Raw genomic sequence first — 106,210 nt, forward strand, 5'->3', positions numbered from 1 at the left:
TAAAAGAAAGCTACGTTATAAATAATAAAAGAGTAAATAAGGTTTTATAGATTTTATAGGATATAATTATTAGAGTATTAATTATAGTATAGTTTTATAGTCTTATAGTTTCTGTAGCTTTAAATATAAAAAATTATATTAAATCTAATAAAATAATTATAGAATTATAAGTTTTACGAATAACTAGTATAAATTTTATATTAAAGTAAATATTAAAAAAGCTAAGTCCTTATATACTATTATAAGCTTAAAACTTTAAAAACTACATTTTATAGTTTTTATAGTATAGTATAATATAGTGTGTTTTTAAAAAATTACATAATCTAGTTTTTAAGCTTATAATAAGCTAGAAGGACCCACTTTTTTAAATAAGCTAATTGGTTATAATATTAGTTACTTTATGTATTTATTATTCAGCCGAAGGCTGACTCTACATTAATCCATAAGTTTTCCGAATAATGAGGGTTTGGTGCAGGCTTGACAAATAAGTTTCTATTGGTCCAAATTTTGTATGGGAAATCGCGAAAGAAGGCTGGATTGGTTGGTGGCTCTAGAAAAGTGGGTAAAGGACAGCCACCGTCTGTCGGTGCTTCTTTGTTTACTTCTCTGTTTACAATCGTTTACAATCGTTTACAATCGTTTACAATCGCTAAATTTGCCCAGCGATCTGTTCGTTTGCTTGGCCAGCAGCCTTTCTTCCATTATTGAAACAGATGTACCGCATGGTTGGGTATGGATTATGATTCTAGGGGTAATATTAGTCCTAGATCTGAATTGGCAGTCCATTGCCCGTCTTGCGACCGAACAAAATCACCAAGTAATTTCGTTAGCAGGAGGAAATCTGCCAATCCAACTACAACCTGTCTGGAATGCCGGGACCACCGCAATTCCGAGGTAACTGACACCATTGATATACTATATATGCCTCCCTAACCTGATCAAGCGTGCCAGGTCCAAAGGTGCCGTCCTTGCATTGAGAAAGCTGGCTGTCCGTCCTACCTCAGCTGAGAGATCTGCCCCGAAAAGAACCGACAGAGACGCTGGCCTATCGCCTCCTAACCAGAGATCTGGAACCCAACCTACATCGCCAGAGAAGCTACGGCAACAACATACAGCTAGGAGTTTGTTCGGAGAGCCAGGCAGCCAGCCGCAGATAGTGCTGGGGACGCCGATCCCACCAACCCAAGCGAGCTCGCGGCTCTTCCGGGCTCTAGCTCCCTCACCGCCTGTGCCGCCCTCGACCGATCCTGTCGCCTCACATTCTGATCCATCTACTGTCCGAAGCAGCACGACTGGTGTGGACTACTCTTACCTGGCTGTTAGGTTCCACAAGGGCGGGAAGGACTCGCAAGATGATGCCTCCAAGGCCGGCGCCAGGGCCAAGCAGGCCACTATTCGGCGCGACCATCGTTCACGACGCCGTGCAGGGGAGGCTGTGTCACTAACTCCCACAATCTCTCAACTCGGCGTCTTTGAAGGTTCTGATGGTCCTGGAGAAGGTATCCTTGTGCTGTGGTCCCGGCAGTTTGTTCAAGCTAACCACGGAACGTAGCTGGGAGTCAAGATCGACTACAGGCAAATGAGCTCCCAGATGGGGATGGAATGACCAAGGAAGCGGATGACAGGGGACAGTTCTCTGAATCTGATGTTGACGTCGAGGACTATTTCAACTTGCTGCTTTCACCTGCTCGACCACGGAAGTACCTCGAACACCTAGGGGTAGAGTCTGATTCCGATCTAGGGGACGAAGACGGGAACGATAATAGCAATGCCTTGGACGAAAGCCCTCTTCGCTATTGCTCGCGGCAGCCTTCCAGAAAGTCAGGGCCTCGTCGCCGTGCTCGCCGTGGTCCTGCCCCTGGTACAGGAGGGCGGCCAAAAAAATCTCAAAGGCAAACTCGATCGTCGGGGCCGCCACGACGGTACCGGAGTCCAGTGATGATTCCACCTGAAGAATCGGCCGTATTTCACGCACAAGATCCGGTGTGGAATGGGGACCTGGACGCTTGCGCCTTGACCTGTCGTGATAAAGCAATCCTCCGTGAGTTCTGGACAAAGCTGGACAATGACCAAATGCAATTTTGTGGTCGATGTCAAGAGCGTTGGTTCCAGATGAAGATCGATTCTGATGGCATTTGTGCGCGTTGCTGTCGAAAGGATGATAAACGCGGCCCTGAAGAGCCGTACTTCTTCTCTGTGGACAACCAGTTGGATTTTGGCTCCGTACCGACTCAATTGCCTCAGCTTACACCTACTGAAGAGTCTTTAATAGGCCGTGTTCACGTCCACGTGAATATTATGCTTGTGCGGGGCCAGCAGTACAAATATCGGGGACATGTTGTTCACTTTCTCCGCGAGGTTGGCTTGGTGTACAACCAACTCCCGCTTTTGCCGCGGGAGTTGAACACTGTATTACTCCGTCCTTCCAATACGTCGTCCCATGCAAACCTTAGCCGGCAATTCACCCGCCAGTTCCGTGTACGCCGCCAGCCAGTTGCCATATGGCTTAACTACCTCCGGCGCCATCATCCTGGCTATCGATGCATCGTCATCGACGAAGAGCGGCTGAGTCAATTGCCTCAAGATGGCAATGTCCTGGACGACATCCCCCAGAGCCAGGTGGAGGCTGCCGAAGTTGGACCCGAGGAAGATGAGGAGGCAGAACCGGACCTGGAGGACGAGGCTGCGGTGCCGGACCTTTTGGCCAAGGACACGGAGCTCGATGCTCTGCGGTCTATTCTTGCCGGAGAACCAGAAGCTGAACCAAGGCTTTCCACAAGCTTCCAGGAGCAGGTGCAGCACGAGCTGCAGCTTCCGAATATACGGCGCACACCCATTAATGAGTTCAATCGCTCTCATGCCCTACTCTCCTTAGCTTTTCCCTGCCTCTTTCCTGACGGGAGAGCCGACTTTGTTGAGCCTCGGCTACGGTCAATCGACTACAAGGACTACATCGAGCACGCGATGCGCTGGCATGACGGGCGTTTTGCACGCCACCCGACCTTCCGCTTCGTCGCCTTCAATACTCTGATGCGGTCACAGGCCCGTGCACGGTCCAAATTCTTCGTGAAGCAACACGATGGTAGTCATGAACCGCTCACACGGGAGCAGCTTGTTCAGGCACTGGAGCACAGCGAGGACCCTGAGGCGCAGGTGCTAATCAACTCAATCACAAGACATGCGGTACCTATTCGCGGCACGCGCCCCTTCTGGAACAGGAAGAGGCAGGACCTCGAGGCCTATGCCTACAACCTTGGATGTCCTGGTGCATTCATCACATTCAGCCCGGCAGATTTACACTGGCGGAGTCTCTACCAGCACATGCCCCGATATGATGAATGGCTGGCTGCGTCCGAGTCCGAGAGGATGGGTCTCTCGCGCCAACTTTTGCGTCAGAATCCTCACATTGCTGCTTTCCATTTCTACCGCCGATACTGTTTCTTTCGAGATATCGTGTTAAGCAAGAAGTTCAACATTACGGATTACTGGGATCGGTATGAATGGCAAGGGCGTGGCAGTCCGCACAACCATGGCCTGTACTGGATGGAGAATTGCCCAAGAGTCGACATGGTGGATGAAGCCGCTCGTGATGTTTTTGCACGCACGTGGGGATTCCACATCACTGCCATTAATCCTGAGCCGACTAGGACTATGCCCCAGGGTGAGGGTAACCCCCTGAGCGTAGATCCACTGAGTACAGAACTGACATTCCTGCGTCTCTCACAAATCGTCAACCGCTGCCAGCGCCACAGATGCAATACCACATACTGCTTACGCGTAAGGAAGAGAACCGTTGATCTGGCGAGGGATATGGAAGGCGCTGCTGCAGATATCGAGGCGGCCAATGCGGCCAATCCAGAGCGGGAGTGTCGTTTTGACTTTCCTCGTGCCTTGCGGGAGCTGGCCGCAGTGATCAGGAAGGAAGGCAAGTCGTACTATGTCTTCGAGGCGGCGCGGAATGACAACCTCATGAATCACTTCAATCCCGCCATTATACTAGGCTGGCTAGCCAATATCGACATATCTCCTTGCACCAGCCTACAGGCGGTTATTACGTACGCTGCCAAGTATTGCAGCAAATCTGAGAAGAAGACTGAGCCTTACTGTAAGCTTGCAGACCAGGTTTTGCCGCACACGGCACACCTTCAGCCGCTATTATCCTTCTCCTCTCGCCTGATGAATAAGCTGATTGCCGAGAGAGATTACTCGGCGCAGGAGATTTCCCATCTTCTCCTTAACATTCCTCTGCAGGAAGGCACGCGGATGGTGGTCTCTGTCGACTGCCGTCCTTTGGAGCAACATGCACGTTCGTATCGCGTGGATGAAGATGTCAACGAGACCGTCGGCAGCTACAGGAGGTATCTCGAGAGAAATGACCAGCACGAGGATGCAACTTACCTCGAGTACCTGCAATCGTATAATCTCAAGACGTGGAGGAGACTCGCTGCCAACGCGAAGAAGAGAGTCCTGTCTTACTTTCCTCGATACAGGTCCGTGGAGGCATCTCCCCAGTTTGGTGACTTCTGCCGTGTTAAATTGATGATGGCTCATCCGCATCGCTCTCCAGAGGAGTTGCTCACCGTGGGCGGGCAGCGGTTCGATTCCTTCGCGGCTGCGTACAGGTTTTGCAGAGAGCAGCACCGTGACACCCATGCGGACGATCATTATGGGGAGCCAGATACAAATGAATTGAGGGCTGAGGACGACGAATTTGAGCTTGAGGTCCATGAAGAGCCCATTGTGGATGAAGACTGGCATGAACTCGCCCGCATGCTTCCCGACCGCCCGCTGGAGGAAGAGGATATCGACATGCTCGGCCGCCGAGACATCGACATCAATTATGATTGGACCCCTCACGTTGGACGGTATACTGATGACGGTATTCTCAAGGGCGACTACTGGAAGCAACGCAAGGCGGCAAACCGCCTTGACCTTGATGTGGATCATCAGCCCTTGGAAGCTCGAGATTCCCTAAACCGGGATCAGCGCTTAGTATACGATACCGTGATGGACCACTTCCTGAATCAGGAACCCTCTCAGTTGCTGCTCCATGTGGATGGTGGAGGTGGTACCGGGAAGTCATACCTCATTAATTTGCTCTCCGCGCACCTCCAAGCCGCTGCTGCCGGGAGAGGGACACCTGTTTGGCGTGCCGCGCCCACTGGCGTCGCGGGAAATCAGATATCGGGCACTACTTTGCACTCCCTGTTACACCTTCCAATCAACAAGGACTTCAAGCCCCTCTCGCCCACTGACATGGCCCAGCTCCAGAAGAAGCTGAAGGACATCAACTACCTGATCATCGATGAGAAGAGCATGCTGGGACTGCGACAGCTTTCTTGGATCGATGACCGCCTGCGCGAGGCGTTCCCGAGTAGGAATGAGGAGTTCTTTGGTAGTCTTAACATCCTTCTGGTTGGCGACTTCTTCCAGCTTCCACCCGTGCTACAGAAGCCGCTCTATTACGATAAAGAGGTGCAGGGAGTGGAGATCAAAGGCAGGAACGCATATAGACGCTTCGATAAATCAGTCTTCTTGAAGGTTGTCCAACGGCAACGGGGCGACGATCAGAAGGCGTTTCGCACAGCTCTCGAGGAATTGCGGCTCCTCCAACTGTCAGTCGAGTCCTGGAAACTCCTTTCCGGTCGAGTACAGGCGAAGCTAGATGATCTGGAGGTCGCCAGGTTCGCCAACGCCTTGCGAGTATACGCCACGAAAGATAGGGTGAACGAATATAACCACTACCACCTCGACCGCCTCGGCCGGCCAGTCATTCAGGTCAAGGCTAAGAATGTCGGCCTTGGCGCGGCTGCGGCGCCTGATGACAAGGCGGGCAACCTTGCGAAGCAGATCCCTATATGCATTGGCGCCCGTCTGATGCTGACATCTAACCTTTGGCAGCCAGTTGGTCTCTGCAACGGCGCTCGCGGTACCGTTTACGATATCGGCTGGGCACCGGGGGCTGACCCAGTCCAAGACCCTCCCTGTGTTATCATGATGGAGTTTGACAAGTACAGTGGACCTGTGTTCCTGACCACCGCTGATGGCAGAAAGATTGTCCCGATTCTCCCAGTAGACAGGGACTTCCTCATCGGAAGCACTCTCTGCACTCGCACGCAGTTTCCCCTGATCGTATGCTACGCCATTACGGTTCACAAGTCGCAGAGCATCACTGAAGATGTCATCGTGACAGATCTCTCCTGTCGGGACTTTCAGACTGGTTTAAGCTACGTAGCTGTCTCTCGCGTAAAAACGCTCCAGGGCTTGATGCTGGATGCGCCCTTTGATCGTGGTCACCTGTTTTACGAGTCTCCACCAGAGGGTATGAAGATGAAGATGAGGGATGAGCGGCATAGAAGACGACAGGTCCTTACACGGAATCCATATAGGTCAGACCACGGCTCTGCATAACTAGATAGCTAGCTAAATGTAATGGCTTAATAGTTGCTTGGCCCAAGGACTCCCAGCCTTCGGATGATCGTACCCCTTGCACCCACAGCTCTAACGTGCAAGGGGTGGCGTAGTATTTTTATAATCCAAGTATTTTATTAGATTTATTATTAATTATTTAAGCTTTTTAAAAAAATAGTTACCGCTTCTTGCCATGGATTGCAGACTCGGGACTAGGCAAGCATCGATGTGCAGCAAATGGTAGGGAGCCTCATACAAGAGCTCACGGCTAATGGGCATGACCGCACTCTACGAGGCTGGCATACATTGTAGTCTGGTTTCACAGAATGATTGGCCGACTTCTTGCGGGTGGCTATAATGTCCGTTTCCTACCGCGATATATCATATTTGACCGTTCCCAGCATGCTCACAACTATGCTCACAAGGATAATAGATTGGTCTAACCTCTCACATGCACTACGCTTGCTGAAAAGGATTGGTGATATCCAACCGCCTTGTGAGGATAGATTGTGGATAAAACCGCACACCACTCCGGTGTATGGACGCGCCCGGAAAACGATGATTGAAACAAAGGCTACTAGTCTACTAGTCCTCGTATATAGTCAAGAATTTAGAGTACTATACTAGTCGATATTTAAATGCTACTTGTGGGTTGGGAGACAAGTTTGTTACGTATCTTGTGCCGTTACAATTCGCCTCTGTGCTTCAAAGCATTCCACAACTGCTTTGGGAAACGCCACGACCGAAGTTTAGCCAGCTCACACCGAAATGTGATTTTTGTCCCTCGGTATTTTGCCCCAGATGTATTCACGGAAGTCAGCAACGAACGGTTCCACGCCAGGCGATACCGAAATTACGCTGTCGCTTATTCATATATAGCCACGCTGAGTGCCAGCAAAAAGGACTTGGTTTGTCCTTTCTATCCTGCCAGCGCCTCTCCTCCTGCCGAGTCGATCTTCGATATGAGTGGAAATCTATCGAGCAATGCTGCCCCTGTGCTCAACTGGGCAAATACAGATGTCGACGAGGTTCCACTCGGTGCTGTTGACTGGGAGGCTCTTCTACAATATGCCAAAGTCACCAGGCAGAAGCTCGAGAAAAGAGACATTCCATTTACCTGCCAGCTCTCTGTTGAATACAATAAAGGCGGTAGAAACCTAGTTCGACGTCTCCACTTCCAGGACGGCGCCTGTTGGCTCGTACGAATCCAATTACACAACCCAACACCAGAGTCAATCCAACGCTTAGAGCAAGAAGTCCATACAATGTCAGTGGTCCGAGAGCGATCAGAGATTCCTGTCCCCGAAGTTTATGCTTATGAGGCCAATTATGATAACGTTTTTGGTGCCCCATTTATGCTCATGGAGTTTTTACCCGGAGATACAATTATGGATTCATTTGGCGGCTACGAAGTTCACAAGGGGAAGATTCCCGAGAACTTTACACCAGATTTCCATGCTACATTGGCAGACATTCAGGTATGACATGATGACTATTCTTAGTGGAGCCGCCTAACCCTCTGGAATCTAGGTACAAATGTCAGCTATACGCTTTCCCCAGATTGGAGGCATCGTCAAGGCTTCCAACGGGACGTACTGCGTAGGACCGCTCCCTGGGGTCGGCGGTCCCTTTGATTCACCAGCGCAATTTTTGGAAGCCTCGGCTGACCACCTCAAGTTTCCTTACTCTGAAAAGACCATCCGTGAACGGACACCTCCACAGTTGGTCGATGAGATACTAGAGTCAATCAGATCATTCCCGTCCAGACACAAGGAGCTTGCAAAGGAATATAGCTTCCGAACAGGCCCATTCCCCCTCTTTCACACTGATCTATACCGCAGCAACATCGTTCTTGCCTCTCAATATTATGTCATTGACTGGGAAGATTCATGTATTCTGCCATGGGAGATGGTAGAATTTGCTAAGGATCTAGGCAGGTTGCCGCCGGCTTTAGACGGACCACTCTACCAAGAAGACGAGACGGATCGTAAGCGGTTGGCGGAGCGTGAGAATTATATCAAGTTAGTTAAGACGGCGGAGGCATCTCGAGGACTTGACGATCATTTGTCTGCAACGCTTGGTAACTCCGCTGTGCAGAATTTAGCACATGCTATGTGGCTGTATCAAATCGATGGAAGGATTGGGTTTTACAACGATGTCATTAACTTTGTGCAAGCTAGATAAGAGCAGCCTCGTTCTCCCCAAAGAAGGAAACTACAAATGGGGCCCACGATACGAGATCAAGAGAATAGAAGATGGGAACAATACTAATGTTGGTAGCAATTACAAACAAAATATTGCTGTGCTGGATGCAGGTCCTTGTCGGAATTCCCGCACTTTACTTCTTCCACCCCGTAGTCTACATTTCTTCGGGCTCTCAGTCTCTCTCTCGTTGCGCTGTAGGGATCTCGCGCATGTCAAAATGGATTGCATCTCTGAAACCTCAACTAAATCAGTGCGCAGTGGTCGGGGTAACCTTGTTCCAACCAATCAGGGCAACTGGTGCGCGGGCGCGTTTGGCCGGGTTTGACAAGGCCACGTCCTGGGTGGTGATTATCACAACACTAACATTCATATTCTCTTACAGATGAAGCACCGTTCCAACCGCTATATTTACCGTTCTGTACTCTTCACCCGACATACGTACACAGTTTCCGGCGTTCCAGGCGTTCTTGGCCATTTTACAACAGCTACATATAGCCACGACCATGGCTTGTGCTTCATGGCAAAAGTGGACATGCACCATGGCATATATACTGTGGTCGAGATGATGTCGGCAAATGGTATTCGTTATTTAGAACACTTATAGCCAATTCATTTGGGATAAAGCTTTCCAAGACGTTGCTATATATGTTTGCCGCTTTAGCCGTTGATCCGGTAACCGAATCCTAATCCCTACACTGTTATAAAGAGCCATGTTTCCAGCCAAACGTGACTTACATCAACTACATCATACATATGTTTTTCGGTGCTACTTTAACGGTCTAGGCGTGAATGAGTGCCATCTTTCTGGAAGAATTAATAAGTCTAAAGTGTTACAATATCGCTTTCACGATGATACCAAGCTCGAATACGACATCAGCGTCTTGAATAGGGAGTATAATACGTCTGTTGTCCCTGTTCTAAGTACTACTGCTTCTATTCAAGCCTGTCAGAAAAATTCAAGGGCCGCTTGGGCCGGATGTAAGTGTGCCCGTTTACATCATTGCCGTTTTGTGTATTATGAACGGCCACAGGCCCGAGGAAAGCTATTAGAAGGGCAGGAGGAGGAATCGTCAGGTCCGGAGGGTTTGACTGGTCAGTACCAGCTCAGGTAGCTGATTGGGAGATTGAATCGGAAATGAGGTAATTGCTTGTATGTGGAACTGTGTTACGCGTGGGCAGTTATAGATAGTATGTGAGAAATATGTAAATGTGACAGCTCATGAGCGAGGGATTGGAGCAAATAACTCGATTCAAGGATAATCTTGTAGGGTGTTAAAGGTCATTGGTTTTCTCAAGCCAAAAGACGAGGGGAGACCATCTTATATACATGAACGGAACGGCCCGTGCCTAGTGTGCCCCATAGTTCTCGTGATCCTGCTGTGTACCAAAGGGCTTTTAATCCTGGATTGACCTAACCGTGTGACAATAAATAATTACTTTGCTAATCAAACCTCCCACACAAGGTGATAACTACCATACAACGGGCAAACAATTTTTCTACGTACGTAGTTTGCTGCTCACTACAAAAGGATAATTGCGCTTCTTTCTGGAGTAATCAAGTGTACGAGATTTTCCCATTATACCTACGGGTACCAGTCTTATAATTTCCCCCTCCACGGTGAATACTTTGTCATCAACCCTTCTTCAGCCGGTCTATGTTGGTTGTGAAGAGCCCTATGACCGACCCACAGTTCAGATAGGTGACGACAAGCTTCAAGGGAATTTTGCGTTGCGCCGCAGCACATATCAGATAAACGTGTCGATAAAATCTGGCGATATAAGCAAGATGGGTGCCATGACGGACAAAGGCCGGAAGCTGCTCATCGTTCAGTCTCCGAATGAATAGATGAAGCTAGCTCAGATAGATTCACTCTCGAAATATGTGCTATTGAAGGCATCATTGCTGGCGGGATTGGCAAGCACGTGTCAGATATCACACCTGAGGAAATCTACCTTGCTTTTCGTTCCTGGCTGATTTGCGAGCTAATATACAAACCCTTGACTGCCTTAGTAAGAACCTCAGTCGCCCTGCTTCTTTTCCGCCTACCACTATAACTATCTAACTATGAGAAGTGGGTTCTCTATGTGTCTCTCGGCATAATATATGTCTTTGCTGTCATATATTTCTTCATTACCTTGTTTCAATGCAGTCCCCCGTCTGTTTCTGGATGAAGTTCAAAGACTTCGAGATGTCAAGGGCGTGCGACGATCCACATGGTCTGCCCAAAGCTGCTTATTGGCACAGTTACGTTTCCAGCTACCCGAACTACTTAGACCTGGTGTTGTGGGGCTAATACGCATACCGTGTATTCGAGACTTAGATATATCGCCAGGCTTTCTATATGAGACCGTGTAAGTTTAGTTAAATAATCAAACCAGTTTTTAACCTTATTTCGGCTAATCGGTAGCAGGGACGTAGCCATGTGGTCCATAATAGAACCCTCTGTAGGCATAATAGCAGGATGTCTTCCTTCTGTCCGGCCACACTGGTCGCTCTGCTGTTACTGGCAGAAATCAAATGAGAGTTCCAACAGAATAAACTTATCAAGTGAAAAGAAGGCTGAAAATGGCGTTGCGAATACTCACCAAGCCACCGACGAGCTTAGTGAAGCCTGCGCCGCCGGCGAGCCTTCAGGCCGAAGTCGCTCTTGCTTTAATCGCTCTTGGGCGATCTGCAACCGGGGCTGGAATAAAGGGTCGAAATGGGCTCCTACGTTAGCCGTTGCACACGAGCTTGAACCCGGTGGGATCTGGGCGCAGAGAACTGTGCACATATCTAGAAAGAGTCGTCAATCTAAAACACCTCCAGGTGGGCCTTTGAATCGTCGTTCTATTTGAGAAATAACGGCATGAAAGGGACAAAATGCTGTCACGCCTCGAGCCCGTGTAAATATAGACAGCATGCGAATGATTGTGTTTTAAAGAAAGTATTTATGTAAATATGCTCTTGTCCTTTTGATAAGATCTTTGCAGGAGAACCCAATTTCTAACGAGGTTGGCAACTTTGCGCAAGGTGAATCATCTCTTAGACGCAGTGATGGGGAGAAAAGTGCGCCGTAGTAGGTACATCCATATAATTAGCTTGACTCTATAGCACTGCGTCAGCTTTTTAAAAAGTGGTACAAAGCTCAAGAACGGTAGTCTTGGGACCAAACTCTACTTTAATACTAATTGATTCGCAGCTCAAGGGTCCAGTTTCAGAGGCGGCTGGGCTTGTAATCTCACACCGGCCTGTTCGAGCCCCCTTTGCCACATTCTATTTTCTCCTGCTTCAGGATTGAGAATCTTGCAGTAGCCCCCTGTGTAGGTGGGTTGTTGTCAACATACTCAGCTTGGCAGATAAGTCGTACTGTCATTTCTTTTCTATAAATAAATGATTCTCTACGTACTTAAGGTCCTGCCAAAAACTAGTCATGTATAAACGTACACAGCACTACTTTTGTACAAAGACCAGCAGCCAAGTGGAATAAGTGTACAGTAATTATCCTGCATATGACGTTCTTGCAACTGCCTTGTAGCACACCACCAACCTGGATTGGATTCAACTAGACGCTAGACTACGGGGCCCCATTGGTTTGGAATAGGGCAGAGTACAACCTCGACTCCTCCGGTCTGACAACATTCATGTATTCGCAGCTTTGCCTATAATAACGTTATTTTTCCTGCGGCCAAAATGATGCTGACACAGTAAAATGATGTGACTAACCCAGCCACTATGTCAAGGCACATGAGGTAGCGGCCGTACCATACATGGATGTGACTGACGATACCACGCTCCTGGTACTTGCAGTAGTGTACGTGGTGTAGCCATCAGGCTGTATGACCATGGGAGCAGGCACTCTGACACCAAGTCGAGTATGGCTATCTTGGAAAAGCTATAACTCTAGTAGGCCAGGTATCGCGGGGAAATAATAACTCCAATGGCAAATCCGCAACATCACCCGACATAGGATAGTAGTTGCCAGCCAGCGTGGATTTTCCACATGCCAACCCATAACATGATGGAGGATGCGGCCGGAAAGCCGATCCGAAACACCACGCTCATAACAATACCGTGAGCTCATAAAAGAGCCGCAGTCTCACTCGTTCGATCCACAGTATTCGGCCCAGAGACCGCCGTAGAGACGCCCGAGTGTGTATCGATAAAACTATTCGCTGAGAGGAAACGGTTCGCATCCGAAGCGATGGCTGCTTGCGCAAGATCTGCGAAGCCGCTATACCCATCGTGATACTCGATAGCCACTGAATGATCTGGTGAATACAGCGGTGGAACTTGTTTCCAAGCAGCTATCCAGCTTGAGGAGCTGCGGACACTAACGTGGAAGCATTCGCCACGTCGGATGTTGTCTCTCAAATTCCCGTTTAAGACACCGGAACGCTCGAGTAAATGGACGTCGGGGCGTTGCGCATATGTCGGCGTGCTATGTCCGGTGCTTTGTCTCGTTTCAGGGTCCGTTGCTCTTGCCATTTTGGTACGTAACAAACATTTTTGACCTTCGCATTCTGTTTCCTGTGCCGAGTCCAATCCATTGATAGGACGGGGGAGCTTGAAGCCGCAAGTATTTGGTTCCTAATCCGGAGTCGCCTGACGACTCGGGGGCCCCTTACTGGGAACAGACTTTTACACGGACAAGTGACATATCCTTCCGAAGACGGCCAATATATGCTGGTGCAGCCGGGTCCAGCTACATTAGCATTAAGGATGCATCGTGAGGGATCACAGCGAGGTCAGGAGGCTAAGGTTACGCACAACTAGGTTATCATGTACATATACAGGTCAAGGGTCATGTCCCTAGATTAATGAAACCAAGGACCTTCTAACTTGAAAATAATTACGAGATTAAATTTCAATCTATTCACAGGCCCTTTATTGAGCCCATGCCACACAGACGGAGTCGCTGGGACAAAATCGAGGCCAGTGCAGCCTCACATATTGAGGCATCTCGAGATGGAAACATGACTCGAGTAAGTGAATGAATGAGGTTGTGTTTGTGACAACTCAACTGCGCGGTTGGCGGCCTTGACTACTTGAGAACACAATGTACACGCTGTAATAGCTGTGAAGATGATTGTTGAAATGGAAAAACTCATAATTTACGCCGAGTCTCGGGGAAAATACTGACGAGAACCGAATGGCAGGAAGTGGTATATATACAGGGGAATGGTAGATGGTAAAGCATGAGTTTTGATCAGGTTCCCCATGACGGCACCATGGCGAACAGGACATTGGAAAACAATGCCCAATTCAGTGCCAGGTTCACAACCACCTTTTTGAGGATCCATATGACGAGAGAAAAAGAAAACTCGATGCTAATGGCAACGCGTGGGCATGGCCATTGCAACTGTTCATGGGCCTAGTTTGCCACCTAGGCCTCATTTTCACGTGGCTTAAATGAGAGATGGCCGCTGTTGTCCCATCATCTTCATCAACATAGCCTTAGGCTTGGGTGGAAATGCTTAGCAGCAAGTTTGGGAGCGTGGATAGGTAGGATTGTGTCGCACAGGATATTTGGGCGTTTTTTTTCGTGCGGTAGATGGCACCTTTCGCTAGGGAAGTAGTGAAGCCGAATGCTGTCTTTGCCTCACCAAGGGCGATGAAATCTCCCTAGCATTCAGGTCAAGTTTGATAGGAGCAGGCCGGGCCTCTGGGCAACAGATGGCAAGTCGAAGTCGTGACACACTGAACAAGTTATGATGGGTTCAAGGGTTATGATGGGTTCAAGGCGGAAATACTTGCCCAAGTGGAGTGTAAGTGAATAGGCGGGTGTTTGATGTGGCACCCAATTATACAACGACGATATAGAATAGTCGGCGGCTTATTGGATCGTGACGAATATTTGTGGCTTCGACGACGATCTCTTGGCAAAGTCTTGGTGCTTCTCATTCAAACTCGATGCATTCTTATCACGGCACAATATGCCAGTGATGCAACAACTTGAGCTTTGAACGCTGCGCCAGGCGATGGTCTCGACGTGTTTTACCAGAAGAAAGAAGCCATGCTGTCAATTGACTCTATACTACTGTGTTCCTTGACCCGGCCAAATTGGCACTAGTTCCTCAACTCTATAAGGTTTTAGATAAACATAGCTACTAGTGATTAGGTACTAATGAAGAAACAACCCTTACCCTACGTAATAGTTACCACTAACTAGTACGGAGTAGTTGTTTTACAAGATATATCAACCGCGCCCCTCTGTAAGTTGATTTTTCCTCATAGCTTTGTCTATTAGGAGTACGTCAATATTATGCCTTTCCCTGCCTTTTCACGCAATTTCCTGGATGCGATTCTGCCGGCATGAGCTCATGTGCCACCATGTGCCGACCTACATATGAGGCCCAACTCTACTTCATAATCCAAGACGTGTCCTGTCCTGGAATGTTAGCCTGTCTGTCTCTCAACAGGTCAATGCAGTGGCATCCCTCGGATGGAGTTCCCGGCAGCTTACTGCAGACGGCATCTTTTCAACTCACCCGACCCTCGGCTCACGGCCAGATGTCAAAGACGGTCAATATGCTCCCATCCGACATCGAGGACTCGCTTCTGCGGGTGGCATGCTGGTTCCTAGCGTTGGGTTCATCTCATTTCCAGACCAGAAATATTGAATGGCCCAGGGTGCTAGATGCGACGCTGGATGAACTGCGCGCCGGTCTCGACAGCAGCAGCAGCTTGTTTACGAGCGTCCATCTTGTGCAGGCGAATATCGCTCGGATTGTGGTTGTCAACCCAGTCGTCCACGTGGTCAATGAGATGGACCCAGAAGTTATTTCCATGGCCGCCGGCAAGGACGCGGTCCGAAGCCACCTGTCACCGCATTGCCACGTCCTCTCCGCGGCATTCCCGTGCGGCTGAAGGACAATGAGCTCGGGACGGTGAATGTGACGGGGCCGAAGCAGCCGTTTAGATTAGCATTTGCGGGCGACTCTTTCAGCGAGGAGACGTTGATGGAGATTGCCTATGCACTCGAGCACCAGGGAACTGGAGCAAGTTGTCGACGCAAGATGGGAGCTGTGACGTAGATGTGATGCGCAGCTGGACCATGTGCGTGCTTTTCAAAGTTCGACTTGGTAGACGAGCACTGTTTTGCGCATGAAATAGTGTGTCGAGCACGTGTTGATGGATTGAAGTTGCATGTGGTCGGTCGCAAACATGAGAAGGTGGCGGTGTCTTGGCTTCCCAATTCGTTTCCATCTAGATTAGCTGACGTGCACAGCGCTACTCGACACGCATCCTTCATCGCATTCCCCTCGTAATCCATCAAATCGCCCTTCTCATGGTTGAAGAGAGTCGTCTCATTCATTATTACGACATGTCTGCCCAATAGTCGGCCGCACAGCAACAGAGTCACAGACCATGGGCCAGTCGCATTCGGATGAGAAGCCGCGCCGACGCTCCCGCGAGGATTTGGCGTATGATCTTGTGAGAAGCCGCCCCCGTTTTGCGACTGTACGAACGATTGCATTCTAATCTTGTCTTTGCAGGCGCTTCGATTCAAAGAAAAATGCTTCACCTCACTGGAATTCTATTCTCTAAAAGATGTCTTCAAGAGCCTTGCCGACCAACAGGGCTCCGTTCGGTACCTCAAGGAGGAAACCATCGCACGCTTCCTTGAGTTGCCCGATATCTTGGGGGCTTCCCCCGTTGTTTTTCAAATGGTTTCGTACCTTGGCGCATTCCCCTTTTTGCAAGACGCCCCCGTAGTTCTGGAGCTGCCGCAATTGGTCATGGTCATTGTCATCATGACCGAGCGGTACAAGCGTGTGCTGAGGCGAGGATCGACCGATTGGACCAAGCTCATGTTCAAGAGTCTGGCCGTCTACGATCGTAAAGCTTCAGAGCCGGAAGTGTCGCCGCCGTCAGATTCAGCCAAAGATGAATCGGCCGGTACTGCTGCCAATGATGGCGGGTTTGCCGTTGATGTTCCTGGCGAGGATGAGCCGTATGACGATGACATGGACGATGACTTGGTTCTCACCGCGTATGAGTTGCTCGATATCAAGGAGGCTGTGAAGCAGGGTAGTGCTCCTGAATTCCACGGCGCCATTATACCAACGGACAACTTTCGAAAATTGGTCATGCTCTTGCTGTTGGCGGCGCCCTTGGACGCCCAGGAGAGCTTGTCTCAGTATTCTAACCGCGTTACCGGCAAGGAACTCGAAGTGCTTCGATCAACAGCCGAATGTATACTCATGTCATTCGTCGATGTAGAATCCTCGCCTGGCATCAAGTACCGTCAATTTCAGACCATTATGCCTGTCCTGTTCCCCAACCTGTTCAACAGTTTCAACGCCTTATTCGAACAGTTCCTCTTTTCCAAAAATCTCGACTTCTCAAAACGCAAAGATGCCAACCCGCATATGCAGAAGCAGACGGCGCCAAAGCCCGCCCAACCACTCCTTTCTGACAGAGGCGACATCTTAAACGACCACATGCTCGCTCAGATATCCCTCTTCCTCCCCGGCTCTTCACTCTTTCGCCGCGTAAGACGTCTGTATTCTGGAAATGAAGCCGGTTTTTCTATGGGTAGCTTCGAATCCAAGGTGTTCAACTGGCGTGCACCCACGATTCTTCTCGTCAGCGGCACATTACTAGCCGACACGCCGCACGGCGGCCCGGAAGCTGCCTTTGCGGATGCTCTACCAACCAAGCGATTCCAGAATGGCAGTAAATCCTCCCGTGTCACATACGGAGTGTACGTCCGCGAGCCATGGAAGCACACACACAAAGAATGCTTCGGCGACTCTGAAACCGTTCTGTTCCAACTGTCCCCTGTTCACGACGTATTTCCGGCATCAACTATAAACACCGACTACGTGGCCTTCACGAAACCACCCGGCAACCAACCTTGCCTCTCATTCGGATCCCCACACCCGAGGCCATCCAAATCCAGCCGCAGACATACACACTACTCTATCGGCGCGGTATCTCTCCTCTTGAACGACTCCTTCGAATTCGGTGTCTTCAATCACGATTACTCCGCTCGTGGAGGCGCATTTCATACAAGTATATCACGAAAAGTCAATTTCCAAGATCGGTTTGAGATTGACCAGCTGGAAGTATGGGGCTGTGGAGGCGACGATGAAGCGAAAGCACAGGCTGCTAGGTGGGCATGGGAAGAGAGAGAGGCTGAGGCCCGAAGGAAGATAAATCTGGGCTCGGGCGATATTGAGGCCGATAGGGCCTTGTTGGAGATGGCTGGCTTGGTTGGGGCAAACAGGAGCGGAGGGTCGATGGGGTGATTGGCGTTTAAATGGCGTTTGCAAATCAGGGAAACAGCTGAGCTGGACTCGTATCGCAACTCTTTGTAGTCGGTGGTCTCAACACAACCACCAGTCTTTTGTAGATGATCCGGAGTCAATGTGAAGACACATTTTATTTCGACATCCATTGTACGTGTACAGTTGGGTAGAACCCCGATTCTGTAACATTTCGTACATTCCGCTAAAGCCATGCCGCCGATTATGCCTCAACATACACTTTCCAATGATTTCGCAACCATCACTTCTTTCCTTCATCGCCCTTCTGCTTGACCAAAACCTCGCTAATCGCCCCCAACGAGCTCTTTGGATTCTCACTCTTCGTCGTCTCTTTCTTCACCTCCCGCTCGGCCTCGGCAGCCTCCTGCCCCTTGGACCACAACCCCATCTTGCCCAAAATACCACCCGTGCCTGCCCCCTCCTCACCATTGTTGGCCGCAGTATCCGCAGCCTCCAGCTGCTGCCTCCTCTTCTCCATACTAGCCTTGATCATCTTCTCCTCCTCGTCTCTGGCCTCGAGCTCCTTGATCCACTTCTGTCGCTTCTCCTCTGCGTCCCGCTCCTCCTTGAGTTTTCGCAATTCCTTTGTCTTTTGTCGGTCTTGACTGTAGTACATGCTTCCGGCGACCATGGCAAAGACGGTGAAGCCCTGCGCGGCGACTCGCGCGCGGAACATCTTGTTGGCTTGGCGGGAGTCGCCGCGGCGGAGGGCGCGGTAGGCATTCACGAAAGCGAAGACGGTGAGACCGATGCCTGGGGAAGAGTCAGCCGCGAGTTAATTGGAGGAGTTTGGGGCGCATTGAAGTTGGCAGACCGAGGGGTACGAGCGGCTCTTCCTTGAGCTTGCGGACGACTTTCTGCATTGGCCTCTCGTTGAAGAATTCTCTGTAGTCGCGTGAGCACGGTGATTCAGAAGGGGGGGGAAATGCATTGGGATATCACGGCGTACTCGTTGTCGTCGAATGACGAGGGCAGTTGCCCTGGCATCGGTGGTGGTATTCTATCCCCCATGTTGGCTGTGGTGATGGGAGAATGAGATGTATATCGCAGGTTTTCGGTGCCGGTAGCCATCGGCTGATGGGCTCTTGGAAACGCATCATAGAGATGGCCTGGGAGTTTGGGTGCCCCACCTTGTTTGCCGACTGCCGCCTGCTCTTTCCACGCGTGGAGCCACGATTGAGGGACCCACAAACGAACATGTAACTGCTCCGTACGCCTGCACTTGTAGCCTTGTTGCTGGCCAACTTGCAGTTCTCAACATCCACATCAACAACTTCAATTACCATCCAACCCGGCATTGCCTACATCTCGGCGTCGGATACGGCCTACTTTATCAAACAACAGTAGTCTTTTAGAACACCCCACGGTCAGTACGCCCCGCTAGCAGCAGCCGCCTGGCCACCCCCCCATCACCACCAAAATCATGCTCGCAAGGTAGTCATGTGGCCTTCAACTCCTTCGGCCGACTCCCTCACGCGGCCGCGGATAGCTGTGGCCGTTGTTTCGGTAGTAGCCGCAGCTTCGATAGGGTACTATGCATATAGATCCCGCCAGAATGAACCTTTGCGAGGGACCCCGACCGGCGGTGGCCTGCATCGGAGTAACGCCATACGACGTCCCCGCCGCGCGACCAACGAATGGAGCTCACACTCGTCGTCTGAGGCTCCTGGCGACGAAAACACCGAGGTCACAAACCTGAGGGTCCCTGGGGATGCCGAAACCGTCGTCGACGTCGATACCGGCGGCGACGACTGGTGGAATGAGCCTCCCGCCAATAGCGTTCCACTCTCTCCGCGAGCTGGACACACCATCGTCTCGCTCCTCTTTAGGGTGTCTGAGGATAACGCCCGGCGTAACGGATGTGTTCACAGGGGATGCCAGTGTAATTCATGCGGCATGGTACCTATACGCGGAGTACGCTATCGATGCGCCAACTGTGCCGACTTTGATCTCTGCGAGACATGCGAGTCCCAAGGCGTGCACAACAAGACGCATATATTCTACAAGATCAAGGTTCCTGCACCGCCCTTTGGGCCCAGGCAGATGCAGCCCGTCTGGTACACCGGCGACCCCGACACGTGCCGCCGCAATATTCCAAAGGGGCTGATTGCACGCCTGTCGAGGGACACTGGATTTGAACGACCCGAGCTGGAAGCCTTCTGGGAGCAGTGGACCTACATGGCCAATACGGATTGGCGCGATGATCCCGAGGAACTGTGTGTTGCCATGGATCGTAAGACGTTTGAGCGATGTCTGGTGCCTACAGGCGGATCACGACATGCAGCGCCGAATCTAATCCATGATCGCATGTTCTCCTTCTACGACTCCAACAAGGACGGTTTGATCGGGTTTTCCGAGTTTCTCCACGGCTTGTCGTACAGAAAACGCAGAGATAAGCTCAGAAGAGTGTTTGAGGGGTACGATATTGACGGGGATGGCTATGTGAACCGACGCGACTTTCTCAGAATGTTCAGAGCCTACTATGTGCTATACAAGCAGATGCACAAAGATATCCTGGACGGACTTGACGACCAGCTCCTTGCCAGCACCGAGGCCCAGCAACTAGTGTCCAGTCGACAGCCACTTAGCAGCCTTTTCGGCAGGGAGGGCAGAATCCCCTCGGCCGATTCAGGCTTCAGAATTGAGGGCAAAACCAATCGCAGAGATGGCAGCATCGAAGTGGCAGATGGGTTCAGTAGTGTAGTCATTGAAAACCGGGGCGATACGGCCTCCAGAGAAGACATCTTGGCCAGCCTATTTGCATACGACACAGACACACGACCTCACCGTGGGTTCGTCTCGCGCAGCGACACCGACACTAACTGGCGGACGGTGCGGCGTGTGAGTGGTGGTGACCTGGACAGAGCATATTGGTCATCGCTACTTGATCCTCCAACCACATTGGACGATATCCCCCATGTCTTCAATAACAATGAGGACGAGGATGTGGATGCCGACGGTGACGATGATGGCGATGAAGACGAGGATGATGGGGATGTGCAAACTGGTGAATCTGGCCGTACCTACAGCGAGTCGCGGGCTCGAGCTATTGCGCGAAGTCGCAAGCTGGCGCCCAAGTTGGAGAGGCAGCGTCGAGACATGGCACGGAAGCATCTCCACGACCGGTGGAAGAGGCGGCAGTTTTACCTGGACGAGGAAGAGGGTGGAATTGCACCGGATGATTGGGATGCCGAAGAGGACATTCTTGCGCGAGTCACCCTGGCAACAGAGGACTCCAAGGCCGGGGATCCACCACCCATGACAACTAGATCCCGCTCTAGCTCCAAGGTTCGATTTGCCGAGGATACAGATGACTATGAGATTCGATCCAACCCTTCCACGTCGTCGAGGAGCGTACCTGAACGGTGGGGCGGCATGGATATTCCAGACGCCGAAAGGGATGCCGGCAAAGAAATCCTCTATCAAGTAACCCAACAGGCATTTAATGAGCTTCTTGACACTATATTCAAGAAGGCAGAAGACATGGCCGTTGCGGCAGCAGAATCCGCAAAAGACCGGGAAAAGTACAAGGCGCAGATTGATGCCATTGATCTCCCGGAATCCGAACCCCAGGCTCCGTCAAACCAGCCCGGGCCCGAGTCGCACCCCACTGGCAAGCTTATTTCGGAGAAGTCGCTGGATGAGCTCCTGGCAGATACGGGATACACAGTAGTCCCTGATGAGCCCCGTAATGCGGTAGAATTGGACAGTTCGGTGGAAATTATCCACGAGGAGCAGGTAGATGGTGCAGAATTCAACACAGACGACGAGCCCGCAGAATACCGAGACCCAACGTTGCCGCAGTTCCGCCCAAACAATGTCGCAGAAGCGGATGAGCTGGCTGCCAAACAACGGGCATTTGAACTTGTACACGTCCCGCGATCGTCGTCTCATCAACCACGCCAAGAAGAGCCAGATGCCGCCACCCTCCGCAGCTGGAAGCGTCTCACCATTGCTGAGGCAGAGGCTGTTAAACGTGGCGGCTGGGGGCGTCTGAGCTTCCAGGAGTTTGAAGAAATTTACAAGAGTCAGGAGGACTTGGGGAATAGGCTGGATTATCTGGGTAGCTGGATTGATTTTTGCATTCCCTAGGGGGCACCAAAGTCGATTTGTTTTGCGCTCGACTGAGAGTTGATTTTTTTTGTGTGTACTATGTTGGCAAGACACACAACAGCGACCATAGACCATGTTTGTACTTCTATTTGTATGTCATACTAGGCACCTTAGGTTGGCAGGTGGTGCTTGGAAGACTTTGTTGACCAGAGCGGTCTCGGGTCTACAAGCGGGTCTAACGTAGCGGTATATTGATTACGTTGTATCCATGTAGTCTGTGCAAGACTGTGACACCTTTTTTTTTCTTTGGCAAGTCTATCTCACTTTAGAAGTGTGTTGCCCTCCATTGAATACTCAGAGGTGCCCAATGGCAGTGAATGCCATCTACTTGGCCACGAGCAACACAGCACTCCTTACTGCCGTGATTGGTACGCCATGACCCCCCGCGACTTTTTAAGACGTGGGTGATTCCTGGAGAAGCATGTCGGGTGTTTCCACGAGCTAACTGTCTTGGATGGATCTGCGTCAAGGTGACCGGTAATTACACCTAGGGAATGGGTAAAGATGTTTTGCCTATCCCTAGGGAAACTTGCTCGTTATCGTGGTCTTTTCTGGAAATACAGCGGGGTAAGTCGTATTTCAACTACAAAGTTCTCCGGCTATCTGCGCTCTGTAACATGATGTACGGTAGCCCAGTGGTTTTCCTCGTTGGTGCGCAAGTATATTCTGCTGCAGGCTGTCAAGGTGCAAGGTGGGACTACCCCGGCAAGCTATTAATGAGACGGTTGCGGAAAGGAGCACAGGCACCGCCTACAGGATACAAGAACGGCTGTGGAATCCATTCACGTCCAGGGCATGAGACGAGATGGTTTTTATGAATTACAAGTGGTGTCATGAGTTGAAGAACTATCGAGTCAATTCTACCCAGCAATTACCTGTGAGCGGACAAGTCATGATTTCATTAATTTCCCACCCAACGCCACGCAATGCAGTCTAGAGCGAAAACAAAAGAGAAAAAAAAACAAGCCCTTTTCCCACAACCAGGCAAGCCCTCACGTCTCGCCTCTATCCAAACTCTTGACAATGACGTAGCTCGTGCCGGCGGCCAGGACGCCAATGACCAAGGTCTGCAGGGCGCCCCAGGCACCGGCGCGGTGGTTGCGAATGGCGACGTAGTTCTTGACGTAGCCGAAGCCCAGCAGTATGACAACCGTGACGGCGACGCTGACGACGAGGGCCTCGCGGATGTTGTCGAGCAAGAAGTAGGGAATCATGGGGATCAGGCCGCCGACAAAGTAGCTCAGGCCCATGGTGAGGCCCGAGACCCAGGCGCGGTGGGCGGCGGGCTGCTCCACGCGCAGGTCAAAGTCCATCTTGAAGCGCAGCCACTGGCGCTCGTCTGCGCAGAGCTCGTCGACGAGGGGCGCGGCGGCGGCGCGCGAGACGCCGTAGCGCTCGAGGATGCTGTGCACCTCGGCGCGCTGCTCGGCGGGCAGGCAGGCCGCGCGCTGCTCCTGCGAGGCGTACGTGTCGCGCTCCGTCACGGCCGCCAGGTACGCGCCCAGGCCCATGGACACCATGCCCGAGAAGAGCTCCGCCAGGCCGCCCATGATGACGAGCTTGGTGCTGCCCAGGCTGGACAGCCCGGCCGTCAGCGCAAAGGGGACCGTCACCCCGTCCGAGAAGCCGATGATGACGTCGCGGAGCACATCGCCGTAGTCGAAGCGCGGCGACCCGCCGCTGGATTGTGACGACGTCGACCGTGTTTCCAGCGACTTGGAGTCGTAGGCGCGGGGGAAGGGGGTCTCGGTGCGAGGTTCTGCGGGGAGCAGGGGGGATGATTCCGTAGGTGGCATCTTTTTTATTTTTATTTTTTTTTTGGCCTTCTTTTGTGTATTCTGGTTTTTGTTTGCTCCCTTCCTCTGATGGGGTTTGGCGGATTGCGTTGGCAAGTGGGTGACGGGGTGAAAGGGGTAGATGGCAATTTGCGTGAGAAGGTCTGAGATATGTCCTTAAGTATGTCTGGTGTTATGCGGCAGATGGCCGAGGTGTAGGTGGCGCTCAAGCATTCAGTCCCGTCCCGGCCAACAGATCTGAAAAACAAATCCAACCAATTCCGGAGCTTGTAATGAAATACGTCGACTCGATTCTTTCCTTTTTCTGCACACCGCATTGTACAAGGGTACGAACCACGGACTGCCGACTGTCCGTCCAAGTCAGCGTCGTGGGCGTGAAGAGGCTAGTCGTTCACCACCTGCAGGGGTGTGGCGAGAAGGCACAGCCAATCAGAGGCCTTGTTTTAGTCAGCGTCGCGTAACCATGGTTCGGCAAGTCTGCCGACAGGATGATGCAAATCTGACCGGCCTTTGAGCTCCGAGACCAAGTTTGTTCGCCGCGGCCTCTCAGAATTCATGCGTTCCGGGATGTGCTTGGTTGATGGTGATGCGGTGTAGTCCACCCAAGCTCTTTGCTCGGGGTTAGACGGCCTTCGGATTTTGATGCTTCTTTTTTTTTTGCTTCCAGTAGCGACCGAGAGTATCTGTACGAGTTTCGTTGCACGCCATCCATGTTGTCAGCATGGCATGTTGTCGGGCTGGGGGTTGTCCAGTCGGTATGCGTGCATCGTCGCCCTTCAAGCCAGCCATGTCGTAGTACTCAGCAACCATGCGCAACAGAAACCCCCTTGCAGAAGCCATTTTTTGGGCTCTCCAGTCCGCTCCCTCCTCATCCCGTCTCCTCATCCGGCCAAACCAAGAAATCATTCAGCTCCAGCCCCAACGCCAACGGACTCCCCTTGCCTCCAACCGACCTCAACCCGGAACTCGGGCTCACGCTCTCGCCGGAACCATCTGTTTCCAAGCCCACGGTCCAAAAGCTGTCCAAATCAAACTCCCCAGTCGTAACAGCCTGTCCTCCATCCCATATTCCCTCGCCACCCCCCGTCGAGCTTCCCCGGGCAACCCTCTCGTTCCGCAGGTACTCAAACGGCGTCACGCCCACGGTCCTCTTAAACACCCTGTGAAAGTGCCACTTGGACAGACCCGACTTCTTGGCCATCTGGCTCAGGCTCAACCCCTTCTCCTCGGCCGCCGTGCCGGCCCGTTCCAGGACAAACTTGCGAATCCACTGAACGGCACGCTCCTCGGGCATGAAGCCCTCCATCTCGGGCTTGCAGCGCTTGCAGGCCCTGAACCCGGCGTTCTGCGCCTCCGCCCCGGTCGAGTAGAAGCTGACGTTGGACCGGCGGGCTAGGCGGGCCTTGCAGATGGGTCGGCAGTAGACCTTTGTTGTCTTGACGGCGTAGACGAAGCAGCCGTCTGCTACGGCATCGCGCGTCTGTACGGCCCGCCAGCGGGCTTCATCGTCGTCGAAGAGGTTGAGATCAAGGCCTGGATAAGTGATGGGGTGGTGGTGGCAAGACATGATTTCAAGGTCAGTGTGTAGCTGTCATTGTGACATTTCACGGTACCGTGTGACGATGAGATATTTGTATTTTCTTGAAGCTACGAGGACGAGTGGCCGTTCATGAACATGTTTGGTGACCGGGTATCTCAAAGTACACGCTAACGGGCTGCCATATCTATTTCTCCGTGATGCGATGGTGGTCACCCGTACAGGACATCTGGACCCCCAGAAGAGCGGGGGCGTTGCTAGCAATATGACCAATGGGATAACACACACGTTTACATCACGAGCAACAGGCGTCATGCTCACGGACATGCTTCACTTCACGAGTAGCCTTGTGAAAAATTCCATTCTATTGTGTGACGTGAACTCAGCCCATTGTCCTTTTCAATGAAGTAGTATCCCAGTGGCAGGGTCAAGACGTTGTGTGCAACGTCGACCAGACGTGCGGTGCCGTGTGTTTGGCATGCTTCGTATGCGCGCAGTCTGTTATTAAGGTGTTTTTTTTTTGTAGTGTTGTGTTTCATTGCAGCGTGTTGTGTCCCAAGTGCCCATTACCAATAATAACGCCAATTCTCGCCAACAGTGAACACCAGTTCCCAATCCCCAAGTGCCTATTCCCAACGACAACACCAAACATGTCCCGCTGCCCTCGTTAAAACCCTGTGGGGAAAAGAGTAGCAGCATTCAGCAATCTCCAGCCCAGTGGTCTTGGCCAGTCTCGTCAAGTCCTTCCAAGTCACTGTGTTTGCCTTCCGTCTCAATCCAACCTCCCAATAACAACACCATAACCCAAGTTCCAAAACAGAACCATTGCCCAAAAAAAAAGAAAAGGAAAAAAATCCTCCTTCACAATGAGATCGATCGCCTATTGAGTCGCAGAGCTTCCGTCGGTAGCAGCGACACTTCCATGTCCCTCTGGCACCCTTGCCGCAATCCAGTTCAAGACGACCTGGGCGACGTTGTCGCTGTTCTTCTCCAAGAACATGAGATGGCCGTTTCCATAGACCCCAGCCTCCCCCAGCTGGACGTGGTCGACATCCACGCCAGCTTGCCGCATAAACTTGACCGTGGCCGCGTCGCATGTCGTGTGATGGCTAGCGTCTGCCGTCACCACAACCTGGCGCACCTTGCCGAGCGCAACCAATTTCCTGGGAATCTCCATGTACGCATCCCAGGGCAGGACCGTGCCCATGGTATCGGCCTGCACCAAGTCCATGCCGCAACGTTGAAGCAAGTAGACGGCATTATCCGGGCCGGCGACGCTTGGAAACAGGTTCAGGGGCGGCTGAGTGACCCCGTGTTGGTCGTATACCGGCTCGGGAACCGGCGGGTCGAAAGTAAGAGGGATGTCGGCCACGCCGTACGGTCGGTGCTGCGCAAAATACCTCACCTGGTTGGTGAAGACCAGCATGTTGTCCTTCAACACGCGATTCGTGCCTCCTGGGGGGCCAGCAGGCTCCACGGCCAGGACGGCCTTGACAGAGTCCGGAAGGGCGTCTGCGGCCAGCCACGAGAGAGTCGCTCCGCTTCCCTCTCCAAGAAGAATGACTTGTCCGATCTGATGGACGAGTGTCGTGAGAGCCTCCTTGCCAAAGGCTTGTCGTTCGTGTCGGCGGAAATAGAGTGGCACCGTGGACGCCATGTATGTTTCGAAGAATTCATCGCCTCTCAATCCAGTCTGATTCCGAGTTAGTACCAAAACGGTCGCAGACACAACTGTGAAAGGGGGGGGAAGTGGCGGAAACGTACCCCTGGCCATTGAGTGTGCTTGTGGGCGTCAGGCCAACGCTGAAATGTGCTCGCCGCTGTCAGCGTGGCTTCGACATTATCGCGGGTGGGCTTCGCCATGCAACTCGCATAGTTGCTCCACTTTACAACTGTCCGGTCGAATTCCATTGAGCGCCCACAGGCAGGCAGGTCGACGACGTAAACCGTGAAGCCCTTGTTGATGAAGAAGCTCGCCCACCCTTGCCCGCCGTCGGGCTTGATTGTCCAAATGTTGCCGGTGTGGAAATCGCCGTGGACCAAGACGATGGGGTACGCCCATGTCGGCTCGTGAGGCGTGTACTTTTCAACGTACATCTTGGCTTCCTTGGGCTGCGGTAGACTTGGGCTGGGTGGCAAGGGGCGATAATCGAACTTGATGTAAAATGATTCGAATCGGTGACCAGCTGACGACACCGGCGTGAACTTGGGTGTATAAGTGTCCCATGAACTATGAGGGGCCGGCTGCCATGAATTGGGTTGTAAAAGCTGGATTTTTGGCGGCGAGTAATGTACCGGAGCGCCAGGAGGAGTGTTGGTGCCGCTTTGCGGGACAGCCGCAGAATGCAGACAAAAGGCCGGGTCCAAAGCAGAGTTGTCCGGGTTGAAAGAGTTGTCCGGGTTGAAAGAGTTGCCCAGATTGACACAGTTATTCGTATTGACGGAGTTATTCAAATTCATAGAGTTGTCCGGATTGGCAGAGTTGTCCGGATTGATAGAGTTGTATGAATTGACGTAGTTGCCTGGATTGACAGAGTTGCCCGGATTGACAGAGTTGCCCGGATTAACAGAGCTGCCTGGATTGACAGAGTTGTCCAGGGAAATAGAGCTAGCCGGACTAATAGTGTTATCCAGACTAGTAGAGTTATCCGAAGTGATATCGTTACTCGAACTATCAGAGCTGAGCGAATTGAGACGGTCGTTGGGATTCACAAAGTCGACCGGTTGGGTAAGTTCTGCCGGGTTAATAACAGAGTTGTCTTGATTCGTCAAATCCGTCATGCCAGTGTCGGCGGGTTGAAAACCAGCAGGGACATTGCTGTCAGCATTGCTCATCGTGAGCATAGCAGAGCTATCCACATCCATCATCATGGTGGAGTCGGAGCCGGTAGGTTGAAAACCAGTAGCGAGGTTGTTATCAATATTGCCCATCGTGAGCATAGCAGAGGTGTCCACATTCATCGACGCCATCGTGGCCGAGTCGGAGCCGGCAGGTTGAAAATCAGTAACGAGGCTATTGTCAACATTGCCCATCGTGAGCATAGCAGAGTTGTCCACATCCATCATCATGGCGGATTCGGAGCCGGTAGGTTGAAATACAGCAGGGAGATTGCCGTCAACATTGCTCATTGTGAGCGTGCTGGGATCCACGAACAAAGCGTCGGTGGAGGGGAAGAAGGCCGGGGCTGGTTCCTGTGCGTCTGGTACAAAAAGGCCAACCGTGATTTGCTCAGGGATAGTTGGTGGTTCAGTAGTGTCCGCATCATGCGAAAGGTCAACGTTGGAATCTGGGGCGCCCAGATCCATGAATGGTTGCGTCTCAAGCCAAGCCTGCTGGAACAAGTCCCCCATTTCATCATTATAAGGCTCAAAAGACATAATGGCTGGCAGGCTGAGGTATAGCGGAAAGTAAATGCGGGTTCCAAGTAAATTTGAGGGCGAGTGACGCTGCAGCAGATTGAGGCTTGTAGAAACAAGATGAGTGTCCGAGGAGCCTGATAGAGTTCGTTCCTGGCTTTTTTTTGTTGTTATTGTGATAGGTGTCCGGAGAACCTGATCAAAGTTCGTCTTGGGCTTTTTTTTTTTTTGTTTGCTTGTTTGTTTGTTTGTTTTTGTTGGGTTCTTCTGGCAATGCTTGCGAGGAAATCTTTGTCCTATGTGGCCTGAAGAGTTGCTCACTCACAGCATATATGCTGGCAGTGCAGTCGTAAGTGACGATGGATGAGTCCGACGAAATTTGAGCCGTGGGAAAACAAGACTGGCAGCCGGAGGAATGACTAATAGTCTGTGAGGGCAATGAAGAATAAAGCAAAAGTGCTCGAACTTGTGTTGATAAATTCAAAAGTTGTTTGCAGGTGCCGCGGTGCAAAGTGGTAGTAGAAGAGGTGGCACGTAGACAGCAGTGAGTTCAAGGCAGATGAAGCATGTGGATATAAAGATGAGGAATAGCAGAAGCAAGAGTGCAGGTTCTGGCCACATTCACATAGAAGAATTCTGCATTCTACGGGATTCCAAAGATTTAGACGCCGTCTTCGTGGCCAGAACTTGGACGAAGTCTATACCCAAACCTTATGAATGCCAAAACTATATCGAGGCGCTTTCACATGACCTAAGGCATCCAGAGCAGGCCAATAAGAAGGATAGTCTAGTATAATGCGTTTCCATAGTTCACCAAAGGGGACCCCCGGGCTATGTAGTCCAAGCCCGCACTGTACAGGACAATAAGGTTCCGATACGATGACGCACTCGAGGCCTGTGCTGAAGGATGCTGAAGATGTGAGGTGTTCTTTGGCTGGTAAAGAAAATAAGCACTGTTGCGGATCCCTTTTCACAAGAGTGTTTGTTGACGAGCAGCTCACTTTATATTGAGATGTCCTCTCGTTGATATTTAAACACTATATAGATGTCAGCACAGATTCGCCACTATTGCACCTCACAATGGCACGTCTGCCCATCAAAAAGGTCGATTGAGGTACCTGATCAAACAATGAGGCCCCTGGTACTCAAAACCAAAGTACAAATGATGGCTAAAAAGATCGAGAGCCACGGCGATGTGCGGCGTGGAAAAAGAACAAAGAGCAGCGAACCTAATTGTCAGTGCCACCTACGACTGCTGACGCACTGTGCGAGAATCTTATTCTGGACCGTATGTCTTCGGATTGTAAATTTGTCTCGATAGCGGTACCGGGAACTTGGAAGGTACACGTTGAACCACGTGGCGCGGATTCAGGTACAGCCGCAACGGACTTACCGCAGACTTAGACGACCCTAGAAGTCAATAGAAGACGGGCCTATGGGAGCTTTTTTGTAATGCCTTGGTCACCCTATCTTGTGCACATATGCACCAAGGGACCGGCTTGAGGACGAGGTATATGCGCGGTCTGCACCCATAGGCGTATTCACCATAGCATAGCCGCCATACTCACGAAAGATGCATGTGGTGTCCATATCCATATCGAACCTGAAATACATCGCGGGCATGTCTCGACGCCGGCCATGGCTAGAAAAGCAAAATAGGGAGATGCAGCTGACACGCGGAACCCTGACAGGCAAAGAAGCATATTCTGTGCGTGGCGGTCTGTATACAGTATGAACCATGATTCTTCTCTCGGTTTCTCGACAAGTGTTCTACTCACCAACTCTCCCACATGCCCACATGGCCATTGTCACAGAAGCCACAAAGTGTACCTCTCACATAGCCTTCCCATGCCTCGTAAATCAGGGACTCCCGCCCTCCACGTCATCCTTCATGTCAGGCACCCACCCCTTGGGCCTCTCGCTCCCCCTGACAACAAGCCCGTAGCCCAGCTTCTCCACCTTCCTCACGCTCTGCCTCATAGCCTCCATCTTGCTCCTGTAGTCCCTTGTGGGAACCTCCCTCAGCATCTCAAACGCACATCCCAGCTCCTGGATATCGCCAAGTATATTCCGCCCATCCTCGCCGCTCGGCATCTCGCCATTCTGCGCCGTCGTCACCGTCGCAAACCGCATCATTTCCCCAAAAAGGTCAAAAATGCCGAACATGTAGTCGTGAGGCGTGAGCGCAATGTCCCCCGGAGTCGACGCAGCGGCCTCCTGGGGCGTAATCAGCTTCTGATGGCGGAGGTAGTGCGCAAACGAGAGCGCCTCGACCAGTTCCTCGAGGCATCGAAGCGAGTAGCTGTATCGGTGGCGGTTTAGGGATTGTAAATCCGGAGAGACGGATTGCAGGAGGGCGGTGATTTCACCCATGCGTGCAGCCACGTCCTTTTCCGTAGACGGGGGCAGACCCTGGTTGATATGTTTTACTCTGATTCTTGTGAGCCTAGTGTCGAAACCACCATGTTTTGTTTGTGTGTGTAGCTCAGCTGCTCATCTTACCGTTGCAGCGCAAAAATACTTTTTTTCAAGAGTCAGTACAGTGTTAGATGAGATACATGACAATGGGCAGCGTACATCTTCTTACTCTGGGCAGTGACATCCCTAGACGCCTTGACTATCCTCTCCTTCCGATCGTAATGCTCATCCAGCTCATCGCGAAAGTCTTCAAACATGTTGTGGAATCTGGTGCGGGGCCCGTCCTGTGTTGATTTGGAGCGCGCATTGCCGTCTCGGTCTCTCTTAGTTCCTGCGGGCATTTCCGCGCGTCCAACATGGGAAGCTTTTGGTGATGGCTATTTCCAACAGGCGCTGTGAGGAGGTGGTTGATGGAGGTGGGCCAGTTGATCCCATTGACCGGTGTGACGGATTTGGGAGCCGCACTAACAATTTCCGCCCCACGTTATTTTCCTCCCCCAACTCCAATCCCAGACAACTGAAGCTCGCGCGTGTGAATCAACACCAAGGGAGATGACGAGCAGGACGGAACCTACTCCGCTGGTGGCATCGACATAACCTTCAACTCTCTCCCGCAGGCATGAAAATACCTCCCCCGACATCGCATCCTCCATAGTCCCGTCGCCGCCATCGCCATCGCCATGATATCGACGCTCCTCCGCCCAACGCCGCTCTTCCTCATCGCCGCCCTCCTCCGCGTCGCCCTCCTCCTGTACGGCACCTTCCAAGACGCCCACTCCGCCATCAAATACACAGACATCGACTACCTCGTCTTCACCGACGCATCCCGCTACGTCTGGCACGCGCAGTCCCCCTACGCGCGCGACACCTACCGCTACACCCCCCTCCTGGCATGGCTCCTCGTCCCCACCGTATCCTTCCTCTCCTTTGGCAAAGTCGTATTTGCGCTCGCCGACCTGCTGGCCGGATGGCTCATTGTCCGCGTCCTCCGCCGGAGGGGCCTGCCCCCCGAGCAGGCAGGCGCCTTCGCCGCGCTGTGGCTCTGGAACCCCATGGTCGCAACCATCAGCACGCGCGGCAGCTCAGAGGGCCTGCTGGGCGTCCTGACCATGGCGCTCGTGTGGGCCGTCGAAGGGCGAAGGGTGAATGTCGCCGCGGCGGTGCTGGGCCTCGGGGTGCACTTCAAGATCTACCCATGCATCTGGGCGCCCGCCATCGCGTGGTGGATGGACGATGAGCACATGCAGCGCAAGCAAGCATCGCCGCCAGCCCGCCTCGCGGGATTACTGTCCAGAGACAGAATCCAGCTTGCAGCCGTGAGCCTCGCCACATTCATGGGCCTCAACGTCCTCATGTACGCCGTGTACGTCTTATTCTCGCCCGGGGCCCTCTCAAACACCCCCCCTTTTTTCGTGCCGCAATATTAAATTCTCGCAGCTACGGCCACCCGTTCCTCGTCCACACCTTCTTCCACCACCTCACGCGCGTCGACCACCGACACAACTTCTCGCCCTACAACGTCCTGCTGTACCTCGCGTCTTCGGAACCGGGCACCTCTCTTCACGCCGAGTCGCTCGCCTTCCTCCCACAGCTCTCGCTCTCATGCGTGCTCATCCCGTTGGTGCTGGCCAAGAAGGACCTGGCGACATGCATGATGGCGCAGACATTTGCCTTTGTGACGTTCAACAAGGTGTGCACCTCGCAGGTAAGGCGTCCCGACACACTAGCTACAGTGGGGGGTTCGTAGGAATTCGACCTTTCGACCGGTCGAGTACTCACGCCCACAAACCGTATATAGACGAAACAAACATCATGGGTGAGCTAACGATTGTAGTATTTCCTGTGGTACATGATATTCCTGCCCTTGTACCTCCCCACCTCGACATTGCTGCGCAAACCGCGTCTGGGCATAACGGCGTTGGTTCTATGGGTTGTATCGCAAGGAGCGTGGCTGCAGCAGGGGTATGAGTTGGAGTTTTTAGGACGCAGCACTTTCTTCCCCGGCCTGTGGGCGTCATCGGTAGCGTTCTTCCTGGTCAACTGCTGGATCCTGGGCGTCATTATCAGCGACGGGGCCAGCACAGCACCCAAGACTCGTACGGAATAGCCAGGAGCATGTCTTGCAAATGATGAAACGCCCACTTGATTGATCAAAGGTAATTCTCATTATGGGTATCTATCTTGCATATGCTAACCACCAAGTCCAAACCATCAAAATATCCGAGGGGGTATTTGTATCATCCTTCAAGCGAGCAGATTCCCTCAAGTAAATCGGTTTTAAGCCCTTGCCGCCATGGGGCTGGTATGATGTTCGCAATCGAGCTTTATGTGACGCGTGTTTTCCCAAACTCCATGCTCTGTGATCCCATGTGTAATCCACTCCATTTGCCAATGTCAGGCTGCTGTGATATTTCGCCATCGTATTGTTTGCAAGGCCATAAACGCCGTCTCCAATATGCAGATAGGCCGTGATAAATTTAACAAAAGAAAAAGGGAAAAGGGGAAAATAAAATTTGCGCAACCTCTTTTGCCTTGCTGTAGTGAGCAATACTGAATCTCCGAATCTGCTGCTCTCCTCTGATATCCCATCACATGTCCCAACTTTCGCAATCTTCATTGCTTACTGGATTGTGATTCTTGTTGCGAGCGACCGATAGTTGGAAAGCTTCAAGGAAGATATCCGCGTTCGTGGGTACTCGGGCATAATCACCATCCTTCCGTCTTTGCCGTACGAAATATTGCCGAAACTCTCGCAGAGTTCGGTGAAATGAGCTCTGGGCCGAACTCGTGAGAGTTCCGCCACAATCGCGTCACTCCAGACGCCTGAGCACTCTCCGTTCGCCATGAGAAAGTACGGGTTCAGTGGTGGTAGGATGGAATCTGGGAAACTGTTAGCCGATGAAGCCCCCTCAGTCAGACGGCACACGGGGGAGGATGCACCTAAATCTACGAAGCGGATTCGGAGGTACTCGACCTCCTTAAACTTGTCCAAGGACCTCACCGCAGATAGTACCAATCGTTCAAAGGCCTCGATGAAGCTCAACTCTTGGATTCCGGATCCAGAATCGTGATAGCTGCTAGAGTGGCGACAACAATTCTTGACAGTCAGGTCAATTGACCTCAGCCTTGTGGTCAGTGGGTTTGCAAGCCGGCCAGCCATGTCAAAAAAACGGTGGCAGATGCGGCCGGTATACGAAAAGTGCTCCAGCCGAGTCGTGACCTCGGCCATCCTAGCGCAGATGTGCGTCTTCATTGCTACTTTGGCATAGAGCGCAGGCATCACAGCCTCCCTTCTGTAGTCATTTTCGAGGCACAGGCTAAAACTGGTGATGCGCATGGGTAAAGACGGCGCAAATTCGGACATGGTAATGTAGCTCTTGGATTTTGGCTTGCTGTATGACGCCTGCCACTCCTTGAGATTTGGTAAAGCACCCAGAATGGCGTGGAAGTCGCCGGTCTCTCTCATCAGGTTCCACTGTCCTCTGGTTACGAGGGTCCTCACTGTCGGGACAGGCTCCAGCGTCCGTCCGGAGAGTACGTGCTCCTGGTGGCGAAAGCAAACCACCTTGGGTGCTTTTCTTCGTTCACCGCCCTCCAAGGACAAGACCTGCACGCAAGGCAATGCCAGGGATACAAATCGAAAGACCTCGTCCAGCGTGCAGTTGTTTGCCGGCAGGGTATAGGTGGCGTTTGTGAGCCCGTCAGACGTCACGGTTGGAAGGGCGAGCGTATTTGACAGGGCGAGTGGGCCGAAAGTAGGCTGAAACACGGGGAACCAAACTTCGACATGTTTGATATGGCATGACAGGTGTGGCTTGCCGGCCAGGTGCATCATTGCATTTTCAATGGATTCGATGGTGGCCTTGAGCTTGACGTGGCGGTAAAGGCGCTGCTGCACCAGAATCCTCCATACTCGGTTTACCAGAGCCAAATCGGCTAGTTCTCGTCTGCGGCAGTGTCTTTGGGCTCTGCTCCAGCACTTGGTTAGGCTGGATATTCTCATGGCACTGCTTGACGTGGGCGATATGCAGTAACCAAAGAGGTGGTCCAGAATGGCTTCGTGGACTTCGGTTGGCAGCTCGTCAAATGGAGTGGCACGTGAGGCATGGGCCATAGTATTTTCGCTCGCGGACGAGTGGGAGTCGTTGAACATTTCGATGTCGGTGCCATAGTCAGAGTCTTCGAGGCAGCACACGCGAGTGCCGCGGTTATCGGGGAGCGGAAAGGGCGTGCTGCTTGGCCTCGCTGGTGGGACAAAGGACGAGTTCTTGGCTTGGTCCAGCGAAGGACTCGACTGGCCAGGAGACACTGGGCTCGAGGCGGTGTTGAGCAGCGTGGCCACCATAGATGAGGCCATTAATGAATTGAAATCGTCGTCTGCAGATTCGGGGGGGTGCATTTGTTCGTCATGGCTTCGGAAACCATCCCTGGGTAAACCACCTCTGACGGGCAAGGCAACATGGCCATCACCATCTCCTTGGGCGTCTGTGTGTTGTCCCATTCCGGCTTCGAGCATCTACTTTAAAATGTCTGCGGAACGGATGTTTGGCTCGGCAACGGGTGCATTCTCAGCGACAGTGGAATGGTCGTCTTGATTGATTCTGGGAAACCTTGGGTTTGATCTGTGTGTAAAGTGCAAAGTGCAAGGTGCAGGCAAGTCGAGGCGGAGTCGAAACGACGATTCAAAACTCGGTTTGAGGTGGGCGTGGCAGCGTTGGCAGGGGAGGGAAGGGGGGGGTTAGATTTGACGGGCTCCAGGCTAAGAATGACACGAGGCAGAACAAGGAACGCTTCCTTGGGAGTACGGAGTACAAGGTTTAGGTATTTTCCCAAGGCAAATGGATGGAAGCACCAAGTGTGCTTTGGCGGCGGCCAAGTGGCTTCTCGGTAGGTGAGGCGGAGAAAAGGCAAAAAGGGAAAGGGAAAAAAAGAGAGACGGCGAAGGCGGGTTGGCCTGAGAGAAGGAGAGCGATACGGAGTGCTTTGTACAGCGTCACCGAGTTTCGAAACGGGCGTTCAATCCAGCGACCAGTGACACGACAAAGGATCAAGCCATCACCCTGAGTGCGTGCAGTGGGAGCATTGGAAAAAGAGAGTTGAGTGGATGGGAGGACTTTGAGGCCGCCGTGGTCGGACGTCGGGCCTTGGCAGATTGATCGAATATGAAATGTCGGTTGATATGAGCAAAATGTTCCATGTTCCCTTGTGCCTAGTCGAGTGGATAACTCTCATGGCGGCGCCCAAGTTATCGATCCTGTCGAAAGAGGAACACGACTTTGATGCTTCGATGCCTCAATGCGCTTCTCTCCATGTCACTTTGGCACTTTTCGTTGGCCCTTTCCAATCGCTCTTGTTGCCACGTTATATTGATATATTGCAACATTGAACCTTCATGACCTGCACTGCCGCGCGTCCTTGGCGCATGCATAAACACGTACATTGATTCCCGCCTGCTGCCTGGCGCGCATCCCATCAAGGGCACGCCGTGACGACAAGCCCAACATTGACCAGCACGAATCACACAAGCCACGTAGCCACGGCCCCCCGGCTGCGCCCCCGAATCGAGCCACAGTCCGACATGTTTGCTAACATGGGCTTTGGGCTGATGGAGTTTGATGCGAGACGGGGCCATGAAGAGGTCATCACGTCCGTCAAAATACCCTCCACGTGCCCAGATGACGGAAGTGCCGTGAACCAGACTTGACATTTAGAAAAAAAAAAAATTGATACAGGGGATAACCACTCCGTGATCCATCTGGAATTGCCGCATACTGACTGACCATTTGTCATTCGATAGACGAAGCCATCCGATGCTCGTCCGTGCTCCCTCCCTTGAGTATTTCACTTCAAAATCTTGTCTGGATGTCTGTCTTTGGTATCGACGGAGCCACATGCATGTTCAATGTTCCATTTGACCCTCACCAACCACATTCATTCATTGGATACATGAGCGGCAATCATTTATTATCATAGCGCCAGCAGGGTGGTTTACCAGAACCCTCTAGTCACAGGCGACGAGGACATGAGTCAAGATGTCGAGGTAATTTGGTCTTCACTCCTCAGAGGAGAGATGAAGATCCAAGTGTTGGACATGTTCAGATGTGCCTGATCCGCACACACCAAAGCAAATCTTTTTTTTTTACACCGTCTCTCGCAAATCAAAATGTGAGCTGGGCGTTTCTGAACGGAATCAGGGCCAACACAACAGCCTCCGAGTAGTAGCTCTGCCGATTCACCACATCACCCGTCAAGATGCCCACGGAGCCACTCTTGTGCTTGGAATTCGTCCGTCCATGAACCAAGTCATCGGCGTGGCCCAGCTCCATGCCGCCGCGCAACAACGTGGCCGTCTGCCGCGGCAGGTAATACGTCGCAGTCCTCGCCTTGCCCACGCGCTCGGGGCTGCCCTCCTCCCCCCCCTTGCCAATGACGGCAATCCACGCAAACGACTGCATCGGCGGCTCGCGGTGCGCCGGCCCAGCGTCGTCGACGCCCCCCTCCAGCCCAACCCAGTAGTCGGCGTTGGGCTCGGCGGCGCGCGCGTTGCGAGCCCGGTTCAGCGCTCCCTGGAGGGTTTCCTGGTCCGTGGACGGCTGGTCGGGCACGCCGGACGGGACGCTCGTGGCTCGCACGTCAAACGCGACGCCGGGGAACATGCGCGAGAAGCCGTCGCGCGCCGCCCCGATCTTGACGGGGTTCTCGGAGGCGACAATGACGACCCTGGCTGCCGCTGCTGCCATGGCGGGTGGTGTGCTTTCCGGACGCCGGCAGAGAGGCTGCAGTCGAGTTTGTGTCTGGTGCGTGGTGTCAAGCCCGTGGTGATTGATGCCGTCTGCAAGTTGGGGGTCCGGCGCTAACGCTTCAATGTTGGCAGGCAAAATTGTGACATGGAGGCAGTTGTCGGTTCACAGTGGAGTTGTCAGCTATTCTTGGAACGTCGACATGAACCAACGTTTTTGCTTTATCAAGAATTTCGTCCCAGCCAAGGCACATCTGTCTCAACCCAAGTAGCATTACAAAGTACAATACGTAGATTACTCCTCGCTGCCCGCAAACAAAACACACTCTAACTACTGATAAAATCCATCAGCGCAAACAGCGACGACGGCTGTATCCTGCCATCGTCCGGCGTCCCATACGGCTTCTCAAACTGGGGATCGATCCAATCCCGCATAGCGGCAATGTCAAGGCTATCGTACGATTCATGCGGCAGCTCCTCCGCGAGGCCTTCCGTCGACGCCGGGGTGGCATGTGTGTCCTGGCTGCCCGTGTCGTTTGTGGCCGTGGTCGACTCGTCCGCTTCTTCCCACGTCTCACCCCCCGCGACCGGCCCCGTGTGCCCGCGCCCGCGGACGTTGACGCCCTCCAAAAAGGCGGAGCTCCACGAAAAGTCCTCTGGGTTGGCGTCGTTCTCCCAGGGGAGAGTAAGCTTCTGAACGTGCTCCTTTTGCGCGCGAGAGGCGGCCTCGGACATTTGCGCCGCGCGCGACGACGACGGGTTGCTGGTGGGGGGCTCGGAGCTGCATCGCCGCGGCTGCAGGCCCTTGTTCTGCTCAATGACGGCGCGCAGTTCGCCTGACAGAGTAGATATGGCAGACAGGGCCCGCTCAAGCTTGCATTCTGTGGCGAGGAGCCTGGATTCGAGGTGAATGATGCGGTGCTTCACCTTGTTTTTGTGTGCGCGCTGGCTGCTTACGAGTCTGGCTGCCCGCTCGGATGGACCAACGGCCCGCCGCTTGTGAACCGGTGTCATGAGGAACTGCTGCTTCTCGCTGTCGCGTCGCGACAAGGCTCTGTGCGATTGTGAAATGGGTACTGGTCAATTGCGTTCAAATTAAATGTAGTTTATTTGCGTAAACATGTATGTGTTGTTGATTGTGAGATGAGAAGAATCCGGTTGCACCACCGTGCGACGTCTAGTGGAATTTGAGCATCGGGTCCAGCCGGAACGGCGTCTTTTTGCGGGTTGGCGTCGCAGTCCTCATGGTCTACTAATTGGTCATCCTACCCGGTACCGGTATTGTCGGTGAGCTACAAGGTATTTTGTGCTGCGTGCGGCGACATAATTCGACTGTTTCTAAGCGTGGTGCACTTGAAGTTTCTGCTGCAGCTTAAATGGAATTCACGACATTCGCACCGCAGGGCACTGGAACAATGCGCTTGGTCAGCAGACGAGGAGGGTAGGGACTGGGTGACAAAGGCCATCTGCCCCTTGGGAGGGATTCATCAAGCTTCTAACATGACGAGAACTGAGTTTAGCAGTTGGACAAGACAAAGTCATTCGAAATAGCGGCCCTTGGTCGGATATACCCACTGTAAAGCCGACAAGTGTACCACTGTCGCTCTTGATACCTTCTTTGGCCATCTCTTGACTAATGTCCTTGCTGCAGGCCATAGTAGCCCGAAAACGGGGACAAGAAGGCTAACCGAAAGAGCTGGCCCGAGTTCCTTTACCATCTGAAAGTATTCCACTAATATTCGATGTTCAGAAAAGTACACAAAGGCTTACTCGTATCATTTAAAAGGATACTTGACGAAACCGTGTTATAAGTATTACCTATCCCCAGGTACAGTCTTAGGCCTAAATTCCTGTTATTACTTTTTTTTAAAAAAAGTAAAGAGATGATTTCAGGCTGGGATTTTCCAATCGCTGTTATTAATATGATCAGTGACTTATAGTTACAAACTTTCTGCAAACCTGTCCGCGGTCAGTCGTTGCAAAAGCTGTCTGTGATGCTGTCGACACGGCTGTCTGCTTGGTCCCGCATCTTGCTTATACTGTATATAACGCTTCCCCACGAACGGACAAGCAGGCGTACAGTTGAAGAATAAGATGTCCGGCACTCAGATAAATCTGGACTGTTACGACCCATGGATGTTTCCAAGAAATATGAATGTGAAGATTTGCGGATGCGGACAGTGATACCTAGCGCTGATGGAATTGCCAACCCAACTTGGGTATGAGTGTCGGGCTGTTCTCTGGCAGCGTGTCAGTCATTACCCAGAGAGAGATCTTCCGGGAGAAATAAATCACCGTAAATGGGATAGGTGTGATATGATGCTTCCGCGACTTTCGGCTCACGAGTCGTATGCATTGGTCACCCCCAGCGGAAGCAGGGACTTTCCGGTGCGCCCCAATGGACCATGCTAGTAGGATCGTGAAAACAGATAATTCTCTTTCAACTCTTCGCCGAGCCGTCGTCTGTGCTACTGCTCCGGGCTTTCTCGGAAACCAGTGAGCGGCGCCTGTTGGGCGATGCATTCCGTAGCCGCGGTGTCAAAGGACCCTCGTCGTGACCAAGGGACTTTGTCCACGGAAGATGACAATCCGCAGGGTGGGCATGAAGCATCGTAAAACTATCCGAACTTTTGGCAATCCTCAAGGCGTTGTACAAATTATAGCGTGCCAGGACCAAATGGACGGCCAGTAAGTCGGCCGACGTCATCGGGGAACCTCGACAACAGGAACCGTTCCTATCAGCACCCACACGCTCCGAGGCCACTCCGAAAAAATGCAGCCCAAACGCGAAATTGAAGCCGGATGAAGAATGCATTGAAATGCGAAAAAAAAAAAAGACTCAAGTTCCACCCTAGGATATGATCCGGAGATTCGGGGGCTAGTAAATCAGGCGAACGGGGTTGTGCTCAAAGAATAAAAGCAACTGACTCTTCTTGACACAAGTGTCTGCAATACAGACGACTTATCAAACCGAGAACATAGGACGGCTGGGCTGAAAGGTTGGCGATCAAACAAGTGTATCAGAGCCTCTTTCAAGCCATTGTGTCCTGCAACGACTCGCTAGCGTCATGTCCACACGAAAATTGCCTATCGCATAATTGTTTGAAATTCGGCTCTCTGACAAAAAGTTAAAGTCATCTTATAATTCGTGTGGAATGCGCTAAACAGATCGCCTGTCAGCTTTGTATTCCTAGGCCTGAGCACTGGGGAATCTGCTCCGATTGTTGCACACCGGGCGGTTTGCACGTCGTGTCTCGCATGAACTCATATTCCTAGGCTAAGGGAGAATTTCGTGCTAGGGAACTATTTCACTTTCAAGAACCCCCTGCTGCTTGATAGTAAGGCCGAAGCACGGCGGCGCGGCATAGACGGAGCTCCAGGCTTCCGAGCGCGAGATGGCTCATGACTTTATTACAGAACTCGTAATGGGGGATGACAAAGAGGGCTTCCTCGCTTTGGAAACATGCAATAGGCGCGGAGTTGAGGGTGCCTATTTTCTCTTGGTCGGTTTGTTGGTCAGGCGGGCAGAGCGTGAGAGTTCATGGAGGCTGCATCTGGCAATTGCAGCTTGCCATTCGTTCTAGGTTCCTCGGGTTGGAACAGTGCCCGAGTTAGATGCCAGCTTTGGAAACGCCACAAACATATACGGATGTGAGGATTCACATGCCGCCTCGTGGATCGAAACAATGATCATCGCCGCATGCTTCGACGCAATGACTATCTCGCGTTCCGGGCTAGTTTCTGGAAACGGCAGAAATGCAACCGTCCTGGATGGCAAGATTGCTTGATGGCTCTGACTAGGGAGTACACTAAGTGCTCGCAACGTAGAGAAGCATGCACTGGTCGCCATATGCATTTGTCGTATCGCGGGCTTGGATAACCCAGCGGCGTGGGATGACGAAAAATTGTTGCGGAATCGTAATCAAGGGACTGCGCGGGCTACTTTTCGAGGCAGGTTTCAAATAGGAACACACCTCAATCTGCGACAAAGATGAATGAGGACAACAGTATCCAAGTCTGGCGTCGAAGCGTGCGGCGTTTCTGATGTGTGGGGTGCTGGTGTCGGGTACGTTCTCATATAGATTGGACCCGGACGGAATTCGCTGCCACAGGACTACGGAGTAGAATACGTCGAACCGAGTACTACATTGAACAAGGCTGACTTGCCCATTCGATTTGGATCGACAGCCGTCGAGGCAAAACCGTAGCCGTATGAGGGGGATGGCTTGGCACGGAGGCACGGGGCACGGAGGGGCCACGGAGGCGCATGTGCAGCATGCGGGACAGACGTGCGTAGTCTCGGTGGGAAGTATAGGTCGGCTTGCCAATTAACCTTAAGGGTTTATTTTTATTTTTTTTTTTTGTTTCTTAACGAGATTTGATTCAGCTGTCGCGGTGGCTGAAATGTCAAGAGTACATAGCATTCATCGTAGATTCAGAGTACTTGGTCTTGGTACATCTGTGTCTACGACAGGAGCAAGGTTCCCGATGTCTGTTTTTGGCTGTCGCTCCTTCCCTGTCCGACAGACCAGTTCGTCAGTCTTCTCCTGCTGCGACTTTGGAATGCTGCCTCCATCAGTTCATTGTTGCACCGCGCAGTGGTAAATACAAAAACCCGCGGTAGAAAGCAGTCATTTGAAGCGCGACCCGCCCAACTGTCTGGAGCTGACTTGTGTACTCGGCCCCTGATCCGATGTCGTTGATGCCACCCTGGTTGTTCACGCGCCCGGCGTTTGGACCTGGCCCGCTTGGCCGGTTTAGTCATGAGCGCTGGCTAATTCATCCTTGTCATGGGGTGCAGGAGGACAAAGAGAGATGACAAGCTTCACTTTCGGGTAGCGGTACGTACATACATACATTATTGAACCCTCGTGCTTGTTGAGTCTTGGCATTGACTTGACTGGACCGGCTTTGACGGCCCCAGCCCCATCGACATCGACATCTAAATCGACGCCGCCCATACCAGACCGTTTTCGAAACCCATACGGCGGCGCTTCACGCCGCAGCCAAGGAGAGCTTGCCTTGTGCTCGGTCTCACTCCTGAGAAGTACTATGCTGCGGGTTGCTGTCACTCGAGGGCTATGTCTCGGCAGGCCTGCCGTGCTCAACGGGTGGAGGGTAATGTCACAAGATACACTTCATGCCCCAGATGTCCCAGGTACTGCCTCCATGCGGCCGCGATGCGACCAGAATCGTGAGACGTCTTACTATGCAGGCTCAGCACTTCATTTGCTGGGCCCAGTCAGCATTGCTGGCAGAGCCATGTCATTGATCGCGAGATTGGGGCCAAGATGCGACAATATCCATCTCGTCTCGAGGCCATTCGGAGCCCCCATGTCCACCATGCCACTTTTAATTCTCCTTCTTGTATTTTAACCCCTGCTTCGCGTCATCCGTTACAGTATTTCTTCCCTTGGTTGCCCATGCTTTTTTCATCCTGTCCCTCTCTTTGTTTCTGTTTCTGCAATCTGATAGATCCGGCAGGTCGGCATCAATCATTTCTCTTTTCTTCTTCAAGTTGTCCCAGCGCTTGCCGAGCAGCGCTGAACGCCCAGTTTTTTGTCAGGTTCCCTCTAGACAAACTCTAGGTGGATTGTCCGTCCTCTGTTTTCTTGTTTTCACCATTTCATACATACCGGCGGAGTGATCCGCGGGATCGGCCCTCACTGTCCCATCACTTTTCAACAAGGACTGGCTGGGTGATACGCACTTGTGCCTTTGTCCGTTGATAATCTTAGCCCATCATGGCGTCCATGAGAAACATCGTTCTGGGGGCTGTCTTCCTCTGGGTACAACTGATTGCCGCTTCTCCCGCTCCCATCGGCGGCGACAGCGGTCTTTTTGGCCTCCTCGGCCTGGGCTCCAGCCAGAACGGGCCGAACGAGAACGGCGACAAGAATGCTTCGCCCACTCCGGCAAAGAGCAACGTCAATGCTAATTCCAAGATCGTCCCCAACAGCTACATCGCTGTCTACAAGAATACCACCAGCGAAAAGGCTGTCAAGGCCATGACGGCTTCCGTCTCTGCCCAACTCAAAAAGCGCAACCTGAACAAACGTGGACCTGGAGGCGAGCCACTTTCGACCGACGTCCGGGCCATCAAGATGAACACATGGCATGCCATGACTTTTCAGGCTGAGGAATCCATGGCATTGGAGATTGGCGATGCTGACGAGGTGGATTATGTCGAGCCCGACCAGTGGATGTCGACGTCGGAGCTTGTTGTGCAACAGAATGCCCCCCCTGGATTGCAGCGATTGTCAGAAGCTGCTCCGGTAGGCCAGCAACAACAAAAAGGTGAAAAACCCCCCGCCTCTACACTTTGTTCTTTCTACGCTCGATGGTGTTGGTGGTGTGGTGGCCATGAAAGCCTGGCCTCTCATTGCATCGACTGACTGGATAAATAAAAAATGTAGGAGCTTACGTGTTTGACTCATCTGCCGGCAACACCACTACTGCCTACGTGGTTGATTCTGGCTGTTTAACCACCCACCAGGATTTTGAAGGCCGTGCTACTACAATTGCCAACCTTGTTAGAGGCGAGAAAGTATGTTTGTACACTCCACAAAGGACTATACGTGGACGCTTCACATATTAATGATGAGTAGGCAACCGACGCCAACGGCCACGGCACCCACGTCGCTTGCACAATTGGTGGGAAGAATTTTGGCGTTGCTAAAAAGGCCACGGTAAAGTGCGTCAAGGTCATGAACGCCAACGGCCAAGGACAAAACGCGGACATCATCGCAGGCTTGCAGAGTGTCGTTAATGATGTGCAAAAGAACAACCTCCAGGGCAAGGCAGTTGTGAACCTGTCATTGGGTGGAGGCAAGTCACAGGCCTTGGACGCGGCCATGAATAATGTCTTCAAAGCCGGCATTGTCCCTGTGGTCGCAGCCGGAAATGAGAATGCATGTCACTCCAAATGGCCAAGTCTGCCACTGTCATGATACGTGAAGATGAGACAGGCGCTAACAGAGTCTTACAGCAAGACGCAGCCAACACATCGCCAGCCTCTGCCCGCAACGCCATCACCGTTGGCGCCGTAGATGCCAACACCGATCAAAAGGCTAGCTTCTCAAACTTTGGCAGGGACGTCGATATCAATGCCCCTGGTGTCAAGGTTCAGTCTTGTGGTATCAACTCTAACACGGACGTGTCGGTTAAAAGCGGGACCAGCATGGGTAAGAGTTCAAGCAGCATCACCACCATTTTCCCACCTGGCCACGACTAACCGAGCTCATCTATAGCCTCTCCTCATGTTGCCGGCCTTGCCGCATACCTGATGACGTTGGAGAATATCGACAGTCCCGCTAATGTAACCGCCCGGCTGAAGCAACTCTCTGGGAACACTCAAGCTCAGGTGGGGAACGGCAAGAGTGGCACAACGCCCCTGATTGCCAACAATGGAAACCAAAAAGATAAAAATGAGTTCCTGACTGGAGATGGCCCGGCCCAGGGTACACCGGATACGGCCGCCGCCTTGAATTAATCTGCGCAACTACCGTGTTGAAGTTGGGGGGGTTGTTTGAGATTGGGAATTTTCAAGACCTCGTAGCTTACCAGAAGAGTAGTTGAAAAAATGGGCGCCGTATTTTCCATGTAGTCCGCCACGGACACGCCACATCCCGCCTTGGCAGAAATTTCAATCTATCCATTCAAATGTCTCTTGTGATACGATTGACCAAGCTTATTGGGGTGTATATCCAGTTTTGTAGATATAAACGGCAGACTTTGTGCGGGTGTTTTCGTGGCTGCGTTTTTGAAGAGAGTTGGGACTACTTACCAGGCCTTTGTGCTTCAAACGCTCTATTCGAGCCGGGCTATTCGAGGCGCATGCCTGCCCATGTCCCCAAGCATCAACACGAAGACTACCACGGATAAAGCACCGCGTAGGTCGTCGGATAATTATCTTAGCCGACTTCTTTTTTCTTTCAGAGGAGCGCATGTCCATGCACAACGTATCGGCCAGGGAGCTTGATCGCTATATTGGCAGCAGCGCGGAACGGAAGGGCAATGCAACGTCATAAAACCTGATTTCTATGGAGCAATTAACATCGGTGTGGGAGCTAGATCTGGGGTACTAGACATGATGCAGCAGCAAAGCTCGGCACTGTCCCGTCCCCTAACAAAAAGCACCCATCCATTTGACCTTCAGAGCACAGAATCCACGGTAAAGGCAAAAGGACGTTACGAAAAAATGTTGCTCGCCAACAGAGTCTCGGCACCCGTCAACCCGTCATGACAAAGACTCAGTTGGGCCATTCCACAGGAGAAGCATGGAGCATGGTGATTACTTTTAGCACTTCTTCGGCACAACCGCGGTCATTAAAGGACCAGATTGCAATTTGACATCCGTGCTGGGCCGAGGCCCCATGTACGTTCTGACGATACTGGGAGAGCAGAGAATCAGTGGGTGGCCGCGGGATCAGTAAATTACTCGTATTAGAAGGTCGTATGTAGTGTAGCCCAAGAACTTGTCCATTCGCCCGTTAAATGCTCATTAGTAGGACAAAGAGGTGCATGAATACTTGTTTAGAAAAAAAAAAACAGTGATGGAGAAGCGGCTTCAGGGAAGGGGGGAATCAAGTCTTTACAGTTCGTCTCGGGCGGTCGTGATGGCTGTCGTGACTGCTGGTGCGGGGTCATTCAGCTTTTGAAGCAGGATGCTGGCTTCTTTGAAGATGTTCGGGAATTTAGCCCCTAATAACCATGCGGTCCCAATCTGTGGGCGCGTTAGTTAAGAGTCGCATCTTGCGTGTTATAAGAAGACGGGCGTGATTACCATCAGGCCAGAAACAAATATGAGACAGAGAGCAACAACCCCAAACATGACGAGGGTCTCGCCAGGGTCCATGGTAGGCTCATTTCGTTGTCTCTGATGATTCTCCAAGTTGAGCTGCTTGGGGTCCTGACGGGGGTAAAGCGTCTCGATGAATTGTTCGATCTAATCGACATGTCAGTAGGTTTAACTTGAGAGTAGAGCTGGAGCTGAGCTGGCATACCTTGGCGCATCGCACGCTAATGTTGAGGTAATTGGGATCTCTGGGGTCATTCTTCTTCTGAATTCGTCGGGCATATCTGCGGAATACCTCGCAAACGGTGTAGAGGTTTTGTGTGCACTCGGTCATGAGCTGGCAGGCGTCGCCCTTTGTGATCTTGACGTTGCGCTTGAGCACGTCGGGGTTGCGGAAGACGAGTTCCAGAGTAGCAATGGCCATGCCTTGCGGAATAGCAACAAAGTTAAAGACACTCTGTTCGCGCATGCCGGCCATGTAAAAGAGACATTCCTCACAATGTTTCAAGGCATCGAGAACCATGTCTGATATGCAATTCAGGGCCTTGTCCTCGTGCTTTGGGTCAAACAAGTCCTCCCATTTGTCCACGTGCCTGCTCCAAATCTCCTTGGGATACCAGCGGCGACCGTCGCTCCAGTCCTCCCGGAGGTCACGGATAATGTTGGTTTTCTGGAGGAATTGGCCCATGGACTCGGTCAGGGATGGTCGCTCTGCGAGTTTGGGGTTACCTAGCTCTGAAGCGACAAAGAGCTTGGTAAGACCCTCACCAACTAAACCGGCGACATAGTGGCAGTACAGCTCATAGTCGTCGATGGTATTGACACCATTCTTGATCATTTCGTCGTTTTGGGCGTAGTCAGCCATGCCATGGCCCATCTTGATGGTAATGTCCTTGATGATGGCATAGTAAGTTGGCTTAATCTTTTTGAGCTCGGTGATTACGACGTCAAATTTTTCCAAGAGCTCCTTGTCCTTTTCTTGGCTCTCATGGTACTGCCAGCCATCAATCTCCATGGTGTTGTGAAAGTTGCGCAGTAAAGGCACCTTCTTGCTCAACGGTATCGTCATATCGTCTTCGATGGTATCAAGGCCTCGCAGTACCAAATAGAACAGACTAATGGGGACAAGGAGCTCATGGTTGAGTTCTTGGATGACAGCGGCGAAGCTGCGACTAGTCAAGTTGAGGAAGCGGAAGCATTCTTTCAAGGTTTCCGACTCTGTGGAAGGATCGCGCCTGTGGACAGGGTTGTGCCAGAGCTTCCTGCAGTCACAGGGTGTTAGCGACAGCCGTGGTCACGGTCATGTTCTGTAGAATGCATTGCTAAAGCGTCGTATGGCGCTGTACCGAGGGTAACAGTCAAACATACCATTGAATAATGGAGCGCAGCTGGTTTGGGTGCAGAAGGTAGTATAGGGCGCCCATTTTGTAGTATTTGCCGGCCAGCCAGCTCAATCGGCAGAGAGGACGTGTGAGGGTGAGAGGAGAAGGAAATCCTCATAAAGGGGGGGTTGCGCAGAGGTATCCAGACGCAGCAAAGCGCAGGAGTAGAACGGCGAGCTATTCTGTGCGCCGTTGAGACCCGGGGGCAGCAGCCGGCTTCTCAGCCGAGGGAGGAATTCAAGCGGACAGCGGCAGGCAAGGAAATGGCCTCTAGAGTAGGAAGGAAGCTGTCAAGATGGCAGAGGAAGGATGTGGAGGGAAGGTTGGGAAGCAGGAAGCGGGACGCGTGAGGCGCCAGAAATGAAGAGGTCCAACATTGGAGTTCTTTTTGTATCAGCCAAAGAAATGTCGGAAGGGGTTTTCTCCAAGCGGAGATTGCCTCCACATTGGGATGGGGCGGCTGTGGCTTGTGCAGACGGCTTCTGCAGCGCAAGACGCCCGAAACCCGGCCAAACGTGGCAGACGGTGGCTTGTTTCTCTGTTCTTTATTTGAGCGGCTTACGGAGGTGCGGAGGTGCACAATTCCGATTCGCTGAGGCACGCGTGTGCGCCCTGAGCACGAATACGCCGGAGCAGAACTCTTGTGTTACCTTGAGCGAAAGTGTTTGCTGCTACTCCGTACTGTGACTGTGACACCATGATGGTTCAAGGCTGAGAGCTTTCCGCTCCCGTTTTGTCTCAACCAAACTCTTTGTTGACACGTGGAAAATGACTAGGAACTGCCGTGTGCGCTTCGACTCGTCCGGTAATGGATCAGGTCTTGAGCCTGCCGTCGCGTTTACTGCACGACTGGCACTGTGCAGGATAGCATCTGACGCCACGCCGCCGAGCCATCAACCAAATCCGATACACTCTTACCGCCCGGGGCGACAGGAGCCCGGTATTCACGACACGGAGGATGGCGAAACCGGATAATGCGAAGCGCCGCAGGCCAGACGCGCTCTACGATGGCGCCCGAAGACGATCAATCGATGGGTCTCACAGTCGGCGTACGGACAGGACATGCCATGGGCTTGGTGAGAGTGAAGGCTCCGAAATTATCGTGGCGTCCCGGCCGGCTGAGGTTTGTGACGGGATTTGGCATGGCCAAAGCATTTCTATGCCAACGTGAGCACTTGGCATAGACGAAGGCAAAGCTGTACAATGCGGCCAAGTCGGAGCCTTTGGAGCTGTTCAAATCGGGCCTCTTGGGCTGCCGCTGTTGCTGAATATGAAGCCTCTTGGTAGACGGACAAGCTGCTAAGAAAGTGCCTGCCGCTATTGACCCCAAAAGGCCGGATTATACCTTTCCCCGCTCTCCTTTGGGTTATGGTTTTTCAACCCCAGGTGTCTCGGACAATTTCGACCTGGCACAAAAATTCCACCCCGTCAAGCGGACGAAGGCTCAAGTCCAGCCAGTCATGCCTCACAAAGCCGACTCACGGCGAAATCAACGTGGAGAAGAACCATCTGCAGGTGGGGACGGGTGCGTTGTCACACATCTTCAACCATGACTTTCGTACTTGTTCGCTCGAGGTGAACCAATCTGCAATCCTTGCCCGAACTCGTGCACGTGTCCACTTTAATTTAGCCCTCCACTTATGAATAAAAAGAGCTCTGTACATTCCCAAATTCCGTCCCGCCTGCAGCATCATCTCTGGGCTCGTTCGGGACTCGGCACGGCTAGCTTGTGAGACGCTGATCTTTCTGGCACGTGTGCGGGATGAAAGGATGGCAGGATTCTAGTTGTGCGGGCTTAGACTTTAGTTTTTTTCTTTTATTAGTGGGAGGGATGGGTTCTTCTTTTTTCGCGTCAATTCGCGGATGGAGGAGCAGCATCGTGGTTCGGTTTCTACATATTTACCATTGATACTGAATTGTCGCGCTGGGATATTGATAACCCCGTGCGCGTGCCTGGCCGGGAAAGAGAAAAGAAACAAAATTGGGAGCAGCGGCTTTAAACCCATTTATTGTTCGTTGACTTGTGTCCCAACTACTTGTTCCTGCGCATGATGGAGGACAAGGCCGTTGCTGTTGTTCCAGGGGAGCATCACGATGCGACCAAGGGAGACTCTGAGGCGCAAGTTGCTGCTGTCGAGCGGGCTTCCAGCAGACGACAGAGGTTGTCTGATATATTCACAATTGTAAGCCTGCATTTTCTTCACCCCTCGCAGCCTAGGACCAATGGAGATGGCCATTTGTTGGTTCCCTTGTCCGCTTGCCCCAACTTCAACTGACGACTGTAGTTTTGTTCTGGCTTCGCCCTCATCTCCGACGGCTACCAGAATAATCTCATGACCATGGCCAACGTGCTCTTCAAGAGGGAATACCCCAACGAGTACACTTCCTCAGTCAGCACCCGCGTTTCCAACGCCCTCCTCGTCGGCGAGATTCTTGGCCAAGTCGTCGTCGGCCTGACCTGCGACTACATGGGCCGCAAGACGGCCATCATCACGACGACGCTGCTCATTGTTCTCGGCGGAATCCTGGCCACCGCCTCTCATGGCGTCACTATCGACGGCATGTTTTGGATGCTGACTGTTTCGAGAGGTATTGTTGGTTTCGGAGCTGGTATGTCCCTGTCTCTTCTCAACCCACCACCCCCCCCCTTCGATTTACCCAGTCCATCATCATACATTATGGCTCAAGCCCTGTTTCCGCAGTCTGACGCTCTCTAGGTGGTGAGTACCCTGCCGCCAGTACATCTGCATCCGAGGCCGCCAACGAACACACCCCGGCGAACCGCGGCCCCGTCTTCATCCTCGTCACCAATCTCCCTCTCTCGTTTGGCGGCCCGTTCGCCGTGTCCGTCTTCCTCATCGTGCTGTCCGCCGCCGGCGAGACCAATCTCTCAACCGTGTGGCGCGTCTGCTTCGGCATCGGTGTCGTACTGCCCCTGACCGTCTTCTACTTCCGCCTCAAGATGCTCAACTCCAAGCTGTACCGCCGCGGCGCCACCAAGAAGCACGTTCCCTACGGCCTGGTCGTCAGGTACTATTGGAAAACACTGATTGGCACCTGCGGCGCCTGGTTCCTCTACGACTTTGTCACCTTTCCCAACGGCGTCTTCTCCGGCACCATCATCTCCAGCGTCGTCTCCAAGACCGGCAGCACTCTCCGCAGCACGGCGGAGTGGCAGCTTCTCCTCGGCGCCATTGCGCTGCCCGGCGTTCTCCTGGGCGCATTCCTCTGCGACAGGCTGGGCCGCAAGAATGTCATGATGATCGGCTTCTCAGGATACTTGGTCTTTGGGCTCATCATCGGCTGCGCTTACGACAAGATCACCGCCATCATTCCCCTCTTCGTCATCTTCTACGGCCTCATGCAGAGTTCTGGCAACCTGGGCCCGGGCGATATGCTCGGCCTCATTTCTTCAGAGAGCTACGCCACCAGCGTCCGTGGAACATGCTACGGCCTCAGTGCGGCCATTGGCAAGGCGGGCGCTGCTGTGGGAACACAGGCGTTTACGCCGATTCAAGATAGATTCGGCAAGAAGTGGACATTCATTGTCGCGGCTATATGCGGTGTGGTGGGCGTTTTGGTCACGTACTTGTTTGTGCCCAGGTTGACGGGAGAGGATCTGGCCAAGCGGGACGAGGAGTTTAGGGCGTAGTTGTTGGCGAATGGGTGGAATGGCGAGATGGGCGAGGCTGATTTGAAGGGTTTGGCTGGGGATGTCGACGAGGGCGTGGTGTCTGGTGATGATAGAGAGAAGGGCGTCAGAGTTACTGCGTAGGGGGGGTAAGACTGGGGATATTGTTATGGAGCGGCTGCTTTTTGAGTATGCTGCAATGAAGAGGTGACGTCTCTGTTGGCTTCTTGTTATTCACTGCTCTTGATCCAAGCGGCCTGGCTCCATGTGCGACGTACTTTGGAGACAAATACAACAGCCAGTCGCACGGCGAGGAATGGTTCATCTCCGAGCACAAGTCTAACAACGGACAAAATCCCAACGATGAATCACTCTGGGACAGAGTCATGGATAATAAATATCCTTCTGATGCAATATACCCTCTCTTCTCCTGTAACATTGCCTGAATCTCAACTCCCTCTTCTGGAATACGTCCACAATAACAATCGCAGCATCCCACCGCCAACTTGCTTTTTTTCTGTGTGGGACTTTCCTCCTCCGGTTTCCTTGTGCCTCCATCTCCAGAAATACAACTCTACATCACTATGGGATGTACACTGTCCGTAGAGTTGGACTTTCCTGCCAGGAGGAGGCGCCATAGGAGGCGTAAACGCAGACACCACATCCCCGTCTACAGCACTACTCACCCCGACGGATTTTTAGAAGCGGTACTAGGGCCTGGGTCAGGTGTTTGTCGGCAAACAACTCATGGCGCGAGACAAAAAACCCCCCAGCGCGATACAGTCACACACTCTCAGCAAGCGGTGAGCCATGAGCATGATGTCCTCAAGCCGAGGGTGGACGAAACTGCCAGGACTATTAATGCTGAGGAACCTGCGTCTCCCAAGACGGTAAGTGTTGACGTTCAAGACCTTGCCCAAGTAGCAGAAGGATAACGCTTCGTAGGAGCCGGCGCCAGAAGCAGACACTGGGCAGGAGGCCGTAGAAGCCGTGTAGCATGGTGTGAATATTTCTTACCACCGCTCTGCCTTGCACGGGACATACCCTCCCGCGTATATACACAAGTACAACAATCACATAGCACAATATGCTACGGTGCGGTCCGCGGCAAAATTAGGGCGTGTGTTGGATATGCCATCTAAACACTACTCTCACAGTTGAGGGAATCCTCCCCTTCCCCAGGCACGGAACCTATGCAAGTCAAGAGGCCAGACTTGAATACCTGAAGAGGTAGTTCCCTCAGTCTCCGTCGGTTTCCGGGGTTCCTACTCGCAAAGCACAGCCGATGATACAAACGGGTCAGGAATCGCAGGCCTTTCCGCCTGGAAGACTGGCTGGTTTGGCATCCCAAGCACATGAATTTTTCTAGCAAATATTCCCAGATCTTCCAGCTAGTCACGAAGTGTCGGTGATAAGAGCGTGCTTCCCCAACGTAAACTCCCGCGCTATGCCGTGCCGCAAACAGCACTACCAGTCACTCGGCCACTATTTTCAAGACTCGAGAACAGCACACGGGACACGACGGCTCTGCATTGATTCACAGAGGTCCGCCCATCCTTACCCCAAAGTGTTGCGCCAGCCCCGTTGGCCAGCAGCATCTCTACAACGGACGGCCAGCCCGCGCAGGCCACTCACGGCAATAGGCCGCAGCGACGCCGTTGCGCATCAGCACATCGATGACGTCGTCGTGGCCGCGGAATGCTGCTTGGACCAACAGGGTGTTGCCGACGCTGTCCCTGGTGCAAATGTAGACGCCCGCGTCAAGCAGGGCCTGGACAACCCCGGAATGCCCCTTTGCAACGGCCGCCAACATGGCCGATTCCCCAAGCTCCGGGTCCGCCTCAATGTCGGAGCCGCCGTGCGCGAGCAGGACGTTGACAACCGCCACGTGTCCCTTGCGGGCAGCCTGCACGAGGGGCAGGCTGCCGTTTGGGTGCCGAGGACTGGCATCGCCGCCCTTGTCGAGGAGCATCTCGAGGATGGCAGGGCACCCGAACTTTATGGCGTGCCAGAATACCGTCTTGCCCCGGGCGTCGGGGGCCTCGACGTCGGCGCCGCGCTGCATCAGGACCTTGGCGGCGGCCTCGTTTCTGACTCGGACGGCGGCGTGCAACGGGGTCTCGCGGTGCGTGCCCCGGGACGACAGGATTGCGTCGGCGCCGCGGTCGAGCAGGACGTGGATGGCGGCGATGTTGCCGCAGGCCGCGGCGCAGTGCAGCGGCGTCGCGCCGTCAGTCTGCGTCGGCGACGCCTGCGCCGTGGTCCAGGAGCAGGCCGAGCATCTCGGTCGCGCCGCCGGTCATGATGGCGCCCGAGTTGATGGCCGTGTGGAGCGGCGTCTCGCCGTTGTCGAGCCGCTGCGCGTGTACGTCGGCGCCGTGTTCCAGGAGCGCCGCCGCCGTGCCCATGTCCCACTGGGCCGCGGCCGTATGGAGGACTGTGCCGGCCTTGCCGTGCAGCACGTTGGGATCCGCGCCCTTGTCCAGGAGCAGCCTGGCCATGTTGGCGTTTCCGAAGCGCGTGGCCTCGACGAGAGGCAGGGTGCCCGGCTGGCCCTGCGGCGCGTTGACGTCGACGCCGGCTAGCAGGGCCTGTTCGGCAGTCGACACTTGTCCGTGCTTGGCGGCCCAGAGGATGGCGCTTCTCTCAATGTCGGGGGCCGTTGCGTTGTGTCGGTAGAGGTGGCGTATCGCGAGGTTGTGAAAGCCCCGGCTGGCGCGGCAGAGGGCGTAAATGTCGCCGTCTCGGTCAAGGGCCTTGGCGATGTGTAGCAGCAGCTCCGTCGGCAGATTGGCCAGTTCCATGGCTGGCCCGGAGCCGGCGCGGCATTTGCAGGGTCAAGCTGGCTGCTGGTGAGGAGAGCACGGTTGGAAGATTGTGGTGGTCAGGAAAGGATGACGGTGTGACGTGGGCGGTCCGAGTTGGGGATTTTCTCCGCATCTTACAATTTCCTCTTTCGGACACTGCGCACACTTGGAGCACACTTTCTCTGCATTTTACAGAGATGAAATGCTCTGCATCCCATCGTTTTATACACTCAGAACTGTTCCAGTTCCTCCTATTCTTTTGCATCCCAATATCGGCAAGGAATAAACTCCAACCAGGCGCTCTGACCTGGATACAATAATGCAACCGCCTCATGCAAGATATTCTCCGCATTTTTCATCTACAATTTTGTAAACACGGCTGGCTCATCGTCAATGGCCCAGGAGAAAGATACCGGCTCATCCTTTTCATCTAGTCGGAAATCAAATAGGTAATACTCCGCTTCAACGTAGTTGTATCTACCCCGTTTCTTAGACTCATCGTGTGTAAGAGCCCATTCGAATACATTATTGCAGAGATGTCTCAGCTCATATGTCTGATCTTTGAGTCCTTGAAAATTCAGATATAGTCGATCCGCTTCGGTGGGTTGGAGCGAGATGTCGATGAAGAAGAGCTCTGACGAATGCACGTATCTCCCAGTGAAAGTTGTGAGCCTTCGCGGCTGTGACCCAAGACAAGCTGCCCTCATGTCCTTGATCTCCTTGCCGACTCGATCAAACTGCGCCAGAGTGCGACGGTTAGCTTCCTTGGCAAGTGCAACATAGTCATTGCCATCGTCGAATTCGAACAGGGCCTGAATGAACACCCGGCCAATCCAATCAGCTGCATCGCTCACATCTGAAGAATTCGTGAGCACCACCACTGCTGAGTCTGTTTCTGGGAAAAGTGCCGTAAATGCACGATACCCAACAGTACTCCCCTGGTGATAGATCATCAACATGGTCTTGTCTTTGGTCCCCAGCACCGGCTCGTCTGCAAGCTCCCACAAGCCTACGTTGTCGCCGATAAGACCAACCACGCCTGGAAGTTGGGCTCGCATCCAGCCCAGACCATACGATCGCTCCGAAACGGTCGGGTTTAAAACTGCAATATGGTTGCTGAGAAGGCATGAAACTTGCTTGATCACCGCAGACTTTTGGTCGTTGCCATTGACCGATTGAAGCATGGCAGAAGCCCAAGTCAGCTGATCGTTGAGCGTTGAGTAGATGCCCCCAGAGGCCTCGAAAAAGGTGTCCTCGAAGACTTGAAGTTTCCGAAGAGCATGGGCACTTCCGTCGGACAGCCCGACATGGGGAGATGATAGCTGATGCGGCTGGAACTCTCGAGGGCTGAACGATGTGGCCTTTAGGCCCAGAGGCCGAAAAATCGTCTCCAAGAGATGATCCTTCAGCGGCTTCTGAGTCAGCCTCTCAATAACCGCACCTGCAACAGAGTAGCCCCAAACAAAATAGCTCCATCGCTGTCGGAAAGGAAATTGTATGCGAAAGTCATTGACCAGCTGGAAAAGGCAGTCTTTTGGAAGAAGCATATCGCCGTCGCCCTGAAAGGCCAAGCTCATGGCGCCGGCACCCCCGAGTCCACACCGATGGCTGAGAATGTCGGTGATGGTTGTCATCTCCGTGATGATGTCGCTGTCGTGGCGAAATTCAGGGAGGACATCGGCCACGCGAGTATCCCAAGCTAGCTTTTTCTCGTCTACTAGCTTTGCAATTGCGGCAGAGATGAAGGACTTTGTGAGGGAGCCGATTCCATAGGCTGTATCACTTCTCGTTGGCGTCTTGGTTCCAAGATGGCTGTAGCCGTGATTATGCGTGAAGATCGTTGCCCCGTGGTGAATCACTCCGACTGAAGCTCCTGGGACGCCGGAGGCTTCGCAAATTTGGGCCACTTTGGCCGTTGCGGCTTGCAGACGATTGGCAGCTGCGGCGGAAGCAGCCATTGACGATAGATGAACTGTATAGATTTCACTGGAAGAAAGCGAACAAGGCAATCAAATGCTTGGTGACTTTGTTCTTCACTGCTACAACATGGAAGAAACGGAGAGGCATTTCGAAGCCTGAGCGTTATTTTATTTTTTCAGCAAACGCCCCGATCGGCAGTTGGCCTTTGTCCAATTTGGACATGGACGCCAACAGCGATTGGCTACATTGCCAGAGACACACGGACGTTGGGGGCGGACCGGTCCGTGATCTGATCCGGTTGATCCGGCACGGGGCTCGGCGTTCAGATCACCAGGGGCAGGCGTCTTCTTCTGGCATTGGGAGGGCGAGAGACGGCAAGAGGCAAGCTTCCCAATGTAACTTGCAAACCAGAGAGTTAGCAAAACGGTACAAGCAGCTTGGCCAAGGCGGCGACATGGCATGATGGCAGTATGTTTTGTCTCCGACTCATTCTGGGGCAATTTGCCCCATTACTGATGACAAGTTGGGGGCCACGCAGAAGGACACATGAAGACGTGGAACAGGACGCCATATTTACGGTCACAGGAAACTTGGCCAAACTCTGAATGTCGCACTTGGGAACTTGGGCAGGGGCCTGCTTACTTGTCCCCGTGATCAACTCTGCGGGAGTCCTGAATCGAACCATTGACCCAAAAGGTGTCATGTCGACGCCCCCAGCGCTACACATGAACAAATCATGACAATAAGCTTTGTGACAATGTTGTGGGTTTGCGTCTCACTTTTATTCCCCCATGTTCACCTTGAATTGATTCACGTAGTGCGAGAATGAGATATGGACTCGATGACGTTGGAGCGGCACAAGATGATCTGACATTAAACTTATATTTGAGCTTCCCGCGAACAATTCCCGTCAGAAGTAAGCCTAGTACAACCGTGTGCAGAGATGCTATGTTGACATCTTTGTCTGGAGGCTTCCACCACCACAAGGCGGCAACAAACAAGATGGCAGGCTAGCTATTCAACACACGCACAGCCATGTCATGCCGAGAAACACTCCGGTAATGTGCAACTCAAGCGTCTATGCGGGAGGGTCACTAGGCGGACAAGCACTCTAAAAACTTGAATCCTTGCGATTCGAGAGTTGGCGCCTATGGGAACGAGCTACAATGTCGGCTAGCGTTTAGAAAGCAATCAGTTCGAAGGGTGGACATGTCTGTTTTTGCCGATTTTCTCAAATCTCGGCGTGGAATCCATCTTGCTAGATTAGATTATCACAAAAAGAACGCGCTCTAATTGAATAGCAACTATACCCCCTTATATTCCGTTGACACATATTCGGAGGAACGACTATGACGCATTTTGAGAGGAGTTTTTTCTCACAGTGGAAGTTGCAAGAAAAAAAGAAAAAAAAAAACAGAGAATCGAACTGTGAGATTGGAGTCAAGTCATTTCTGGGACACATCAGGCAGTGTATGAGCTAGTTCATATCCTCTGGCCAGGCGTCTGCCTCATCATACAACTCAATTTCTCGACTTCGTAACGAACAGACCGTCAACAGTCACGCGGCATCCCACCAACTTTTCAAAGGAGCAGAGATTTTGACACGGAGATTCCAGCAAGACGTCTTCGTCTTCCTCAATCTCGACGCCGAGTTGGCGCACACGGGGTTTGTTGTGTTCGAGGCATTGGATGTCTTGGCCAACATCAAGCGTGTCCAGGTCGAAAATGACCCAAACGTAGCATGGCTCGGTCTCCTCCTTGTAAAACAGCTTCTCACGGGCTTTCTCGGCAGGTGTGTAGAACTGCTGGCACAGGTGTCGGCGAGTACAGGTACGCGATTTCCCTGTGGTCCTCATCGTCCGGGCGTTGAGGGTCGGTGACGGTCCTTGGCTTGTCCTTGGCTTTGATCTGAACTTCGCGCCTCACGGCTGTCAACCTCCATATCGTGGCACGGATCTCGTACGGTACGCGAGGGAAGCGGTGGAAAGTCGCCATGTGGGAGCCGGACATGCCACTCGACGGGGAGGAGTTTGGGAGGGAGGATTTTAGCCGTAACAACGGAGGTGGTAAAAAGAAATATTTCAGGATCCAGGAGAGTTCTCCACTTTGGTGCCATGTCCCACGTCTCGGAATTTCGATGATTCGCGCAGCGATGCGTGGAGCCGAGCGCTCCTTTTAGGGGGGCGCGCACAGTTCTCTCCGTTGTAGCTTAATCACGGCCTTGTATCGAATAGTACAGAGATTCGTATCATCTAACGCCAAGGTGCCCTGCTTACATGTGACAGTTACAAATGGCCAGATTCTTCATCCTCTGCTCGACGGTACATCACTCGCTACGTCACCTTTTATTTGAACGAGCCGCTCTCCACCTCGATCTCGCCAAACCACGGATCAGACAAAATCTCCGCCGGCGAGGGTCTCTTGGCAGGATCGTACTGTAGAATCCATCGCATAAGCATCTTTACTTGGCGGCCTTCCTCCTCGTCAAGATCCGGGCATGTCTGATCGAACCAGTCCTCCATAGACGTCTGCCCCAACATGAGCGGTTCCCCGCCTTCCGCAACCCCCCCGGGCTGACAATTAAAGAGCTTCCCCGCAGTAAAGTAGAGCGGCGACGACTTCCAATGCTTGAAGAGCTCATCAGGGAGGGCGCCGAGCCGGGCGGTGAGAGAGAGGAGATGGTCATCATCTTCAAATTTAGACCCTGGTAACAGAAGAGGGGTTGTCCTGTGATGAGCTCAAAAATAAGGCAGCCGAAACTCCAGATATCGAGGGTTTTGTTGGTAGTTCCGGTGAGAACCAACTCGGGAGCTCGGAGTCCGCGAGGCGTAATGGATTTTGTCGGCGGGCTCGTAAAGAAGTATGCTGTTTGGAGCGTAAGTAGATATCTATAGAGGTAATCCGCAACTAGAGGTACTAACCGCCACCCATGTCGGATAATCTAATCTTGAAGCCTTTGGCGTAGTTCGTAAATGGCGCCGGCGGCTGCGCAATACAAAGATATCGAGGCGCCCACTTGTCTTGTTTACCGTCTAGCCTCTGCACCGGGGGCGAGATTGACTCGGTTTGCACATTCTCCTCCTGGCGCAGCGCGTCCTCGGGTTGCATATCGATATCGTCATCTAAAGCGAAGAGCATGTTTCCCGGTTGCAAGTCTCCGTGAGCGATGCCATTCTCGTGAAGAAATGCCAGTGCTTGTAACGATTGCTTGAGAATACTCTTTGCCATCCGAGTCGGGGCAATTTCTCGACCATGGTATTCACACTCGGGCCCATGGGCTCAAGTACTAGGCACTTGTGGACGCCATCGGGGCCTCGGTGTTCAAACTCGCCCAGGAGCTGCGTGATATGCTGGGCTGCCTTGCTGGTGCGGCTTTGGTAAAGTGATGCAAGATTTGCAGCTCAGCTGAAGCCGGGTTTGCCGAGACAAGAATCTTCAAGGCGACATATCTTGAGTTCCTGGGGAGAAATAAGTAACGACGATACAAATAGCAATGGTAGGCGATGCAAAGATGGCCTTACTTCAGGTCCCGGGCCAGCCACACAGTTGAGTAAGAGCCCTCGCCGAGCTTCCGAATCACCTTGTACTGGCCACCATTAAACATGTCCCGCCGAGCAGAACGGGGTGGTAGCCACCTGGGCGGTAGTCTTCCACCCACTCGCAGGGCGAGGTGATTGTTTTGAATCTCCGTTCATCATCCCTCACGGGCCTTGTGGGTGGTGTGTCACTGGTGTGGGAGGAGGGGATACGCTCATGGCTGTGGCAGAGGTGCGTTGGCCAAAAGATGCCTGGTGCGATTTTGAAAGAGATGCAGGATGGTCATGGGAAATTCCAAGGTATTGGGAGAGACTGGGTGAGTACATGTAATCAAAGGAACGGGGAGAGGCTGCGTTATAGCGCATACTTGCCGAAACATGACGAAGAAGCTAGCACTGGCCTTTCTCACGGGCCACCAGACATCACGGCCACGAGTATCTCGCACGCCATAATAGATATACGATCGTACCTTTACCCTCTGCCACCGAAAAGGACAACTCACGTCGGGTTGTGCCACAACGCAAAGCTGTCACAAGCTTGTACGCAGTTCAAAGCCAACGCTAAATTTGAAAGCACCCTTGAGTATTTAATCAAAAGCGACATTTGGGGATTCAATTTATTCTATTTCGGGGGACGCATCACGTATCTGCCTCTCTCAGCCCCCTATCCCCGCTATAGTATCATTAAATGCTTTGATGATTGGATCGTACAGGATATTCGGATCCTGTGGAGTACCGGTGAAGAGACCATCCTTATGCGGGAACAGTACATCTCTTATTGTCCTACATAAAGGCTTGACACAATCAAATACTTGCGAACATTCCCTTAATATAGCTTCAAGGCCATTTTTATCCATATCGCCACGTTTATTCCGCGCAATATCCTTATAGATTCCAGTGTACCAGTGCGAAAGTATGGTCTTTGTCGCCGGCTTCTTCGACGCACCAGCTAATGCCCAACCGCGGCGAGCGCATAGCCAGATGAGAACGTAGAAGAAGGCTTCGATATCGTGCCGATAAGTGTGCGAAATCCCCAGGAGCACTTCAATTGCCATGAACTCCATTGTGCCGGTCCGGTGTCTGGCCCCGCTAGGGCCCTTGCCTTCTTCCTTTGCCAAGTCCAAGTCAATGAGCATGCCCTTAAAGCCGTCTGCCATTCCCGGATCGGTGATGATTATATTGTTTTCCGAGATGTCTCTATGCAGGATTTTGCCATCCATGTAAAGTGAGCGATGAACCTTGATAGCGTCACGAAGACTTTCAAGGAGTTCGACAACAGACTTGAACTGGCTGATGGATCGCCCCGCCGGAGAAATTACCAGCACGCGAAAGATGCGGTTATCGTATGGTGCCTGGTGTTGCTGGACAAGGCTAGTACCTTGCGGTTCTTGAACAGGAAAAGTGACCCCGTTTTCTGCCTGTTCTGTCTCTGCAAGCTGGCTGTTTGACCGAGATCTCTTAGATGAATGGCTCGACCAATCCGTTAGCTTCCGCTTGCCATCTCTATTACTGGCAATACCAAGGCTATGAAACTGGCTGAACGAGTGGCTCACTGGAGGTTGTGATTGTGAAAAGGATGTAGTGGTACTGCCAGGCATATTACGAAACTTATGCGGAGCCGAGAAGACCAGACCTTCACGAAGCTTGCTTATGCTAGTGACTTCTTCATGATAGCCAACTACTCTCGCGAGACCTTTAACGCCGCGTTCGTTTGCTTTATTAAGAAGATCGGCCTCAGGTGGTCGCATGTTGGAAGTCCAAGAGTATTTTACGACCCTGTCAAATTCCATTGCGCCCGTAGTCTTGGCGAGGAAGCAAGACGTGCCACGGCAGACAATGGCTCGCTGATGGGCGATTGGATTGGGCTCAAGTTCGAGTTGACGTTTCCGCTTCTTCCCGCGAGCTTCAACTGGTATAGTCACAAATAACCTGTTGTCCTTTACACGGGTAAAGGTATCCAAGCCTAGCTCTTCGTCACTCATCATCAAGTATGCACAAATGACCTGAATGAACTTTTCGGGCTTCTCGTGGATGTCAAATGTAGCCCCGCTGTACGGCCCGGATCGATCAAAGACCCATGTCTCCATCTCTGTCCCAGTTAGAGTGAAGGCATGCACGAATAATCGCGTAGGCTGGTAGGCGAACACGTTTCGCACAGCGCTACCAAGCTGAAGCCATAGGCTCTTGTTTTTCTGGTCGGACTGCTTGAGCTCGCCGACGACTACCACGTGTCTCCAGTCGTGCTTCGCGTCTGATGCCTCGTCTCTTCTCATTTTGACAAAGAGGTCCAGTTGCCGTGACGCCTCCGGCCCGACTTTTTTGCTTCCGTTGCTTCTAAAGTATGCGGCTCGTTCGGTTGCCAGTAGTTCATCCTGCAGATTGAGGACCCAGCCACATACCTCGTCCTCGGTGGCCATGTCGGGTAATTGTGTCCACCTTTTGTCATTGTCGCTATAGTGACTCTTGACGCTCTGCCAGACTCGCTTAGCCCGCCTGTTCCATTTGTGTCCCGTAAAATATTTCTCGTGGAATCCATCGACCGCACGGTATGTACAGTGGCGAATCTCTTCGAACACACGAGGTTCGATTTTTCGTCGCGTCTGTTCTGACCCTTGCTGCGAGGCGGATGAATGTGTGATCGGGGTTTCGAGAGATGGCGGTAGACTCGGTGGCGGAGTCGAGTGAGAAATTGACCGGACGAGGGCGATAACGGCAGCCCAGACATCAAGATCTGGTGCCTGTCTGATCACAAACTGCGACAATGAGCGAAAGTGCTTGTACTCGAAATCACCTTTCAGCACGCGCAGGCGAACCGCAGTCAGATCAGACGCAAGGGCGTCCCTTCCGGTTCTTGATGCAAGTAATAGCGAGACATCAGATCCGGATAATATCACAAAAAGTTTCCCCTATTGCTGCCATGAACAGACGCGGTCGTCCTGGTGCAGGCGTGCTATCATCCGATTGAGATGCTTCCTGCTGCGTGGCCCGTTCTGCCTCGCGCAATGCCTCGCGAACGCTGCTCAGCGAGTCACCAAGAGGGTTTCCATTAATAATTTCATGTTCTGCTGGAGTAAGGTTAGCCATTATATGGGCTATAAGAAACGGCGAAACATTATTAGTGAATTGATGAGACAATCAGAGCTGCTATTCCATGGTGTAGAGAAATGTGTCAGGATGAATAGCAGCCCCTGCACTGACCAGTGGTACCCTAGCAGCTCTATTCTGCTGAGTAAGCTAACCTGCTCCCACGGGCCACTGCTTTGACTACTCGCACCACCTTACCTAAGCAATGGTGGTATTTAGGTGATATTGCAATTAAGGAAAAAAGTAACTTTTAAATAACCTAAGAAAATATAAATATTTATAGGTGCTTAAGGCTACCCGTTTTTACACCCTACCCAGGACTTTCACTCCGGAGTCTCGTTTATAGTGTTTTTAGTCCGTATAGTTGGCCGTTAGTGGGTACCAATATGGCCTTAACGGAGAATCCGGTGAATACTATTTCCCAGCATTAAACATCCATCTTCAACCAGCCTGGTAGACAGCAAGCGCTCCAACATGAGGATTGATCATGGTGAGGTTGTACGGCGTGACATAGAGATCAACATCCGTCAACGCAAGAAACATTGTGCCGTTTATAGCAGGATCGCCAGCCCACGTCGACGTGTTGGGCTGGATGGTGTATGCCGTATTATCCTTGGTGCTCACGTTCAGGAGCGGCGAATATGTGACATTCAACTGCGATATCCAAGCAGCAAACTTGGGCTCAACCACATTCGTTGTCGTCACGTAGCTATTATTGGGCCCGACCAGTGTTCCCGGCTTGTTCCATTTCAGAAAGACTTCTCGACCAGGATACGACAGAGGTATGCTCCGGTTCTGGCTGATAGCTGCGCCACAGTCCATCGTCTTATCTGTGGCATTCACGCACAGCTCCGACTTGGAGATGTTGGCAGTAGAAAGCGTGTTGCTCCACCCTCCAGTCGTCTCATTCCAAGCATCTGAGCCGTTGATGCGCGCAGGATTGGGTTGGTTGAGGATGTGCAGCGCGGGAAAGTTCTGCCAAACGAGACGCGTTTGGTTGTAGGGACAGCTGGATATGTAGGGTGCTAGCAGCGTCCACGCCCAGCTCTGGGGAATGCCAGGCGTGTGCCACTCGGGCATGGGGAATTGGCCTCCAAACTGACGAAAGATTAACTGCTGGCGAGCCTCGACCGTGATGCTTTGGAGCAGAAGCTGCGCGGCGGGCCCGGAGTTGAGGTGCGGAAGGAAACCATACACGCCGGCCTCGCTCCACCGTGTGAGCTTTTGGTTAAAGTCAATAAACTCCCTGACGTTGGAAACGGGGTAGTTGTATGAGCATTGTACTGGCGCCTGGGGCCCGAGCATGTTGGACAGAACGGTTGCGTGCCCGATCTCTTGGTCTGCCATGTGCTGCAGGAGAAACCTGTCCTCGGCATTGATACCGTAGGCGTCGAATTCCTCGTCAGGGAACGTGGCCAAGCCCCAGTGGAAAAGATCGAGCTCGATCCATTCATGATATAGCGCCAAGGCGAGCGATTGATAGTCAAAGTCACTCTGCACCCTGTAGACTGGCGCGGAGCCGTTGGTGCCAATGCCACCATTCGGCGTGTATGGCGCGGGCTGAGGACCGTGTAACTTGCCGTCTGCTGGGTACTTGAAGGCATCCTCAGCCGGTGGCAAGGCAGGAATCGACGGCCCCAGGACGGTATTTGACAATGCCCCGGTCGTGGTTGGAGACGGGCCGGTGTATGGACCGTGGGATGTCACATTGGTGACGGGAACCGCGATTGGGGCTGGCGTCTCTTCAGAATAGACGGTGGTTCTAGCCCGGGATATGAAAGGTACAGCTTGAGACGAGCCCAGCAGGAACAGCAGCGCCGCGTTGCGAGACATTTTGGGTACGAGCGCCATGGCTTATCTGGTGGTTGGACCGGAAGCGAAAAACACAATGCTAGTTCAGCTTGGGTACTGGTGATACCAAGAGGAACATGTCCCGTCATAAAGTTGGACTCTGCGCTCTTTTATAACCTTAAAGCATACGCCAAGCAATATTTATTTAGCCAACGTGGTAATGGCGGTACGAAAGTGAGCTCAAATCACTGACCTCGTCCTAGACGGTCATCCTTTCCAGCAGACACTTGGGATGAATCTAACACCGCTATGCTTAAACCATCAGTGCTGCTGTTTGAGCCGACATCACGTTGTAATACTGACGTTGTGCCGGGCAGCGTAACAACTGCGGCTGTGCGTAACCAGACATTGACGGTATCACAATGGTTGATGCAACCATGACGCACGAAGTACTGCCTTTGCTAGAAACTCTGAAATGTTAACCTGGTCTTTCATGCTTTCCGGTGGGCCTTCACAGAAGTCCCGCTTCCCTTACATCATCTGGAAAAAGCCCCAATCTTTAATTTACGGACTGACGTATTTGTAGGGGTCATCATCGGACGACTTCTCCGAGCCTTTGTGCGCAATACTTTGCCGCGCAGACTTCAGAGCCGTTCCGAGATAGCCGACACGGACGATTGGGTTGCAGTAGGGTTGTGAAAATGGCCCAATCTACTAGGTTGAAAACATGCAGCATAAATTCGGCCATGTTCGGACGATGGCAAGCTAATACTTGGTAAAGTGCACTTTCTACAGATTCGCCCCGAGTCAGATGTAGATCCTATAACTTCATACAATTCATAGTCATCTTTGCAATTGAGTATGGATGCTCCTGAGTGTGCGAATGTCTGCATCATTTGTCTCATATATCTACGCCAGCATGGATACTCGATCTTGCAACAGGCAGAGCGCTAACGACATCTTTCGTCGTTGATTCGAAAGTGGTGTTGCTGCAACCTAATGTAAAGATATAAACCCATATGTGAAAGAGGAAGGCAAAAGTAAAAGAAAAGAGAGAGAGAGAGAGAGAGAGCCCAATTACTGCGCTAACAAACAAGAAATCTAACGAATCTCGATATAAGAAACAAGACTGGAAATCAAAACCCCGGAAATTTTGAAAATCGGTATTAATGGTTCCGTAGTTCTACTGCCAAAAACTATGTCACTATAGCCCGAAGGACGAAGTCCAGGATATGGCATCCAAGGGTGGGCAGGCGAGATACTCAAGTGGTTTTGCCGCTATGGATGCTGATAAATAGGCTAATCCGTGCGAAATATGGAAAAAGAATTAGTTCATTTTTATAGAGAGAAATTGTTTCGCAAGGAGGTCAGGCATCCTCCGGGTCTTTTGAATCTCGAAGCGAGAAGGCTAAGGAGGCTGGCTACGGCAAGGAAGAGAGCTGGTAGAAGTTGTAGCATTTTTATTTTGAAATATTACATACAGCGTTTAAAAATTGTTAATCTAAGTTGCAAGGACAATATTTTGACTTGACCAAAACGCCCATCTGTAGACGGCCTTGCCACTTCCATGCTGCAGTATACCTGGTCGCTGATTAGTAGAAACTAAAGGGTATTGAACGATCTGGAGACATTGACAGGTGCAGCGTTGCCGGGGCTTTCAACACGGTTCAGAGAAATTGTCAGTTCATGATATGATATTTGGTACTCATGGGCATCGCTCACAGGAAGCATAGCTGAGTTGGTGCTCTAACGGTCCAATCTCTCACTTGTAAGCGCTTCTTCAAGCCTCGCCATATCCATAGGACTTGATCGCAGTGCCTCAAAAATTGCCTCCAAATCGTCCGTCAAGCCGATTTTCTTGGCCATGTCGAGATTTCGCCGGTCCAGGTACGGTGCGACATTTGGGCAGAAGCCCTGAACCGTGGCGAGAAAAATGTCACACCCAACCGGGCCGAGTCCCTTAATCTCTTTCAATCGGCCGGTCAAAATACTTCGCAACTTGGCTCCTTGTTCCGTCGCGGACAGTATTTTAGACGCGTCATCGTCTTTATATGCATGGTTAGCATGGTTAATGCAGAGGTGTAGAAAGGCGCGAACCGACTGGCGCAACAAGATCTTACCATATTTTTGCCTCATAAGATCCGCTAGATCCCCAAGATATGTAGCAGTCCTTTCTCTATAGTGAGTATATCCTCCGTTTGTCAGGATCTCAGTCCTCTCCTGCCAGGAGGACTCATGCAGGGTTTTCAAATCGTGGTAATCCTCATCAACAAGACATCTCAGTGTCGCCAAAGCAATGTGATGCGAAATGCGCGTCGATGAAAGCAGCGCATTCAGAATGTGAACCATGACAATCTTGCTGGCGGGCCATTTCTCGTCAATCAGCTGTTGCAGCGGTGTTTCCTTGTGCTTGTTCAAGATTCGGTGTAGCTGCTGCTGGAGGCCTTGGCCATCACTCGCTTTATTGTTTATTGCAGACTTTAAATCCGAAACCATTTCATCCCCACTTTCATGTTTTTGGCCGCGATGGTGGTTCTTCTCCAACGGATGGTGAGACGCCAGCTTCGACGGCGATTGCGCATTGCGAGCCGCTTCATCTTGAGCCTTTTGATCGGCCGCTGTGGCTTCGTCCTTTTCTCGACTTTGCTTACGCGTTTGGACCATGATGAGTCTTGGCAACTTGACAATTACGTTATTTGACTAGTTTGAGGTTTCTGGGCTTTAGTTCGGGCATCTCGAGCCCAGTGTATCCATCTGTCAGGTTGGTACCGCCAATGACGTTACTATGACCCCGGTATGACACACAGATGCTGCCACGGACAGATTGGATGCTTTCCCTCCATTTTGATTTTAAACTAGAGGGAAATAGAGCTGCTTGATATAGAAGATCCGTAGCGCTATTGCTTTCGCTGATAGTTGCTTTTGATGGATTAGCGGCTGCAGTTGGCTTTTAGCTCCCACAACCGTTGTTGACAGTATTGTCGTTGACATTAACGTGGTTGCGCTTGTGCGGACGCCATGAAATCAATCGAAAATAGTAAATATCTTCATTGAAAGCGGTCGGTATGGCGTCCTTGTCCTTGGCGGTCTATTGTTGCTGGTCAAGACTAGTCTTCTATGCCTGTAGTGCCTGTCGGCATGGTCACTTGCGATTCCCCTCTTTAAGCACTTGAAAGAAGAGGGAAAAGATCTATTTATTTTTACTTTTACTCTGTTCCTTGATTTGGCACCGGCTCTGCGTGTCTGCAGCAGCAAAACTTTTTCAGCATTCCGCCATCCGCCACTGTCACCCGGTTACATGAGGGCACCGTCACGAGCCCTAGGGCATAAGGCTCTCACCGACTTCTTATGTGGATAGAGCCATTTAATCATATAGGCCTTGAAGAAAACCAAGAACCTTTAATACCAAAGACTATTAAAGATGAATCAAGTTATTACTCCAAGCCCTCACTGAGGCCTTGTCACATTCTACGCCACCGGGTGGGTAAATGCTTATTGCCTCTGACTGCATGTGACACTTAATTGAATGTGCTCCGTATAAGTCGTTGAGAGTGTTATAGTGAGTGCGTACTAAATTGAAAACTACGTTTTGTAACGATTAAGCGGTTTACGGGTCGCATTGAACAGTGGATGGATTAGTCCTTGATTGAATCTATTTACGTACTTTAGGCCCTTTTTATAGATTTATAGGTTGACACTGTAGTTATTCAATAAGGGATGTATCTATATTGAAGTTGACGGGCTCACCGCCCAAAAAGAAAGCTACACGAACTGGCTCAGAGCTTCACCCAGAGCTTGGTCAAAAATAAGTCAGTGTGTATAGCATCATGGCACCGCTGAATAGGGTGATGATACTGGAAAGGATTCGAGGAAAGTACGACAGTAACCAAACTGTATTGGAAAGTGGTTATTACTAGTCTACTCTGACGGTACTCTCGGCTGCGGCCACGGTCCTTAGCCGGCATCGGTCAAGTGTTTAAAAGCACACGACCGCTGCCGTCTAAGCGCGGATATAATTTCAAGATGTGAGAGTCCTCTCGTAATTTAGGTTTAATTGAAAGGAACGCTTCTAGCTGCCCTTTAACAGTAGCCTTATTAACCAGCATGCTTTTGAGCTTCATATCGATATAGCAGAGGTTTATTCGTTTATTGCGGAGGGAGAGCTCGAAAAACTGTCGTTCAAATGACGTCTTCAAGAGATCAGTGATGCAAAAACCGTCCAAGCCACGCCGTTCTGAAGCCAACCTGTAGAGCATCATTTCGAGGTAAGCTCGATCTTCTTCAAAGGTCATTCCTTTGGGGATATCGTTAGCCCAGCCTGGAATATCTGCTATAAAAGAAGGAAAATGGACAGCGGCCGGCATGGGTACATATTGTGCCGTGTCCCAGTCGATGACACTGTTCAGAAGTACTGTCAGTGCCATGAGACTCGCACAAAATTATCGCGGTTGCATGCTTGCACAGCTTGTATCGTATACTCACCCAGATACACCATCCTAATTTACCGGTATATTCCAAGCATTCAAATCGCCATGCCTGACTGCGACTCTGAAGCAATTGCGCTCTGGAACTGCACATCTCATGTTGGCAGAGAAAGCTAAGAGGATCCCCCCATCCAGAGTTGGCGGGTAATGAACGGCGTAAAGCTTGGTCTATTTCATTACAAAGCCATTCCTCATAGCCCATTGAGCAGGCTTAGTTGGTGGCCAAGTCAGCAAGAACGTATATTTGCATGAAGCCTGATGTGCATTAACGTCTCACTCTCACCTGACTGGGGAACGGGCGACAACCACAAGTCCAACAAGAACGTTGCGAGGCTATTCAGAAGTTGTTGACGCCGCTTATCCGTCAACTTGTATGAATCCCAAGCGCCCAGTGTGTCCCCGTCTAGAAAACTCAACAAGCTGTATGTTTCAGAGTCGTAAATCGGCCTAGGAACCCAGAGTGTTGGCTGCACTTTTTTGAGGTGATCAAGAACCGCAAGTCCCCTCTTGCTGATGGAAGCTGCCACCTCAGTCTTGGGAATTCTTAAACTCCAAGCCTCGCCGCTTGAATATTTCAGCTCATAGACTCGATGAGATAGCCCATCCACTGGCCCGCGCACCTCGGGAATCCCCACGTCCATCCTGGTGGATATATCGCGAACGAGTTGGTCCAACTCTTCAGTGTCCATGATGGTGACTGGATCTGACCATTTTCTCCCTCCAGTAATGAATGAATGATGCAACTATTGGGACCTACTCGGCTGCATTTTGTTAACTCGAAGTTGTTTCTCATGCTATGACTCACGCTGTGGGCAGAAGGGAGAAAGCAGCATTGAAGGGAATAAAACAAAGGAGGGGCGCAAGCCCTAGCATGGAGGCCACACTATCAAACCTGCTCTATGGGCAGCAGCGCCTGCCTGGTGAGCACGTGTCTCTCAACTAAGGAAATTAGGGTGAAACGGCACACCGCCGCTCTTTTATATGTCATAGATGCACCCATGTTCTGTTTCTTCGGACAAAATGAGGAGGACTCGTAGACAAGAGAGATGGCGCTGGCCAAGCCGTTGAGAGAATTGCAAAAAGGAAGCTGAGAGCCAACGCCATGACTAAGCTTAGGTTATCTGATTGACTCGCTCTCGAGTCTGAGCTTGTGTCTCTGAGGACCAGATGCCGTCTACAGCACTACGAGCAGCCAGACATTATCAATCACAACGTGGCAGAAATTGTAACTTGATAAATAGCAGTAATAATGGAACCTACGAAAACCATCAGGATAATCATATCTGATCGTATCGATACATACAAGGACAAAGTAATAAGGACATATATGACCCTCCAAAGGTGAGTACAAGGCACTCGGAGAAAACTTGAGCTTCAATTTCGGCTTGTTTGACCCGAAATGGCATTTCCAAAGGACCAGGCCACCGTCGATTGGCCCCTCTGAGTTTCGAGCGTTCAATCCTCAGCTTGAGCTCACAGAACGGTTGGCATTAGATCGCCCACACATCAAACAGCATCTTGAGTCTTTGCGGCGGATAGCGGTTCATCACGCAATACTTGGCAGAACGTTTCGCAGAACTTCAACGCATCGATGTGATTAACATTACCGTGACTTTGACAACTACTAGTCTCCGATTCCAAAGTCGTTGATTGGAGCCGAAACGCCAAGGGCATCACAGAATCGTTGGAAGAAGGCCTTTATAACGACACCAAAAATACTCACGAATCGTCAATTGAGGGCACCATTTAGCCGTATTTCAAGTGGCTCATGCAGGCCTAACAGCATCATCCAAGACGCTTTGCGCAGCTACGTATGAATCCTGAGAAGCTCTTATGGTGCGTGGTAGGGGACCCGTCGTTTTCGCGGACTCGCCGACAGATCGGACCAACAGTCCAACAAGGCGAGTCCCAACAATCACGAATATGCCCGATTTTGCTTCGATGAATACATGTGTAGCCTGCTTACATGGCTCTTTGGCCGGTGGTGGCGGCGCAAGACGTGCCGCCATCTCCGAAACTACCTATCGCCGAAAGTGCAAATTCTCCCATTGCCATGGCCCCGATTCAGCCTCGATTGAATTTCAAGACCATTCCCCGATAGTGTATGGCACGCTTCGACCGTCCGCGCAGCTTGACAAAGTTTGACGGTTACACTGCATAAGGGCATGACAACAGTCCCTACTAATATGTAAACGATGAAGGCAGTTTGAATATAAAGATGCCGCGCATTCTTCGTAGAATTCGACATTTATAGATGGTTTACTTGAAAGAACTAGCCTAATCGTTCATATAAAGCTTACATTTCCTCCGTCATAGTGGTCTCCCACGGCAATTACAAGGTAAAGAAAGTCACTTACCCATCGAACGGGGAGACAATCACTGGCATTCTCTACACACCAACCAAGGCTAGTAACCCCCCTAGGTAGTTATTCTCGGGCCGTATTCCTTCATCAAAGAGCAGGCGCCCTTGCAGTACGCAACATGACTTGCCGACGAGGGCTACGCCGCCTTGATCTTTGATCCGCGGACCGTCGGCGAGAGCACCGGACAGCCCCGCCGACTCGAGAATCCAAAAATGGAAAATGAGTACGTTGTAGCCGGACTGGACTATCTCCAAAGCCTAGCAAACGTGGACAGCAATCGACTGTTCCTGGTCGGGATTTGCCAGGGTGGCCCCGAATGCCTCGACATTGCCTCCCATGACCATCGTGTTCGCGGAGTCGCCTCAGTCACAGGCTACTATCGGGACCGCGAGACCGACATTTGTATAATTTGCTCGGGCTGTGTCAACCCTGAGCCTGGCGTAGACGTCGGCTCGACTGAAGATGCCCACCCCGGAACAGGGCGAGGCCCTATACAAGGCCAGACTGGAACGAGCTCGGAAAGCCCGCGAGCTATACGACAAGAGGGGCGAGGTTTTGTATCAGCCGCTGGTCGACCCGACGGCTGCCGACCCAGACGTCGGTTTGCTCGCTGGGCTGCCGGGCCCAGTCGCTTGGCCGTGGTACGGCCCTTGGACTCTTGGGAATTTCGACAACAGGTACGCCGTCATGAGTGACCTCGATCACTTTAGCTACAGTACGGTGGACGGGGTGGCCAGGCTCATGAAGCCCGCCTTGATTATCCATGGAGATGATTGCATGAACGCGCCGGCTGCTGAAACGCCACTATGAATCCATCCCCACGAAGAACAAGAAGCTCACCTGGGACAATAGCGTGTCTCATTTCCAGAACTACGAGCAGCCGGACATTGTCGATCACAACGTGGCGGATATTGTAATCCGGTTTGCGGGCGCGAATTGATATATATGGTGGGGGGATGGCATGTTTGCCTAGGCTTTTCGGTGGTGATTACCAGCCAGAGCGTGGTGCAGTGTATATGTGTGCAGATTCTCCATGGCAATGAGTCCCGTGAATGTATACTAGAGTTGAAACATGTCTAGATAACTGCATTCACACATTGAACAATACCACTTTTTTGTTGGTGTATGAGGCTACTCGCACAGTCCAGAAATATGGCTATATTGTTACATCCGTCGGTTGCATTTCAGCATGACAAATCTTGTACGAGTGATATTTGATGTCATGGTCATAGCGACGTCTTTCCCACGCTTCTTATAATACTTTGACAGTCTAAGAGTATCCTTTATCATTCAGAGTTGTATGGAGAATATTTCACGTAAGTAGTCTACAATTTTTGCAGGCGTAATATTGGAGGTATCCCAAGTGTAGACTAATCTAAAGTAAGTGGAGAGTTTAGTAGGCAAGACGATAGTAGTTGGTGGTACGACATGAGTTGGTTAACGGCATGGTTGTCCTTGTTATGTGGGGGAAGAATCATTTCATGACATGTATATAGAATAACATGTTTGTATTTATTTAGCTAGCTACAAGCTATTATGCAAAAACCAATTTGACTTCTAAAAGCTGTCACTTTCGTAACCATGCTGTTGATTAGCAAAGTACGTCAGAGGAGCCATATACTATCTTTGGCAAGAGGCGGACAGCTCTCATTATTGTGCCCATGGCAGCAACCGGCAAGTTCATCGGTTCCTATCATGTCTGGCAGTACAATGATTCCGGCTTCGCCTCCGACATGTACTGCCCCGCACTCTCGCTTTTTGCTGTAATGATATCATATCTTGTAGTCTGTGAAGTTTAGTGCCACCCCGGTTGAGCAAGGCGCCTTGGCCGCTCTTTGCCCGCTTAGTGCCAATAGCCCGCCTTCTAGAGCCAACGGGATACAGAAGTCGAACCTCCCACCACTCTAGATTGATTCTCTGGGCTTCAGTCTCCTCCTCGACTAATGCTTTCTTATCCCTCACGGTCTGCTTACTATCCTGGCTTCACATTCCATGAATCCCAGACCATTCGGGTCCTCCTATTTCGCGGCCTGGTTCATGCGCTCCATCGATACCTTGGCGGTCTGGTACTCGCTCGATAGTTACAAGCGTATAGCTTATAGCTTATACCTTCTCGGCTAAAATGGGCAGTACAGAGAGATCAAGACCAATACAATGCACGTAGCTCTCTAGAAGAGTGAGTTAAACTTGGTGCCACGATTTAGGGAGCCTCCAGTTCTGTAATACGTTTCTCAGCCCATTCTTCCAAGGCACCGAAGAACTCCTCCGAGTTGCCGCCACGCCAGTCTCGCAGCGCATACCACAGGTAGCGGAAGTCTTTTCCTGCCCGAATGGCCATTTCGTAGCCCGGCGCGGCATGATAGAGGTTCTATAAATTACCCATTGTTATTTCTCTCCGGTCGGCCAAGAAAACAGCACTGACTCAGATGAACGTTACCTTGATATAATGACCTGCCCACGATGAGTTAGTCTCGAGATCGGTATGAGTCGCGTCTTCCGGTAGCCGTGTGATGGAGGGAGCGCCTTGCCCGTCCGTAATTATATCGACGGGGCCGGCTGCCACCAGGGGATCAGAGAGAATAGCCGGCCATATGCATGCTGTTTCCCAGTCGTACAGCGACGTAACATGAGGTCGGCCGTTCTTCTTCTTTGTGATGGTCATGTTGTGAATGCCAAAATCTCCATGTTCGAGCACGAACCGATATAGAGAGCCATCAGGAACATCGGGCGGGAGTGTTAGCGGGACTACGCGCAAAAGAGACTGCTTGGCCGCTAAGGCAATGGGTCCAACCGTCTCTTCGTCGTCCTCCCATCCGATCATGTCACCTTCGTCCCGAATGGTCGCCTTGATCTTGGACTCCGGCACGTGCATCCAAAACTCGCGAGTAGGAACGACAGTCACGGACAAGAAGTCTGGCTTGAAATTGAATAGGCGGTAGAGGATGTATTCAGCTGCAAATTCGCGAGGAGGGTCGTAGGAAAACAAGGCTGCACGAATATGAGCCAGCTGGTCAAGAAGGCGGAGCTGTTGCGAAGAGCTAGCGGGGGTGCGCTATTGAAGGACGGGGGGTCCTTGGTACTGAGCCGGTATGCGAGAGTACAGCAAACGAGAGGCTAAAATTTCCGTCTCCCGTCGCAGCAAGTTGTAGACAGCTACCTCGCAACTAGCCTCCTCAGCTTGTATCTCGATAGGAAAGCCGTCAAAATCTGGCATGTTGACATCGCCGCGAGCTAGACGAGCGACCATATCAGGCATGTTGGAGGTTTTCATGGAAACCCTAAGCATGATTTAGCAAATCTGGATTCATTAGGACACATGGCAATAATGAAAAAAGCCCACATAGTTGTTGGACCCCTTGGTGATGATGGGAATATCCGTCACCTCTGTGCTTAGATTCTCCTCGATCTCGCGGATCAGTAGCCCAACGTCCCAGACGCCCCCAAATGGACTGTTGCCTCTGCGAACCAGATTCAGAAGATTCTTGCCGTCGTACGGCTCGCCTGCTGGGCGTGGAAGGCCACTCATCTCGCCAATACATTTGGATTTGCCCGTGCGCCGCGTCGAACAACTGCGCAATTTCTATCGCCGCGAGATGCGGGAAGCGCAAGCGCCACTGCAATTACCCCAAGTGTCATTGGAGATGTTACCAACCGTGCTAGCCGCCTTGTCCCCGTTGCTACCTTGAAACTGGCAAGGTGTTTGTTTGCAGCTGGAAGAACTAGTTTTTGTAATAGTCATGATGAACAAGCATCGGGGTTGGTCCTGCACTTGTACTTTGCGTCATTGCGCAATGGCTTGCCAGGTTTCGTCATACAGTGGGCGCATTCTGGATGTTGGAGACAAGAAGGCAGCGACGAGTCCGTAGATTTAGACCTGACACGACTGTTACATGATAAAGCGAGGCGCGAATATACACTCTGTGCAAGGAGACGAAATCCTGTATGACACCAACGCCCATGACGCATCGCCAGTTGTCGTGGACAGGATGGAAATTCCGACCTCAATTGATGCGGACGCCCCAGAAGGAGGCAAAATTCAAAGTTTGGCCCAATCGACGCCCTAAAATCCTGACAGCCGACTCCCGACACTAGCGTCCCACTTTTCACCAATCAAATCCCCGCCTCGCCCTTTGTTCCTTCTCAATCCAGCTGGACGACCAAGCCCACCAAAGACTTGGCATTTTCGCACCCCAGCCAAAAATATCCACAGCTGCATCCCTTCAATCCAATACCACGGCTTGCACGACCAGGAAACTTGCTCAAACACTCTCAGCAATCACCTCATAACAGCCGACGACCCAAGCCCGACGGCTGGTCGCATGTCTCCCTCCCCGCGAGACCAAACAAAACAAAACCATGAAGCACAGGCCCATCTCAGTCTGCCAGAAAGCGCAAATTGCGCTAGTTTACACGCGGCTCACCACTCCCGACTCAAGGTTTCACCAAGGGCCCTCGGCGAGTCAATAAAGTTCCGTAGCCCGGGCAGCACCAAAGCATCGTCAGACACGACCTTGTGGTCCTGTCACTCGTACACTGAGGATATTTTTGGCCCGCGAGGCTTGCCTCCCTGCTGCTATAAGATCGGCCGGGTCTGCCTCTGCCTTAGTCCGGGAAATCTTGCCCCGTCTTGGTCTTGGTCTCGCGCTCTGCAAGCCCACACTACAATAGTCCCAGCCTCACAACTCCAACTCGTTGAATACTATCGCAACGCACATTCACAATGGATATGGATCATTCCACCATGCACATGGGCATGACTGGCACCCCGACCGCCATGTCCATGCCAACCTCGAGTGCCGGCAGCCACAGCCACGGCCACGACATGGAGGGCATGGGCAACGGATGCAAGATTTCCGTAAGGCTCAACCGCCCCCTTGAAAATCCCATCTGGTGCAGTCCAGTGACTAACACTAAATCCCCCAGATGCTCTTTAATCTCAACACCGTCGGCTCATGCTTCCTCTCGTCCGAATGGCGCATCACATCCACCGGCATGTTCGCCGGCTCCTGCATCGGCGTCTTCCTCCTCGGCATGGTCCTCGAGTTCCTCCGCCGCTCCATCAAGGAATACGACAGATTCCTCGTCCGCCAGCACGTGTCCAAGTTCCAGTCCTCGGCTAGCCCTGCCGCCGCAGGGGCCACCGATTCTGTCGGCGGCAAGGAGGGCGCAGCCGTCACCTCGTGCGCCGTGGTCCCTCCGTTTCGACCAAACGTGTTTCAGCAGGGCATCCGGGCGTTTTTGCACCTGCTGGCCTTTGTCGTTGCCTATATTCTGATGCTGGTACGTTGTGTGTGTGTGTGGCGTTGGGGAGCGGTTTACCCGGCTCGAAATTACTCTGCGGATTGCTAAGTGCTAACCAAATCACAGCTGGCCATGTACTACAACGGCTACATCATCCTGTGCATCTTCCTCGGCTCATTCTTCGGCGCCTTCATCTTCCAGTGGGAAACCCTTCCCCTCGGGTACGTTTTTTCATCCTCTGAATCTATATATATACCCTCACTTCCAATACTTACGCTAAACTCGGGCAGTGGTCAACAAACTAGCGCCGCTCAAGAAGCCACCGTCTGCTGTGGGTAATTGTTCAACAAGGCATTTCAGCAAAGAAAATCTTTCAAGACGAAATGCTCCGCGAACAGAAGAACCCCGCCATCTTCCCTTGTCCACATGGTGGTGACATGTGGAAACGAACAGTGCATGTAATACAACGTAACGGAACCAGAAGACCGATGTTTGAATGCTGCAACAACATGGAAATACGCAGTATGAATGATTGTAGAGGCGGATACCCGAGATGGTAGATTGGCTCTGGAGCACTACAAGTGCAGGGCAGGCCATGGATATTGCATTCTGAACGCTCCTCATACCCTCCACCCCCCAAAAAGACGCAATAGTTGCTTGTCATTATGTTTCAAATACATAGTTGCAGAATCCAAATTACTCCACTTCAATAGCAAATCATATCAAGAGTAAATTAACAGCTATGCCATTCTTCTACAGAAAATACAAAACTCATTCATTGCGCAATCCAAACGCCAATATGCCTCTGCCGAAATGAAACCGTAACCGCATCATCCAACATAGTCCTGTACAAAAGACGGCTGGATCAAGTAGAAGAGAGAAAGAAAAAAAGGAAAAATATACATGGTTAAGGATGCTCTTATTGAACACGGGCTTATCGCCATACCGTAGTTCCCCTAGTCTCCTGGCGTCGTTGAGAGGCAGGCGTCGATCCGACACTAATAGTAACGCGACGTGGTGCCTCTTTCAAGCCATCTCGCGGGCTATTTGCTGTATTCTCGACTCGGACGCTCCCACCTAGGTTCATCCGCCTAGCCTGGCCAGCGGTCAGGTTTCGGTCACCTTTAAACTCGGGTGGTGAGCAGGTGAGCGGAGGGCTTTTCCGTCGTTCCAGGCTGCCACGACGAGCCCTCGAGATGCCGTTTGTGCTGCTGGCCAACACCGACGGCATGCTGGGACGCGGCATAGCTCGCTCAGGGATGGTGGATATCGAGGAGACGCGTCTTCCATTTGCAGCGACTACTCCGCCCAAGGCACTGGGCCTGCGGCCTTTGGCTGATTGCATGGCACTGCGGAGCTTGCGAACATCAATCATGCTCGACTCAGAGTCTGAGCCGGAGCTAGGTGTCCCTTGAGCAGGGGGGTTGTTCTCATCCACAATGGCCCTCAAAGATGTCGGCTGCGGTGGACTTAACCTGCTGCGATGAGCTGCCGGCAATGACGGCGGCGACATGTTGCCTGTCTTAGAGACATCCAGTGCTCGCAGCGGTGACACCCTGCCAGAATTGGGGGAGCTGGACGACACGCTTCGGCTGAACGTTGGGGCTTGTAGCAATGGTGAGCCTTGTGGCTGCATTGACATTCGGGTCTTTGATAGAAACCCAGCTTGGAATCGCCCCGGCTTGGAAGGTGGTGTGGCCGTCTGGTCCTCCTCTGGTGCCTCAATCCTGGGGCTCGATGTCTCGCGGTTCTGCTCATCCTCGACAAGATAGGTTGGTTGCGGTGGCGGAATCGGGGTCCTCTCTGCTGACGACTGATCAGGGGTTGAGTCCATCTGCTGCGGCGTGTTTGCAAAATCGGCCAGAGTCCCATCTTCGCTTTCGTCATCCCTCCATCGAACACTCCTGGGCTTGGATTTCTTAATTGGTGTGAAGCTAATTCCCTTCTTCGCCGCGCCAAGCACCTTACGTCTTCTTGGCGACGATTTCATCGGGCTGGCAAACACATGCTCATTCTGAACAGCAGCAAGCGCCAGAGGAGCAATGGGTTTGACGTACGCTCCAAGACTTTTCTTCCGCTTCGGCGTGCCTTTACGAGTTGGGGGAAAGATTTCTACCACGGGAAGAGAACCGTCAGGTTTCACCACCTGACCCGCAGCAGTATATCCTGTTTCGAGGAGTTTGTGGATAATCTGTTTAGCGTGAGCGACAGCGCTCTCCTCATCCATGGCCAGAGTATCGGAAAGCGACGCTAGCATCTCGAACTGGGCAGTAAGAAGCATTTGCATCATGGCTGCATCGCCGAGCTTTTCTTGCTCGAGGACTTCACGGTACGCTTCTCGACTAAAGTTGGCTTTGAGGAGCTCTGCCTCCCGGGTCAACGTAGCATGCTCGCCGGTGTCAATGCCCTCTAGGCCTTCGAGTTGTTGCAGACTGTGGGAAAGTGCTGTATCGATAGCCCGCTCCCACGTTGCCTTCTCAAGCTTTTGATGGATATGTTGACGACTATTTTCAAGCTCAAGCTGAATGCCTTGAGCAGTCTTTCGAATAGAAATCAAGTTTTGAGGCATCGACTCGTTATCATGCTCTCTGCTCACAAACGGTATCAAACGCAGCAATCCAACCGGTCAACATGGCAATTCGTCTCTCAAAGGCTTTGAGCTTCTTCATAGTAGCAATGCGCTCCTGACGCTCCGTCGCGGAGTGGTCGTAAGCTGCGCGAAGCCGCAACACACCTTCTCGAGCGACGCCGTCTCGCTTGTCGCATTGCTTTCGAAATTTAGCAAAGAACAATTGTTCAGCATCCTTCTGCTGCGCTTTGAGCTCATTGATGAGAGCCATCTGTTCATCAATCTTAACCAAGAAGTCCTTGACATGGCGATTGACGTTGAAGACGTTGCGAGTAACCTTGGTTTGGATGTTCTTGGCCCTGTTTGCATAGCGCAGTGTATTCTGCGTCTCGTCGAAGTGGGCACTAGAAGGGGATACGCACACAATCATGACTGTCTTGCAGTTTCCGCCCAGCGAAAACTTCAGCAATCGGGTGAGCTTACTGTTACGGTAGGGGACATGTGCGCGCTGGCGCTTGTCACAAAGCGCATTGATACAGCTGCCCAGTGCCAAAAGAGATTTGTTGATATTGGCGCCTTCGGTTAGGCGCACGCCGCGGTTTTTCGTCACCGATGCACGCTCAGATCCGGCCAAGTCGATGATGCTGAGGGTGGCCATGGTATGCGGTTCATTGACATCTGCGTTTCTGTCTTTTTGAGATATATTGATCTGCAATACCGCATGCGACCGAGACGAGGTGGCGTTTGCTTCTGTTGGTGACACGGTTCGATACTCGTTGCCTTGGATAATCATATCCATGACTTCTTGGACATTCTTGGGGTGGTGGCTTGTTAGACCGAACACCGTTACGGCTTGATTGCTATCTTCCCTGAGCATCAGGCCGCCTTGGCTTCCACCAGGTACCAAAAGATCCCGAATCGTTTCATTGTATATTTCGAGATAACTTAAGCTAAGCTCTGTCGACTTTTCCTGGCTCCGGTCCTCGATTTTCTCGAACAGCTCCTGCATGGTCAGGAAAATAATACCCGGGTGTTGAGCGGTGCCAGTGATGGTGTGCGTCTTTCCGCAGCCGGTAGCGCCGTAAGCGAAAACAGTGGCGTTGTAGCCGTCAAGGACACTGTCTAATAAGTTCTTGGTTGTCCCTTCATAGACATCGGACTGTGTAGTGTTTTCGTCGAAAACGCGATCGAATGCAAAGACTTGGTCTTTGACCTTTTTAGACGTGGGGACGACGGATCTGGAGAATCGTTGAACGGGGTTGTCCTCTGGGGGGTCGAAAACACTTTTGCTGAGAATTAGCAATGGCATAATGGTTGCAATGGGATAGTGATGCCACATACAGACAGCGGTCATCTACGACTTTGATGACGCTGCGTAGACCTCGCTGGTGCAGCTTCGGGGCTGGGCCTGCCAGAGAGCCATCTCCAAGGAAGACGGGGCTGTCATCGGTTTTTTGTCTGCTGTTTCATCAGTACCTCTCGTCACGGTCTACAAAGGATTGCGGTTGTCGTCGGCGCAACATACAGCTGGGCAGCCTCCCTGATTGTGAATGGTCGTACGCGAACTATGACTGCGTTAGTACCTTGCTGACGGTGATGGTTGCGTGTAGTTTTCGCGCGTCTTGCACGACGTGTCTCATACCAGCAACAGTGATGGATGATTGTCCCGCAGCCGCCATATTGCAGAGCTTCAGGGACCGGTGCTTGTCTTTGGCGAGGTGTGTTTCGTCTATCGTGTCAATGTCGCCGGTGCGTGGACGGATGGCCCCAAATGAAAGAAATCTCGGTAAAGGGGTATATATTCACGACGGGCGTTTATGCGGGCCGTTTGGTGCAGCGTGGATTCGTGAACGGTATGGGTAAACACATTCGTTTCAGAAACAATGATCCCAGAAATCGACAAGAACCAAAAAAATCTCCCAAGGGGTATCACTTGATATGGCCAATGGTGTCGTCCAAACAAAAACTCTAATGGTCGGAAGAATGTTCAAAACGCAAGCAAACATGTGCAGAAGGGGATGGGGGTGGTGAAGTCGAGTTGAAGAGCAATAGAAGCAAGAGCGTGATTGTATCGTACTGTACGGGGCGAAATGCACGAATGCAAGCACCCACTTGGTGACGTCTATTCGTTTGTTGTTCGACCCTTGCCAACTGCTGCCACAGCAGTGGTGGCTGAGAATAAATATGGTTGCCGTGGTGACGGTAGCGGAACGACCAAGGGGCCGAACAGCTGAATAAGCCAATCAATGCGAGCAGTTGGCAGGACCCGCTTCTATACCGGCAATTGTTACTCAAACGTACGATCCACCAGGCCCATAGTAGGAGCATGGAGTCTCGGGAGATAACTACTTCTTTAGGGGTCCACAATCGCTACCCTACACACAATTTTGAACCGGTGGAATTTTTGAAATGGCTATTGTCCGTGAACCGTGTTGCAGAATGCGGCGAAGAGACAATACAAAAGACATGCAATTGGATATCGAGACTTGAGTGGATTCGACTGTAGGATCATCGTCATAGGATCGGAGGTCGCGATGTCATGATGTAACGTTTTCATCGACTGCCTACTACCTCGTAGGTACCTGTACTAGGCAAGTTCCCGGTTGAGTAAGCCAAAAAGAAGCAACACCGGCTAGTCCAAATATAAAATACCTCCAGATCTACACATCACTGCCTCACATTCCATGTCGTCATCGCCGACCAAAGCGACGCGGAAGCAATAACGGTAACGAAACTCAATGGACGTCCATGGCCAGCCATTCTGTGTCTCTAGCGCACTTTGTAGACTCTGCCAGTTTTGGTTCCACGATGGAGAATCCGTCACAGCAGGTACGTTGGATGCCCCCAGTGTCCGCGCAAGTGAGTCGCATTTGTCTCACGGTGCAAATTGTCAGACCTAAGAGACACCAAGGCCAGAAAATTGGTTTCTTTTCCGTTCGCACAGAATGGGACACATGTAGATGGAGATGTGACGATTCATATCGCCTGCACCAAGCGAGGCTGTTGGTGTCAGCCGGGAATCCTGTGCTTTCATACTTCGTGCTACGCATTCTACTCAGCCAAGTTTGGCCAGACATCGCATTTACTTGTGGACTCCATGTACAGCGACTACACTCCAGCCTTCTCTCTAGAACGAAAACGAACAGCATACATCCTGAGTCTCCTGGAGGGCCAAACGACATCAAGCGCATTAGCCACATTTCCACCAGAGCTACGTCGCCTGGTTGCGCGGGACCTTGTTCGGGAATACGCCGTGGTCAATTTGCATCACCTAGTACATACTGCACCGACTGTTCCCAACACTGTCACCATTGACCTTGAGCAGGACGTATATGCGCTATATGTACGCATTGAGGGTAGCACCTACGTTCAGTCTCTTCACAACAAGGCACCCAAGGGAGCCCGTCTGGACTGCAAGCATATCCATTCCCCGCACCCGGGCCAGGTTGTACGCAAGATATTCTTAGAGTATGATCACCTGGGCATCCGAGGAGTTCACGTGTGCGCTCCCAGAGGTGATTCTCAGCAGACGGCTGACAACGTATGGTGGGTGGAGCTTCGACGCCATCAGGGAGTTCGACAAATTCTGGCTGTATCTGATGTGAGTTTGCCACCATGGAGAGGACGTACAAGCTTACCAACGACGTATCCAGGGGTTGAAGGTCAGGGGAATCATGGATGGGATGGAACAAGATGCAACAGATGGTTCCATCCGTGGCCCTGCCTGGCCAGAGCCAGTCACGGAATGTAAAGTGATGGACCTTGAAGGACTGAAAATTTCCGCCTTTCCTCCCAGAGGATTGAGGATGAACCTTGTCGAATTCAATGCGCCACATGTCGAGGGGTATTTTATCGCTATTTTCCGACGCCAGGTTATCAAGTTGCAGGCACACCGCCAAACAGCAAGCCCGCATTTCTACCATGATGCAGACATCATTTGCAAGGATCTGACGTGGATATACATGCCTGTAGATCCGGGAGAGTACGTCAAAGAGATTGGGACTCTGCGGTGCACACTTCGGCCACCAAGCCAGTTGCATTGGTCTGCAACTTTGATGGTGAGGCACAATGCGTATACAATGTCGCAACATGAAAACGTGGAGCTAATAACTAACTCAATATAGCTTGTCACGAATCGCGGCCGAGCGACGATTTTGGGGAAGATACCCAGTCCTCGGTATACCTATTCTCGAGTCCATGAGATTGGAACTTCACCCTCGAGAGTATACGTCAATGAAGTGGACAGCGTACGAGACGGGCAGCGAGTTAGGTACGTAGGGGTGCAGGCCACGATTCCAACCTGTTGGGAAAAATCGGCCAACTCAAACTCTTGGATGCCGAAATCTATCCCGCATCGGTTTGGCCAATCGCATTTTTACTCGTGCTGTCGGCTGGAGAATGTTGCAGCAGTAACGCCATGCTGTGGTAAGCGTCTTCGACACCGGCCCATCATAGGCATGTTGCTTCAATACCATGATGGGAATCGTGCCTGCGTCGGTCAGTATCGATTGGACTGGACACTGGACACTGTAGCCGTACGACCAGAGCTGCCAATGTGGATTAGGCAAGGAGAGCTGGAGGGCGACAAGAAATATGTCAGTGAGGTTCGACTACACGGACGACAAGGCGTTGACGGCGCGCAGTCTTGGCAAGAAATTCCCTGGCATGGCAAGTTGGAGTGGTGGTACTTGCGACAGGAGGCTAGGGTGATTCATGCCGCGTCAGAGCCCGAGCAACCAGATACGGGAGGCTCGCTATAAACATATGCTCCCATTCTACACGGATTTACGACAGCCGCCACTTGAACAACACAAAGGGGTGCTTTGCCACTGGTCCATGAGATTTCATGAATCTATTCGTTCGTTTCAGGCCCCAACCTGGACCGCCCAAAACGGTCCAACGCTCTACTCCATATGACCGTTTGTCTGTGCCACGAGATGGCCCAGAAGACGCTCTCGTGCATCTCTCACATTTCTAGCGCCGGTCCTGGCCAGTTCAAAGAAAAGCATCAACAGATCTGCCTTGTCTGCATCGACATCGATATATTGCCCCGAATTTGCGACATTTGAGCTCCCATAGAGAGAAGTGAGCTGTTCAGCATCCTCTTCGTACAGCCACACCCGAAACGAAACTCCCACCACGGTGAGGACGAAGAGAGATGGCAAGCCACTTCTTTCCAGACACGATTTTGCCGATTCGACGGCTTGTCTTTCCAGAGCCTCGACAGTACCGCCGCGTACCCTGCATTCTACCCACAGCAACGGGGTCATTGTGTTTCTGACGGCATCGTATCTGCTGACGACGACGGCATCGCGCGCCGGTCTATCGGCTGGTGGGATGTCGCATACCACAGAGTGGACTTCTGGGTTTGGGAATCGCTCGTGCAGTAGGTTTTGCCAGAGAGCGAATGAGTGACGGTCTGGGTCTTGAGATGCTTGCCGGTACATGTGCCGGAGAAGCGGCGTCGAAATGGGGCCCATGGGCAAAGTTGTGTTATTTAGGTGGGCTTGGGTCTTGTATCAAAGTTGCTCGGGATTGAAATTTCCAGACGAGTTCAATTATGTCTTTTGCAGCAAGGAGAAGCGCAAAGGGGAGAGGTGAAGTTGAGCTGCTGCCAAGGGGGAGGAGGACGAAGACGAGGTGATGCCGCCCACCAATCGCACAATGGGGTTGATGCCTAACGACAGTCTGAGCACGGCAAAGGCTCATCTATCAGGAGTATCTTGTACATGGATTGAATTCCGTAACGAAGCGACGGCTCACAGTCACTGGAGGGGGGAGTCGTCGGGAATCTACGCCGGGGAGCTGCTGAGCGGTATAAAAGATCAAAATTCAGGTTCCACTATTTTGTATGCGTATCGCTCTCGAACGAATACCTCGGTATCGCAGGTGTACGTTACTGGAGCACATGGCAGCAAAGTTGAATGTGGTGAAGCCGACATGAAGTAGGTGAATGGGGTGTCAGTTTACGCTCTTGCCCAAATGATTCGTCATGCTGGTCCCCCCCAAAAAGAAAAAAAAAAGCCCATGTATACCGGTCGTTAATCCCCATGACTGCCATGGCCAGGTCACAAATGGGCAGTCTCACTCCTCGAAGCAACAACCTCGTCCAGCCAAGCGTCCAGCCAAGACTGCAACTTGTCGCCCTGCCCCGTGGGCGCACCACAATAGAAGTTGAGGTTCACAAAGGGCGCAATGTGCGCCTCCCGTTCCGCGACGTAAAACTCGACGGGGCCGTAGCCAGCCTGGTCAATCCAAGTCAGCCACCGTCCCGGGCCACACTCATCCAAAAGAAGAAACACACCTCGAGGGTCTTGACAAAGGCGTTTATGCTCGGCAGCAGGATCTCATTCTGGCCCGCCAAGACCAGTATCCTCCCCACGGGCAACCCGCGGAACCAGTCGGCGGGCGCGCTCGACGCGTCGGTGTAGTAGTCCGGCGCGCGGGCGCCCATGTACTTCTCCGCCCAGTACTTCAGGGCCGGGGCATCGAGGACGTCGGCGCCATTGTAGGGGCTCAGCAGGACTTGCCCGTCCAGGGCGGTCCAGGGGGCCATCATGACCGCGGCGGCGAGGGGCTCGGCCAGCGACAGGTCGTCAATCTCGGCGTGGCGGTGCGCCAGGTGCGACAGCACGCCGGCGACGAGGTCCCGGCCGAGTCGCCGACGACGACGCGCGAGGGCCGGCGCGCCCCGTCGGCAACGTACCTCAGGGCCTCGACCGCCTGCCGCAGCTGCGCGGGGTACGTGGCCGCCGGGGCGAGGCTGTAGGCGAGGAAGAAGACGGCCAGGTCCGCGCGCGCCCGCACGAGCGTCATGAAGAAGGCGAGGTGGCCGTTGAGCGCGGGGAGGTTGAAGCCGCCGCCTGTTTTGCGGACTGTTAGCGGGGCACCTTGCGTGCGGTTGCGGTGGGAAAAGCTGACCGTGATACCAGACGAGGACGCACCCTGGCGTCCGGGTCGCCGATCCAGTGGCCCTTGGCGCCGTGGCGGAGCTCGACTGTGCGCGGGGTGAGCTTGAACGACGCCGCCTGGTGCTTGTACACGGCGTCTGTGTCGGGGAAGACCCATCTGTAGTGTCTGGTGGTTAGCTGCTGAGCGACTGGGACACCGGGCTCGATGCCTGGGCGTACTGCTGCTGGGGCGAGGACAGCCGGACGACGAGCTTGCGCACCGCGGCGTACACGACGTGCAGGTACAGCGAGGGCTCATCGTCGGGCCCGCGCCGCCATCCTGTCAGCAGCGCTGAGATGGTGGTGAAGACGAGGGATCCCAGTGCCGGGAGCAGGTCGAGCTTCTCTCTGAGCGTGGGCGTGGGGTAGGCGGCTGTGGAGGGGGCCATGGTGTTTTGGGCGGACTCGGACGGTTTTTTTCCTTCTTCTTTTTAGTATGGGGCTATTTCTTTTGACATGGTTGAATCGTGGCTCTGCTTGGCCGTCACGTTGAAAGAAGGGGTCTCAAAATCGTCGCCTGGTCAACATTACACGGGGTCAGCTACAGTGGCTTGTGCCTCGCTTGGAAGTAAGCCACGGGCAGTCTGTTGCACGTGGCACAGCAGCCACGCACCCCTTGACCAGTGCTTCTCCAGCCACTGCTGGCTGTCCAGAGCAATCGTGTACTCTTTGTGCAAGGTCTTTCATTCGAAGTACGAGCAGCCATCACAGGCACTAGATCAGCTTAAGCTCGAAGGTACCTCACCCACTGTTTTGTAATATGTTGCTATCGATCTGACTGTAAACAAAGAGCTGCAGAATCTGTCCGTGGATCTGCTCTTGGCACTCCAAACTACTTGAACTTGCCGCCTGCTCCGCTCAAGCGGCAACGGGAAGAACCTCCTCGGAGACCTGCTCAGACTCAATTCCGCAGTCAACTCCGGCGACTTTGATATCGGACGTATCAAGCCACTCCTGTAAGCTGCCCTTGCTGATAGTCTTGATGATGCGCTTGTCTGGAGTCATGTATACGATCTCGTAACCGAATCTACCCCCCCTCTGCGACCGATTTCTTCCTTCGTCGAACAGGCCCCGTGGAGTTAAAAGACGAGCAGCTTTGTGAACTCATCAGAACTTCGTACTAATGTAGACAAGGTTTTAAAACAGGAACTTGGACCCCTGTACGTTGGGGTTTCTAACCTCCACGACACCGTCTTAAAGACATTCCAGTCTTAGGGATTACGTCTAAGACGGCCTTCGGCGAGTGTACTAAGGGCGACAATCCGCTCTTTAATGAAGGGTGGGTGGTTGGCCTAGAAGCGCAAAGGAAAGTAATGTGGTTGCCTGGCTTGTCAACCTTATCCCTAAATTAGAGGCATTCATAAGAGATATCATTTTAACACTACCATACCGACGGAAGCTGTTAGCGTAACCTAACACCCTATTATTGGGATTTACAGGCAAACGTAGCTTGGATATTAGCTTCGTCAATAACGATATTACATATAACCCTAACGCCAAGGATTTAAGGTATCGTTGGTCACACGTTTTCGTGGCTGGAGAATTAAAAAGCAACCTAAAAGCCGATACGGCATCAATTACGTGGATTGATCTGGCGAGATATGCCAGAGAGGTTCTGGCCGCTTAAGACGCTCGACGCTTTATTCTAGGGCTTTACACTCTGCGGGTCGCTAATGAGGGTTTGGAAGTTTTATCGGCTAGGAGGGTCGCCTTGGAACAGTTTGACATTAACAAGAACGGACAAATGTTCGTAATAACGGTTCTCGGATTTCTGTGGATGGATGAAGAGAAACTTGGGTTTGACCCTACAATTATGGTATCTGGCAGCGAGCGGTACATTGAGATTGAACGAAACGGTCGGAGAGAGCGACTTATTATCAACGAGGTTATAAAGCGCGCACCGTGTGTCGCGGGCCAAGCGACGACCTGCTGGAGAGCTTATCGGAAAGACGACCTAAAGCCGCCACTTGTCATTAAAGACTCATAGCAGTACACTGACCGGGATGAAGAGGGTGAACTTCTCCAGGAAGCAACCGAAAAGAATGTGATTAATGTGGCCCGATACTACCACTATGAGACTGTTCGAATCCACGGCATCACCGACGATATTTTAAATAATGTTCGAAGGGGACTGGATGTTACTAAAGCCGCGAATTATCGACGCACTAGATCAACCCTACCACTAGCCACCAGTAGTGTTGGCCTCAAGCGGCCATCAAGCGAAACCGACGCCGTGCCGCCAGGCAAGCGATCCTACTCAAGATCTCCCACCAAACGTAGCATTAAATCACTGGTAAACAGGGTTCACAGGCGGACTATTATTTGTGATTATAGGAAGCTAATTTATAAGGCTACCTCACGAGCGTCTCTACTTACCTACCTAGCAGGTTGCCTTAAAGGGTATAAGTCTCTACACAACGCAGGTTTACTACACCAAGATATTTCTATTAATAACCTTATAATTAACGAAGAAGAAGAGAATCCCTTATATCTAGCTTTTTTGATCGATCTTAATCTTGCTATTAGAGAGCAACGAGTAGCTGCCTCGGGAGCCAAGGGTAAAACAGGGACAAGAGCCTTCATGGCTATTGGTACATTGCTGGGCGAGCAGCATTCTTTTATGCACGACGTGGAGTCCTTCTTCTGGGTACTGTTCTGGATATGCATTCATTTTGATGGTCAAAATGAAAGAGTAGTTAAGCGGTTTGAGAGTTGGAATTTCGCTGATCCTGAGGAGCTGGCAAGTTCCAAAAAGGGAGTCATAAGTGGCGAAGAGGATTTTCTCCAAATTGCGCAGGAAAACTTCGCTCCATACTACAGGCCGTTTATTTTAATGGTCAATAGATTGAGGCGAGAGGTATTTCCCAAGGGAGAGAGGTGGAAGAGACCAAACACTGATCTATACGCCCGGATGAAACGCATCCTTGTTGAAGCTCAGAAAGATCAAGCATAGAAAGTCATACCAAAAGAGGCTGATGCTGGAGCAAAGTTGTACTATTGAAACCTGTTTCCACCTTGAGACTGTGGTGACATGATGTGGAAGAAAGTCTGAGTGACTCGGGTTGAGAACGCGTGGTAATCACGGCTCACGCGCAGCGAGACCATCCAGACGCGGCCACCCCCTCGTGGGATCGTTGAAGGTGTGATGTGAACGGCTACAGTAGGGTTGACTGCCCCGCCCAATAGCCTTCAATTTGCAGGGCTAGAACGTGGTTGGTTCGTTAACAAGGCACCAGACCAGGCACAAACCCAGTGGGACGACCACTAGTCAGGCCCTGGCTGCCCGAAAATAGCGCTGTGCAAAATGCTTAGAGTACTGCGTTGCTGCCCCCGCCCCTTGTTTGAAACATTTGAACCTACATAATCTTCTTACATATTGCGAAGAGAGCCTCGCGTTTGAAACGCCTCAGCCGCTTATTTTGTGGTGAATTGAAATGCATTGAAGATGATGCGGACGCTACCGAGCCGCCATTATTTTCAGGGCCCCGAGCTGTGAAGCTTTAAAGGTCATGAAGAAATGTTCCATGGTATCCTGCGTCTTCCTGAAGAACCTAGAGGTACTCCGCACATTGGGTCATTTACGCTAAACCATATTTAACTAGCGGTTTATCTCGCTATTTATCTATTTACCGAAACCGCGACGCTCTTAACGCCTTCTACTGTAGCTGGTTGCGATGGAGAATGCTTGTTTTTCGAATTGGGTTCGTTTTCCGGGGAAGTGGGCTGGCCATGAATAAATGTCAGCTGGCAAGACGGGAGATTGGCTGCGTGCGGGGTAGGAACGTCTAACCACGTCGTCGGCGTATCGACTGTCCTGCAAGAAGACCAGCCGGGAGCATTTTTGGCATGAGGTGACGAGTGACGGGGCAACACGGCTTCACATTTTCACTGCCCTCATCCAGCACGACTCGCCCTCGGGCCTCTCGGCCAGCCTCGCCATCTGCACGGCGTCGGGGCTATCCGCGCCGTCCCACAGCGCGCTCGCCTCGGCCGCGAGGTGCGCCCACCTGAGCGTGTGCCAGTAGTGGCCGGCGGCGCAGTGGGCGCGCGCGGCGAGCACCAAGGCCTCGTGCACGTCGGCGTAGAGCCGCTCCTGCCGGAACAGGCTGACGAGCGCCTCGGCCATCTGCGGCGGCGGGCTGTCGTCGTCGCCCTCGTCGCCGCGGAGCCGGCTCAGCAGCCGGTCCATCTCGGCGACGCGCCTGTCCGACAGGGCCGCCAGCTCGGGCGGCTGCGAGCACGCGCTGCACGAGCAGTTGAAGCCCCACGACGCGCGCAGCCTCGACAGCCGCTCCGCCCGGCTCTGCAGCGGGCTGATGTACGTGATGGAGATTTCGGCCCCCGGCGCAATGTCCGTGAGCGCGTGCACGCGTTGCGTCAGCGTCGCCTCGTCGAAGAAGTAGACGGCGTTGGGGCGGCAGTCGTGGTTCAAGCGCTGGGCACCACAAGAGGTCAACTGGTCAGCACAGGATTCTGCCCCCCCTTTTTTGTCATCATTATTATAATCATCATTTGCGTCCATACTTACCGCCATCTCGGGCAGCACGCCGTAAAAGGTGTCGTCGCCCATGTGCAGCTCAAACGCGTTGGGGTCAATGCGGTCCGCGACGGGGTCGTCGCCCGGCCGGGCGTGCAGGTCCCAGAACCGCTTCTGCATGGCGGGCGGCAGCTTGTCCACGGCCAGGGCGGCCAGATCGTCGTTGCCGGCGGCGGCGTCGTCAAAGGCCTCGGCGTCGAGCAGCAGGATGGGCGTGTCGGCAAAGATGCGGTCGCCCCGGTGCAGCGTCCTGGTGGCCACGAGCCCGCGGCCCTTGCCGGCCATCTGCCGCTCCTCGTACGGCGGCGACGAGAAGTCGTTGGCGTAGGCCGGCGCCCGCACCTTGGCGAACTGCTGGATGCGCTCCGGCGTCGTGACGATGGAGAGGCCCCTGCCGCCGGCGAAGCCCGCCGAGTGGTACACGAGGAAGTCGTCGCTGGTGTTTTGCGCCAGCCCGTGGCCCGGGGGGGATAGGGGCGAGACTGCGCTGCCCGGCCCCCCCGGCCCACCCAGCACGAGGGGACTAAGAGGTGTCTGGGCGAGCGGGAGCAGTTCCTTTGCGATTTGGAAGTATGCCTGGCAGAGCGAGGCTGCGGCGCAGAGGAGCAGGATCGCTTGGGGGGCCGGCACGCCCATGGTGCTTGCTGGCGAGGGCGAAGGGGATGATGCGGGGGGGGTTTGTATATATATGTATGTGCGTGATGTGTGTGTAGTTAACGTATATATGTCTGTGAGTGAGCGAGGGAGTAAGAGTGTAGTCGCATGTGGGAGAGATGTGTGTATATATATAATATATGTGTGTGTGTATGTGGGTGAGTGTAGTTTAATATACACCTACACGCATTATCCCCGACATGCAGATGGATTCACAACTCGCCATCAGCCCACGCACAACACAAGACGACGGCCCTCAGCCGGATGCAGCTCAGAACCCTGCGTGCGTCTTCGCGCCTGTCACGGGCTACGTTTCGAGATGGTCCAACCCGTGTTCTGGGGAACCCTGGATGAAACGCAAAAAGCCACTCACACCGCACAATACCAGAGGATCGGCAACCGGCGCCCGTGCGCTGTAATTTAGCCAAGACTGTCTTTAAACACGGGTCGTCTACAGTCTAAAGCTTCCCCTTTGTCCTGGGCCTATTTGGCGTATTGTGGCAGTTTCTGCTGCCTGTCAAACCTGTCAGGATGCAGATCCGAAACATGGGCGCCATGAATTGATATGCACATTGGCGATGAAGTGGTTCTTGGTTGCCCGCGGGTAAATCTGGATTGAATCCTACCAGACTTTATTTGAAAAGCGGGCGCGACCGTGTGCGCTGCAGACGATGCTAGTTGACACTGGTGAGGCGTGGGAAGCGAATTCAATGTTTGCACATCAACGATGCTGCGGCCTGCCGACGGGACCTTGTCGGTACTTTTCGCCGTTTTAATCTCCTCCCAGTGGTTAGAAATAAATAAATAATAATAATAATGGCACGACTTCTCGCAGGAAAAGAATGGGGAATGCTGCTTTGCAACATGTGGTCGCGGTGCTGTGCGGTGGCGGTGCAAGAGGAAACGGATGCCGTTGCAGACGGGCGTTTCTGCGCCGCAGCTGGGCAGGAGTCGGTTGATGATCAGTTCATGTGAAATCTGCTTGGCTGGAAGAAACGTATAGACAGGTTGGGCGAGATTGTGCTTGCAGAAATGCCGAGTGTTTCTTGAATCCCGAGAGCCACGTTCCAGACATGAGCCCTGGCCGAACACGTCATGCCAAATACTGCAAGAATCTCGAATTGCAGAAATATAATAAAAGAAATCACAAAAATATTCCTTAACAAATACGATAAAGTTGCAGCATGTGACATGTTGCAAATTGCAATTATCCAGAAATCTACAACCGTCCACCGGTTAAATACAGCCTGGCGCCATTGCCACCAGGGATTCGCAACACAGGTCGTCTGAGAATTCAACTCCACCTCAGTAGGAAACGCGACACTCCTCAGCCTCTAATAATTGATTTCCAAAGCTTCCAATCAGGTACATCTGTTTTAATCCTTTGTCACACGAAAGCGACATGTTCCTCCTAAAACGGTTCATATATCCTAACGTAGCTTAAACCGGCTGCCTTGGCATAAATAATGCATCGCGAGGGATCATAAGGAGGTTAAACCGGGCTTTCAAGGATAAAAGCTTAAAGCAGCTATAACCTAGATACCGCAGTTATCAAGGTCAGGTTATATACGTGTAAATAATAGTATATATACAAGTTAAATGTCAAGTTCTTAAATCAATTAAATTGAGAACCGTTTAAACTTTAAGATAGTTACTCAATTAAAATTAAAGCCATTACAAGCACTCTATTAATCCCTTGTCACATTCTTAATGAAAGTGTTAATCCTCATGTATAACGGTCCACCCAAGTCATCCGCATAGTCGCCTGCGCACTCCCTTCGATATCCATGGCCACCTAAAGAAAAGAATAGATATTCATGGGGATCCCGTACAAGGTTAGTGAGTAATAAAGGAAGACTCTGCACGTACAAAATATGACGGATAGTTCTAGGGATCTATCCAGGCTGCAGAATTTCTATATTACCCGTTGTGACAAGGGCGGGTTGACTGGGTTTGGAACAAAGGTTCAATTCAATCTCAACAATAGACTTTAACGTATCAAAGCTTCTTAGTTTTCCACGAGGCCCTGAGGGAATAAAGGTCACATAAATACAGGAAGTCGGTCAACACTCGAGGCTGAGGCAGGCATCGTTTAGGTCCGGCCCCGGGCCTCGTGATATTTCCTTTGTTGTGCGACCGTTGTGGGCTCAACCTCCATTGTTGTGGGCCAAACGTGTGACACCCGTCACGTAAGCTATATCCTGTTGATGAGTCTTCTATAAAACTAGATGCCTCCGTAATAAATCTTCCTGGGCCATATCTTCAAGTGCTACGTCAAGTGTGTTGGCGTCGTCACAGACTTCCACAGTAGCCCACGAGTGCCAATTGTCATCCAGCTGGGCACTCGTAAATCTTTACACTCAGGCACGACCATCGAGTCACAGAGGCAAAACACTAGCATCACTGTGCATAAAAATACTGCATATTTTGCATTCCACTACGTGTTCGTCAATACGTGTGCTCGTAACCTGCATCCGCTCGTCACAGGTGTCGCACCCGTGCTGCATAGTGTAGAGCGTGGGAGCCCACCCCAATCTATCTACTGTAAAGAATTGCGCTTTATCCAGGAGTTTCTGTCCGACTTGTCCTGTCCTGGCTTTTTGCCACATTTCGGGTAGACTTGACGTGGCAAACTCTGAAAAAGCAAAGAGGACATGTAATTCGCGACCTTTCCCCCCCTTCTTTTCACAATACCCATTCTTCATGGGCCTTGTGTAGCCGCTCGAGACGGCATGTGTTACTCAGAGCACGCTGGGGTGGAAGGGCCTGTTGTATGCGCTGTAAGTTGCGGCAGGGTTAGTCGTGGCAGGCTTTGTCACGGCTGAGGGCACGTTGTAGACGGGCGTGTTGTCTAGGGCCTTGTTCGTGACGTCCTTGGGCTTCGTCATGGGGGGCTTTGTAGTGGCGGGCTTCACCGAGGTTTGAAGCGTTGTGTGAATGGAATAGATCTGGGTCTGATGGGCAGGAGTTGGCTTGCTCACGTGAGTCTTGGTCGTCGGTATGTGATGGACAGGGACGTGATGGTGTGTAGGCTGGACATGGTGCGTCTTGGTGCTCTGGGTGTGCTGCACAGGGTAATGCTCCCCGCACCCATAAGGAACCACGAACTTCTTGTCCTCGGTGCGCTTCTCGAGCTGTTTGGGCAGCCCGGGCTCTCCGTGCAGTCCCTTGTCGTGTATTCCGACCTCCACGGGGTGCGGCTCATGAACCCGGTGCATTCCGTGCTCTCCGTCATGCGGTCTTTGGCCATGACCTCCGAGCATGCCGGTGCTTGCCTCTTGAGGTCCATGGCCTTCGTGGTGTCTAGGGTCCTCGTGGTGTCCATGATCTTGGCCCCCATGTCCCTGGTTCTTCGGCTTCTTCCTCCTCCTCTGAGTCTCTTCATCCTGGGCCACATCTTCAAAGTCCTCGCGAGACTCCAGCCGGTAACTGACTTCAATGACGCTGTCCTCCTCTTCAACGGCCTCGTTTCTGGCAGCAATCTCTCGCAGGGCCTCTTCCATGTCTCGCCGAGCAAAGCTGTGCATTTCACCCTGCTGCATGGCATTTGAATCCTCCTGGCTGACGGTACTGGCGATGGCGCCGCTGAAAACCGTGGCGAGGGCGAGAGCGTGTGTCAGTCTCATAGTGATTGGAGCCTGGATGATATCGCAGTTAAAACAGGTTTGGAAAGTAGAGAAGGGTCCAGACTATGCGCCGGCTGAAGAAGTTGCTTTTGAGCTGGATTAATTGGTGGAAAGAAAATACGGCAGGATGGACTGACTCCTTTATACCTGTCTGCCCTGGGCAAGAGTTGTACTGTTTGCTTGTCGTGAGCGAAGTTGATTTCCACTTCCGGCCATGATAAAACCAGAACGGCATACAATCTATGGGTCTGGGGGCTGCTTGCCAATGTCTCGAGTGGCATCTGAGCAACGATTACAGCGGATTGTGAAAGGCAATGTTGTGATGGTGCGCAATGTGCCCGACAATGCGCGCTCTTGGGCCATAATGTCTTACTTTGTAAAACACGTCGTCTTTCGAACCTATTGTCAACTAGACTTGATAGGTTATTTCTAAATCATGTTCTCCACTGTCTGTGTCATTTTGCAGGTGTCAACACGTTATTGCTAGGTTGCCTCGCACCTATTGTTTCTGTTGTGCGGTTGTTTGCGGTTTGCGACTTTCCTTGCCCTTTATACATTTTAATTAGCCCGTACTCTTCGCGATCCGTGAGCGAATTATGCCAAAAACTGTACAATAGTGCTTGGGAAGTTGAAAAATACCTGCTAGAGCACAGGTGATTGTGCAGTTGGGTGCCTAGATGATCAGCGCGGTGTGGCGGTCTGATGTCTGGCTGAAGCTTGTTGCGAGGAGAGACAGGAGTGCTCAAGGCAGCAGAGGCAATAGTCTCTCGTGACTGGCATTGAGATGTGAAGAGGATGAATGGACTGACCCCGAGAAAAGCCTCAAGACTTGGTATCCATCGTAATCCACTGACTTCATCATGTTGGTTGTTGTGGAGTTGTGCATCGCTGTAAATGCAGTTTGTTTTCGCGTAGTGACCCTGTGACCACGGCACATTACTGCTACCATGGAGCCATGCATGTTGGTCATGTTATGTAGATCAGTGAGTGTCCACCTAAGCGGCGTCGCATGTCTTTGTTCTTCGTTTGCTGGTTGCCCTAATCCAAAGCGGTACATGAGACCCCTACTTATATCGGGTGAAATGCAGCTGTTTTCCTTGTTTTTGGCGCGCTTGGAGTATTTTTCGTCATTTATACCCCCTTCTTTGTTTCTCATCTTTTGCAGACCCTGTCTAAAATGCCGCCATAGTGACCTGGGAGGCTTGGAATTTGAAAGTTGTCGTGAAATTGGGCTCTGGTCGAGGATACATGGTGGGAGCTGGGCGTAGAGAGTCGCACTACTTTTCCTCGTGCTTTTCTGCAATACCACTGTATGGGTGAGTGACATGTACATGAACTGACGAATGGATATTGTGAGGTATACCCACGTGCCTGGTAAGAATTTGGTCTTGTGCGGCATCATGATATCCCGGGATGTCGTACCAGTTGCTGACCAAATGATAACTGGTGCTGGTTTAGCTTCAAATATTGTGAGTGACTACAAAGTTTCTTCGAGGTTCGACCACAGCATTAAAAGCCATATGACTTACTTGACTCTGATGTCTTGCTTAGATAAAGAAAGTTGACCTTCTTCTGCAGAGTTGAGCATAAAAGCATCTGATACTGGGATTCCAAGCATTTGGGGAGCAATTAAATTGAACAGTCTCTACGGAGTACAGATTTTTTTTTTTTTTTTTTTCATTTTTTCATTTTTTTTTTTTTGCCTTCAAATGAATCTCTTTGCATAACAGCAAGAGCTAGGCATTGGGGCATGGCCAATACCTGAAGTCGACGCGTTTGCAGTCACTGGCAGTTTGCAAACGCGTAATCGCTTCACACTTGGTAAAGTCCCCCAGCCTCTCGACGAACGCGGCTGGAAGGCAGGCAGGTGTTAACACCTGCAAGGACTGTGAACTGCCAGATGCCCCAGGCGCCTAACAAACAGACATCATAGCGCGTCGAGGTATATGTTAACCGTCTGGTCCAACATGTGTTTCTTCGCCTTTCTTTCCGCCTGCCTCAGCTGTCACCACACATTCCCGCCTACCGTCACAATATAATCAGAGCTTCTATGTAAGTGCTTCTTAGACCTACGGCCCTTGATCCACGTTTCGTCTATTTAGTCACTTTTCTTATCTATCCTCTGTACAGCCAACCAAAATCTCTCCTTGGAAATGGATCCCCTTCTCGCAGCTCGCCTGTCCGAAATCCAAAGGGAAGAAGAAGAAGAAAGAAAAGAAGAGGAAGAAGAAGAGGAAGAGGAAGAGGAGGAAGACGGAGAGTATGAGGAAGACGAAGACGAAGAGGAGGAAGCAGTAAGCTTCCGGCTCCTAGCCCCTAGAGCCAACCGACACTTAGATGAACAAGCCCCTATTCGTACTCTTCTTTTCCAGGGACCACCACGAGCACTCGAGCGTCTTCTTGCCGTGGCTGTTCGACCGCCCAATTCATGTCATGTACCAGAGAAACATGACAGCCAAGCCAAGGCCAGCTTTTCTAATAAGATCCAAAGAGGAAACCGCATCACGGGTCAAGCAGCCAAAATTACTACCGGTCATGCGGTAACTATTCTCGACCTGCCATTGGAGATTGTTCTACAAGTATTCGACCAAGTAAAACGTATGGAAGACGTCATCTGCCTCGGCCTAGCTAGCCGATCACTCTGGGTTATCGCTCGACAACGCCTCGACGATTATTACATGTCGCTCTCGGGCCAATGGTCCGGCGAGAATATTCTTTACTCTGGAGTCATGACTTTGGTGTCGGATCTCCCTCTGGGATTGTTCTTGGGGGAAGACACAGTACCCCCAGAGTTTCTCGAACATTATTTTAACATCTGGTGTCCTAACACGAAGCCGCAAAAAACACCACCAAGCATCGCAGCAGAGTCCATGCGCCCGTATAATAATTGCAAGAGTCGGGACCGGTTGGATGATCCTGCATTCAAGTTGGCTTACACAGAAATCGTTTGCGAAGACTCAGCCTACTTCCCGGAGGATGAGCCGTGGATTCTACGAAATATCAGCACAAAGCAGTTTGTTCGCTCTGAGGCTATTGCGATTAAACCGGAATATATCCATGGTCCTTTTATTGACTACTTGGGTTTTCGTGAAGTCGTTGTGGCAATGGCCAGTTGGTCGTTGACACGTTTTCACGCGATGAGAGACCCGACGACGATCTGGCGGGGAATCTGGGCAGGTAATCGCTTCGACATCACAACTCTCGCCAGACACAACTTGGATACTCGGGCTGCGGAGTGGCAAGACGTGAGCGAGGACGTAGCAAACACAATTGCTTCGGCTAATTATGGTGTGACAAGGGCTTAATAGAGGGCTTAAAGCAAAAGGGCTTAATTTAATAATAATCTTGTAGGATGTTAAAGGTTCTTAGTTTCTCTAAGCTAAAAGGTAAGAGGAGACTATCTTATATATATAAAAGAAATAGCTTATACTTAATATATCTTATAATTCTTATAATTTCTTTATATAATAAAGAGCTTTTAATTCTTACTTAACTTAATTTATATAATATTAACTCTCTTTTTTTATAAGCTTAATCTTAAGTAATATAAGGTTATTTATACTCTTTAATTTTAAGGCTAATTAAAATTATTTAACTTATATTATTATAATAAAAACTTTATACTTTTATTTAAAAAGTATTTATAAAGCTTTTAAGTTTAATACTTTTTAATTAATTAACCTTTTTACTTAATTAAGTACTTTACGTTATTATTATTAATTTATTAAGAGTTTTTAATTACTTTTACTTAATAATTTTTATTTATTTTAATAAGTAATATATTTTATAGAATTTATATAATATTAAAAGCTTTTTAATTATTATTTATATAAAATAGCTTAATTAAAAAGATATAAAAGAAATTATAATTTCTTTAAAAAGCTAATAAAATTAATTATATTATTATTAAAAAGATTACCTTAATTATCTTAAAGGGTTTTAATATCTTTTTATTTAATTTCTTAATAGATTACTTTATCTTAATATTTTAAGTATTTAATATTATAAGTTAATTTACTTTATATTTAAGAGCTTTTATATATTATTAATTAAACTAATCTTTTATTTATTATTAGCTTTATTTTAAATATTTTTTAACTTTCTTATATACTTAAATTATTTAATAAGAGTATAATTTACTTTTAAGGTTTTTAAATTTTTCTTATAATATAAATAAGTTACTTATTAAAGAGTAAAAGCTATAATTTATATAAAATAATGTTATTTTAATTAAAGCTAATATAAAGTTATTATATATAAATTTTATTATTAAAAGAAGGTTTTTTTAATTTAATATTTTATAGTTTATAAAAGCTTAAAGATATACTTTAAGAGTTTAATTTATACGCTTTATTTATTTATTTATTTATAAATAAAAGGCAATACTTATTTAACTTTTAATTCTTATAAGCTTAAAAAAGTTAATTTATAAGTATACTATAAATTATAAGTCTTTATTTAATATAATATCTTATAATATCTTATAATACTTTTAATAAACTTAAGTAAAGATTTAAATTAAGTCTTTTATCTTTTTTTCTTTTATTAAAAGAGATATAAAGTAAGCTATTTTAATAAAGAGATTTATTATAACTTAAATTAAGTTATATTTATTTAATAAGAGTAAGTTTATAATAAAGTTTATTATTATTAATTATTAAAGCTAATAATAAAGGTTTAATAATTAAAGAAGTTTAAAGGCTACGTATTATAAGTTCTTATTTCTTTAATATTTAAGGTAATTATATATATAGTTTTTAATTATTATCTTTATATTTAATTATTAAAAGTATCTTATAATTAACTTTATTATTTTATTTATATTAAAGTAATTTATTACCTTAAAGTTATACTTTAACTTTAAAATTTTCTTTTAAATAGCTTTTAAAATTTAAAGATAATCTTTTTTATATAAGAGATTATTCTTAATTATTATTATTTTTCATAGCTTTCTTAGTTCTTTTTAATAAATAAAGTTATTCTTTATTAATACTTAAAGCTATTAAAGAAAGTTAAGGTTTTAACTCTTTATTATTAGATTATAAATTTAATTTAATATTAATAGAGTTATTAAAGAAAAATAAAAGTATTTCTTTTATAAGACTATTAATATTAATTAATCTTTATCTTCCCCTTTATTTAGCTTATATTAAAAGAGTTAAAAAAGAATATTTACTTTATTATTAGACTTTTTTAGCTAATAATTAATAATAAATTAAAATTCTATTAGCTCTTAAGCCTATTAAGCTTAATATTAATTAAGAACTTTAATTATTATAAAGTAATTAAGGTTTTAATAGTTAAAGTAAACCTTAATATAATATATAATACTCTTTAAGTATTAATGCTAACGTTTAAATAAGTTTATTATAGCTAAAAGCTCTTTATTATATATCTTATAGTTTATTTTTATTAATAATAGCTTTCTTAAATAAAATACTATAAAATATTACTTTTTATTAGGACTTTTTTACGAGAGTATTATATTTAAAGTAAAGTTTAAGGCATTTACTTTAATTTAAAAAGGTAAGATTAAGTTAAAATAAGTTAAGATTAAAGCTATATAAAAGGTTACTTTAAGTTAATTAAAAGCGTTTTATATTTTTATTATTTAAGCTTAAGGTTTTAAAACGTTTCTAAGAGGTTTAATAATTTTTAAAAACCTTTTAATAAATTATTAATAAAAATTAATAAATTCTATAAATTTTTAAACGTTCTTAATATTCTTAAGCGTTTTTTATACGTAAATATATTTAAACTTTTTCTTAAATATTAAAATACTCTTTATAGAGATAATATAATTAAGAAATTTTACTTTTAATACTCTTTAATAGTATTTTTAAAGAGCTACTATTAAATTATATTAAAAGAGATAAGTAAGTATCTCTTCAACTATAATATTATATTCTTTAATAGAGTTTACGTAAATAAGAATATTATTTAGGTATACTAAAATATTAACGTTAATTAAATCTTAAAAAATACTATTTATTATTACTTAAAAGGTAATAAAAGTATTAATAAGACCTAATAATATTATTATATATTTAAAGAGGCTATATTTACACTTAAAGGCTATCTTTTATTTATAGCTTTTTATTATATATATAAGGTTAAATTTAGTTTTAAGGTTAATTTTTAAGAAAACTATAACTTCCTATAAGCGATCTTAAAGCTTATAAATAAGTAATATTAAGTATCTAATAAGCACTATAACTTTATTTAAACCTTTATAATTAATAACTCATTAAAGTAAGTCTTTTAAGTCTTTCTTATTTATAAATATTAAAGAGATACTATAAAATACTTTAAATTTTTTAATTTAATTAAATTTAAGCATTTTATTTAATTAAGAATAAAAAGCTTTAAGTTCTTAAGCGAATATAATAAAAAGAGATCTTTATAATAGAGATTTCTCTTCTATTAATTTAATTTAATAATTCTACGATTAATAGTTTAAAAGGTAAAAGGTTACTTTAACTAATATAATAAAAATAAACTTCTTAAATTTCTTAAGTATTATATTTAAAGCTACTTATATTATTAATTTTATTATTATAACGTGATTTTTTATTTATATAACTCTTAATAAATTTAAGCTTATATAGTTCTTTTTATAAAACTTTAAGGTAAACTTTATTTTATTTAAGTTATTATTTTAAAGGTTTATTAGCTAGTATTATTTTATTTATTAATAAAGAAGAATAATATTATAATTAAACCTTATAGCTTTTAACTTAAAGTTTACACTTATAAAGTAATCTTTTTAATACCTTAAAATAATAAGGCTTATATAATAATAACTATTAAAGTTATTAAGCTTATTATTAGACCTATATAAGATTTTCTTTTAAGGTTACTTATAAATTAAAATCCTTAATTTTTAAGCTAATATTAAGAATATAATAAGTAAAAAGCTATTAATATTAAGAAGAACTTTAATTAGCGTTTCTTTCTCTTACTTAATTAAAGTTATAAAAATTATTAATTATAGCTTAATTTAAGGTTTATTAGGTTAAAGCTTCTTTAAATATAAAGCTATATTAGGTTTATTTTAAGATAAAAACCTTTTTTTATAAAATAACTTATAGGGGTCTTTTAAAAATTTAAATTAAAGTTAAAGAGTAATACGTAATTACATTCTATTAAGTCTCCTAAGATTATACTAATCTTAGATTATTTTACTAGTAATAGCTTTAATTTCTCTTTACTAGATTTTCGTTTATTATTACTAGATTTCGTAATACTAGTAATCTTAAAAGAGGCTAATAATAAGATATTACCTTCTTTATCTTTACTAGTATTAGACCTCTAAATGTATTGTATTTTTTGTATTTTTTACTATGCTATATTATATTATATTATATTATATTATAATATAATGTAATATATAAATGAAATACCTATAAATGTATTATTGGGATATTTAATAATAAATTTTAAAAGATATATAATAATAATAGATTTTTTTCTTATTATAATAATATAAAAATTATACTTAAAAGTTTACGTATTAATGAAATATTTTACTTTAAAAATAGAATAAATATAAAATATTATATAACTTTTATATAAAATAAATAAAAAGATAAGGTTTTTTTTAAGCTTTATAAAGACATTATATTATATAAATTAAGTAAATATTTTTAAATAATTTTTTTTACTTATATTATATATAAAAAATAAAAAAAATATATAATATATATTAATTATTTTAAAAATAATATTAAATAATAAATAAAAATATATATATAATATAAGATAATTATATAATAATATATTCTTAATAATATATATTTTTTTTATTTTTCTTCTATTTATTACTAGTTTAAATTATTTATTATAATTTATATTTTAAATATTCTTATTAATATAATATAAATTATATATGAACTATATATTATAAAATTCTTTAGCTTTTTTTATATTTATTTATATATTTCATAATTATAAAATACTTACATATACTTATATATATTATAATATATATATATATATATACATTAAAAATAAATTCTATAACTTTATTATACTATATATTTTATCTATTATAACTTTATGAAAAAAACGAATTTTATTATGAAATTAGTATTATTTAAAAGCTTATAATCTCAGCTATTTAAGAATATTATTTTTATTTATTTTTAATTAATAATTATAGAGATATTATATATAGTATTTAGTAGTGTAAAGAAAGTAAAGTATTTAAGTTACCTTACTTTAAGAAAAACGCTACATTCTATAAACTAGAATATCTTTATTAATAATAGACTAAAATAGATAAAAACAAAACTAATTAATAGCTCTTAAAAAGCTTTATCTTTATATATTAGGTGTATCTTTATACGTTTAATATTTCTAAAGTTATATTAACTTAAAGTTTAAAAATATAAATACTTCTTATAGTATATATATATATATTTTAGGTGAAAAAACGCCTTAACGTAATATAATAAAAAGCCCTTTATACATTATAATTATACTAGTATATTCTACTATTTTATAATAATTGTATTTTATCTTATAAATTTCTCATTGATTTTTATATAAATATACACGTTTTAGAGGTAAGTTAAGCATTAAAAAAATGCCTGAAATTTAAGGTTTTTATAACATCTTTTATTATATTTAAACTCTATATATTAACTATATTATCCCTCTTTAAAGTTTAAAATTCTCTTTTTTTACACTAACACTTAAACACTTATAACTTAACTAATATCTTACTTTTAATAAAACTTTTTTTTTATTAAATAACCTTACTTTTAAAGTATTTAATAATTACTTTTTTTACCTTAAAACCCTATCTTATTTATTATTAAAAATAGCTAAAAATCCCTTTAATTCTAAACCTAATTTATTTACGAATAATAACTCTATTATAAGTCTTTTAACGCTAAATTAATATTAAAATAACCCTAAAAATAATAAGAGCTATTAATTTAGTTTAAAATTATATATCTTTTAATATAATCTCTTTAATTTTTAATTATTAGAGATTAATTTTAATAAAGATAGACTAATTTATTATTTTTACACTTAGCTAAACTATTTATTTACTTTTTATAGTAAAGTAAAGCGTTTTTAGTCTTTTAATAGTATTATACACTATAAAAAAAACATTCTTCTGTTATAACCTTAAAAAACAAAGAAAATTCTAAATTAACGTGTAAGTTATTATCTTTAAACTATTCTTTTAATATATTAATATAATATTATAATACTTTAAAGATATTAATTACTAATTTATTAATATATAATGCCTATTATTACGAAATCACCTTTATTATTCGAAATATTAGCTTAATCTAGTATATCTAACAGTAAAAGAGGTAATAAAAGACCTAGAAATAATACTATTATTAGTGAATTTTCTAAGAATACTACTCTTATACTAGCTATTAAGTTTATGCTTTAAAATAACCTATCTTTTACTACTATTACTAGTAAAAGCTTTAAAAAGCTAATAAGCTATTATAATAAGTAAGTTTATAATATTATATTATATATTTAATAATATTAACTTATTTTAGCTAAGATACGAGCTTTTTTTACTATTAAAATATACTTTCTTATATAAATATTTTATATTTAAAAATGAAGAAGAATATAATTAATATAATTTAAAATTAAGTTAATAAATTAGGTTATATATCTATTTAACTTAATATTTAAACTTTTATTAATTCTAAATCTTATTTAAGAGTTATAGCTAATTAGCTAAACTCTAAATTTAATTTAAAATACTATTTAATTAGTTAGTTTATTATTTTTCTTATTTTTATTATATAATATTATATTATTATTTAACTTTTTAAACTAATTATATTTAGGATTTAAATATTTACCTAATACTTATACTAGAAGTTCTATTAATCTTTATTTTAATTAATTATTATTAGAATATAATATAAAACCAGAAAAAATATTAAGGTAAGTTAATTATAAGGTTATTTTATAATATTGTATTAACTTATTTTAAATTATAGTTTTACTAGAGATAATAGCTCTAATAATAATACTTTTCTTACCTCTTTTTTAAACTTTTATACGAAAAAAAACCTAAAACCTTTTAATATTCGTTATATAGCTTATATTTTAAATATTATTATTAAAGATATTATATTTACGTTTATTACCAAATTAATAACATTTAAAAATATTAAAAAATATAAAAATAGTAAGCTTTTATACTTTTTAATAAAAGAAATTAATTAATTATCTTCTAAAAAATAAAAATAAATTTTTAATTTACTTCCAGGTATTTTAAGTTTTTTTTATTATATTTATATATCTTTTAAGCTAATTATTATATAGGAATTATTAGAAAAGTTAAAAAAATAGCGATTCTTCTTAAAAATAACTAATAACTTTATTCTTAATAAATTAAAGCTTTAAAAGAAGCTAAATCTAAGGGCTTTATAGCTAAAAATAATAATATTATAAAAATACTATTAGGTAAGTTATATAATATATTTAATAGCTTTTATTTCTATTATTAAGACCTTAAAAATCTATTTAAAACTATTAATAATTATTACTAACTATTTTTACTTAACTTAATAAATGTAATAAGATGAAATTTAACTTTTAGAATAATAAATACGACTATTATACTTAAAAAAGCTATTGTATTATTATAAAACGTTATAAATATAATAGCTTTTAAAGATACTAATTTAATAACGTAAGAATAGCTTAATTTAAAGACTTTATTAAGTATTTTAGAGGTTTTTAATAAGCCTATAAAGAAATTATAAAGCTAGGCTTATAATACTATAAGCTTAATATCTTTTTATATCTTTAAAATATACTTTCTTCTTAAAAATATATTAAAAGATTAAGAAAGTTAGCTTAAAAACGTAAGTTTTTATATTTTTAAACTTTTTATATTAAGCTTTTTATATTAAAATAAATTATAATAACTATTTTAACTTATTTATAGAAAAACGCTTATAATCTATTAGCTAAAGCTTTTATTTTAGCTTTAAATATAGGTTTAAAGAA

At 49.3% G+C, this 106,210-nt stretch overlaps 38 protein-coding genes across 40 annotated transcripts; 12 read left to right on the top strand and 26 right to left on the bottom strand.

Moving 5' to 3' along the window:
* The first annotated feature begins 7,234 nt into the window (after positions 1-7,234).
* J3458_015532 (uncharacterized protein) lies at positions 7,235-8,737 on the top strand. Its single transcript, XM_007817320.2, has 2 exons — positions 7,235-7,889; positions 7,942-8,737. The coding sequence occupies exons 1-2, from the start codon at positions 7,374-7,376 to the stop codon at positions 8,593-8,595; spliced, it is 1,170 nt and encodes a 389-aa protein (XP_007815511.2). The 5' UTR covers positions 7,235-7,373; the 3' UTR covers positions 8,596-8,737.
* Positions 8,738-14,911: 6,174 nt separating this feature from the next.
* On the top strand, positions 14,912-15,466 carry J3458_015533 (uncharacterized protein; the record flags this gene model as incomplete). The annotated part of the gene is made up of 1 exon (XM_066120814.1): positions 14,912-15,466. One exon carries the CDS (start codon positions 14,912-14,914, stop codon positions 15,464-15,466), a length of 555 nt encoding a protein of 184 aa, XP_065974142.1.
* Positions 15,467-15,967: 501 nt separating this feature from the next.
* RTC5_1 (Restriction of telomere capping protein 5) lies at positions 15,968-17,853 on the top strand (the record flags this gene model as incomplete). The annotated part of the gene is made up of 2 exons (XM_007817321.2): positions 15,968-16,033; positions 16,096-17,853. 2 exons carry the CDS (start codon positions 15,968-15,970, stop codon positions 17,851-17,853), a joined length of 1,824 nt encoding a protein of 607 aa, XP_007815512.2.
* Positions 17,644-18,882, bottom strand: RCF1_1 (Respiratory supercomplex factor 1, mitochondrial; the record flags this gene model as incomplete). Its single annotated transcript, XM_007817322.2, has 3 exons — positions 17,644-18,624; positions 18,686-18,756; positions 18,821-18,882. The coding sequence occupies 3 exons, from the start codon at positions 18,880-18,882 to the stop codon at positions 18,113-18,115; spliced, it is 645 nt and encodes a 214-aa protein (XP_007815513.2). The 3' UTR covers positions 17,644-18,112.
* A 429-nt stretch (positions 18,883-19,311) lies between these two features.
* On the top strand, positions 19,312-21,963 carry J3458_015536 (uncharacterized protein; the record flags this gene model as incomplete). The annotated part of the gene is made up of 1 exon (XM_007817323.2): positions 19,312-21,963. One exon carries the CDS (start codon positions 19,312-19,314, stop codon positions 21,961-21,963), a length of 2,652 nt encoding a protein of 883 aa, XP_007815514.2.
* Positions 21,964-22,358: 395 nt separating this feature from the next.
* Positions 22,359-23,780, bottom strand: CCC1_2 (Protein ccc1; the record flags this gene model as incomplete). The annotated part of the gene is made up of 1 exon (XM_007817324.2): positions 22,359-23,780. The coding sequence occupies one exon, from the start codon at positions 23,778-23,780 to the stop codon at positions 22,977-22,979; it is 804 nt and encodes a 267-aa protein (XP_007815515.2). The 3' UTR covers positions 22,359-22,976.
* Positions 23,781-24,648: 868 nt separating this feature from the next.
* J3458_015538 (uncharacterized protein) lies at positions 24,649-25,347 on the bottom strand (the record flags this gene model as incomplete). The annotated part of the gene is made up of 1 exon (XM_007817325.2): positions 24,649-25,347. One exon carries the CDS (start codon positions 25,345-25,347, stop codon positions 24,649-24,651), a length of 699 nt encoding a protein of 232 aa, XP_007815516.2.
* A 308-nt stretch (positions 25,348-25,655) lies between these two features.
* J3458_015539 (uncharacterized protein) lies at positions 25,656-28,695 on the bottom strand (the record flags this gene model as incomplete). Its single annotated transcript, XM_066120815.1, has 2 exons — positions 25,656-27,010; positions 27,082-28,695. 2 exons carry the CDS (start codon positions 28,693-28,695, stop codon positions 26,198-26,200), a joined length of 2,427 nt encoding a protein of 808 aa, XP_065974143.1. The 3' UTR covers positions 25,656-26,197.
* Positions 28,696-29,393: 698 nt separating this feature from the next.
* On the bottom strand, positions 29,394-31,562 carry J3458_015540 (uncharacterized protein). The gene is made up of 5 exons (XM_066120816.1): positions 31,252-31,562; positions 31,177-31,194; positions 30,453-31,105; positions 29,793-30,394; positions 29,394-29,711 (listed from the first exon to the last, which is right to left on the bottom strand). The coding sequence occupies exons 1-3, from the start codon at positions 31,431-31,433 to the stop codon at positions 30,535-30,537; spliced, it is 771 nt and encodes a 256-aa protein (XP_065974144.1). The 5' UTR covers positions 31,434-31,562; the 3' UTR covers positions 29,394-29,711; positions 29,793-30,394; positions 30,453-30,534.
* A 210-nt stretch (positions 31,563-31,772) lies between these two features.
* Positions 31,773-33,199, top strand: GPI14_1 (GPI mannosyltransferase 1; the record flags this gene model as incomplete). Its single annotated transcript, XM_007817328.2, has 3 exons — positions 31,773-32,455; positions 32,530-32,797; positions 32,927-33,199. The coding sequence occupies 3 exons, from the start codon at positions 31,773-31,775 to the stop codon at positions 33,197-33,199; spliced, it is 1,224 nt and encodes a 407-aa protein (XP_007815519.2).
* A 513-nt stretch (positions 33,200-33,712) lies between these two features.
* J3458_015543 (uncharacterized protein) lies at positions 33,713-35,608 on the bottom strand (the record flags this gene model as incomplete). Its single annotated transcript, XM_066120817.1, has 2 exons — positions 33,713-33,972; positions 34,033-35,608. The coding sequence occupies 2 exons, from the start codon at positions 35,606-35,608 to the stop codon at positions 33,713-33,715; spliced, it is 1,836 nt and encodes a 611-aa protein (XP_065974145.1).
* Positions 35,609-36,337: 729 nt separating this feature from the next.
* On the bottom strand, positions 36,338-36,799 carry J3458_015544 (uncharacterized protein; the record flags this gene model as incomplete). Its single annotated transcript, XM_066120818.1, has 1 exon — positions 36,338-36,799. The coding sequence occupies one exon, from the start codon at positions 36,797-36,799 to the stop codon at positions 36,338-36,340; it is 462 nt and encodes a 153-aa protein (XP_065974146.1).
* Positions 36,800-37,250: 451 nt separating this feature from the next.
* J3458_015545 (uncharacterized protein) lies at positions 37,251-37,832 on the bottom strand (the record flags this gene model as incomplete). The annotated part of the gene is made up of 1 exon (XM_007817131.2): positions 37,251-37,832. One exon carries the CDS (start codon positions 37,830-37,832, stop codon positions 37,251-37,253), a length of 582 nt encoding a protein of 193 aa, XP_007815322.2.
* J3458_015546 (uncharacterized protein) lies at positions 37,801-39,123 on the bottom strand. The gene has a single exon (XM_007817132.2). The coding sequence runs from the start codon at positions 38,843-38,845 to the stop codon at positions 38,159-38,161; it is 687 nt and encodes a 228-aa protein (XP_007815323.2). The 5' UTR covers positions 38,846-39,123; the 3' UTR covers positions 37,801-38,158.
* Positions 39,124-43,571: 4,448 nt separating this feature from the next.
* J3458_015547 (uncharacterized protein) lies at positions 43,572-46,247 on the top strand. Of its 2 annotated transcripts, XM_066120819.1 has the most exons (5): positions 43,572-44,128; positions 44,248-44,378; positions 44,440-44,742; positions 44,820-45,015; positions 45,082-46,247. In XM_066120819.1, the coding sequence occupies exons 1-5, from the start codon at positions 43,576-43,578 to the stop codon at positions 45,321-45,323; spliced, it is 1,425 nt and encodes a 474-aa protein (XP_065974147.1). In that variant the 5' UTR covers positions 43,572-43,575; the 3' UTR covers positions 45,324-46,247. The 2 variants fall into 2 exon arrangements, with proteins under 2 accessions (XP_065974147.1, XP_065974148.1); XM_066120820.1 differs by having other exon boundaries at positions 44,820-46,247.
* ERG9_1 (bifunctional farnesyl-diphosphate farnesyltransferase/squalene synthase) lies at positions 46,248-48,530 on the bottom strand. Its single transcript, XM_066120821.1, has 4 exons — positions 47,997-48,530; positions 46,837-47,890; positions 46,617-46,778; positions 46,248-46,556 (listed from the first exon to the last, which is right to left on the bottom strand). The coding sequence occupies exons 1-4, from the start codon at positions 48,050-48,052 to the stop codon at positions 46,425-46,427; spliced, it is 1,404 nt and encodes a 467-aa protein (XP_065974149.1). The 5' UTR covers positions 48,053-48,530; the 3' UTR covers positions 46,248-46,424.
* Positions 48,531-50,061: 1,531 nt separating this feature from the next.
* Positions 50,062-51,662, top strand: GIT1_1 (Plasma membrane permease, mediates uptake of glycerophosphoinositol and glycerophosphocholine; the record flags this gene model as incomplete). The annotated part of the gene is made up of 3 exons (XM_066120822.1): positions 50,062-50,193; positions 50,296-50,620; positions 50,728-51,662. The coding sequence occupies 3 exons, from the start codon at positions 50,062-50,064 to the stop codon at positions 51,660-51,662; spliced, it is 1,392 nt and encodes a 463-aa protein (XP_065974150.1).
* A 563-nt stretch (positions 51,663-52,225) lies between these two features.
* On the top strand, positions 52,226-52,576 carry J3458_015550 (uncharacterized protein; the record flags this gene model as incomplete). Its single annotated transcript, XM_066120823.1, has 1 exon — positions 52,226-52,576. The coding sequence occupies one exon, from the start codon at positions 52,226-52,228 to the stop codon at positions 52,574-52,576; it is 351 nt and encodes a 116-aa protein (XP_065974151.1).
* A 665-nt stretch (positions 52,577-53,241) lies between these two features.
* J3458_015551 (uncharacterized protein) lies at positions 53,242-53,706 on the bottom strand (the record flags this gene model as incomplete). Its single annotated transcript, XM_066120824.1, has 1 exon — positions 53,242-53,706. The coding sequence occupies one exon, from the start codon at positions 53,704-53,706 to the stop codon at positions 53,242-53,244; it is 465 nt and encodes a 154-aa protein (XP_065974152.1).
* Positions 53,707-53,872: 166 nt separating this feature from the next.
* Positions 53,873-54,445, bottom strand: J3458_015552 (uncharacterized protein; the record flags this gene model as incomplete). Its single annotated transcript, XM_007817136.2, has 1 exon — positions 53,873-54,445. The coding sequence occupies one exon, from the start codon at positions 54,443-54,445 to the stop codon at positions 53,873-53,875; it is 573 nt and encodes a 190-aa protein (XP_007815327.2).
* A 362-nt stretch (positions 54,446-54,807) lies between these two features.
* Positions 54,808-56,406, bottom strand: J3458_015553 (uncharacterized protein; the record flags this gene model as incomplete). Its single annotated transcript, XM_007817137.2, has 1 exon — positions 54,808-56,406. The coding sequence occupies one exon, from the start codon at positions 56,404-56,406 to the stop codon at positions 54,808-54,810; it is 1,599 nt and encodes a 532-aa protein (XP_007815328.2).
* A 1,735-nt stretch (positions 56,407-58,141) lies between these two features.
* J3458_015554 (uncharacterized protein) lies at positions 58,142-58,363 on the bottom strand (the record flags this gene model as incomplete). Its single annotated transcript, XM_066120825.1, has 1 exon — positions 58,142-58,363. The coding sequence occupies one exon, from the start codon at positions 58,361-58,363 to the stop codon at positions 58,142-58,144; it is 222 nt and encodes a 73-aa protein (XP_065974153.1).
* Positions 58,364-58,700: 337 nt separating this feature from the next.
* Positions 58,701-59,596, bottom strand: J3458_015555 (uncharacterized protein; the record flags this gene model as incomplete). The annotated part of the gene is made up of 3 exons (XM_066120826.1): positions 58,701-59,057; positions 59,129-59,233; positions 59,290-59,596. 3 exons carry the CDS (start codon positions 59,594-59,596, stop codon positions 58,714-58,716), a joined length of 756 nt encoding a protein of 251 aa, XP_065974154.1. The 3' UTR covers positions 58,701-58,713.
* An 886-nt stretch (positions 59,597-60,482) lies between these two features.
* J3458_015556 (uncharacterized protein) lies at positions 60,483-63,055 on the bottom strand. Its single transcript, XM_007817139.2, has one exon. It carries the CDS (start codon positions 62,319-62,321, stop codon positions 60,561-60,563), a length of 1,761 nt encoding a protein of 586 aa, XP_007815330.2. The 5' UTR covers positions 62,322-63,055; the 3' UTR covers positions 60,483-60,560.
* Positions 63,056-63,219: 164 nt separating this feature from the next.
* On the bottom strand, positions 63,220-65,082 carry J3458_015557 (uncharacterized protein). The gene has a single exon (XM_007817140.2). The coding sequence runs from the start codon at positions 64,837-64,839 to the stop codon at positions 63,430-63,432; it is 1,410 nt and encodes a 469-aa protein (XP_007815331.2). The 5' UTR covers positions 64,840-65,082; the 3' UTR covers positions 63,220-63,429.
* A 1,153-nt stretch (positions 65,083-66,235) lies between these two features.
* On the bottom strand, positions 66,236-67,443 carry J3458_015558 (uncharacterized protein; the record flags this gene model as incomplete). Its single annotated transcript, XM_066120827.1, has 3 exons — positions 66,236-66,433; positions 66,502-66,824; positions 66,900-67,443. The coding sequence occupies 2 exons, from the start codon at positions 67,441-67,443 to the stop codon at positions 66,526-66,528; spliced, it is 843 nt and encodes a 280-aa protein (XP_065974155.1). The 3' UTR covers positions 66,236-66,433; positions 66,502-66,525.
* Positions 67,444-72,088: 4,645 nt separating this feature from the next.
* On the top strand, positions 72,089-72,436 carry J3458_015559 (uncharacterized protein; the record flags this gene model as incomplete). Its single annotated transcript, XM_007817143.2, has 1 exon — positions 72,089-72,436. One exon carries the CDS (start codon positions 72,089-72,091, stop codon positions 72,434-72,436), a length of 348 nt encoding a protein of 115 aa, XP_007815334.2.
* Positions 72,437-73,826: 1,390 nt separating this feature from the next.
* On the bottom strand, positions 73,827-74,498 carry J3458_015560 (uncharacterized protein; the record flags this gene model as incomplete). The annotated part of the gene is made up of 2 exons (XM_007817144.2): positions 73,827-73,994; positions 74,064-74,498. The coding sequence occupies 2 exons, from the start codon at positions 74,496-74,498 to the stop codon at positions 73,827-73,829; spliced, it is 603 nt and encodes a 200-aa protein (XP_007815335.2).
* A 376-nt stretch (positions 74,499-74,874) lies between these two features.
* Positions 74,875-75,152, bottom strand: J3458_015561 (uncharacterized protein; the record flags this gene model as incomplete). Its single annotated transcript, XM_066120828.1, has 2 exons — positions 74,875-74,904; positions 74,967-75,152. The coding sequence occupies 2 exons, from the start codon at positions 75,150-75,152 to the stop codon at positions 74,875-74,877; spliced, it is 216 nt and encodes a 71-aa protein (XP_065974156.1).
* A 754-nt stretch (positions 75,153-75,906) lies between these two features.
* CTR3_1 (Copper transport protein CTR3) lies at positions 75,907-77,583 on the top strand. The gene is made up of 4 exons (XM_007817145.2): positions 75,907-76,481; positions 76,550-76,906; positions 76,994-77,088; positions 77,158-77,583. The coding sequence occupies exons 1-4, from the start codon at positions 76,347-76,349 to the stop codon at positions 77,204-77,206; spliced, it is 636 nt and encodes a 211-aa protein (XP_007815336.1). The 5' UTR covers positions 75,907-76,346; the 3' UTR covers positions 77,207-77,583.
* A 218-nt stretch (positions 77,584-77,801) lies between these two features.
* On the bottom strand, positions 77,802-79,436 carry KIP3_1 (tubulin-dependent ATPase kip3; the record flags this gene model as incomplete). Its single annotated transcript, XM_007817146.2, has 1 exon — positions 77,802-79,436. The coding sequence occupies one exon, from the start codon at positions 79,434-79,436 to the stop codon at positions 77,802-77,804; it is 1,635 nt and encodes a 544-aa protein (XP_007815337.2).
* A 10-nt stretch (positions 79,437-79,446) lies between these two features.
* On the bottom strand, positions 79,447-81,115 carry KIP3_2 (tubulin-dependent ATPase kip3; the record flags this gene model as incomplete). The annotated part of the gene is made up of 4 exons (XM_066120829.1): positions 79,447-80,719; positions 80,778-80,894; positions 80,962-81,001; positions 81,079-81,115. The coding sequence occupies 4 exons, from the start codon at positions 81,113-81,115 to the stop codon at positions 79,447-79,449; spliced, it is 1,467 nt and encodes a 488-aa protein (XP_065974157.1).
* Positions 81,116-82,052: 937 nt separating this feature from the next.
* J3458_015565 (uncharacterized protein) lies at positions 82,053-85,274 on the top strand. 2 transcript variants are annotated; one of them, XM_066120830.1, is made up of 4 exons: positions 82,053-82,265; positions 82,331-83,037; positions 83,090-83,494; positions 83,561-85,274. In XM_066120830.1, exons 1-4 carry the CDS (start codon positions 82,175-82,177, stop codon positions 84,194-84,196), a joined length of 1,839 nt encoding a protein of 612 aa, XP_065974158.1. In that variant the 5' UTR covers positions 82,053-82,174; the 3' UTR covers positions 84,197-85,274. The 2 variants fall into 2 exon arrangements, with proteins under 2 accessions (XP_065974158.1, XP_065974159.1); XM_066120831.1 differs by having other exon boundaries at positions 82,054-83,037.
* Positions 84,341-84,916, bottom strand: J3458_015566 (uncharacterized protein; the record flags this gene model as incomplete). The annotated part of the gene is made up of 1 exon (XM_007817148.1): positions 84,341-84,916. One exon carries the CDS (start codon positions 84,914-84,916, stop codon positions 84,341-84,343), a length of 576 nt encoding a protein of 191 aa, XP_007815339.1.
* J3458_015567 (uncharacterized protein) lies at positions 85,275-86,856 on the bottom strand. Its single transcript, XM_066120832.1, has 4 exons — positions 86,567-86,856; positions 86,358-86,504; positions 85,741-86,299; positions 85,275-85,681 (listed from the first exon to the last, which is right to left on the bottom strand). The coding sequence occupies exons 1-4, from the start codon at positions 86,773-86,775 to the stop codon at positions 85,505-85,507; spliced, it is 1,092 nt and encodes a 363-aa protein (XP_065974160.1). The 5' UTR covers positions 86,776-86,856; the 3' UTR covers positions 85,275-85,504.
* Positions 86,857-89,511: 2,655 nt separating this feature from the next.
* J3458_015568 (uncharacterized protein) lies at positions 89,512-91,559 on the bottom strand (the record flags this gene model as incomplete). The annotated part of the gene is made up of 1 exon (XM_066120833.1): positions 89,512-91,559. One exon carries the CDS (start codon positions 91,557-91,559, stop codon positions 90,264-90,266), a length of 1,296 nt encoding a protein of 431 aa, XP_065974161.1. The 3' UTR covers positions 89,512-90,263.
* A 2,759-nt stretch (positions 91,560-94,318) lies between these two features.
* Positions 94,319-95,203, bottom strand: J3458_015569 (uncharacterized protein; the record flags this gene model as incomplete). The annotated part of the gene is made up of 1 exon (XM_007817151.2): positions 94,319-95,203. The coding sequence occupies one exon, from the start codon at positions 95,201-95,203 to the stop codon at positions 94,319-94,321; it is 885 nt and encodes a 294-aa protein (XP_007815342.1).
* A 2,153-nt stretch (positions 95,204-97,356) lies between these two features.
* Positions 97,357-98,508, top strand: J3458_015570 (uncharacterized protein; the record flags this gene model as incomplete). Its single annotated transcript, XM_007817152.1, has 1 exon — positions 97,357-98,508. The coding sequence occupies one exon, from the start codon at positions 97,357-97,359 to the stop codon at positions 98,506-98,508; it is 1,152 nt and encodes a 383-aa protein (XP_007815343.1).
* Positions 98,509-106,210: the final 7,702 nt, after the last annotated feature.

The sequence above is a fragment of the Metarhizium acridum genome (genome assembly GCF_019434415.1).
Source record: "Metarhizium acridum strain ARSEF 324 chromosome Unknown scaffold_356, whole genome shotgun sequence".
Taxonomy (NCBI): Eukaryota; Fungi; Ascomycota; class Sordariomycetes; order Hypocreales; family Clavicipitaceae; genus Metarhizium; species Metarhizium acridum.

What these genes read in the sequence shown, in the direction of transcription:
- ERG9_1 (XM_066120821.1), bottom strand. Translation starts at nt 48,052, where the DNA reads ATGGGCGCCCTATACTACCTTCTGCACCCAAACCAGCTGCGCTCCATT. An exon ending in TTAGCGTGCGATGCGCCAAG is followed by an intron (nt 46,779 to 46,836) that starts GTATGCCAGCTC and finishes CATGTCGATTAG; the next exon opens with ATCGAACAATTCATCGAGAC. An exon ending in TATTTGTTTCTGGCCTGATG is followed by an intron (nt 46,557 to 46,616) that starts GTAATCACGCCC and finishes ACGCGCCCACAG; the next exon opens with ATTGGGACCGCATGGTTATT.
- J3458_015557 (XM_007817140.2), bottom strand. Translation starts at nt 64,839, where the DNA reads ATGGCGCTCGTACCCAAAATGTCTCGCAACGCGGCGCTGCTGTTCCTG.
- CTR3_1 (XM_007817145.2), top strand. Translation starts at nt 76,347, where the DNA reads ATGGATATGGATCATTCCACCATGCACATGGGCATGACTGGCACCCCG. An exon ending in GCAACGGATGCAAGATTTCC is followed by an intron (nt 76,482 to 76,549) that starts GTAAGGCTCAAC and finishes TAAATCCCCCAG; the next exon opens with ATGCTCTTTAATCTCAACAC. An exon ending in TTGCCTATATTCTGATGCTG is followed by an intron (nt 76,907 to 76,993) that starts GTACGTTGTGTG and finishes ACCAAATCACAG; the next exon opens with CTGGCCATGTACTACAACGG.
- J3458_015547 (XM_066120819.1), top strand. Translation starts at nt 43,576, where the DNA reads ATGGCGTCCATGAGAAACATCGTTCTGGGGGCTGTCTTCCTCTGGGTA. An exon ending in AGGCCAGCAACAACAAAAAG is followed by an intron (nt 44,129 to 44,247) that starts GTGAAAAACCCC and finishes TAAAAAATGTAG; the next exon opens with GAGCTTACGTGTTTGACTCA. An exon ending in ACCTTGTTAGAGGCGAGAAA is followed by an intron (nt 44,379 to 44,439) that starts GTATGTTTGTAC and finishes AATGATGAGTAG; the next exon opens with GCAACCGACGCCAACGGCCA.
- J3458_015532 (XM_007817320.2), top strand. Translation starts at nt 7,374, where the DNA reads ATGAGTGGAAATCTATCGAGCAATGCTGCCCCTGTGCTCAACTGGGCA. An exon ending in CTACATTGGCAGACATTCAG is followed by an intron (nt 7,890 to 7,941) that starts GTATGACATGAT and finishes TCTGGAATCTAG; the next exon opens with GTACAAATGTCAGCTATACG.
- J3458_015556 (XM_007817139.2), bottom strand. Translation starts at nt 62,321, where the DNA reads ATGGCCACCGAGGACGAGGTATGTGGCTGGGTCCTCAATCTGCAGGAT.
- J3458_015540 (XM_066120816.1), bottom strand. Translation starts at nt 31,433, where the DNA reads ATGCCCGCAGGAACTAAGAGAGACCGAGACGGCAATGCGCGCTCCAAA.
- J3458_015546 (XM_007817132.2), bottom strand. Translation starts at nt 38,845, where the DNA reads ATGACACCGGTTCACAAGCGGCGGGCCGTTGGTCCATCCGAGCGGGCA.
- J3458_015567 (XM_066120832.1), bottom strand. Translation starts at nt 86,775, where the DNA reads ATGGCCCCCTCCACAGCCGCCTACCCCACGCCCACGCTCAGAGAGAAG. An exon ending in CTGTCCTCGCCCCAGCAGCA is followed by an intron (nt 86,505 to 86,566) that starts GTACGCCCAGGC and finishes CAGACACTACAG; the next exon opens with ATGGGTCTTCCCCGACACAG. An exon ending in CCTTTGTCAAGACCCTCGAG is followed by an intron (nt 85,682 to 85,740) that starts GTGTGTTTCTTC and finishes TGGATTGACCAG; the next exon opens with GCTGGCTACGGCCCCGTCGA.
- J3458_015565 (XM_066120830.1), top strand. Translation starts at nt 82,175, where the DNA reads ATGGACGTCCATGGCCAGCCATTCTGTGTCTCTAGCGCACTTTGTAGA. An exon ending in TGGAGAATCCGTCACAGCAG is followed by an intron (nt 82,266 to 82,330) that starts GTACGTTGGATG and finishes GCAAATTGTCAG; the next exon opens with ACCTAAGAGACACCAAGGCC. An exon ending in ATTGGTCTGCAACTTTGATG is followed by an intron (nt 83,495 to 83,560) that starts GTGAGGCACAAT and finishes AACTCAATATAG; the next exon opens with CTTGTCACGAATCGCGGCCG.